Raw genomic sequence first — 140,982 nt, 5'->3', positions numbered from 1 at the left:
TGCTGGTCTGGGTAAGTTGCTTCTTTCCGCAAAATAAAGCTTCAGTGAAATGCCTATCTACAATTCATCCGGATGAATATAGATTTGTCCGGCAGTATATGTATAGAGTCAAGTTGAAACTTTTTATTTTGTTAATCTAGGGCATACAGGGACATTTAGTAAAAGGTAATGTGATCTTCAATAGCGACCAGGAACAGTGTGGTTTAATGTAGTTAGCGGCATTATTCACTATTTACAGACTCATGTTGGTTTAATAATCAGAAATGGAAAGCTACTACCAAGACAACGTTTTGAGATGACTTTATGGTGTTTGTTCTGTATTTAGTGTGTTATTAGTTTTTGACAATATAGGGAACATTGCGCACGGTGTGCGCAGTGTGATCAGTGTGCGTTCACAGTCCCATTTCTAGTGATTAAATGAAATACAATGTGGTACAATGTTATAACAAAGGTAAAGTCAAATAGCAAAACAAAACACAAATATTTGACCATGAACTCATTTAGATGTCGGTTGTGTAATGGTTTCTTGGCCAAAAATGAACCAGGACCTGACAGTTGATCAGGAAGCCATAAACCCCGAATGTATTTTCAGACTGTCAGTAGACACTTTCAGAATTAAGAAAATATTTTGATTGTTAATAACTTTATTCAAAGATCTTGTAATAAAAGTTTAAGAAAAGGTGTTCCTGTGTGTTGAATACTTTTAAAAGTAAGCTTGAAAAATCGAATATCACTAGTGAAATTTTTGCAGTACTGAGATTTGTGAGGTTTCTAGTCTGGAAATTTAAAAACTCCACTGTATAAGAATATTTGAGACAAATATCTGTGACCAAGAAGTAAAGACAGTGTGATAGATGAGAAAATAATAGTGCATGAAATTATAACAGTTTATTTTGTCGTAAGGTTTTAACTGTTTAATTTCTAACCTAAGCTGAGGTTCCAAGACAACACCTTTATATTCATGTGCTGTTTCCTGCAGTCTTTTTAGGCATAGCGTCTAATTCATTTCCAGTAGTATTGTGCGATCTGCATATGTAGCACTCACTGCATCTAAAGGTTCTGGCATTTGTTGGTTACTTTTATACATCAGCTTGGAGGAATTTTAGCCCATTCCTCCTCTACATTATTCCTTTTGGATTAATGTTGGAAATTTAATATTAATATGAGCTAACCCTACCTTTATTTTTCTTTAACCAGTCCTTGGTAGAATGATTTGTGTGATTAGGGTTGTAGTAGGTGTCTTTGTATTTTCCATTTTTATTTGCCTGTGTCAGTCTGAATTTTTTTTTTTTTTCATCAAACAACAAACAAGCAAAAAACTAAACTTTTCGCTTGTACACAAGATTATCTTTCTCCACATTTTGGACTGTTGTGTAAACCCTGTTTGGACTATTGATTATTTTAGGCCATATTTTTGCAAAGATCAAGCAGGTTTGATACATGAAACTTGAAGATGTATGAATACATCTGGATTTTTGCACCTGGCACACTTACAGTAGTATAAGTCATTATTACAATATTAGTTTAGGTTGACTTGCATTAAGTCCATTAAACCACAAGGTAAATGACATCTTTCTAGGTTAATTCTTTTTAAGCACATCAATAAAATCATACTACAGCTTGTAATATTTTTGTTGAGATCTCTTATAAATTGTACTTTTACCCTGTTGCTAAGTCTGTTATTATTGTAATCAGCATGGAAAACAGCCTTTGAGAGAGTACAATTAACCATTATATTTATTTTTTATGTGATAAAGGATAGATGAAAACTCTGCAAATGTAATGTTCAATTGCCTCCCTTAGGAACACTTACATCAGAAAAATGGCTGAGGCAGTTGCAAAAGTGGCCCGAAGGATTAATGAAACAGTTGAGGAGGGCACAAATAGTCTGGGTAAGTTACCCTAAACAAATTCTTTTCTCTGTCTCTCACGTGCTGTTTTTGCAATCTCAGAGTATCTGAATAAATGATGATTTATTGTGTAATTCTCATATTTTACCAGCAGATGGCAACACAGAGTTAAATTCTGAAGCAATTTTAAATCCCATTGTGCTTATTACTTATGGATATTCACTGTTTCTGCTTGAGGATCTCAATCCCATGTCCCTCTTCTCTGCAGATCTGTCCAGCTGTCAGCTGATCTCTTTCCCAGACGGTGTGTTCAAGGTCCTGAGGACAGTCTCAGAGAACATTCACGTTATCACATTGGCTGACAATGAAATGAAGGTCATTTCTAGCAAGTTCTTTTCAACCTTTACTCAACTCAAAGGTAGAGAAAAATACACCACATACCAATCTTATTCACAAATTCAGTATTAAAGACAAGACTTTGTTGTATGCTGTTGAACTGTGCACATCACAAATGTCGGCAGAATGTCTTCATGCTGTGACAGAAGAACAGACAAACTACCCACCGTTTTACTCGTGTCTTGAAATACCTTGCAGAACTTGACCTGCAAGGCAATGTCCTCACCAAACTACCCGACAACGTGGGGGAGATGAAGTGTTTAACCAGCATCAGTCTGGCTAATAACAACTTCTCCATCTTCCCTGATAAGCTTACTGAAATAGCCACATTGGAGAAGATTGACCTTGAGGGAAATAACATCACTGGTAATGTATCAATGCATAATGTGTGTATAAAATAATAAACTGTCATTTGATAATCTAAATTGTTGGTTTGAAATAATTTTCTGTTTATTTATTTTTTCTCAACAGAAATACCTTTGGAGAAGTTGTCAGTTATGCCGGCGCTAAAGTGGCTCAACATGAAATCAAACCCGTTGGATTCTAATACTCGGTCTGCTCTAAAATCTCCCCATAAGTTTGACGTTTTGTCAACAACGGAGTCCTAAAATATGTCATTACACAGTCTATAGACTGCATGCTGTGTGCCTTTAGGGTGGATGCTCTCAAGTGCCTGAGAGATGACATAAAAATACTTGATGCTGTACAAGAAAGGAAAACAGAGCTCTGTAAAGATGAGTTTCCTGCTGCTGCTTCTACTTTTTGGGGGATGAAATCTCTCATTCTTGAAAACAATTAGACTTTTGAATATCTAAAACTGTGTATTTTAATAGCTTATTTATGACTTTTGATAGTATGAAAATAAACATGACATTCTAAAAGCAATGTTCATCATTATTGTTTCATCCCAACTTTAATTAGAGTCATTTCAGTTAAATTCATGGCCAAGCTTAGGCTAATATTGAAGATAAAAAGGATGGCATGCACATCGATTAATTGATGTTTATTTTATTGATTAAAGGCAACTTTATTTCCTGAACTTTCACTGCAGACATAAGATGCATGTGAAATGATATAAATAATTGCAACATGTTTTCCTGTATTTCACTTTTATGCTGCACTGGAATGATAAATGAATAAATATATAGTCACTGTTTTCAGGTTGGATGCACCACAGAGATTTTACAGTTGATATAAATGTCAATCAAGTTCTAAAACCCTTTTTAGGTAACAAAAGCATTATGTAAGTGTGCAAAGGAGCAAGTCAAAGTGTTTTAGGCAAGCTTTTCAAGATTTCCATAAAAAGCAACACTGCTTAGTGTGAATCAGCTAAGCTGATGGTTGGTCTCTCTGTTTTGAGTGGTGCATTAGACTATAAAAAGAACTCCAGTAGCCAAATTAGCTTGTGTCTCTTATGACATAAAGGTGGAAGGTGAGACCTTGCAGCATATTCTAGTCAACCAAAGCAGAATGTGTTGTGACAATTAGACATATTTTTCATGGCAGCAAGTTTTACAGGGTTACGTGGCCCATGCGTTACCATATAACCTTCCACTGTGAATCTTTGCTGTTCGCTATCAGTTTAGTGTAGTTTGTTATCTTACTCTGTTGTAGCTGCAAACAGTTTTGAGAGGCCACAGCTGCTTTATCGCTAGTTGTATGTTAATAAAAAATTCAGTAGGTATTAGTATTATTAAATAATAATAGCATATGGTAAACATCTATTTAACACACTGGCCTAATTACACTTTGTTGGTGGGCTCTTGTTGCATTTTAATGAACTGCATTATTAACTTAATAAATAAAATTCATAAATATCTAATGAATACAGTGTAATGTCAGACAAAGTTAACATGACATGGCACAACAGTATCACCAGACAAGTACATTCTAGACATGCATAATTTACTTTTAGCCTGCAATTATGATGCAGAGAGTCAAGTAAAAACATTGCATTACACCATTAATTAAGGCGTTTCAATCAGAGCAATCTGACTTAGAATTTTAGGTACAAAACAACAAATACTGCTCAAAAAGCAAAGGCAACAGAAATAGACAAAGTCCCTTAAAATGCAACCTGTTCCAGATTTGTTAAGCAATTTTACACACACTGTTGCAGAAAATAGATCCATAAGTCTGTTATCAAACAGTTGCAGTGAAACTAAAGCAGCAAAAAGTCAATCTGGCCACCTAATCCTGCCTTGTTAATTGGTTTACAGCTTACACCAGTCGGCTCCATCTGCTTCTCTCTAAAAAGATTTCTCAAGAGTCACGGCTTACAGAGAGGAAGCTGGAAAATAAATCTGGTGTAAAGTAGCTAGAAACCACATATTAATGTTGCAGAAGGCATGAAGGTTCCATTGGAGAAGCTGTAATGAGGCAAAATTAGCTATTAGTTATTCATAACTCTGTTCCTTACAGAAGGCTGTGAGCTACACACACCAATATTAGATTTGATTTATAGTCAATAATTCTATGTGAACAAGCAGAGGTCAGCTGCTTTTCAGCTTTAACACCCTTCACGCAGGAGCGCTGTTCTTTCATGCAGGCAATTAAAGGTTAATTAATTAAAGGTCTCTAACCATCCGGTTAAGCGGTGCGCATGTTTACTCCTCTGCATTAGTGTCTACCTGTCAGTCAGTCTGGAGCTTCTTAGTCCTGCTGAATTCGTTCACAGACCACAGTGGAACAGATACAAACCAACATGAGCTTTACCATCGAGGAAAGGGGCAGGCCAAACACCCAAGAGTACAGGCTGTTTTTCAGTAAGCACAGCTTTTTCAGTGAACTACCTGGAATGTGACTTGTGTAATAATTGCTTATATAACTTATTGCTATCTCTGCACTGAGAGCTTTATAAAGAGTTCTCACTGTGATTTTTTTTCCCAAATAAGAGCTAAAAGTGTATTATTCCTTTCACAGAAAACTCGGAGGGCAGATATATCTCTCCCTTTCATGATGTACCCATGTATGCAAATGAAGCAGAGGTGAGTTACCTATGTGTCTGTTGTCTGTGAACTGGACATAACTGCAGCCTAATTTGTGCTACTCTCAGTTTCTAGATACATTGGTAGTAATGTTTCCTTGTACTGTGCTTTTGAATGTTTTCTCTGGTACAGCATAGCAAAAAAACTAATAATATTAAGATACACAAGTCCATAAGAGGCAATTGCATGTGATAAATAACATTGCCTTCCTCCTTTATGTTACAAGCTGTTGTGTTTGCAAGGGACTCTTTCCCTTAAATGGATGTCTGTAGAATGTAAATGAGCAAGTTTTGGATTTGAAAGGCACTGGTGCAAAACTTTAATCTTGTTTGAAAATTTGTAATAAATCTTATGTAAAATTCAACCATTTAAAAAAAAGCAGTTCAGGGAGATTCGTGCATGAAGATACAGAATCAAAGCGGATTTTCTTATCATTTTACAGAATATTTTTCATGCAATTGTGGAAGTTCCAAAATGGACAAATGCAAAGATCGAGGTACATTTTTTCTGAACATTTCATATCCCTTGCACTTTCCATTCAACAATCATTTCTGATTTTTGTTCATAATTTAATGACCAGTACATGTGTGCTTTGCCTTATATTTATTAGATTGCCACTAAGGAACCTCTAAACCCCTTGAAACAAGATGTGATGAAGGGAAACCTTCGTTATGTGGCCAATGTGTTTCCCCACAAAGGTTATATCTGGAATTATGGAGCTATCCCACAGGCAAGTCCTGCTCACGCTAAATATATTCAAAGAGTAGGAAACATGTTCAGTTGACTACATGCTCTATTTTTGACAGACGTGGGAAGACCCCAACCACAAGGACAGTGACACAGGATGCTGTGGAGACAATGATCCAATTGATATTTGTGACATAGGAAATAAGGTACTGACATGAACTGAAGAGACTCGTTCAAGTTCAGCTGACTGCAGCCTTTTCAGAAATGTGTCTGCTATTTTTAGGTGTGCTATCGGGGAGAAATAATCAAAGTGAAGGTGTTGGGAACTCTAGCTCTGATCGATGAGGGTGAAACAGACTGGAAGGTCATTGTGATCAATACTGAGGACCCAGAAGCTGTTGACTTTAACAGTAGGAGTAACCTAAAATAGATGTTTGTTTGTGCTACTAGAAAATATGCATGGTTGTCAAGAGTTTTTCCATCATGATTTTTTTTTTGCAGACATCGACGATGTGAGGCGACTTAAGCCTGGATATCTGGAGGCAACTGTTGACTGGTTTAAAAGATACAAAGTCCCAGATGGGAAACCAGAAAACCAGTTTGCTTTCAACGGAGAGTTCAAAGACAGGGTACACCTTTCATCTGTTTGTTCTGTTGTTTTTTGAGAATGGCAGCTGTATATCTTTAAGTGAGAAAAATGTTATACAGTTAAATGCTTTTTTCCTTTAAATCAGATACATGCCATGTTTTTTACTGATGCACAGTTACTTTGTTGGAGAAGACAAAAGTGTAAAATATGTTGTGATTTCCAGGACTTTGCCATAGAAACAGTGAAATGCACACATGATTTTTGGAAGGCGCTGATTTCACAGAAGAGCAATGCTGGAGAGTTAAACTGGTAAGGTTGATCTTCAGACTGAACTTGTGCTTCTGGATGCAAACAGGCAATGTGATAGTGTAAATGATAAAAAGAAATGATAATATTTCTTGCCATCATCTTCTCAAAACACTTATTAAGCAAATAAATCTGTAAAAAAGTTGCCATGTGTCTGTTGGGACATAGACACATGGCAACTGTTTTTTAAAATGACCTAAAAATGCCTTCACACAGTGGATAAAGAAGTAGTTATGTGATGTATGTTTTTTTAGGGTAAACAAGTGGCTTGTATGTGCAGAATATTGCTGTATTGTGATGTGGAATGTCTTTCTCTCTGTATTCAATCAGCATGAACACAACAGTGTCCAACAGTCCGTTCTGCTGCTCTGCTGGGGATGCAGAGACTGTGGTGAAGTCTGTAAGTTTATCTTAATTTCAAATTACAGTTTAAAGTTCTTTTATTATTCCTTCTGTAATCTGAATTGAAATGAAAGATAATAGCAGCACAAAAGGCCAAAGACTTAAAAGAGAGGTATATTAGTAAAGTAGCCTGAGAAAGAGAAATATGGAATGTGTTTTTTTCACTTTGTTGGCCGCATTTTAGATCAAACATGAGCAATAATTTAATTTGTTCTTCTTCATAAAGTGGAGGAAAACATCTTGAAGTTATTTAATACTGTTTAAGCTGAAAAGGAATTTGTTAAGTGAAAATATCAGAGTTTAATTATTTCATTGACTCTCACAGGCATGTGCCTTTGGACCTGAAGAGCCTATTCCAAGCTCTGGTAGGTGTTTGTTCACTTATTGGTTTTTCTGCAGCATCTTTATGTCGTCAGTCAAGAGAAATCCCATTTTATGTGCTAATGTGATTTCTTTGGTTTTTATTGTCAGCTGACAAATGGTTCTACTATGAGAAGTAAAAATGTTCACCAAGATGAAGAAACTAAAGAAGAGAATTCTTCCTTCATCTTCCTCAGTACAAGAGAAATGCAGATTGGCTTTAAGAAAAGAGTGATCTTGCTTTTCATTGTCTCCTTCTGCATAAATCCAACGAGTACTGCAAGTACACTAATAAATCCCTATAAATCCCAGCACAGTGTGTGTTGTATTGATTTTATTACCACTTATCTATCCTGTCATGATCAGTGAAATATATGCCTGCCTACATATTATGGCTTTGATGCCTTCATTTGACAAGTCTGAGTTTAATATTGGAAAAGATCGTACAGACACACATTCCTTTATGGTCTTCCATCCAATAATTAATTTAGGCATTAAACAAATTACAAAATTACCTCTTGGCAATTTCAATAAATCATGAATGTAGTTTTCCTGATTGAAATACTGTAGCTTTGGATATGAAAGACTAATTATAAAAGAAAATAAACCCTAATGGGATGTGGCTGCAGGCATCAATTAAAAACTAAACTCCATTAAACACTGTATACTTTTGTGATGTCATCTGAAGCTGTAGGGTGCAGTTACAAATTGATTTTCTTGTGTAGCAAGTAGGATAAAACAGGATTGGGATCTCCAGTAAAATACTATCTGCTGTTACAACTGTACATTTAACTGTAATGTTAATGGGAAATGTTGGATGAGAGGGAAATTGAAATATATTTGGGGTCCCTGCTGGAACAAAAAAGGTCATATTAACAATAGGCTACTTGTAAGCGACACCAGCAGATGAGGACCTTCTATTTTTAAATAGCAAATTATGAAAAACTATTCAGTCTTAAGCAAGCATCAGACAAATTTGTTACTGAAAATATTTTATTTGCTTATTAAATATAGTGGAATAGAATTATAGGACTTGATTTATGTTATAATGTTTTTAATACCTAAAAATTCAAGATTGGTAGTTTGTCAGTGCAAGTCAAGCCTTTCATTAGTTTAACTTTTATTGATATGTCGTCTTAACTAAAACAGTCTCCTGGAACTTATCGGTTCTTGAGATGTGCCTCATTCAAGTCAGTCGTTTGATAGGGGGCGCTGTAGAACCATCTAACTGCATGTCATCTGCCCAGTCCTAACCCGCAAAGAAAAAAGAGGAACCCTGTGATTGACTGTTTCCAAGGAGACCACCGACACTATCGAGAACGGAGACATTGGTGGGTGCTGTTGGTGAGTAGGTTAAACTCGAAGAGTATCTTAAATGTAACAGTTTAGCATAAAAAATATACTGTTGGCCCCTCTTGATTATGAATACCTTTTATATTCAACTGATTGTTAAACGTTGACGTAGCCCACGTGACTGTCTATAGAAGGAACCAGAGGGTTAACGTCAGATTTAGCTAACATTGTACTGCTAACCAGCTAAAAAGCACAGTTTTCCTACGTTATGTCGCATTGAGTAGCTCAGAACTCACAAATAATGAATACATGTTTGATATGCGTATCTCATTAACCGTCGTTAGCATTTTATTTGGTTAGAAGTAATATTGCCGTTAGCCACAACCTACACGTGTGGGTGGAGGTGGAGTGTTATGTCACAGGTTGGTGATCACCTGTATGATGTCATGTTATAAGCTAAGAAACATCTCTAATGGCGGAATTCCTTAACTTGTTAAAACAAGGAGAAAACAGTTGGATTAAGCTAGGTTACGTGAACGATGGCACAGTTTCGTAGGACAGAAATATAACTCAACATTTACAATGCTGAAACTAGCTTAGCTAAATGGAAATAAGAGAATAACGAGCAGCTAACAGCTAAACACCTTGCTATAGTAACGAAACTTACCTAGTTGATCCCTTATTCATTTTTAGTTTTTAATCGCAAATTTAACAAATCATGATATTTCTGTAATTAAAAAAACAACAACATAATACCTGCTTAATCCGATTAAATATGTGTTTTGTGCAATATTATCTAAAACAGAAGATTAAACATTGGATAAAAAATCAGTCTCACTCCAGCCAGTTACAACTGTGCCATTAAAAACCAAATGTGCTCTGTTAATCCATACAGACCTAATGCCCTACATACAGTAGACTGACTTTTGCATTCTTTTATTCTTCAAACCTGATGCAGGGTGAAAGTCATTTCATTTTAAAGATGTTTGAATGATTACTTTTTGAAAATATGTGTGGAGCAGAGTCACAAATTTACTGACTATTAAAGTTAAAGACTGGACCTATCTGATAGTTTGGTCAGAGAAATAGAAATAAAAGATTTTAGTGGGCTGTTTTAAGTTTTCCAGAAAACTTTTTTTTTTTTTGACAATTGCTGGCAACTAACAGTGTAATTCTTTTAAAATGAGATTTTTGCATTTAATGTTCTAACTAAAAAAATCTCTGGAGATATAATCACAGAAATAAATACAGCGTTTATTAAGAAATATAAAAATTTTGTATGTCAGCTATGATAGTAATGACAAATCTGGTAGTTGGATCCAGTTTCTTGTAATGTTTTATTGCATTTTGTTGATTTCTGTTAACTGTGATTAACTGATTCTGTAGATAATCTAAATTCAGTTATAAGTCAGCACCTCATTTATGCATTGTCAAGGCAGACTCTGTTTTGTTTACTTATTGCAGTTTGTAGTAATGAACTGTCCTTATTCTTGTCACAGGCAGACACTGGCAAGATGTCATTTTTATTTGATTGGATCTACAGAGGGTTTAGTAGTGTTTTACAGTTCTTAGGTGAGTATCTTCTCATGTTGTATTTTTATTTAACAATGGCATAAAAAAAGAAGACTTTAGTCTGAAGCTTGATCTAAGGTACGCCATGTAGTACTCACCTCAAAAATCTCTGAAGGGCTTTATTGGATTGAATGGGAATGGGAAAAATCTGCAGCTCTGTGACTGCAGTAATATCTGTTCAAGCAGTAATGGAGTCAATTTTATAACAGTTTCATAATAGTTTTTTTTTTTTTACTTTTGGGACTCCTTCCAGGTCTGTACAAAAAGACAGGGAAGCTGGTTTTCCTGGGCTTGGACAATGCTGGTAAAACAACACTCCTACACATGCTGAAAGATGACCGACTTGGCCAGCATGTGCCAACACTGCATCCAAGTAAGAAGATGTTTAAGAAAGTAATGCATAAGTATTAAGTATTTCCTGGTGTTGGCTAAGATTTAGGGTATTGTACCAAAGTTGTCAATCACACATGCTGTATGTTAGTGTCTATTTAAAGAAAAGTTGCCAAGGTGGAGCTGTTAAAGAAGGTCACTATGTCAGCAAACTACTAAGATCCTGAAGAACTGGTGTAATGATGGAGAATTTTTAGATCAGCTACTTTGATTTATGGTAATGATTTGTCTGTGCAGCCTATTACATCTAGTGAGGCTGAATGATGTTTTTTTTATTATTGAAACTGAGCAATTGATAAGAGTTTTACAAAATGAATGGCATGTTTTCCCCGTGAGTTACTTTGAAACAACTGCTATCTACAGAATTGGTTTGATTTTATTATGGATTGTATACAGTGTCACTTATGTCTTTTATGAGATAATTGAAGTACTGTGATACTATTGTGACATTATTAATCCAGTTTTTCTTAAAATGATTCTCACTGTGTAGGGTAAGAAGTTTACGAAAATAAAAAGTTTATTTTGTCTCACAAAGCCTCTGAGGAACTGACAATTGGTGGCATGACATTTACCACATTTGATTTGGGCGGACACGTGCAAGGTGAGATTTGCCTCCATTCCAGAAAACAAAAATGAAAGAATATAGAATGAGGTATATCTCTTCTTCCTGCCAAAAGAAAGTTTTAGAAAGGTTTCAAATTCTGCATAAAATTAAAACTGTTTGTTGTCCTTGCGCCAACTCAGCACTACATGGATGCTTTTTACTTTGTCAGGCCATTTCATTCAGTCACTGATGAGAAGTGGAGCTATTTATTTTGTTTTGTTCATTTTGTGTTAAAGAGAAACAATTACTGGGTTCAGATGGAAACTTTTTTTCTTGATCATCAGTTCAATCAACTTCTGCTGTTGATCAAAAGCATAGAAAGACACTCAGAAGTGGCTTCCCCTGTAGAGAACAGACTTCTTTATAGCAATTTTTAAAAGAAGAAAGAAGAAGAAAAAACAGATTTATAGATGGTTGTAATTTTCAGTCCTTTCTTCTCCTCTCCACCTTGCATTAGCATTGTCTACAGATTCATCACAGTCTTACCAATCAAATTTGCTGCCACAAGGTGTCTCTGTAAGCCCTATTGTACTATTCCATTATTTTTAGGTGAAGGCTGCTCAGACAGAGCTCTGAGCCTGCTGGTTCACTACCATTTAGGTTGTGCTAGTAATGTTAAAGATGTGCATAAGAAAGGGAACATGAATCCTTTATATCGTTATACTTAAAGAGTAGACAGTGAATAACTCTTATTATTTTTTAGAATTTGAAGGTTATTAACGTAATTTCCTGACATAGTATCAACCAACTTAAATCTGATTGGAGGTCAAATTACTGTCTTAAAACGGAGATGATTGTTGTCTGTAAAGTAAATTGTATTCATTCAGATAGAACATATGATCTACCATAGCTCTAGATGAAATATTGTTAATGACTGTTGATGGAAGAAGTAAAGAGCAGATTAAATCTCACCAATGCATGATAAAACTGCTTTATTATAGACAGCAAGGACAGTTGATTGACTATTTCTTTCTTTTTTTGGTAATAGCTCGAAGAGTTTGGAAGAACTACCTGCCAGCTGTGAATGGAGTTGTCTTTCTTGTTGACTGTGCTGATCATGACAGACTCACAGAATCCAAGACTGAACTTGATGTAAGACTAAATGTAGCTTCTCCAAATTGTTTCCACTGCAAAACTGACTTTAGATTGATTAATGAAGATTCTGCTACTCTTGTACATTTTTAGGCTCTCCTTGGAGATGAGACCATAGTCAACGTACCAGTGTTGGTGTTGGGTAATAAAATTGATCGTCCAGAGGCCATCAGTGAAGGAGGACTGAGAGGTGCATTTGCTCTTGATGGTCAAGTCACCGGAAAGGTAAGCATGTCACAAAGACTGTCTTTTTAAATAGACAAAATGTGAGGGCACACAAACTGGTACATAAGGAGCACAGGGGTGATGGGGATCCGGCACCATGCCGGAATTCTGGCAATTGGTGATGGGAGAAAAAAAATGTGCGATACATGCGTGCAAGGTTAAAAAAAATCACAGACTGCTGAGCAGAGACCTATTGCCCTTAACCTTAGCCATAATTTAACTTTTATTATGTTATTGTATTTATTTTATATTATTTTGCTAGTGACACACATAATACAGCCAGATGGATCAGGCTCAGATATCTAGCGAGTGTCAAGATTAAACATGGGGATGTTTTCTTTAAATCATAGGTGGTGGTTAGGCAGGTTTATCTTTTAGGAGCCATGAATGTGGTAAAGGGGAAATTTATGAACAGGTTCTGAAATACAAATCAGAGCAGGACCCTTCTCTAACCAGGTGCTTGACAGGTAATAGAAAGGATTTATATGTAGGGACGAGTCTAGTAAAGTTTTGATGAGGGGGCCATGCAGGGGCGCTGACCAGGAAAAGGGTGGTACAAATAAGAATTACAACTTAAGTGGTCATCAGATGCTAAATTTGGAAAAACAAACAAACATGACAACTTGGAAAACTTAATTTTTGGATATTAAAATCATTACATGTGTGGACCATATTGTAGTCACATGGATGATTACTATTACCATCTTTTTTTTTTATTGTTTTACCATTACCACAAATCTGGCTCTGCCATAGAACAGACAAGAGGTTAGCAATTTAGAAAAAAATGCTTTTAATATAGAAATAGTCTATAATTCAACAGGATGTTATTGTGGAAAAAGGTGTAATATGTTCTGTACAATAATATTGTGCTGAAATTTCAGATCAATTATAGCTGTGTCCATGGGGGAACACTTTAAAAATGTTTAGGCTTAGGATTTTTTTTGCCATCACCCCTGGGAGCATCATCCTCATTCATCCTCATGTTTATCAACAGGGAAATGTCTCTCTGAAGGAGCTGAATGTTCGTCCCCTGGAGATCTTCATGTGCAGCGTGTTGAAGAGACAAGGCTATGGGGAAGGTTTCAGGTGGTTATCACAGTACATCGACTGACAAGCAGGAACCAAGTTTAATCGCAAGGATTTTAACTGACATGTTATCATGACACATGACAAAAACTGTCAACCAGCTGAAACTTCAAGAACGTTTCCTTTTTAATTGTTAAATTCCTCTATGCAAACTCTAAAAATGGTTACTGGTAACCTGTCTTAAATGGGTTATTAATGTGAGCCAGTTGCAAGGCATGTTAATTACCTAATTGCACAAGTAGTCAGACGTTTTGCGAGTGTGTAGATATGTATGCTTTAGTGTTGCATTATTTATTACTTTATAGATCAGCTGCTTGATTTGGAATCAAGTGATAAAACATGCAGAGTTTATGGGGTGTATTCTTTAATATTTGCTGGACTTTAAATTAAGATGGCTGATTTTAGTTTTTAAGGCAATAATGTTAAGGAACAAAGAAATAAGAAACAAAGAATAGAGATCAATTAAACTGATTTAATCTGATTATACACAGCCTCTGCCTTCAAGGGATAAAGCCAAATATGTATGCTAATGACTGGGAGGGATTAATAGGAAGATAGATTTGACTTCAAGAAGAAATCTTCCAAGCTGAACGCAAAGCCAAAATATTCTCGCACAATCCCTCGTTCAAATTTAAAAAAAGAAGAAAAGGCAAAGAAAGGCACTTGTGATAGAGTTAAATTGCACAACTTACTGATGAGAATACTAAAACTGTGTGGCTCACTGTCAGCATTTTAATCAAATTGGCCATCATTTCCAGTCAGTCTAACATTGAAACAGTCAGTGTAGCACTTGTATTTAAGGCAGCTAATTTAAAGCGTGTTATTTGAACTGAAATGTGTCCTCTCTCTGGGTTGTTCAATGTGGAATCCAAAGATGAAACATTCTTATAGATCTCACCTTCCTGTGACTTCCCTTATTTCATTTTTATCATGAAGGCAATAATTATAACGTCCTTAAAATGGCAGAAAGCAATAAAGTAGAATAGATAGCTGTACTGTAGCGGATACAACCAAACTCCACAGCATTTAAGCATCAAAGACATGTATGTGGGTATCTTATATAGAATATTTTAGTATTAATTAGTGCTGCATGAAACACAGTGTTACCTCTTGCTGCTTGTAGTAGGTTGTGGTTTATTTGATCTGAGTATGGGCTAAAGAGAAAGTAACTAAATTGGTTTTAAAGGCTAATAATTGATATTTAATGAGCTTTTTTTTGTACAGGAGGTTTAAGTGCTGCTAATGTACTCTTTGATTATCCGAAAAGATAGGAGAGTGCATTTCTAAACACAAACACACTAAGCTGTGAATTAATGTTCCTGTCTTTCTTTTTCACCTCTTTGGGGAGGGGTGCATGAAAAGATGCTTAGATGTTTACAATGACCTGTTTATATTTGTATGTTCGTGAGCTTGAAATAATAAGGAAGGAGCACGTGTGATCTTTGTACTGTTTCCTGCATCTTATATTAACAGGGTTGTATTATTCTCTGTATTGAAATATGAATAATTTGTATCAGAGATATCTAATATATGAAGATTTTATACAGGGAAGTGTTCATTGAAATATATTTTAGTCTGCATGTTTTTTTCTTTTCTTTAAACTGTGTTATATACCAGTTGCTTAACTGTAAACTATGTATAATACAGATGTAAATTCTTGTACATTAATTACCTGTGAGGTGGCAGAATAAAACATTGGAGTTATTTCTATCTGTATGTGAATAGAATTAATATTTTCATCAAGGATATGTACAAATGGATTGAACTACAATTCATTAATAAAAAAAAGTGTTGTCGATTTTCTTTTTAATTTTTCTCTAGTTTTAGTATCTAATTCAGCCAGGATTAGTGGAAAATTTACACACTTTAGATGTTCGATTTTTCTTAATATTGTGGACTTGCCGGTATATGAAATGTTGAGTCAACATCAGACCAGGCCAATTTTCTCTACCAGTTACAATACTGATGCTTGCTCATTCCACAATATTGAATCCCATTTTGATTCAGTGCACGGTCTTCGGAAGTTTTCAACCAGCTACCTTTCTGTAATCTTGGAGTGTTTCTGACTCAGACCTGTCATTATTTGCACAAGTAATTTAAGTGGAGCAGCCATGGTTTCCATCAGAGAGATGTTCTTTGTACTCTCAGGTTGTAGAAAAGCTTTTATGCTTATAGAGACTTCAACTGCCTGGCTTCTAATTCTCTTCTAGAGAAATTACCAAAGTAACTCCATTTTTGCTGCTTTTAGCTGGCTGGAATTATTATTTTCTACTGCTAGTTTTTTTTGTTGTTTTTTAAGCACTGCAAATGTAGGACTATAATTAGATTTGTCAGATTGGGAGGTTTAGTCTAGGCTACAAAAGTTAGTAAGCACATAATTCATTGCTAAATTTGTCTACTACAACCTATTTTGACAATGCAGTAAAGCACTTTGTGAATCACCTTTTTGGTGCAAAAATTACTTTAAAAAATGTGCCATAACTTGTATTCAGCCCCCCTGAGTCAATACTTTGTAGAACTATATTTTGGTGCTATTATAGCTGCAAGTCTGTTAGGGTATAGTTCCACCAGCTTGGCACATCTAGAGGGCCTATTCCCTAATCTGACTAAGCTTGAGCTTCTGAAGGACAATTTTCAAGTCTTTCCACAGGTTTTCAATCAGATTACGTCTGGACGAATATGCTTTGATCTAAACATACAGTCAGTGTATCTCTGGCTGTGTGTTTTGGATCATCGGAAGGGAAACCTCCACTCAAGTCTCAGTCTTTTGCAGCCATTAACAGGTTTTCTTTCACAATTGCTAAATTTAGCTTCATCCAACAATCTTTCTATCAACTACTAACCCCAGGAAGGATAGCTGCAGCCATGCTGTAGCTAATGGGGATCCTAAATAATAAACTAAACTAAAACTATGACCAATTTCCATGTCCCTGTTGAAGTAAACCATCCTCACAGCGTTACAGTACTGCCACCATCTTTCACAGTGAGGACGGTGTGTTCAGGGTGTACTGCAACACATAGTGCATTTAAGTCAAAAAGATTAACTTTCTCTTGCCTGAGCTTTGGATCTATGATATTGGAGAAGGCCAATCCAGGCAGACTGCATTCTAAATAATAATCACTAAACAAAAATAGTTCTTCTCTGAGTTTGATGTCTCCCATCTACCGTTAAACATTTTGTCTTAAAGTGCCAGCTCTAAAGCTGGAGGTGTTTCCTGCTTTACTGAGGGAGCTGATCATCTCACGCTCATAAGGTTTTTTTTATCTAGATTAAACATTATAAGATCACAGAAAGGATATGCATTGGTATGTAGATATAGGTCGACAATGCAGAGATATTCAAGAGCATGTCTTCCACTGTGTCTCCAAGTAATGCATCCTCACAGAGTTGTTGAGAGGAAGTCCTCAACATCGACCGTAGAATCACTCAATTCATTCTGCCTTTTGGGATCAATATCAACATGGCTGGAACAGCCCTTTATTAAATGGCTGCAGCAATCTTCATCGTCCAACTAAATGGCATCCCCCTAAACTGCAGCAACTTATTCACCCTTGGGTAAGTTAGACTCATAATTGACTTACTTTCTGTCCCATTTAGTATAAAAATTACAAAATCCTGTATGCATTGGCATTGTTTTAGCTTAAAATACATATGTTGACAGTCAAAAAATATACAGTGAAATCCTACTGGAGTCACTGATTTTAAATGGGGTTTACAATTGCCTGCTGCCCCCTGCTGAGTTTATACTGTACTTTTAAAAAGTTTCAACACAACTTCATGGTTCCTTCGCATCGTGACTGTGGCAGTCTCCTCTGTGGGAAAAGTAGGAATCCCAGCTACAGAAACATTCACCACTCTTCTCATTTTGACAGTCAGTGGGATTTCTGCAATGCTCTTTTTCCCTCTTGCTGGCAGTAACGGCTCATATGAGCGTAAACCATGGTCTTGCACATTTGATATCAAACAGCACAATGTGAAAAAGCAGATCTGTGATTTATATGTTTGACAGCGACTGCGATGCTGCTGTTAACGTCCTGGGAGACTACGTTGGCATGGCACTTGTAAAGCATCTTTTCACTGAAGAGCTGGCAAAAATGGATGATGTAGTACACATCAGTGACAGGTGAAATCCCTAATCTTTAGGTGCTTTTACTTTGTTTACACTATATATATATATATATATATACTTTTACTAAAGTACACACACAAGAGTTCAACAGTTACTTTCAGTCATGGGCTGGTTGCTAAAACTAAACCCTTATACTGATCTCTGATGATGTCTATCTATATTTGACATAAAGAAAATACATGTGTACTTATATCTATTGTCAAGACCACACTAGTTATTTAGATGTGTGTGTCAGGTGTAATTAATGGCGGGGCCGTTGCTGTTATACATTATTACTTGTTAGGACTGTTAAGTTATATTTTATGACAAATGCGAGCAAGGATTCTTTAATTATCAAAAATACTAACAAAATCCTTGACTTTACTTGTTGGAGAACAGAATGGCACTGTTGTTCTGGTAAGCTTTGGTCATGCAGACCAAATTTTTTGTCCCAACAAATCAGAATAGTTGCTTCAGATTTAGCTTTTTCCAAGCAGTGCATAAAGAAATTATGTTGTTGCTTATTTTTACACAAGCTGTGTTCTCCACTCAGTTAAAAAAAAAAAAAAAAATTCATATATACATATATATATATATATATATATATGTATATATGAATGCTTTATCATTCTTTTTGCCTTCATATGCTTTACCTATCAGTTATATACATTGATAAAATATGATTTTATTTTCATTTAATATATTTTTTTCTGACCACCTTTGTATGGAGAAGACAGTCAACTCGGTTTTAGCCTGAAATACACCTCAGTGTTGCTTTTTTTCTTTATTACATGGCCACCTAAAATGGAAACGGTGGGATTGGTTGCTTCTAGGTCATTTCTCTCCAAATGATCAATTTCACCCATTAACATGATATTATTTCAGAAAAAGCTTCAAGTTAACAATTTGGCTCCATTGCCTTTATTAGTAAAGTGCTCAGCATAGAAGTACATTCTTACTTACTAACATGCAATACTAAAAACAAACGCTTGGCCTACCAATAGCATGAATGAAGACACGGCAACAATATTTTTATAGAAAAAACAAGTACAGTGTGAATCCATGTAGAACTTCAAGTAATGCACATATTTTTTCTTTTCTTTTCTTTTTTTAAATAAACACAAAATACAGTTTTTCAAGTTGCAAACTCAAACAAAAACAGTTTGTGGCACATTCTTTACCATAATTTTAGAGTTAACATAGGACAATAGGACTACTATGGATGCAGTTTGGGTCCTTAAATTTGAAATTTAGGTCTCATACAGCGGTGTGTGTGTGTGTGTCTGTGTCTGTTTCATTCAGATCATTTAAAAACTGCAATGAGATGTGATGCACCCCAATCATAAAGGTAGCTTGAAACCATAGTAACCTTTAATTCTGCTTTTACACTGGTTCTATATACATAAATAGTTTTTAAAACATGTATCCACTGAAGTGCTTTAAAAGAACAGTTTGACAGTTTAGTAAATATGCAAATTTGACAATTTACATCACTACTTAATGTCTTTATTTTTACTTAAAGAAGCTTTTTATTAGGTCTCTTATTATTTGGTTCTTTGGCTGCTACCAGCTGTTCTGTGTCTGTTTATGGTTTGGCACTAAGCGCGTAACGCCTCCTGTTTCAGGTTTCTAACAAGACTGGATGGGGCAACAAGGCTAGCAACAATGAGCTGAAACGTTTGTGAATCATACGCAGCTAAATTTATCGTAGAGCAGCAACGCTGTAAAGGAGAGCGATAATCCGCTGTAGGTTTGTCAGCCTAGCTGACCCATATGTCACTTTGTTTTCAGGGATTTAAAAAATGAAACATAGGAGATTCAGCTAGTACAGTAACAAAAATCTTTGACTTTGTTCAAATAAAATGCCTGAAATTGTGTAGTTCTATGAAGCTTTGACAGTGTATGGAGTTTGGACCTCTGGAGAAACCGGAACATTGGCAACAGATCTTCTATGGAGGTGTGTCTTATAGATGCTCTGTTGGATGCGGATAATGAACCTTTTCCCTTCTTGGGACAAAGTAAAAAGTAACTGTTCCCCTTCTTGATCTTTAGGCAAATCTAAGCTGGCCATCTCCTCAATCTCACATCATTTTTACCCGAGACTGGTATTTATTATCTCATCTAACCCTCTTCAAGAAGACAAATAAGCTTATCTCCTAAATTGTCAAACTGTTTGTTTTACGTCTGATCTCTATTTATTCCAGTGGGACCGTGACTCTAATACTCAAGCAACTGTTTACACAATACAAAATTACTTGTAATCTCTATATGCATAGATGGCGTTAAGACAAGATAGGAATTTTGGTGGACTTTAGCTACCTATGGCACAAGAGTCAGTGGCTATCCCTCTTCAGGACAGAAATACACAAAGCTCTGTTGCTCAAAAAACAGAGAATAGAATGAAGCAATTACACTTATCTATGACAAAAGAAAAAAATAAAAACAAAAAACAGCTCATCGTCTCATCATTGGACCTTCTAAGCACCACAAATCTCACCAGGGCAATTCCATACGTCCCCAGTCAGATCCCACAAGCTTTTCCTTGTAGTTGAGAGCCATGCTTGGTAATTTTCAGGCCAGGTGCTGTGCTCTCCTTGAGATGTCAAACAGTTCTACCAGATGTACCCACCATCATCTGCCTCACCCTCCTCCTCCTCTTCCTCCTCTGCTTCCTCCCCGTTGTCCTCTGCCTCCTTTTCTTCTTCATCTTCCCATCCCACCCCACTCCCAAAATCTCCAGAATATCCGGCTACTTCATCTGGAAGAGAATAAATGGATGTTAGTATTCAATAAACAGAAAATTACGGTGGCACACATCCTTCTTTTAAACATAGAAATGTAAAATTATGAGGTAATCAGTGCCCAAAAGTAATAATAGGAAATCAAATCTGATAATGAAAACCATGCCAAAACCTTTTGGTTATAGTATGATAATAAAGTAGAACTAATAAGGTTTAAATCAGTTCAATATTTTGATAAAACTGGTCATAGGGTGAAATGAATGTGGTTTAACTCTAATATAAGGTTACTAATGTTATTTGTGAGTCTGACTTAAACATGGCACGATAGAAGGTAAAAGTGGTAATTACCATATTAAAATAATTTAAAAAACCTCATGTTTAGACATTCTTTTGTGTCAAGATAAAACTTTAGAAATGGCATGTTCTTACCCAGCGAGCGGTATGGTAATTTCTGTGTAATAACCATGAATCAGGGCTTTAAACATGCAAATTAACTGTAACTTTCAATTACCTTATTGTGTCTGTTGTCATTACCAGACAATAATCAAGATATGTTTACATTTATTTATTTATTTGTTATATATTTATTACAAGACTATTACATCTTATGAACAACTGATAAGTAAAGTTCAACCAAAAACTACCTATATAGAGCAAATGAATAATTTTATGCAACTACATAAAGCTAATTACAAGAGGCAAATTTTCAATTTTCATGATTTTTCACTTAGTAAAAAAACATAATGTGTATGTATGTTCACCAAACATGTCCAAAGAGATGTGTTGAATTTCAGGTCAATATTGGATTATACTGTTAAGCAACAACTTTCTAAAGTTTTTACTAAGCACTTTTTCTTGACTTTATTGGAAAGTACGAGGTCAAAGAGAATAAGCTTGTCAGGATTCAGGTAAAGATGACTACAGTGCAACAAAATACAGTTTCCAGTAAAATGTTGAATGGTTTTTTCAAAGAAGATACACTGTTTTTTTTTTTTTTGTTTTGTTTTGTTTTTTTTAATTACCACAGTCAGGAATGCCATGGATTCTGGAGCCTGTCATCTCTCCTCCATGTGGATCAACACACCAGCATTCCCCTCTGCTCTGGTCACACTGCACTTTCCTGTAGTAGCCATCCTCATCGCAGCTGGGAATATACATTCCTGCAATAACACGCACACACTTGTGGGTGTTTCTTACATATCGATGCCATAATCACACATTGATGCCTCATGCTGATGCCTGAGATGAGTTCAGCAAACATCAACACGACTTGGTGAGTCAGTGATAAGACCATCACATTGGAATAGAGGCAGCTTTTTGGCAGAAAATGCCACAGAGACCAAGAAAGCTTCCCATTTGTTTGACACAAGTGTGCCAACGTTGGTAGATGTGATTTCAAACATTATGGTGGCATAGTGTTCCCTTAAGTTGTAAAAGTGGCATGTTAAAATGCAGTGACAGTCTGTGTGACAGAGCTCCGCTGCTTCAGACTCCCTCAGGACACTCTTGTCAAAGCCGGAGCAAAGTTTTCTTACAAGCACTGACCCATCCCACCCTACAACTGGAAAAAAAAACAAAAAACACAAGAAATAAAATGAGTGTGTCTCAAGCATGATAGAACTGATCTGAGTTTGGAGCTGAAGACAGAGCAGCAGCTGTGCAGTACGGTGAGGATGCTTGGGAGGGTTTCTCATGGAGTCAGTGGCTATGTAAGCCTTGCTTTGTTCCCAGCTGTGTGCTTTTGATCTCTTTAAATAAGCCTCCTTCAGCTTCTTGTATATATTTAAGTAACTTTAAAAGGATCTGAGGTTGACTTGGTGATGGGTTTCTGTCCAAAAGGTGTTGAACTGCAGCTGAACTACTTAAAAATACATCCTAAATGCCACAATATTGTAAAAAAAAAAAAAAAAAAAAAAAAATATATATATATATATATATATATATATATATATATACATATATATATATATATATATATATATATATATATTTACCAGGCTTCTTTTTGGCAGCTTCCTGCACTTGGATCCTCTCCAGCTCAGCAAGGCACGGCGGCTCTGTGAGAATCAAAAAAAAAAAAAAAAAAAAAAGTGATGACAGACAATAGTTAAAACTGCTCTCCTCAAACTTCATTTCAATCAATGCTCTTCATAATTACACTTTTTGCTGATATTGATTTGTTTAAGAAGTCTTTTATTTCATTCCCCAAAGCATGATTGATCGAGGAGGGCTTAGGTGAAAGAACATATGGATGCAGACCGAGAGGGACAAGGAAACGTGCTGAACCTCCAGAACAGACATAAATAGAAACAAAGAGAAAGGCATTTTGTATTGACCCAAAAGGCAACAAATCTTCCCAGGCATTTGTGCTTTTATAGTGAGACATTTTAGTGTGTTAAAGTCACAAGTAGAAAAAATTGCTTAAAAATAACTTTGTATCTCTTTCTAAGCATGTGATGTGACACAAAAACCAGATTATTTAATCATTAATTAATTAAGCAATCCCTCCAACATCAACTTCTACTGATAAAAATTGATTAGGTAGTCAGTTTGATCTATTGTGCAGGTGCAATAACTGATCAATGAGCAGTATGCAAATTCAGTAAAGGTCAAACGGTGCAAATGATCCACTGGTCCAGGGCTGAGATGCATCTAGATGGAAACGTTTGATCATTCTGGTATCACTGCAAATTAAATGTCAAGACCAAGGCTCGACATATGAGCTCAAAATGAATGTTTTCTTTGCATTCCAGGCATTTTTAGATCCATTCTCAGATCCACAATTACAGCTTTTGTTAAATTTTCTCAGCCTCAGTTCTTTGTCAAAATAACAACAAAAGTTGACCTCAAATCACATTTTACTATTCAACACCTACAGCATTAACATGTAAAGCATCTCATAACTACAAGCAGAAAAAGAATACACTGATAGCACCTTGTAGAGGTTGAAGCTTCACAGTCAAGCTTTAAAAATACCAAAAGGAAATTCTTTTGACAGCTGTAAAAATCAATTTATGGCTTCTCTCTGTAGAGAAGATTAGACAATCTAAGACAAGTTAGATTAGTAAGTGTGTCTTAGGTTCCAATCAAGGACATAAATTAAGGATTTTAAGGGAAATTTGTTTACAGTCATGAACTTTAAGTTACATGTTAATGTCACAGTACCAGTATGAGGATAACAGTTGGCTCCCTTTTTTAAAGCAAGGTGGACAGACCAAAAAAGAGACCTCATACAGAGTGATCCTGCTAATCTTGATGGGCTTAATGTCAGACCGCTACACTGATGAAGAGAAAATAGATGAATAAAGAAAAATGGCCAAGCTCAAATAAATGCTGGGGGTTTAGGTTTTAGGAGGTATGTTTTAATCTGCAGTCAAACAAGTTGTTTCTGTACCTTCTGAGCACAACGTATTTCTCAAAATATTCCCAGAATATTCCTTTTATGCACCTTAACTGGTGTTCAGTGTGTGGCTATATTTTAATCTATACAAAAAGCCATTGTTTGGTTTGACTCTCAGTCATTTGATGTTGTTTCGTGTTTATCTAGTTTATTTTTATCCCACTTCAAAGTGATCAAAACCACTCTGATCTGCCACTCTGAGAGGCAGGTGGAAGAAACTGACGTCAGTGCCTCCCCTGTGTTTCCACTCTGATGTAACCTTGCTTTTATTTCACCCATTTAAAGATTTGGATCAAAATAGGCCCTGTTTCTTCTGTGGTAATCCCTTCACTTACTTTCTCTCCAGAAGCACAGGCACCACTCCGCTGTAGAAACCTTTCCGTCCTTGTAACTGTCACAGGAGTTGAAGAAGGGTCGGATGCAGACCTCATACTTGTCCAGGTTAATAGCAGCCAGCTCAGCTTGGTCCAGATACAGATCGCTGTTGGTGTCTAGCTTGGAGAACATCCAGCCGATGGAGTCTTTGCAGCTGGCTACCAGGCTTTTGTCCAGCACTGTCAGTAATAACCATATTCAGTTCTTTCTGTTTATATTACATTTCTTTGCATTGACAACTGAGTTGTATATTTAAGGTTGCAGAATAAAGATGCTTGTTGTGTATCTAACCTGAAGTGGTGCCAGCACCAGGCTTGCCAGAGTTATTCTGCTTCGCGTTTCCATGAAGGAGTTGGAACCAGTCTCTCAGGCGGTCACCCAGATCTGCCAGGTCCTGGCCAGTGCAGCTCTCTAGGGAAACAAATAAAACCATTCAAAACTCTGGCAGATGCTAGACAGCAGCATGACTCACTTTCCCTTAAGGCAGCAACAGATTCAGTACTGCATTCAGTGTTCTTGCTTATGTATAATGAATGGCATCAGTTCCCCTCAAAGTAACACACCTGATCTATATTGTTGTATTTCCATGCTGATTCGTTTAGGTTTAATATCTGCTAGTCATAAGAAAATTTTACAGTAAGCTTTGAGGCAGCAAACTGTTGTTTGCCTTTAGAAATCTACTTTCAGTTTCTTGCTACAAACTTATTCCAGAAGAAAATTGTAATCTATTTTATCAATTGGCATTTTAACGTGCCCACAAGCCTGGACAATCAATGGTGTTTGACTGCATTAATAGATTGTGTACACTCTAAATAATTAATTACTACATGATTGAAAGAGCAGTTAACCACATTGGGGGTATTTGGCTAACAGTAATCTCTGAAATTGGTGGCTATTGATTCCAAATGTCGAACAAGCACTGGGTTGATTTGTTCTGTGAGAAAACTGAAGTCCTATCCTGCAGACAGAATGCCACATATCTTCCTTTTTTTTTTTTTTTTTTTAAAGAAAGGTTGACTTATTAAAGAAAAGGCAATCATGCAGACTGATAAAAGTGAGTCTCAAAATTAAGATGCATGAACGTGCAGAAGTAAGAGTAAAGATTCTTGCCTCGTTTTGTTTCAGTCCTTGTGATCGAGGCTGTGGTGCAGGGGCAGAATCCAGTACACATGATGCTCAGGTCTTTGCCTGTGAGGCAAGCCTGCTGCTCCAACTTACACTGTAAGAGAAGGCGAGAAAGGCAGAGATGCTGTTAAAATATTTATGAGGATGACCGCAGGAAAAAGATTGCTCATTCAGATGAGACACTGCACTTAAGGAGAGGCAGTAAGAATGAGCTGTCATTTTCCTCTGTCTTCTCCTTCAAGGTCAAAATTAAAAACTATACATAAATCAATAGAGTCCTGGCAGTGGCTGGTCTGCTGTGATGTCACTCAAAACAAAGTCAGTCATTAATCATAGGCCACATTCAGCCTTTGCACTTGTCCTCCTGAGAGCAGTGATGAACTGTGCTGCCCTGCTGCATCCACATATATGTCAGCACAGCAGGAAACTGCACTTGACTGGTCTCCTCTCATTATTTAAAACAATGACATGACCACTTTTATTTATTTTTTTCTTGGGGCTTTTGAAACACCAAGTAAAAAAAAAATATCAAAGTAAAAGTAAAGTAAGTGCTATTAAAAGAAATGTTTTCTTTTACCTCTGAGGCATAGTTGTGTCCATCAGAGCCACATACAGGTGAAGAGGCAGCCACAGGGCAAGGTTTACAGGTGCTTTCATGCAGATCCAGCTGCCCTGACTGCTTGACTCTGAACAAGAAAGAAAAATCAAGTTGATGTTCAACTATAGGTGGTAATCATAGCAGATGCTGTTCCAACACAACAAATCTAAAAATAAGTGTGTTTGTGGTGTTCACAGCACACAAAGAGGTTTAATCTAAGTTAGCTGCTTTGTGAGATAAAATAGGCTTAACCTAGCCTATGACATGCTAACACCTAGGGGCATGTTAACATGTTGCTAACAGTGCATACTAATGTGTTGCTATCAATTAGTGTGTTAGCAACATGCTATCATGTCAGCAAAATTATTAGTGAACACTAAGAACATCAAAAGCTGGAGTAATTTCATAAATAACAATCATGTGTTAGTTATAAACTTTTTTTCTTTTTTTTAACAATGGGAACTGCATGTCTTTACCTGATTTAGTGCATCCAGTAATTATCAAAATCACTGAAAGTAATTAGACAAAATCTCAAACTGCCGCTTGTTCTGACTCCTTAAGAATTATGGAATTAGAAGTTTGTTTAAGTTATAAATTAAACTATTTGACTATTTAGATTTTTATTTGATAAAAAGTTAAAGAATCACCATTAACTTGCCTCATTGGCATACTGTATGGCAATTTACAGAGTATATTAAAATAAATTTAAACACGTGTCTAGCCTAAACAAGATTTTAAATTGTGGAGCAATTTTTATTTTTTTATTTTGTTTTTTATTTATTTTTTTGTTTTGTTTTGTGACAATAATCCTTGATGTTTTGAAATCCATGGGATGTAACACAAAACCTTTGCTATATTTCATATGTTTGGACTTTTGAATATGATAATCGCTCTAATTCCTTGCAGCTGGGAAATTTGGACACCAAATTTATTCTACGCAGCACATAATTTCATAGCACAGGATGAAATTTAATCAAATGCAGTAAATTATGTTGTTTTAGTCACAACCAACTGATTTATTTGTTTATTTATTTATTGCCAGTGTGTGTATGTGTATCAGTCCTTAAAAGGTCCTCTTTGCAAATTAGGGCCATTGCTTTAGTTGTTTTTTTAATCCCCCTGCCTGTTATGTTTTTAAGATGGTCACTAATAGCCTACACAACAGTTCAAAGTAGTTATATGAGCCACAGCTTTGGCTGTTTGTTTTCCTCATGACAATATCGCAAGCATTTAGAAACCACAACAAAATATTAGATTTTTATTGGCGAGAGACATTTTCTTTTAGCACAGATTAAATCTCATTCTTGAAGCCTCTTAGACATATAGCTAAGTTTTGTGGGTATGTGAAACCAAAATTAGAATGAGAAAACACTTTTGTGAACAGATCATATATGTACCAGCTTGCTAAAGTCATACCTTAAATAGACTTTAAAAGAAAAACCTTCTCTAACAAGTTGTTTTTATTACATTTTCCAGACTATGACCGACAACAAAACATTTGTGATTATAACTTGCTGACTGATAGTGATGATGTGTATGTTAATTTTTGGATGTACTGCTGATGAAATTTGCCTTAGTTGCTTTCCTCTCACACGCCAACTGACTTCATGTTCAGTGAGCATAGCCATCAGCTGTATGGCTTCTTCCACTCCTGCTTAATGATGCTGAGATGGCTCGACATGGTTGCATTCGTGCTTATTACCCACCATTCGCCACAATCTCACATCTCCGTAGTGACTGTAAATGAAGCACTTTATTGAAAAAGATAAATGTCTGTCACTGCAGATAGACTTTGCAGGTTGTAATAATTCACTTCATTAATTCTTTTCAGACCTCAGCCCTGCTCATTTGTTTTTTAGTCATAGTGGAATAAATGAGTGTAGGAGCCGATAAAGGTTTTTCACTGAGGTTTGCTACAAAGAAATAAAATCTGTGAGAAGAGAAACAATAATTTCACTGTTATGCCACTGAATATTTCAAATACAACATGTGTTTTATAACTTCTTTTTGTAATGGATTATTAGTACACATTTTCTTCTTGTCTGCTATATTATAAACATAGTATGTTTAGGAAACTCTGATTAAGTACGATGTCAAGTACACTATTATTCTTCAAAAGCACAGACTCCACCAGAGAAACCCACCCAAATCCCTGACAATCTGGTCACTGGGTCATCCCTGAATATATGTAGACCAATATTTAAAATAACGCATTCAAATATGACATATTCTCACAATCCATATTAAATCAGATATTCACTGATAAAAAAATCAATTAAAGTGCTCAGTAGTTTTAGAGCTTTAATTTGACTGCAGATTATAAGTTTCAGATCTGTGTGTGCCTTGTTTATCACCAAATTAGTCCTTTAATAAACCATTTTCCATCATGAATCTTCCAGCAGCACTCATAATGCTAGTTTGAAAGCTGCTGATTTTAAGTCAATAATGTGCATTTTATGTCTTCTAGATGACCTGATGTTACTAGTGCCAGAAAAATATGTTTCCTTTCCAGTCAGGAAACTTCTAAGCTTATGTCTTATTTTTTAAAAACACAACACAAGGCACCTTCAGATTTTAGGACTGAAACTCCTACCTGTGCTCCAGTTTCTTGCGATTGACACACATGGCCCTTTGGTAGCCCTGAGCGACACAGACCTTATGCCGGCTGCATTTCACATTCTGGCATGGGTCCTTGGTGGTGTCAACAGCTGTGAACACAAAAAAACAACAACACTGAAAATGCAGAGATGTCAATCATACCTGAGAGGTTTTTGTTTAAAATCTCTATTTTTGTCACCCCTAGCAGGCAAACACAGCTTCTGGCTGCTTTTTGTTCCTTTTGACAAGGAGCATGTGTTCAACAGACTATTAGTGAGTATGCAAAAACAGGACTGCTGCTATTTGCTCTGCTGTGTAATCAAGTTCTGTGTAATTACACCGTCTAAAATTATACCCCCATTCTCTGGAAACTATCTTTTATTTAAGTGTATGCAATAAAAATCATAAAATGCCCAGTGAAAAATTATTCTCACAGTGTGCACAAATGAGTCAATTGATTTTATAGTCTGCACTGCAAAAAACATTGACGCCTAGCTGTCATTAGTGTGGCAGCACATCGTCTAAACCAATGCCAGCAGTCTTCACTGGCTGTCTCTGAAAACCTGACAGCACTGATTGAGCGTCTCCTTCTTTTGGCTTGCCCCATCTCACTTCCCTCATGTCAACTTATCACTGTCTCTCCCCGACTCTCTTCTTCTCCCTCACACAGAAACTCACACTCCATCTTTGTCTCAAGCATTCCCCTCTTGATAACCACCACCCTTCCCTGCACCTCTCTCTCTCTCTTCAGAGAGCTGAATGGTTCAATACCAGCCTCTTTTCTACTGATAGACTAAGATGGAAATAGCATCATGTCCTCCACCTTCCTCAGCCAATGGTCAATACCATCGGAAAGTGGAAGTTGCACCTTCCAAGTCCATTTGCCACCTTTTCTAGAAAGGCCCTGGAAAACTCTAAGGCTCAAGATAGATTTAAGAGTGAGTAGCAGGGGGCAGCCGCTGAGAGAAATTTAAGCTGTGAAATACTGAGTCAGCTCTAAGCAGCTGTTTTGGAGTCAACACGGTCACCTGACAAGGCAGCTGACAATCAGATCTTTGCTAATCTGACAGCTAGGTGGTATTTTGAAGTGGAAGCTATGAGTAAATAGTGGATTTTTATGGAATTAGTGGTGACAAGATAACTCAGAGAGAGATCAGAAATGTGGTGTGTTATGTGATCTCATGACAGATTGTAAAATCTGTAAGCTGGTCTATATAAAAACTAGTGCTGGGCAAGGATTAAAATATTTAATTGCGATTTATCGCATTGTTACACGCAAAATGTAATTTTCCTTTAAAAGAAGGCCTACTGCTATACGAAGAAAATATAGCAGTCAATTTTGGGTTACAAACGCTAAATCAGGGGTATGTAACCTGCAGCTCTGGAGCCGCAAGTGGCTCTCTGAACTTTCCACAATGGCTCTAAATGCATGGCTAAAAATGCTGAATAACTAACTAATGTTTTTAAATATAGATATAATAACAAATGCAGGTTTATAATAATAATATAGAATAACTGCATTGAATTTTCACAACATAATGACACTAAAAGTATCAGTAATATTTTCTAATCTATTTTCTTTTAGCATCAAATTCAGCAGCAGTTTTTTCTTTAAACAGCAACAGTTAAAATATTTCTTAATATATATATATAATCAAATATTTATGACAAAGAAGGGTGAAATTTTCAGGATTTACTAACTAAAAGGTAAAAAATCAGCAGGATGAATTTAAAGCTGTGAAGCTGCTTCCTTCTAAACACAGAAGGAACAATATGTGATGAATATCAGCATCAGGTGAGCAGACTTGTTTTGATCCAGGATTAGAATCTCACAGCTTCTAGATGGTGAGGAGAGAGAAATATTCACAATATGTACAATAACTTCCATCCATTCCATGCATCTTTAGTCCTTCATTATCAAGATTTTTTGCCTATCAATTCTCTTATATCATTCTTAGCTTGACTGTTTAGCTTAACTTCTTGCATCTGGACCCTCCAGTACCGGGAGTTAAGGGGTTAACATTTGGTTACACCGGTGTAACGTCGCTCACTGGGTCAAGGCAGCCGCCAATCACATATCTGTGGTCAAGCCAGCCACCACTGTATTTCAAATGCGCATTTACTTTAAACTTTGTGGTAAAAGCAAAGGAACAGCTCTGGAAAGCTTTTGAAAGTTACTTTCTATTCCCTCACTCAGTCTCACGGATATGCGGTGGAATTAAGGGATGTATTTTAACAGTAAATATCGGTTTATGAACCAAATAAACATTGAGTCAATTAAAAGTTCCGCAGGGACAATGTTAAAGTCTCGGTAATCTTAAAACTAATGCCACCATGACTATTTCAGAATTTCAAAATATATATATACAGTATATATATCTTCTTTCTTAAGTGCCAGACAGAAAACGTCTCTTCATTTTAATAAACCCGCTCTCTCGTGATTACATCAGACGCACCGCTGCAGCAGGACGAGACATCAAGGAAGAGACATGGACTGCAAGCCTCTGCATGTGGTTTCTCTGTGTTCAGAGCCAGCATGCAAGAACTTTGGCACAAAAACTAAGAAAAAAAGTGCCTTAACGCGATAAAATAACTAACGCCATTAATTAATGAATGCATTAATGCAACAATAATGTATTAAGGTGCCCAACCCTTATAAAAATCTGTAGCAATGTCACTATAAAGACTACATTTTTCTTCAGTTGTCCACTGCGCAGCTACTGGTGATGTTTGCACTCTTGATGTAATTAGCCTCAGTTAATTGTTCCTGATGTAATAATGTCAACATTTGCAACTCTTGTCATTCAAAAATGAGGCTGCCAGTTCAAATCCTGACCACTACAGTCTTTTTCACAATCTCAGAAAAAAAAGTACATAACTGGACCTATAAGGGCCCTCAAAGGTGCTGCTCATGTAGAAATGGTGTCTTGCCCCAGGACACTTCAATATATGGTCTGGGGAAACCTGACTACACCACCTTCTGACTGAAAGATGATTTCTTTTTCTCCTGAGCTACAGCCACCCCAGAAAATGAGGATATAAAAAAGTTAAAACATTAGGTGCAGGTGTATTTGTACCATTGTACAAAAGAAATCCACTTTTTTCTTTCTTCAAGACAACATAACCATATATAACCATTTGTTAAACTCTGCCTTGAATACAAAAGGTACTGTAAAAGCCTTCAAATCTATGAGTAAATCTTGTTTTTTAATTTCTTTCTTTCTTTTTTCCCCAACACAATCTGCTTATATTGTGCCCTAACATTTAGAAAAAACAGCACATATATGTTTTATTTACTACTTGAAAACATAATGTAAATGTACTTTTCAATCTCTCCAAAAGATACTCATAGTTACCTTGAGGTCCAGTTACGTGCCCTGGATTGTACACAAGTCCAGATTGTACCTTAGGGGACAGAAATCTACTCCAACTGTACCTCTTTTTATGACAGTTCAGTGTACAAGCAATGCTAAAACTTTAATTAGGTCACAAGAAGCTTTTACTCGTGTTAGTTGGAGTGAATTTGTATTAATCCTGCAAGGTACACCACACAGCTGAAGAGCAAGTAATAAAGATTTCATTTTGTGGCTTTGGGGATACGCTAGCTGATGAAATCATGGTGTAATATATACAAAAAAAGGTCTCAAAGGGGCTTGGTATTTAAAATCTTGCAAATTCTGAGTTACCATAACAGTGTTTCCATATACTTTAAGAGAAGAGAAATACTGGAAGCTGGACTTCAGTGATATTACTGATATTATTATATTGAAAATAACGATCAGTGAGACAGGACTGGTGTACCATTTGCTGCCTATCTTAATTGTATTAAAAACCTATTTATCTGTATTGTAGTTGTCACGGGGGTAGAAACACCAGACTTTATTAATCCCCAGAGGCAAACTGTAGCAGTTACGCTCAGAGACAGATAGCTAGACTCTCGAAGTGCTGATAGCTCATAAACTTTGTGTCATTCCAAATAAAAGTTTTCGTGATGATGAAACTTTTATTTAATTCATCTGGTCCAACAGGTATTTTGTTCAGTCATAATTTAACTGAACAGTGGAATAATAAACTCTATTGTTTATGACACATTTGTACCATGTTTTTCTATTAATTTAAGGCCATAAAACCTCAGCAAAATCATTCTTAGTTTGTCTACATAGGTTTAGAATAATCTTTTCGACTTAATGAAAGTGACATCATCTGCTATTTAAAAAAAAATATGAGCCTTCTTTAGTGCAATTAGTAATACAGTCTGTCTCCACTTACCTCTGGTACTAATACACACAGGTTGCTCCCACAGAATGTTATTACATTATTATTTATTATTATTATGTAAACTATGATTGACGAAGTGAAGCTGTGGGTTGTTTTAAGTATCTACTGAATTTATTACCATGATCATGTGGGAAATTTTAAAATTTTTGAGCTACTGGTCACTGCACCTGCTATTAATTTGACTTTAAACTACAGCTGTTCCAGAGTTGGCGTCCAGCATTAAGAAACATTGTCTTCCTGAATTTCTAAGGTGTGGCGATCAAACATCATGATGAATCACACAGAACTGGCAGGTGCAAGTCACCCATTTGTTTGTAGTTGTGCCATTTTATGGGAAATAGGCTGTGATCACACTATCAGAGGCACTAACAGCTGGGCTCATCTAAATAACAAATATCCCAAAAAATTTAGACAACAGAGAAAAACATTCATTAGCGGGATGGTGGTGTAATGATGCAGTCTTGCAACTTGTGTCCTCTGCTATACTTTTATTTAGTTTTTTGTTTTGTTTTTTCTTATATAATAAAGCTCACAAGCACCAGATGCTTCCCCTTGACAGACAAGTCAAGTTAGCTGCTCAAAAAGGACACCAATCTCCTCTAAAAAAAAAAGTTAAATAGTAACTGGAAGTGGGAGGCAAAAAAGACAGTGAATGAAAGGCATACAAGTAAAACCAAACAAACAAAAATAAACCAACAGTAGCTTTATTGTGCCCTTGAACTCACCCTATTCACCCTTTTCCTATCTTATGAGGTCTATTGCTGTAATAAAATAAATGCTTCATGGTGGAATTTGCTTCAGTTCTCAGATTCACACTTGAGTTGTTTTTCTGTGCGGTCGTTTAGATCTGAGATGTAACACCACCAGCTGCCTGAAGGCCTGCTTGTTTAGAGGATGCTCTTATGGGTTGTATTTAACAGTATGATGTGGTATAGGTTAAAGGAAAGTGGGCTTTTAGGGAGGGAGACCTTAAAAAGACAAGAGCTAAAGCAAATGCTGCATAAATTGTCATCGGGGGGATAAATAAGGGTTTTTGAAAACTGTGAATCATGAAATAATCATCCACTCTAGTGGAAATGAGTATAATAGCTCCCCCCCCTTAAATGGCCCATTGCCTAACCTTTACTCATTCTCATCTTTTTTTAATCATGCCCCACAATATTGCTTTATTGTGTGTTCCCATAGAAACTAAGCTGGATTTTTTTTAGTATTGATTCAGGTAGCAGCTCACTCCCTGTTCCCATGTGCAGTATTTATGAGCATCTTCAAATCAAAAACATGCATCGTGTGGTATTCTTATACCACCCCCATATGCTAAAAATGAAATTCAAACAGAAGATTTAATTTGCATCAAAGATCAAATGTGTTTTCTTTCCACCTGCTCTCCTGGTTTGGCTTACCTCTTTCACTGCAGACAGAATTCATTGCAGGGCTGGGAAATGTAAAGCCCATTGGTTTTAAATCCAATTTTAATCATGACAACAAAAGCGATGCAGCTGCACTGATACCGTATCCAAACTCTTGGATTATTATTTTGATGCTGCAGAGAAAAAAACAATCATTTTAGCAGCTTTTTCATCCAGGATCAGGTGTCCTGCTGTTGTCTGTGCCTACATCTGAATCCTCGACTGAGCGTGGCACCCTGCAGCTAGACAGGATCATCAATATGAACCTTTCAGCACCCATTTGTTTTGCATTTAATAAAGTACCTTAGTGATTCTAAGTTAAAATAAAACCTGGGCTACCAATACAAAGGGGCGCCCACTAAACATCTGAAATATTAGCGTGTGAAAGAGACAGGCCCATTTCACTGTCAGCTTAGAAGAGTGTTATGCTATTAAATTTAAATTGTGGATTTCCTAAAGCCAGAGAAACTCAAGTATATTCACTTTATATCCGATTAGTGAAATTGTTCTCAAAGCACAAAAGAAGTCTAATTGTTTAGCACAAATGAAAAGATGTCAGGATCAAGTATGACAGCTCCTCTGTCAAGTCAGATTAGTTGGCACCTCTTTGTTCTGAAATGACCCTCAAACACAGAGCAGAGACTGTGGGGCTGTGCTGATGTCTCAATCAGCTTACATAAAAGTCACAGGAAGTGCCTGAAGTCTCTAGTTAGATCTTTTGTTCTATCCAGGGCTTGCAACTACACCTTTTCGTAGTCTCTGCTGTCTTGTTGAATTTGCAATGAAGAGGGCTCTGATCAATTAAGCCTGCAAAATTAGTCCCAGAGGGACCTGTGATGGAGATAAAATCAATGATATTCAAATGAATGTCGCCCACACTACAGCAAGCAAGGCGTTTTCTTGAGATTACATTAGTTATTCCTCCTGTTGTGAGAACAGATGGTTGTGATGACCTCCTGGGGTGCTTCTCACATTCACTGGGTTTAGGGCAGCGTGGGTGTTGCGTTATATTCGACCTCCACCACTCCCCCCTGCAGCAGGAACACACTGGGAAGGCTCTGTTAATTGGCTACAGTGTGCGTGAATAGCACACATAAAGCCTGATCTGTGAAATGATTTTTACTGTACTTTACTTCGACCTTTCCAAGAGTTAGCCCAGAGGTGCATGTAAAGTGTAATTCTCATGTTGAATAAACACACAGGAACATCTATACTGAAGCAACATGAAGTTGTTTATAAAGTTGTTAAACAAAATAATTAATCTCTTAGCTCTTTAATATTTAGGTATGGAAGGCAAGAAAAATTTGTAATTATGAAAATATGAACAACAGATAAGTGGCCAAGCTGTAATGGCTTCAGAAAGCCATGTTAAGTTAGATAAAGAACTTTATCTTTTGTTATTCATGTTACTTTGACACGCAACACATCCTTAATGCAAACCACGTACAATCTTGTGCTGCATTTATTATTTCTTGGTAACAGTGGCTTCATTAAAAAAAGTAATAGTTTGATTTCGGTTTGACAAACATGAAGTTCAAGATGTTTGCTTGGCCTCCAAATTCCACATATCTCAATCTTACTGTATATCTTTGTATGAGATGTGTATATATGTAATATCTTTTCTTATGCATGTTTAAAATGAGTCTTCTATCTGTGACCAGATAACATGTAGTCTACACTCACTCTTCCTCAATTCTTCCAAATCCCAAATTTCTAACAAAGATAAAACAAGGAATCAGCAGTTGCTCCGCCTATATGAGCCTGAGATACTGAATGTGTACTGCATGTATGTATTGTTCTCTGTGGCTCAACATTTGGAGGGAAAACTAAACTCTTTATGAAACATCCATAAAGCACAACAGGACTGTGGAGACATATGCACTTTTAAATTTACAGTGCATCTGTCAGCAGTATTTTAAAGGCAGGAATCGACCAATTATTCAGCAATTTACCATGTGGTGTGTGTTGTGTGTGTGTCTGTGTGTGTTGATAAGTTGACAAGGCATTGCAGAACACTCATAAAACTTCTTTAAAATTGCATTACTGATGAACTCTTTTAGTATATAATTGTTTTACAGAAATAAAGTTATTTTAAAGCAAAACCACACACATTTCTGACCTTAAAACTCAATACTTCTGACTCTTTGTTGGTGCACTGACATTCATTTTGCACATTCCTGGGGCAGTCGGTGCCATGCAGCATCCCTGGGCTGAAAAACCTCACTTCAAAACTTTGTGTTCCAGCCAGATGCACCACATGACAACTGTGTTTAGCTTTATAGCACTGCATCACATGCTAGCAACTGGATATCAACTGACTAACCATTTTGGATGAACACTGGCTGATTCAGCAAAGAAATGCAAGTGGGCATTATCAGATGAAGTGAGGGGAAAAACAAAACAAGTGGAAGTGACAAAGCAAGACATAAGAGTCAACAACAGACTGGATTTTACATGCTAGAGAGAGATCAGAAAAGAGACAGGATGCAAGACGGATGGTGAAGCAACCTTCATTAGGGAATAGCAGTTACTTGGCTTGACCATAGAAGAGTTGTGTCTACACCCCACAGCAATCTTATAGTGGTCAGTTGTTATTAATCTTACAATAAACTCAACATTGACAGACAAACATGCTCAGACATCGCATGGGTCTTTTTTTCTTTTTGTCATTGTGGTTGTGGTCATTTTATGCTTACTTTATTTATCTATTTAAAGTTCGCTGGCATTGTTGTTAAGATTTTATCTTCTCACCTCACAGTTCTGAGGTGGGATTTTGTGATATTGGTGCTACTGGTCTACTGGGCTATCTGGAACTGTACTATGAGAGCACTAGGAGAATATTAAACTATGCATCACTGTGGACATCTTTTGTCCATTTAGCCCATTTTTTCCTCTAAATCCTGACATTATTTTGGCTGTGTTATTCTGTTTTTGTTTTGTTTCTGTAAAAAAGCCTCGCTCCTCACAAATTTTAAAATTCAGTTTTTATTTGATCTAATAACATTTTATGCATAGGCCTGTCATGCAGCTGAATTTAGTGGTGATCAGTAAAAATGATAAATATTTCTCAAAAATCACCCCAAACTTCACATAATGTATAAATATATTTTATAATAGCTGTTAGATTAAAAAAAAAAATTAAAGAAAGGAGGACACCACAAGTTCTGCTTAGGGCACCCACATGGTTAGCAGCTGACCTAATCAGAAACACTTTAAAGATGTTTAAAAAAAAAAAAAGTGATGAATTTTGCTTTAAATGCTGCTCCAAAGTTTTTCACTGCTGGCACAAAAATTTTAAACCCTTGGTTTTTAAGGAAGAGAGTGGAGTCCTATGACTTCTTGAGGAACATCTTGTGGAGACACTTTATGATCAGTAGTGATTCACAGTTGAAATGATCCTTTTATGTATAGTTTTAAAAAACAACTGTGTTAACTATCTAAGCAATTCAGAATGATCAGAACATTATCCCAAGAAAAGAAATATATATGAGTCAATATGAATATGACTGCAGGTGAATGCACAATCTACATACAATAACATGTAATTTGGGGTTTTCTGAATGCGCAATAAACCTTATATTGTATAGCTGAACTCTGTAATCTCTGTTCCTCCTCCATTGCTAAAAATAGCAGATTTTCTAAAGGTAAGATTCTTTTTTTCTCGGCTAGAAACAGACCCCCATGGAGGAAAATGGAGCCTGGTGGGAGTTCTGCGTTGAGCCCTCTGCAACAAAAGCAATTACAGCAGGCTTTTCGAACTAATGGATCTGACTGAAGGCTCAACCTCTACTTTCCTGAATCAAAGCTGTGTTCTCAGCCTCCGCAGCCTTTGACACCCTAGACGAGTGTTCACAAGTTGGATGACCGCAGACAACTACGACTAAGAGAAGTCAGCACTTTGATAATATATTCCATGCCTTTTCATTGTCTAAAACTAATGCAATTGGGGCGAACGGCATTTAGCTTTCATTTTTTTCCAATATATAAAGTATTGAGTCGTGCAAGTCTTTTCTATTATAAAAAGTACCGAGCTCTTCAGCTGTGTGGACAAAAATGAAATACAAAACTGAAAGAACAAATTCAACCTCAAACACTTGAAGCAAATCTTTTGCAATAAGATAAAATGTTTCCTGACTTACTTTCATCAGAGCCAGTGTTCTCCTCCGTGTTTTTGATGTAGTCATCCTGAAAAGAAAATATGATTGCATTAAAGAATTTAATAATTCATACCAGGCAACTCAATAAAGGAAGTTCTAGCATGCTCACTTATAATTCAGATGAGAATAAATAATCAAGAAGGATAAGAAACATACGAAATAATATCAAAATTATGCTTTCCATTGTGAATGACATTTAAATTTTATTTTAACAATTCAAATATATTTAGTTCTTGAATGCAATGAGAAGAGCTCAAAGCAATTTCTGATAACATTGATCCTTTAGCATTTTTTTCAGGAAGAGGGTTTTCATTAGTTAATATATATTTATTTTTATATTTTAAGTGCCAGCAAAGAATATCATGTATGCATCATTAAAAATTTTGAATAGTATTTTACACTAGGGCTGTAAATTAATTAAGAATCTAATAAATGCTGAGGATGGTTTAGTTGTTAATTGAAAGTGCATATCCAACCCAGTCTCAAAGGTCCCAAAAAATGACATTTTTTTCTTCTTCTTTATTGATTTATCTATCTGTTTATTATGAATTTTGTGTTGCTGGACACAAAATGGAACTCCATAGAGAAAAAAATTGCATTACATATGTTGCATCCCAAAGTGTGCTTAAGGAAGCTGGAAGGATTTAGGGATGGAGCAACAAGTCTAATAACTGATTCAGTTCAGCCACTGAGGTTAACTTAATTTCAAAATGCTTTAGGATTTATGATTCAGTAACAATTTCCTTGCACTTGCAGGATGTGTTTCATCACCACTTTGCACATTACAAAGTATTTTTTATGCATCCTAGAGTCTCACCCCAACTTGGCTAAAAACACAGGACATTTTGGACAAACATATTGCATGTCAAAACAGGTGAATTGCAATGAAAACAGGCTGCTTTGAATGTTGTGGTGGGTGCTGTGAATAAAATTCAGCATGAATAAGAAAGTTTTCTGTTTTGAGATTATTTATGCCTATATACATATATATATATATATATATATATGTATATGTTATTTATATAATTAGTTAGCGAGCTGAAGCTGCAGCTCTCTATCTAAGTATATGCCATGTTGAAAGTGATACAATATCAGTTGTTCAGTTTTTCTGTTATGGGTAAGCATCAGTGGGGTTGTTCACCCATGATACCAGTACATTCAGTTTCCATCATATGAATGTACAGCAGTTCATGTAAGAAAGGGCTTTAATAAATGGCTTATGCCATTAAAAAATACACTTTAATACTGCATTGGAATATGTATATGAGATGCTTTTTTCCATTTTTCTTTGTTTCTGTTTTTGTTTATAAGATGTGATAATCTTTGATTAGATTATTTCTTGATTCCAGTTTAAATCAGTTATGATCAACTAAGAAACTATTTAAGAACAGAACTTATATATGTGCAGCTACATTTGAAGCTTATCAGCCAGCAAGCAGCATGACATCATCAAGCCAGACAGGGCAGGCTTGCTTTCTTCTAAAGGATTTGTTCTGGAGGTGACTTTGACTCTCAGGGTCCCTAGACTCAAGCTAAAATCATATTCCCATGTGAGCATGCATATATAGTAGACAGCTGCAGAGACCACAGATGTAGGAGAACTGAGCTTATGCAGGAGATCCTGAACAATTGAATTGGTTGAGACTAACTTGTGTTTCTTTTCCTTGGTCAAGAACAAACTGTCAGTCTCATCTTGGTTGTAGTTTTTTACATAAAGTAAATGTCACAAGGCAAAACTATGAACTTAAATATATCTTTTGCTCCTGCTCTGTTACAGAGGGAATACTTGCAAACTAACACTGTGTTGTTTTTTTTAAGAGCATCCCTAGCGGCGTTGTGCTGGAATGATAATATAAATTCTGCGTCCCACTTGCTGTGTCCACTCTGACTTATTTCTCCCCGAGTCAGTACTGAGAGGATCAACTGTCAAACAGTTACTGCTTGGCACAAGGCCCAGCCAGGACCCCGAGGATCAGGTCTGATCAGTTTGGCTCAGACTTATTCTGCTGAGGGGATACAAAGACTGAGCTCTCAAGTGAAGCTGAACAAGTACAGCTGAAGGCAGCTTAAATATTGTGCACCGGATGGGGGAGTTAGAAGGTTAGTTTTGTTATTTGTGGGGTTTTTTTTTTTGTTGTTGTTGTTTTTTCCTTTACATGTTTTTTCCACTGGATTGTTTCCAGTCTAGAAATACTACATGTCTATATGTGAATTGTATTTCATATTATTTCATCATTAATTTTAAGTTTGAATTTGGCTGCAGATTTTATGTCATTTCTGCTTTGCATGTTAACACTTCTAATCCTTTTTTTTAAATGTTACAGCTCCATTAAACTGCTAAGTTTAAATAAAAACACTATTTATTTCCACTACTGCAGACAATTATACTGTGTGTGTGGTTGTGTTATAAACAGTTATCTCTTAGTCATCTGGGAGGTGACACCATCAGCCTGAGAAAAGTGTCAAAGAAGTGTCAGAGCAAAGACAGAGAGTGCATTATAAGAATTCACAAAGGAGCTACTAACCTCGACTTCCTGCAGCAGAAACCAGCAGCAGTGGGGGAAAAAGAAAAAAAAAAGTTGTTTATAGACATAAAAAGCATTTAACAGTTTAAATTTTGTATTCTTTCAGCATGCAAACAGTGGGTTGGCTTAATGCCGCTATGGCAGCAGTTAAACTGTCAGCCCTTAATGCACACTGATTGCAAAGACACGCTGCAGTCTTGCTCCTCTCGAGGGACAATATAAGACATTCACAAAGGATTATGGGCGCCTATTAACTGAGGATGATCAGCTGCCACTTCTATGAGCTGGCAGGGGTCCCAAAGACTCTGGGGCCCATTTTCTGCTGGTGTTTACATGCCAGACAACAACAGCCTCCTGCCAGCTCAGAAGTTGTAGATTAGCCATGACATACCACATCAGCCTTGGAAGAGCACGAAGAAAATTGGTGGGAATCTTCAAAGTCAACATGCAGGTGCGATCTAGTTGTTTTCTTTAAAGCTGCGACTTCACACGACATATACTATGCAGAGCCCTGACGACACAGACAAATATAGCTTCTGTAAAGAACAACCTTGAGTTAACAGGGGACTGACTGCTTCCCTTTCATTCCATTTCAGTGGCCTGGCTTCAGTCCAAGGGCATTACACATCAATACCCACCTCAGCGTCTCCTTGTGAGTTTCATCATTCAGTGCTCTGGCGTGTTTGAAAGAATTATAGCACTGCATGGTTTATTTCAGCAACTCTACCCTGTAAATATACTTAATTCTTTTACACGCACACACACACACTTACACCTATACCTGCCTACTTAACAGTGCTGACAGCATCTTTATGAACAATTCACAAGCCTCACAAGGACAAGCCAAAAATCCAGAGAATGACTTTAAAGTATTGAAGCCAGAATACATAATGTAGCCAGAGTAGGACTCTAGATTTTCTCCTCAGAAGCTGTTTTTTGAGGTAAATATTTTTTCCCATGGTGGTGAAAATGTTCTACTAAATATTACTGGAGTTCTCTGGCAAGTCATTTAAGATCAACTTTTAGCATGTTATGTAAAACACTTCCACTGCTGTATAAAACCACTGCTACTTGTCAGAAATACACCTTTACATGGCATTTAAAGATAACTCATGGCTCATAATTTATGGCTGAATCACAAAACATTCAGATTGACACTGCACCACAAAAAAAAAAAAAAAAAGCAAAAATAACTGTTCAACCCTGCAGTCAGGCAGATAATCTGCAAGACTGCAAACACTGCCCTCATCATCAAAGACTGTATGCCCATGTCTTGCATCAGATGTACTTAATTAATTATTTGCAGGGCTTCTGCGATTACGCAGCACACAGCGATGCCAGGACTGGTGGGAACCCGACAGCACGTCCTAAAGGCTGCTGTCCTTATCTTCTCCCAGCAGCAGTGTGACAGCAAGGACACAAGGCTGGGGCTACATTTAGTCCTTCACCAAGGTTGAGAGCTAATGCTGTCCCACTGAATCCCAGCCAGGTTGCTGCTAGAGTTCACAGCAAGCCTTGACAACAGGGAGAGAAGGAAAGCTCAGGGGGTAAGGGGGGGTATGATATTCATGCTGGAGGTCTCCTGAGTTATGTGATTCATATCACACACACCACCTCTTCTGCCATTTGTCAACAAGGCTGTAATGCAGCCGGTGTAAAACAGAGCCAGGAGCCTAATGGAGCTTGACTATCCAGATGCTGTGACGGCTCCTTCTGGACTGCTCGCTGGTATTAGGCTGACAGTGTTTGGCACAAAGCCTGACTGCACTCCTCTGAGTTAACATCTACCTCACCTTGCCCAAGCCTCATCTGCCAGCAACACAAATGCCACTAAATACCCTGAACCAGACAACCCCGACCCCACTGCAACACAGAATACCGTCCCGAGCACTCACAGCAAAAATGTTGATGCGCATTCCAATTCAGTATGATGACAAAAGGGGTGATGTTGAACCATTTAGCTGCATGTTTAATTATCTCAAATAGTATTTAACAGCATCAAAAGTATGCAGCTTAATGTGTTTTGGGAAGAATTGGGTCCCATTGTACCATACGATGCACAGGATTAGATGCCATAAAAATATAAAGAACAATGAGAAACTTATTATGGCCATCAGTAGAACTTTGTTGTTGAAATTAAATTTCTGCAAATCCACAAACTGACTCAGAACAATGTGACAATTATAAAATGTTGAACGTATATGTGTTCTACAAGACAACTGTCTTAGTGAGCACAAAGCCCATTATGAACTCTTTCAAGCAATGTGCAGGCTTATTTTTATTTTATAACATTTTATCGGAAACCCTTTGCTATTTTTTAAATGCATTGACAGATTTGACTGAAATCTGAACTATCAATATTTTAAACTCCAGTGTAGCTGCAGCATGAGGCCATTTATCCCAAATCAATTTATTTTCAATTTTAACTTGACACATACTGGTCAAGAGCTGAAGGCATTATATTTTTATACACTGGCTACTCCCTTAATGTCATTAGACACAATGCAAAAATTCTAAAAATGCATGATATTATTAGTGCCCCTGAAAACACTTGATTTTCTCAGCTGTGATGTTGAAAGTCAAACGTGAAACCGCACCAAGTTTTCTTCTGTAATATTTGCTCATAATTCTCTTTTTTCATTAACCCTCTATCTCTCTGGAACATATCTTGACCAAAAATGTAGCAATGCCTCTTAAAATAACAATAATCACAGACAGTGTGTGATATAACAGCTGACCATCTGATCCTGTTTATTGTGCTTAGTACTCTTCCAATAGTAAATATTTTGCTATACTCAGATATGTCTGATATGTAAATTTGGTAAATTTTACAGACCTGCAACATGAGCAATCATTAGCTGATATCCATAGCTCACCTGAGCATTGACTTATTTCTCTGCTGGCTTTCCTCACAACACAAATTCATTTCTTTCAGATGAACAATCCTAGTCTTGTCTGGGCTCATTAATGCCTGTTATGCAGGTAAGGCTGTGATCTGACATATAAATATGCATTTAAAAAAACTGTGTTTTCAGTATTTCTTATTATTATATCATCCTAGTTTACTTGCCCTCCCTTATATATCACTGCTTTTTAAAAAGGTGTACAAAAACAAATATTACCACATCTCTAAAGGAGTTCTTTCCTCATGTTCCTTTGCTTTTAGGTCAGTGGAGTTGCTAAATTGCTCTTAAACCACATATTAGCTCCACTTCTCCCTTCTGCAGTAATCTTCTTTTCCATTTTGTGGGTTACCACAGTGAAAATGACATCAATGGCAGGAAATATGTGACATTTTGTCAAAAAAAGAAACTGAGATAACTTTATTGAAGTCTATTGGACTGATCTGTAACACAGAAAAACAAATCCTTCAAATGTCTTTAAAATGGTGAAATCTTTTAAACTCTTGGCAATAACTGCTTGCTTCATCCTCTGCAGTATTCCTCTGTGATTTCTGAAGACAATATTTGCAGTGTGAACATAACTTAAGCTGCAGGATATGAGTTAGAGGTTAAATGATGATCTGGACATTATGCTTCGCCTCCAGTTGTCATTTATCCAGCTTCACGAAGTCATTTACTCTGCTGGTGACTGGATAAATACAAGCTGATGGATGGACTGGGGATCCAGGTCGTGTCTGTAATGAAAGAAAGACCTACAAGAAGCTTTCCTCCAATGATTGCTCTAGTCTGTGCTCAAGCCGTGTCATCCTATCAGATCACTGATGTGTGTCTGCTCATCTGACTGGCAGGACAATGTCAGCTCATCATTCCCCCGATCATCATTTGCAGGATAATGTGCTTTGCCTGATTAATGCAGCTGAATTAGCTATGTCTCTCTGCCCATTTTAAATTACTGCAAAAGGGCACACAGACAGAGGCTGTCTTGAATGTGAATTCCACCCTCTATCTCTCTGTAGTTACCGTGGAGCAGCAGGAGTGCGTCTTGGCTTTGCCATGTCATTATGGTGCCTTGATTCAGCATGCTGGGGCCTAAGTGGTGGAGGTAATGTCTCATTCTGCATGTGCCCTGCTGTCTTTGAATCATAGACTGAAATACTTGAAAATGCAATAGTGTTCCGAAATGATGCTGTTTTTTTTTTTTACCTGAACCCAGCGGCTGTAGAGTAGCAAAAAAAACTGGATGTATACACAGGTTCCCTGTCTTTTCTAACCCAACATATCAAATCATGTGGTTTCTGCACCAGCATAAATGACAGATTTAAGATTTTCTATACCTATATAGCAGCAGAGATGATCGAATATTGCATATACTCTTTTTAAACTGACTACATACCACATTCATGAAAGAAGCGGGAGATTTTGTGTCAAACTCCAAAGACAAAGCAAAAGATCTGCAAAAAAAAAATGTTTTGCTCACAAGTACCCCTCTATTATACAATTAAGTTGCAGCTGAGCAACACAGAAATGGATCGAATTGATCATCTGAGCAGGAGTGCTTGGGGGCTTGCAGTGAAAGAACGCATGTTGTTTCACAAGGTAAGACGTCTGCCTGCAATGCAGCACAGTAGTAAGCACAATGTGCTACTATCTCTGCCCTGAAGGGCACATCTTTTCTCCAAAACCACAAAGTAGCCAGCTGCAAAACGTGCATCTATCTGAAACATTTACAAAGTGCTGAAATGCAAACGAAATCAGGCTGACTGAGGAGATTAGCTTTTGCAGATGAATGCAGACAATTAAAACAACTCCCCATTACATTTTCTGTAACGTTATTTGCAGGTAACATAAAAGAGGCTCTTTTTGAACCTCCAACAAGATATGAAAATATTAAGATCTTATTATGAAAGGCATTTTTTAGAGCTGCTGCCATGAGATAATAAAATCAGATTTCAAGAAGCAGCATCACAGAATTAAACCTGTTCTACTCAGAAGCCCTTTAGCTGTGGTTTCAAATCACCGATGAAGTGCCACATCAAACAGTGGCTAGGCTCACTTTGCTGTAGTAGACTCCATGGCTGAATCAACGCATTGCATGCTCTGAGAAATACAGTAATTGGAGAGGAGGAGGGTGCAGATGCAGAAAAATGGATTCTATTGGACCCAGTGCTGAGCCAAGCAGAACCCTGGAACAGCAGAATATCTGCAGCATCTTATCACTCCCTCCCCTCTGTTTGCAAAACAAAGAGGCAGAAAGAGAAGAGGCGAGCCTTCAGGTTGAGCTTCACACAGATGCCCCTGGGAGCTTGAAGCTTATGCAGGGCTGTTTTCACTGTGCTGAGCCATGCTGCTTCTGCATACAACATTAGCAAGAAATCCTGTAATAAGAAGCTGAAGCATTTGGCTAGTGTGCTATTTTCACTTTGTGCGAGTTAGACTCATCAGTATTGATCTGCAAACACAAAAAACTGGTCAGCATACATATTAAGACGGATTAATTTAAATTTTGTTTAGTATGGGCAAAAATTACCTTGCAGAGACAGCTTGAACCAATATTAAACGAAGGGGGAGGCAAAACAAACGAACAACAACAACAAAAAACACTTCAATAAGCTCTTAGAAGTTTATTTTTATTTAATTTTTTTCACAGATGGGGGGGCGGGTGGGAAGAAAACAAGGCTTGCAGGGTTTACATCTTGAAAGCAATCTTCATGAAAATCCTTGGGGGATCATGTTGACATTTTACAGACCAAATTGAAAGCTTCTTTATTTTCTAAGCTAGCTAACTCTGGCAGGTTAGTCGACTAGCTAGGATTGTAGCTAGCATACAGTATATTCCAGAGACAAAACTTCTTTGTAATTTTTAAACTATGATTGTTGTTGACTCAATAATGTAATAATTAAATCATAAAACAACAGTTTAAAATTTTAATATAGATTCGAGGAAAATGTAAGATAAAAATATATCCGAAACAACATGTTTTATTTCATGGTGGTCATACTGTATCGCAGGATCAGTCTTTCCTTTAACTGCCCTGGATCCACAGTCTTTTTCTGAATAGTGAACAATTTTTATCCATATGTTTTGGCAGTTTTTACAGTTACCTTTTTTTTTATCTGCAGCACATTGCTATCAAATAAACCAAGATAAACACTGCTTTCTGCCCCGCAGGTGCACTTCTTTGACATTGCTAAAAATCCAATCTATAAACTTACTTTGGGCCTGTACATACTTGACATGAAAAGGGGAATTTATTTACTCAAGCTGGCAAGAACAAGGACAAAATATGTTCTTGCTAAAACTTTTTATACTATATAAGAAACCTTAGGGGTTTAGGCCAAAGGAGTTTGCGTGGGGGCGACGTCCTTCTCTTTATATGCCTTTCATCAGGGGTGTCAAACTCCGGTCCTCAAGGGCCGGTATCCTGCAGGTTTTCATTGTTTCCCTGATCTAACACACCTGACTGAAATTATTGGGTTATTGTGAAGAAGTTGACAAGAAGCTGTTGGATCCATTTGAGTTTATTCAGGTGTGTTGAAGCAAGGAAATAACTAAAACCTGCATGATAGCGGCCCTTGAGGACCGGAGTTTGACACCCCTGCCTTACATGATGGGTTATAATTTTCGTACGTCCTCACCACCTCAGTCAGACAACTTTCTGCTTCTCACTTTTCTACATTAACCATTAACTGGTATGGTAGAAAACAGAAGGAAACCCAGCAAAAATGTCCTTGCCTCCATTGTACTTATTGTTGATAGCATGTGTTTGAAAAGGAAAACAGTGTGCATGTGAAATCAGGTGTCATGCTTTTATCTCTGCAAATCAGTTGAAATAAGTGCCTTTTCCTACTGATTATAAAAGCCAGACATGAGTAGGTGTTGATGGGTTTCTTCCACAGTGTAACTGGACTCATTCTGCAACAGATGAGTAGCAGGATGAGTTTTTGTTACCGAGCAGCTGTGCAACCATTTGAGCAGACTGCAGTGTATTGTCAGTGGTTTGTGTGTTCAGTGAACTTCCCTAAATCACAACTTCAACCATCTATCATTGCCTGTGATTATAATTCCATTTGTGTGTTGAAGTTTTAATGTCTCTGCCAGCTGTTTACATAAATAAGGCTGCAATAACCAGTCCACAGAAGCCCTTTTACAACTGTCAGCGAGAACTCTAGCAACCAGCAGCACAGTTTAGGGAACATAATGATGATAACCATCCCAGCTGAAATGCTGCAGGGATCTGAATGAGACAGCTCAAAGGGTAGCTAAGTTAAATATGCTAGCCAGCTGATTACACTTAATTCCCCCCGACTGCCATGCCAATGAGAACAAATTGGGTTGTTGTGGCTGCTGATAATGCTAATCTCCTTCAGTGGCAGAGGGATATTATAGTAAAACAGGGAGGCACACTGAGATGTCACGTTATGGCTTTCAGAAGGGCTACATCATGCAGAAATGAGATTCTGTTGGACTCTTTGAACTGAGTGAAAAGCTGTTAGAGCTCTAGCTCTGCTGTGGATCCCTGCTATAAGATTTACTTGATTAAGGTCATTTCAGTATGACTTGATAGTGTGTATCCATTACCCATCTGGCTCAAAAGAAAAATAACAGTCTCTGTCCAACACACAAACAAATATATCCACCACATGCCACACATACTTGTGCACAGAGACTGGATCAGAGTCCTTTCTAAGTACATCCTTGACATATCCCTCTTGCTTGGTACAGTTAATACAGAGAGGACGCTTAGATCTCCCTGCTCCTCCATATGTAGCTCTGGGACAGACAAGCCCATCTCGTCTAATGTGAGTATCAAACACACAGAAGATACTGAGAGAAGCTGTTTCTCTCCAGGCAAGAGCATGTCCTCATTTTTTGTAGTTATATGGCTTAATTTTATGTTACCTTCTCTGATGTTGCAACAGTGAGGGATTTGTGGCCTCCAGCAAAGAATCCATCAATGCCAGGTTGAACCTGAGGACCTTGCATTATTACTACTATTGTTACTGAGAATAAGTGATACAGCTGCTTTGTTCAGGCCATGTGCTTAACACAGCTCAGACCCAGACAATAAATAACAATAATGGTGGCCCCAAACACACATACATCAAGAATACAAAACCACCTGAGGCATATCTGTTTATATTTAGGACAGCGCTGCTCTGCAGATTCAGTACATTCCCACCTGGCTAATACAGTATATGCACAGCTATGTTTGCAGGCTTTTTTTTCCAAGTTTAATCATTTTCACTGAAATAGTTCCCCTGACTAGCCCCCTTTGCTGAAGAGCATTTTTAGCAGGTGAAGCCTCTTTTTGTGTTTATCCAGTGAAGGGTAAACTGAGCCTTCAGCTTCCTGTTTGTGAATGATAACAGTAAAGGTCACTGTGGACAAACAGATAGTCATCTCATTGTAGCCAAGTGGCAGATGAATTTCCATAAACCATAAATACATATTTATTGTTCTGTTCCTAATGTCTGCACTGGCCGATATGGCACTTTATTTTACCAACTTGGAAAACATATTTCTGCTACCTACCTACATTAATCAGAATTAGAATTTATCTTAACAAGCCTGTCTTTTGGTCACATATCTACAGCACAGATATGAATAACAGCTGATAAAGGACATGGTACAGCGTCGAGATGACACTTCAGAGGATGAGTGCAGACAAAATAATTCACGGTCATGATGAACATGCGTGATACCATTTGTGATTACAGCAAACCTCTTTTTCTGCACTTGTAATTAATCCATTAAATAACAACGTTACAACAATATACGTCCTCTGTTAACATGGACATAATATCAGCCATATGTGCGGGTTATGTTGACTTGATGCTGAGAGGGACATATGCAGACCAGAAACACCTAAAGAAACTGAGCAAAACAGCTTCAACATGGAACAGCACATTCGTGTAGCCGTGTCAAGTCTCTATCAGATTATATCTTTATTGCGAGGGAATGCAAAAAAAAAAAAAAAATCCCCCCCCAGAGGTCTCCTTACAAATGCCAAGCAGACAGGCTTAGATTCAAACCAGGAATAGTGATGGTGTGAAGAACTATTAAACTATCTAGACCAAAACTAAACACTGGGCATCTTTAACCCTCGGGGCATCTTTAAACTGGCAAGCTCATATTTAATGCACCACAAACAAAATTAACTGCAGTACATTGAAGATTGCCATCATTCCTTTAGCAAAAACATTCATATTCTCCTCAGTTTAAACTGTAAACTCTTCTACAGCCCTCACTATAAACCAATCTGGGATCAAAGTGTGTAATAGCCAAAGGCTGTTCATAAGCAAAGCAAATACACTAATGCTGTCACACATGTGCTTATTCTTTTGACAGTTTCTTTTGTATAAACATGCATCTATGTCAGATGACTGGCTGTCTTGTCATAGTGGTGGTGCAGCACACCAAAGGACCGTTACCCAGAAAATTGGGGTTTGTGTTCAAATTGAAAAAAAAAAAATTTTCCAATTATTTTTAAAGTTTTGTTTTCAATTGCTGCATATTATTTGAGCTCCATGCTTAAGGCTAGGGCAACTATCCCATTTTTAAGTGACCTATCCAGATATTTTGTTTTTTGCCTTATGCTATACTTGTGTACTCATGCAACTCTGCAGCTCAGTAAACATCCTGCATGAGCTTGAAAACAACAACAACAAACCCTGTATTATGCTGGTTTTCAATATCAACTCAAAAAACGCAATGATATAGTTGTGATCAAAACTTTAGATCCCTTATTGAATCTTGGGTGTGCCATCGTGCTAGCAATATGTGAAGACAGACCCACAAGCAGAGTGGCGGCATTTATCGCTCAGCCTGCAGCAAGGCATAGAGGAGCTTCACCAGTACAGAGACAACTCAGGCAGATGCCACTATAAATAATGCATGAACAATAGAGCCAGAAGAAGAACCTTGGAACAGCTAATTATTCAACTCGACATTTCAGCTACTTACAGAGAAGTTAACAGCAGAAAAAGATGGAATTCAGGCCATCATCGCTGCTGCTGCTGCTGCTGCTGGTGTGTGTATTAACACATTAGTGTAGTAGGTGCAGCCAGAGCCCATTTTGAAATCTATTAATCTACATGTACTGCCCTGTTATAACATGTAGCTTCCTTGGATTCAGCCAAGATGGAAGGCAGAAAGAGATTTTGTTTATTTGGATAGTCTGTGAACTGTGTGAGAAACCTATGAAAAATAATTTCAGCCGTTGAGGTCTTCTCAGAGTTTCTTTTGTATTTTGTTTGTTTTTTTCTTTTTTGCAGGACATAAATTGCAATCTTGTGAGAGGAGCTTCTCCACAGGAGCAATTACACAAAGCAGTGTTTCCACTCAATTAAGAGCCACCCACGCTTGCGTTGGAAAGCTAACAGGATCTCCTTTATTCTCTCTCTCCACTGTGAATAGCAACTGAGCAGTCCCAAACACTCACAGCAAATCTCCCCGACATTCACCTTCCAGAAAGAGACGTGCATTATGACAACAAGAGAACTAGAAAAGTCTCTTTTCTCCACTTCTGTCACTTCGATCTCATTAGTAGCCTATGCAACGAGAGAAATTCCACAAAGTCTTGATTTGATAAGCCAATCTTCAAGGATATACACATAACGACAAGCTCATTAAACTGTTATGGTTTCTCCCGGCATAATTTTCAACCAGCAATTTGACACTTAATTTTAACTGGAAATAGGACTCATTATCATATTTCTACTATCGGAAACTGCCTCCTTACTCTTAGTTTTCATATTTGTAATTAGACTGGCTGTTAGAGCTGAAGCATAAATCCTGCAGGAATTCTAATAAATGGCCAACAGTGATGACAGGGATAGAAAAACCCACAGCTGGCAGTGTGTTTCTCAGCTAAAGGAGCAGAGTCTCATGATGCAGCAGCATCATATTGGCTGAAAAATGGAATAAACCTGGGTCCTTGATTTATCAAGCCCTCACTCTGGAACCATATTGTTGTAGAGTCAGTGGCATAGCCATTGTCACATTCACGGCAGCATGCTATTAATTATGACTAACTCATGTGTGGATGAAGAATAATGCATATTAGAACTTAATCAGTAGGTAATTAGTTGTTTTGATTTTCACATGGCATGAGAGAATATAGTGGGTAATAAAATCACCTTGGCTTGGTTGAAGCTTTTGGTATTGTTTCATGCAAAAATAAAAATATAAAAATCTTTAATAATTAATTGACCCATAGTAATGCTTCACAAATAAGTGACCTTATGTGGAAAAAAAATAATGAACACAAAATCTCCAGTGGACTTGTCACCGAGGCAGATTATAAGTGGAGCTTTCTTTCCATGTTTTAAATGGTGCAACAGGTCTAACCCCAGTTATAAACTTTTTTTCACCTAACCAAGTGGTTTTAGAGCCAAAACATTTCATTTTAACAACAGATGCCTTCATGTGAAAAAGCAAAATCTTGGGCAAGGAGCAAAAATTTTTGATAGCTTCTTGCTTTATAGTTAGAACATACAGTCATATATATAGAAAAAAAACTAATAAAAACATCTGCTTTACTGAGGAAAACCAATGGCTATCATCTCATGACATAGCTTGTTTAAACAGATCTGTATTTAAACAATGACTGGCGCACAAAAACAGATAGTCTGGACATGAAGATGTCCTCACTGGAACCCAGAAATGTTGACCAGCATACTCAAAGACATTGTCATTAAACTATTGGCAATGAGTTACAAAATCAAATAACCCTGAGTCACTTTGAAGTAAACATTCACCAAGAATAAATTAAAAATACAATAAATCCAAAAATCTGAATAAAACAAAATGAACAAAAACAGTGGTTTCAAAACTCAGTTTTCCTGATTCATGGACAAGAACATTTGGCTTTTTTCATAGAAGGTACAGTACACCTATATTTTTTATTTCAGGAATGTTTGTATAGGTCAGGATTAGCACCGTTTGTGGTTGTTTAATAGAGCTAAAAAAATGTATTGTCTGAAAAAAATTCTTCAGTAAATGTTGGCTTCAGCCCTCTCACTGCTTTTTGAGATTATATAGACAATAGATTGTTAGCCAATAAATTTTTTTTCCTGTTCATCCATTCAGAAGACATTCTTTCATTGAGAATGTAGATTTAAGCACATTGAACTAGTTGGTACAGTTTAAGTAACTGTTCATTGTTGTATCTATTGCGGCCCTAAATTAAATTCATTTTGGGCACCAAGACTGCTAATGAATACTCATGATTTGACTCACTTTACTGATCTTAACATCTAGAAGAACAGAGGAGCCCCCTGAAAAATATGTAGCAAATTTCCCTCATTAAAAACATAGCTCACACTAGAGCAGGTGCAAACCTTAAACAGCCCTCTGTGGTGGGCTAAAAGGCTGCAGGGTGCCTTAATGAGGTCTCTATCTCCAATGTTCAGAGAGATAGAAGAATCTGGCTGCGAATGAACAGCACACTGTTGTTCCCATGAGCAGTGGCCTGAGCTCCCACTGAGCAGATTCACCAAAACACATCAGAATGCAAAGCCGAACTTGTGTTGTGACAAATGAATACATCAAGTTGTCAAACAGGATTTTTAAGCGATGCAAAACATTTATTACAACCAAGTGTATTTGTGGACCTGTAGTCATGCTTTGTGTAGATAAATTCCGTGCAAGTGTTGATGCCTTGATATTTGCAGCATGTCACAATTACAGCTGAATGCTGATATGTGTCATAATGGAGCTTGTTAACCTGCTGTGGAGTATCCTGACACCCCTTTGTTCTTTCATTCAGCATTTCCTCATTATGTCTCCATGCTGGATAATGAAATGTACACAGGTCCCATCTAAACAATGATGAGATCAATAAAACTAGCCCCGCTGTGTTTATAAAGTCTACATGGGGATTTTTCTGTCCCCGTTTTATTTTATTTAGATGCAGAATGAATATTCCTATTTGTTTGTACACCTCCTCTTTGCCAAGACAGCCGGTAAACAAATGCAGCCTCGTCACATTTCAGATGGTGAATCTAAGTGCCCCAAACAGCAGAAAATAAGTACCTAAGTAATCCATCACTTCTCCAGCATTTTCGTTAAAACATTTTATCTTCTAACATCTGCTGAATGAAATGCCACAATATCTTGAAATTGATGCCACTCTTATGTACATATGTTTGTTTTGTTTGTAGGGATTTCATTACAGGATTATTATGTCCACAAGTATATATGATAACATCTCTTATTCGTTTTGCAAGCATCCATTTCAAAGCTTTTTATAACTGAACAGAATAAGAACAAGAAATCATTGAGAGTTTCCATAACTTGTGCATCATTTAAGCTGTGACTGGGCAACACAAGTGTAAATGTTTGCCAATTCAAGTATTTAAAACAATGTTTTTATAGACCCACTATTAATGTTAAAACTCTTTAGCTGAAGCCTGGTGAGATGGAGAAGGAAGAGGCCACAGAATCCATGCAGAACATTTTTGCTACCAATTTAGTTTAGTTTAACCCAGTTTTAGTAGTAGGCCAATCACCAACACTGCTTACCTTAAGCTGTTACACAAATTTAGCCAAATTAGGGTACAAAAAAAAAGTGTTGAAGAGGTTCTTGCAAACTTCTACAGAGGAGAAATCAAGAACATCCTAATTGGAACAAACTTTTACTAAATGTACACAGCCCACAACAGGAAGACTTTGCAGCTGGTGATTAAAATGGCCTGGAATGTTATCAGTACCCAGCGTTATAGCATTAGTTATATTGATCAGGTAAGATGTCCAAACAGAGCCCCAAGGACCCTTTAAAACAAAACCAGCCACAGCCTGTCTACCCTGTTTCCATTTGACACGCAATACAGATGTGTCACAACATTAAGCTGATGAGCAGTTTCTTCACCCAGGCTGTAAAACTATTTAATTCAAAACAATAATTTATGCTTTTTACTTGACAGTTTTCATAATCTCACAAAAATCACATCTATTCTGTAAGATGTGTCAAACTCAAGATCCTGATGCAACTACATTAAAAGAGACTGAAAATTTTCTGATCCAGCTTCTCAAGAACACAAACAATCAACCAGATCTGCTCAGGACAATGTGGGCCAACATGCAACCAAAGCCCCACAGAGAGGCCTCGGTCCACTCCGTTCAACCCCTCTGCCTGTCAAACACTGATCCAAACAGACAGGTGAGGCAAACTGCTCCAAACACCAGGGAGGATGGTATTTAAATTTGCATGACAACACAAATGTGCAATTCAATTACAAATTCTGTCTGGGTCCAACTGGGGCTATCATGCACACTCCTGCATAACAAAAAAGATGGTAAAAGGCACTGAAGCTTCTCTCTGGCCAACACTGATAAAACTGTCAGTCTGTGGTGATATTTCCCAGCAATGAGATCAAACAACCGTCTGCTTATCGCATGCTTGGATCTGAAACTTTCCAACCAACTCCTCCTCAGATGTCTTAAATATCCCAATTCATGTTATGTTTCGTCTTTCAGTAGCAATGAACCATCATCAGTGGAAGCACTTTGACCCATAGCATTTCAAACACTCTCACCACTTAATGTTTAATAATCTATAGGCCAGGGGTCTCCAACTCCGGTCCTCGTTAGCTACTGTCCTGCAGGTTTTAGATGTCTCCTACTACAACACACCTCTGCACAAGCCTGTTAAGTTGGAGATGCCTGCTATAGGTTAATTCACATCAGTAGCATGTCACTTTTAGGACCATTTGCAGTTCTTATTGCCTTACATAAGATAATCCTAATGAGCTGCATTAATACCCTGATATACCTTAAGCTGAGATACTGCAATATTGTCAGCAAGGGAATATTTGCTCTGTAGCCAGCTAAACTACAGAAACTAAACAAAACACAAGCCAAAGCCATCCTCACGAGCTCATATAAAAAAATATACATACCTGGTTTCCTATGGTGAAAAAAATTATATGTGTGATGACCAGCCTTAAGTGAATAATTTGTTTGATTTTTTTTTTAAAAACTCAAATTTAAATAGTTTATTAATCAGATTCTGTTAAAATGTGTTATGTCATTACATGAAAATTGACCTTGATGGCATCATCCAACTCTAATATGCCCTGTTAATTTACTGGTTGTGCTATATGATGGGTATAGTATTTTCTATTTTAAGTATATATAGACAATATTATTAAAAATCTGTGTCAGGCTGTGAAGAACAGGTCTGATCTGGTAAAACACCAGTGGAACATTGTTAAATCCAACCTTAGCACTGTGATAAAGAAAAGAAGCAGGTGCTCCAAAACTGCAGTTTGCAAAGGTTTGGCATTTTACATTGAGAAATATTCACCAGTGAATCTGTCCTCTGACTAATCATCCCATCTGAGGTTTAATACCACATCTAAATTTGAGTCAACATAAGAACCAATGTATAAACGTAATAATTTACAGCCCATATCAAGTGATTAGTCTTTCTGGTGTGGGTGAAGAGAATAAACAAAGCTGTGCATGAACAGTCTGAGAATCAATGGAGACAGATCCATTGGGAATAGGAAGCAGTTGTTCCCTTAAACTCAGCAGTCTGTACTTGTGATTTATGGAATAGACGCTGATGTCTTGCTGAGTGAAAGCTCAGGAAGAATCCCAACTGTGATCTCTATATTTTATGTGCAATATGACACATCAATAGGATTTTGTACAGACAACGTTCTGTGTAGGCTACAGCAAAAGGAGGCTTGGAAACAACTTAGACTTAAGCGTTCCCACAAAGTTGGAAAGACATCACAGAAAAATGTCTATCCTGATCAAATAAATAAAAAAAAAGAAAAGAAAAAGGAAAAGGAATGATTCCATGATCCGAGAGCACAGCGCACGTTTATTCGGACCTGCAAGCAGAACCTATAAATATTTACATCATTTCAGTCTTTTGGAGTATTTTTTAGCACAAAGCTGATAAAAAAAATTGTGCACGTGCACTTCAGGGTGACAGATAACAGTGCGCGAGAACACCTCAGAAAACAACCCGCGAAGAGGTAAGATAACATAACATTTGACAACTCACGTCTCTGAAGCGATTCCAGTGTTTGATCTTACGGCTGTACTGGGAGATGGTTGACAGCCACTGCTCATCTTCCATGAAATTCCCGGCTTTTCCTGCCTCTTTTCCACTTTTCACGTCCAGCTGGAGCGAGACGCCCAGCAGCAGACACAGCCAAGCCGCGATTCTGACAACGACCATGTTGCTCAGGCAGTTTGGTTTGGGATGTATCCTGCTGCTGCTGCTGCTGCTGTCCTCCAGTCAGTGATCCAAGCACGAGACTGTTGCTGCTGCTGCTGCTGCCTCAACAGAATGAATGGAAATGAGAGACGGAGGAGGAGGACGAGGAGAGAAAGAGGGAGGGAGTTAAAGGAGAGGTTAGATCCTGCACTAATCGTTTATTTTTGCTCACTTGGTTTCATTATTTCAGTGGCTTGTGTTGCTTGTAAGAAGCCCACAGTCTCAGAGATGCAGTCACACTGCAAATGAATCATGCAAGTGGAACAGATGTTTATTGATGGACTGGAGCTCAGCCAGGATTTTCTTTGTTTTATTAAGATGTTTCTGTAAAAATGCATTTTGTTCTCAAGTACTTTTTCCTATAGGATAAGGCTGAGTGCACTCTGCATCTAAACCAAAATTAAATAGGTGACTTTAGCTGCATTTAGGCTCTCATCATAAGGAAGTGGTACCCAAACTGGTGTTCCCACACTGCCTTTCCCAGGAGTCTGCAAAGCAAATTAAGCTAAATTTAGCTTAAAAGTAGCACAATTTTGTTCTTAATTTGGTCATTAGCAGCAAAGAGAGAATGTCAGAGCAAATAATCTGAGGTGTGAAAATAATCCTTATTATTTTGGCGCTTACTACAGTGGCAGGTTTTTATTCAAATGTGTGGTTTACTGTTAGTGTAGGCCTTTTCTGATTCTCAAGTTCTTATTATTATCATCATTATTATTAATAATAATGATAAATAAATAAAACACATCTGTTTTTAATCCAAACCCAAATTCAGTTGAAACTGGAAATTAAAACATCCCTCCTTGTTCTGAAAGTCCAGCTCCAGAAAGCCTACAAAGCGGCCATGTTTAGGTCTCTTTTCCATTAGAACCTACTCAGCTCTTCTTGATTCAGCAAGGTTTAGATCATTTTGAGGCACTCCAAAAGTCTTGTGACATCATTTGCTACACAAACATGGCACAACAATGGAGGACTTCGAGGTGATGGTTACCTGCTGCTCGGTCTATGGCTTTTTGTCAGACTCAAGCTGAAAGAAAAGAGCCAGATAAGTCTGTAGATGAGAAAGTACAGGAGAGTTGGGGCAGGAGTTGCTCTCATGACTCATCCAGTGACTTTATTCCTTGGCCAATCAGTGGCCTGCAGTCTGAATTTCAAAGATTAGTCTCTTTATTAATGGTTTAATTTTGACAGCCCTGGTAAATATCCCAAACTTATTTGATAAATGTAGACTATTTATTTTTTTACAATTATCTGGCAACCCCCTGAAATTATCTTCTGACCTCCAGCTTGAGAACCACTGCCATAGAGGAATTTCTCAAAGTAAACTTAAGGATCATCTTGTGAAACAGCCGGATTGTCAGAAGAAAGTGCATCTAGTCAGCCTCTTAAGGATCAACATCTGTTTGTATGTTATATCCAATCTAATCTAATCTAATCTGATCTAATCGTATAAAATAATCTAATAGTTATAATAAAAATCTAATAGTTATTTAATGACAGATGTATTTTTCAATTTCCTGCAGGTGTTTTTTTTTTTTAAATGTTGACCATTTTCCAAATGGTTACCAAAGGAAACCTCCTAGTAGGTGGAAACAAAACCAACTGTCTCATCAGGAGCACAGAGCAGGCTTTTTCAGACTGAACACATTTGGGCAGTTTTTTTCTGACTTACTTGCCTAATCCAAAGTGAAATTAGAGGTATGGACTTTCCCAGGACCACACTTCAAAAGAATGGTTTAATTTGTTTAGTATAGGAAGGAAAACGAAAATTTAGGAGGAAAACACTGATATTTAGTTCCACGATTTTCTGCATCGGTAGCTAATAAAAAACAACAAAAATGCAGATACTGGCTCAAAGGTGTTATGAGAGTGGGAGAAAAAAATACATGCAAGCATTGTGCTTTGAGTTAATGCTGCTAACAGAAAAGCCCACATACATGAAAAGGGGCACAAAATTGTGTCTGTTGAATAATTAAAAAAATAGATGGCTAACAGCTGAATTAAAACTAAAGTGCTTAAATGTGCTTATATGGTTGTGATGTGAAATAAACTTGAATCAAATATTTACACTGTAAAAAACGCATGAACTTCGGTTTAGATCTTGGTTTGAACTTGGACCGAAAACGATTACGTCATATTATCAGTGGTAACATCTCAAACTCATCCACACATTTGATCCTTAATCCTCTCTGAGATACGTTAACAAAAGATTATAAAAGGGATATCTCTCTTTGGTAAATATTAATCTGATTATCTGCTCATGCTGTTGGCAGCTGATCTTATGGGTTCTTAGAAGTTCCAGGACGAGACTTTGACCCCATTCAGCTTGGACATCTGACGCTGACAGTGTAAGATGGAAAATGAATAAAAGCCTAATAAAATTAATTTAAATGAATTCAAACCAGTTGATAGACAGGCTTGGACCTTTTGGGAGTAGCTATTCTCTTTGCCTGGTTGATATCCTGTTGATCAGCTCTCAAAACACTCCCTGCACCTAAAATTGAAGTCAGCATGACAGAAGCCAGCTGGATACGGAAACCTTGATTCTTTTATCAGAATTTTCATGTGGCTTAACATTTATTGCAAAGATTATGTTTTAAAATACATTATGGGACTGACCAAGTTAAAAATGAATGTTATCAATGCTTTTTATCCAGAATTTATGACTAAGAGTTTTATTGGACCTGCACATCATCCTAAGTCTGCACACGTTATTCTCTCTGCTTCCTAAACTCTGCATGCCCTCTCTCCTTCTCTTCCTCAGCTTTTCATTTCATCCCCATGAAGATAAACTTAATCCAACCCCCCTGCTCAGATTCATTTAAGTTTAAGGTTACCAAAATTGGCCAAGGCTGAGCAGCCAGGGGCAGGATCACATTTCTGTGATGCTGCTTAGCTGGGTGAACTAACTCTGACACTGCCATCAAAACCACTGATGTGACATTTGCAGGCTTTTCCTGAGTGTGCAGAGCTCTAGAACTGGAAAGCAATGTCCCACAGCACAAACCAGCTACATCAGGAATACAAGAGGTGGGCATAAGTTAATTAAGAGGTCCTCATTAGTCACATCATGATCAGGATGACTTTGCTGCAGATTAATGGTCATGCTGAACTGGGTCACTTAAGCATTGAAGATGGTGTTGTGCTTTGCACCATTAGCTTTTAAAAGACATGTTGATGACAGACTCTGAGCTGCTCCATTCACTTCAGATGACTCAAAGGACCTTTTTTTAATTGCTGAGGGCTGTTACAGGTTTTCATGTCCTGTTCCATCAATATCTAACGTAGCATCATAGCAAAGAGGAGTGTTTTTGCTTTGCTGATAAGACTGAATTCCCAGAAATGCTTCAAATTTGAAAGTATGAAAGTATGGCCTCTTTCAGCTAGATGCTAAACACACACTTAGGATTAAATCTGACTGAAAGAAACAAGTCAGCAAATGTAACCATATTGCTTCCTAGGACTTATGATGGTGTGAAACCACAGGTTCCATTAAGAAGAAGCCACATTAACGTAAAATCATGATTTTCAGAATCAGAATGTCTTTTTTGTTAATGAATAGAGACGACAAAATTGAAAGTGCAGTCCTTACCATGCATATGTAATAATAAAAATCAAATACAATAAAAAAAATCTATGTAAAACATCACATTCATCGATAGTATCCAAGCTGATCTATTTTCTATAACAATCAACTCACAGCTCAGTTTGCAATAAATGAATGAGGATGAAACAGAGCAAAAGTCTCATAAATTCTCAAACAACTAATAAGAAACATGAATGCAGAGAGGTAGAAAGTCCAATATTTTCCACAGACATGGGGAGAAAATAGGAAAAGATGTGCATGAAATGCAAAGACTAAAGTACAGTACCTCCATTTTTTATAGAAGTGTTTGCTTGCATAAATGTAGTGTTAGATGTCACCAAATACCTTTTAAATTGTGCATGTGTGTGAAGGAAAAACCAGAGTTGCTTTAAAAGCAAAATGTTGTAACAAAATTGAATCTAATAACGTTTTGTGAATACACTGATATTGTCTGGTATTGAGAAAAAAAATTACCAATTTGTTTCAGACTATTTGTTGGTGATTTTGTTTAAACTAAAACCAACCAGTACTGAAGGACTTAGTCCATCAAGTCATTATTTCACATAACAGTCTTTCTAGCCTCATAAAGGGGGAGTTATTATATACTGGTCAACCTGTGCAGCTGTTATACTCAGATCCATTTTTGTTGTTAATACCACCACTTTTCAGGAATGTGGGAAACATGTCCCTAATCACACACATGAAGGAGCATTTAGTCAGTAGCACACATGGTACTGCTTAATCCAAACATTATATTGTGAGCACATGCCATCTTTTTGTATCTGTGGTATTTTTTTTTTATTTATTTTTTCTCCGCAGTCACTTTAATTTTAAATATAAAGTACCTCCACACCCTGTTCAACATCTATAGAGTGCAGTCCTGCTGTGGAAGAGCGACTTTACAAGTGAAGGGATTAACCGATGCCAGTTCCTCTTCCTCCTCTTGCAGTTTTGATAAAACTTATCTCTCCTTCAAGAAACATAATCAGTTTGCACAAAAGGAGCAGAGGGGTGGGAAATTTTAATTTTAATAACATCAGACAAGACTGTACATGGCACAATCTGAAGACTTTCTTATCTGGAAATATTTGCTGTCTGCAAATGTAAATAGCACGTCCCCTTTCTCTTTTACAAACAGCTCACAAGACTCAAGACGAGCTATGTTGCTTATCGTGGCTGTTCATATTGTCACATGATGAAATAACTGCGAGGATCTCCTGGTACACAACAGATAATTACAACAAGCCACAGTTGAATGCATGACGCAATGTTGTCAGAAGGAGGGAAAGCACTGCAAAAATATCCACATTTTCCAACTGGTTTTCACAAAATATTCAGGAGCACTGTTGCAGCTCCCCCCACCATTCATGTTCAGATCTGACGTCGTTTTTTCAACTGCTTCTTCATCAGCCAGCATCAGTGAAAGCTTTCCATCCTGCTGTGTTCAACGGGGACCTGCAACACACAATAAGTGATGAGGAGTTGTTCTTTGAAGCTCCCTGTGGCTGCAAATGATTATTTTTTTCCCCCACAATGATTCTGTTATTTGATTATTAGCCATTACCAGAAAATAGACTTACAAAATGGAGAGATTTACTCTATGACTTAATTTTCTGCCCTTTTTCTTATACAACCATGTGCAATTATACCATGTAATAAAAAATTAACATAAAACCCTAATTCCACACTAATTAGGATGCAAATGTAAATAAAAACAGAATGCAATGATTTACAAATCTCAGGTGAACTGTGGTCATCAACAGTGATGTGTTCAAGAGCCCATGTAGTCATTTCCATTTAGGAATAATGTTTATTTTTAATGCAGTGCCCCTGAGGGCCTGAAGATCAAACACTACAGATAGTGGGATCTTCAAAGTTTCCACAATTTTACACTAAGGAACATTTTTCAGATGCAGTTTGTCATAGATCGGTGAACCTCTGCCCATTGTTCAATCTGAGAGGATCTGCGTCTCTGAAATGCTCCTTTTGTACCCAGTCATGTAACTGACCTGTTGCTAAAGAACCTAAGTAGTTGTCTAATGCTCCTCCAGTTTATTCTGATTTGTGTCAGTTAATTTTCCAGCCTTTTGTTGCCCCTGTTGACACTTTTAGAGCATTGTTCCTGGCAATAAATTAAAAATGAGCCTTTTTTTGTTCTCGTCACACTGTTGAAATGTTTGTTCTAACATTTATAAATGAATGAATGGTTTTGAATGTATTTTTAAAAAAGCAATATCAAAATGTGCATCAGTTATGATAAAATATGAAATGTGCATGTTTTACTGGAAATAATTACGGGTTTATGAAACTTGCAAATCATTGCATTAGGTTTTTATTCACATTTTCCAGCGTCCACACTTTTTGGGGATTGGGGTTGTATGTTGTTCTGTTTGTGAGCCATTTTCACTTTGTCATGGGTACCCAAACATGGTATAAAAAATAAATGAATGTATGAATAAATCAGTATGAGAGCAAGTTTCTAGATAGGAAATCCTTTCCCAAGTCATTTTGAAAGTGGAGGAGTGAATAAACCACATCAGGAGGCATTTAATGAGTAATCTCAAGCGACATACAGCTGTAAGTGGAGCTGCTATAAATGTGTATAGATTTGATTCAATTGGATTCAAACTGGGTCACACAGCTATTAAGAGTGAAAGTAAGTTGAGAGCAGTGTGACAGCAGTTTGCTCCTGCCTGACAAGTACTGAAGCTACTGTTTAGCATTGCAGGCAGCTGCAGTGGAGACAGAAGAGTGAGCAATACTTCAGTCAATTAAAATATCACTGTAGATGGAAACTAGCTAATATTTGAAGCATGGGCTATTCTAAGTTGTAGACAGTTCCTGGTACCAGAAAGAAAAGGCAGAAAGCAAAAAGATGAAAGTTATTTTATCATTATCCACCATAGATTGCATGATGATAATAAGCAGAGATAATTATTTTCTAACTGTACAGACAATGAATTTACTGATTTACTGAAGTAAGTGCCAAGAGGTTAGTTAGGCTTTGTCTTTTTATATGATTTGGACTGCACAGACACCTAATCATACCCATATTACTGATACTCAGCAGGTGAGGACCAATCATATTTTAGGCAGTTTTGATCACCTACTGAAAAGCTTTTCTTTCTTGTTGTGCAAATCCCAGTTCTGTGATGTTTCCAGTAACCGTTTAGAATACCATCTATTCATGCTCTGTTGATTTTTCTTTATGAAATTATACATGACAAGTTCTCTGTGATAACAGGTCTGCAACTGCAACTGGGAGGAGGATGAAAAGGCTGCAGTCAAGTTGGAAACATTTTACTAAGTCCCAGCAATGGCTGATCTTAGGCATGTGCATGGGCAACACTTTTAGAGAGAGAGAGCAAATGTTTTTGTTAAAATCATGCTGCTGGGGAGAGTAAAAACTATGATCCTCAAGGGCATTCGTTTTATCCACTAACAGCAAACTATTAAAGCTGAAGTGTTTTTACAGCTTTCCTGATGGAAATTAAACCCCTCTCAGGAACCTAAAACTGTCCCTCTGCTCCCCCTTAGCAGCAGGCTGTTCTCTGCAAGAAGAAATATGATATATTAAATCTCACTTTCACTCTGTAATCTGACATTAATGATTTTAATATCAAGTGCTGTATTAAGGGTTTCACACTGCAACATAAACTATAAAACATTTAAGCAGGGAATCTGCACTTTTGCACATTGATGCCAAATCTATCTACGAAGCAGACATCTCCTGGAGTTTGCAGATATTTACAGAATACACTCTCCATGTGCAACATGTGCATAAAGCAAACAGCAGCTCTCAGAGTCTTCTTGATGTTTAAACACCTAAGCTTTAGACATCTCCTGATAGTGTGCATGCCTCCAGCAGTAAACAGATGTGGACAGCTGCAGGTAGGCATATATATATATATATATATATATGTCCAGACTCAGAATGGCAAAAAGCTGCTGCAAGAATCACCTTCTTGCTGGAAACACAGGTTACACATTCAAATACTCTACCCTTGGCAGTCTATCAAGGACAGTTATGCTCATTAGCAGCAGAGTGATTAGTGTGAACTTCAAACAGTGGCGACGTGCGACTGGAGAGTCACATCCAACATGACAGAGACATAAAAAAATAAAAAGGTGTGCTGCTGTGTTTCACCTTGAAAGATATCCAATTTAAAAGACTCAGCTTTTGTCGGTCATGATCAATTATAGAGATGCTTTTAACATCATAGCGAGATGTCTGATCAGTCACCAAACCTAAAAAAGCTTGTGATTCAAACAACAAAACTACGACTGAAATGTCTTTTTTTTGTGCCCCTTTGATGTCAAATGAGCGTTTTTGTGTCAGTTAATTGGATTTGGTCTTAAATCTTCTGTATTTATCGCTTTGTTAAATAGGCCTGATCCATATTCATACTTTAAGGCAGAGGTCCCCAACCCTGGTCCTCAAGGCCCACTATCCTGCAGGTCTTAGATGTCTCCCTGCTGCAACACACCTGATTCAAATTAATGGCTCATTAACAGACTTGTGAAGAGCTTGTCAGAGAGCTGTTTAATTTGAATCAGGCATGTTGCAGCAGGGAGACATCTAAGACCTCCAGGATAGTGGGCCTTGAGGACCAGGGTTGGGGACCTCTGCTTTAAGGTACACTTGACCTTAAAATGTAATTAGGTGCTTAATCTATTTTATACACATTATAAGATATGACATACATGCAAATCAAACATATCTGCTGCATTAAAAGTTCACATCCATCAAACATCATCCCCCCCCCCCCCGTAGATGTTAATGCCTTCTATTCCCACAAAATGCTTAACTTCTATTTACACATGAAAAACTGCACAGCGTGGTTCTGAATATCAAAACTGAAAATATGCCGTAAAAGGCAGACATTGATCACGTTAAGCCTATTTCAAAATCCGTTTTTCAAAAAAGACCACTTTGAAAACTGCCATTAAATTAAATATGCAAATTGGGTGAAGGCCTAAATGTACTTGACTGAAATAATCCAAGACTTTAGGTTCCGATCATGATGTGAATTTTCATTATGGCTCGTCTGAGGTTTTGATTTCACATCTTTTCACAGAAGCAGCCTTCTCCCTCCACTTTTTTTTAACACAGGAGAAAAAATTATAAAGGATCCCAAACTATCTGCTGGCTTTACACAGCAAAGGCACATTTTCAGTGGGTGTAGTCTGTCTTCCTGCTACACACTATGTGAATCACAAGTGTATGTAAACACATCCCTGCACAGATAGACAAACCGTTTAACATTTTAATTAAAACCCAGCTTTTCTGCCTCATTAGATCTTCAGAAATAGGGATGTAGTTCCACAGCAACACAAAAAAACATAGGGATCTTATTTATTGGTCTCACTAAAAGTTGAGCAAGCTTCTCTTGAAACCTTAATGGTCTGGGTGGAGGTACATATACATATATATATATATATATATATATATATATATATACATATATATATATATATATACATATACATATATATATACATATATACATATACATATACATATACATATACATATACATATATATATATATATATATATATATATATACATATATACATATATACATATACATATACATATACATATATATATATACATATATACACACACACATACAGTATATGATGGCCATTGCACAAACATGATCACACACACAGGCATTTATGTCATTTTCTCAGATGTTTTACTACTCACATGAATCAAACCATGATGCCTACTCACAGATAAAGCTAAGAAAATGGATCATCTTATGGCAAATTCATATAGATTTCTGGAATATATTAGACATTCAGCTGACCCTTTATTACCCAATCCATTGCTGACGACACAACATGACTCTAGTCATCCCCTTTCTGGTACTTAAAGGGTTAACACAGCTGGTGTTGATTGAAGGAGAAACAGAAAAGTGTACAGGCTTGAGAAGCTTTGACAAATTTGTTCTAGATGACTGAGTCAGAGTTTCTGTGAAACAGCAGGGCTTGTGGGGTTCAACACTGGTGACTAAATACTGACAATGATCAGAGGAGAGGATAAGTTCATGTCTACTTCACCCTGTAATTTCCAGCTGGGACAAGCTGCTGCTAATGTCTCAGTGTCACAGACACTGATTCTGCTGATGCAAAGACTAAGCATACATTTAAAAAAACAAAAAGGAAAAAACAAAAGATACACTATATTACTGCATTTTCTGCATCAGTAATTGACTGCAGGCTTCACTGCAAACACACCACATGAAGTTAACAGATTTATTTACCACAAAATACACACAGGATGCTTCCAGGCATGAAAAGAATTCAACTGCAACAGCAAGTGAGTTCTCAAAGATTCCTATAGCAGAATATAGTTTGCAACACAGAAGCTGCACATCTTCATTTGGTGGCATTACTGATAGGAAGCTTTGCTCACATGAGGTAGTTCATCAGGGGGTTGTGGTGGGTAATACCATCAGTTCACAGCAAGTGATTCCTGATTTGAACCTCAGCTGCAGTCTCTTTCTGAGTGGAATATATCCAGAGACATGCATATCAGGTTAATTTCTAATTCTAATTGGATTAAGAAGACATAGCAAATGGATTAACTCCATCTGCTAAGAATGTGTCACTCACAGTAAATATAATCAGAAGAAAAAAATCTGCAAAATGCTGCTGATGTGCAAATTAAGTACATGATATAAACAACCCATTATCCCCTACTTTCCCCTTTAAAACCTGCTGTGGAAATTCTACTGGGGCTTCAAATAAAGGACAAAAAAAACAAAAGGCTATCTCTTGAGACAGTATTTGTATTGCTGCTTTGTTTCTTCTGAGCTACTGCAGAAACACAGCAATGCAAGAAGGCATTTCTACAGTGAAGAGAACTAACTCTGTAGACATAAATAGTTCAATATTTACATAATCTTTTTTAATACATCATCCTAAACATAATGATGATTAAATATTTCCTAAAGAAAGTGTTACCGATTAGTCTATATTTTTTTCCAACTAAGATCTGTGCAGCAAACAGACAGTAAACATGCACATATGGCCATTTAAATAAACATGAATTTTAAACATGTAATATGGAAATCTCCTAACAAACTGTGTTTGTCTTCTGCGAGTGACATATTATCCTTCATGCGTCTTCAGTGAAGTCACTACTGAGGACATCTGTGCAACACATCCTTAACCATGTCTCTGCCAAAAGAGACAAGAACGAAGCATCTTTGTAAGTCTAATTACTAACAATCTGTTTTTTGTGCTTTTTTTCTGTGTGTGCTTATAAGCAGCATTGTTTACACTGCCCAGAAACCCCACCACAGCCATTGCCTGAGTGTAGCGTTGTGCTCGATGTGTGATCCTCACTCAATAACAAGAATCCTGTCTTAGAGCAAGTGTTCATAATTAGGTACTTTTGTAAGCCTGAATAAATACATCTTGTGCCCACACAAAGCTAAAGCATGCTCATGCATAGAAAACTAATGATGTACGTGGACACAGCTCTAAAAGAATAGAAGAGGGTTTAAAAAGAAAAAGAAGAAAAAAAAAAGCAAAGGATGGCAGAGCTGACAAACGAAACGAGTCCTCAGTCTTCATCAGTTTTACTTTTGGCTACTTGATGATCAACCTCCTGCATGCCAAACAGAAAGCATCGCCAGCGGAGGGGAAAAAAAAAAAAACTGAAGGCAAGTGCAAGTAGTCTTTCTATGTGTTTGATGTCTGTTTTTACTAACACACTTGACAAACGGAAGTGGGAGGAAGGTTGAACTTTATAAGGGTAGGACACTGTAAGAAATTTTTAAAAAAAAGAAAACGATGAGGAGTAAAAGACCATGGAGGGGTAATAAATCATGTCAGTGATGCATGAACACATTAAACAGGCAGCAAGGTGAAAGGAAATGTACAATATCGGGGTATTATATCCAGTGACGACATTAGACTGTGTGAAGCTCAACCAGTGTTTCAACAACTGATTGCTTTCGGATTTGACTTAAGATTTGTCTTTAAACTATGGAGACATTGGCAATCGTGAAATCTTACCAGTCTACCAGTAAATATCTTGTCTCAACAATGAGCAGGCTGAAAACTAGCAGCTATTTCAGCTACCACTCCTGACAGGAAGGTTTAAATTATTAAGCTCAAGCTTCAACGTTGACTTCTGTATGAGCAGACTGAACGTGTGAGACTCAATCACCTCACACAAGTGGCCAGTTCAGAGAAGGGAAGGTACTTTTCAGTCAATCCTATAAAAAGTATCTGGTAGAGATAGCCTGCAGGTATCACTGTATTTATATGTTGATTCTTTCCAGAAGGAAGTCATTTGTTCTTGTACTTAGATACAAGTAATTATAGTTACCAAACTGCAATACTTATTTCATTTTTAAAATGAAAACTGAAACTATATACTACAGTACGAGTTTAAAATCTGTATTTTATAATTTGAGTCATTACATATATATGATATATATATGTGAGACACCAAAGACCTACATAAAAATGTAAGCCTGACAACAAATTGGTTTGTTCTTGCAAAGTTAATCTATTCTATTTTCGAGCTCTAGACAAATTTATTGTCAGGTGAAGGCAGTACAGGTTTCAGTGCCAATCTGAACTTTTTATTTTGTGCTTTTCCCCCCTTTTTCTGCTTTGATGACTCAGATTCCCTCAAGGAAACCAACTGTCTACAGAAAAGCAGAAATTAGAAGGTCTTAAAATAGATTAGCACAGGTGTTTGAGTCTTTGTATTAGTTTTTCATACATCCTGGAATCTGATCATTGAAGAACACAGAACAAACATTATCCAAATATTGGCTTTAAAAACCATTTTAAAGTGAAGACATATTAGAAAAAAAACAACTACTATGCTGCCACCTACTGGAAAACACAGTCAATTCCGCTCACCAGGAAACATCCATTTTCTATACCTGTTTATTCCAATGCAGGCTCATAAGAAACAGCAAGAAACAAATTCTCACATTTCCCACCTCTTGATAAACTCTGTCCTGCTAAGGATCAAGAGAAGCTGATGCTTCCTGCAGACGTGTAGTATCCAGTGCAGTCTGTTGAATATCTTTGGGACAGATGGATGGTGTTCAGTTCAAACTCCCCAAAACTATGATCAGCAAATGTCTGTAACATGAAAAATACATTTGTAAATTTCAAAATGTCATCATTGCAAAAGATAACAAGCTTTATAATAACAAAGAGGTTTAACATCTGAGTTAATAGTGTAAAAAAAATGGCTGCACTGTGTTAAAAAGACAAAACTAGCATCCAGAAGATGTATTCTGTTGCTCACAGTGTTGTTATAGTTGCATGCATGTGGCAGGCAGTTTTGTGTCATTTTCAAACAAAAGAAAGCAACAATGATATTGTCACTCAAACAAAGACCTCCTCTACACCAGAGAGGGAAGGAAGGTGAACAGCTTTTTGTCTTTGGAGTCAGTTTTGGTTGTGCATTTCTGTTGTAACTCACACAAAAATATTCCACTTTGATTGCACAACTTGACAAAAATGCAACCTTTTTTTTTTTTTTCTATTTTAGTGACACATGTGTGTTTGTTCTTTCCAAACATCTCTGGCACTCTGGTTTGGCTTTAAAATGTCTCTTATAGTGTTAAAGTTTAACACTTTAACCAAAAGAGTTGATGTGTTGTTCAAACAAGAACAGAAAGAAATGAATAAATCATAAATCTTATGGGCTTTACTAGTCCTAGTCCTTAAAATTTGGTAAACTTCTTTACAAAGTTGTCTGTCTGTTAGCAACAAAACTCAAAGGACTCAACTCAGTTATGGATGGATTTTGATTAAATTTTCAGAAAAATCTCAGAAATGGAATAAGGAACAAGTGATTACATTTTGGGGATGATCTGGATCACTGCCTAGATCCAGGAGCTTTTTAAAAGATTCTTTATTATGGGGAGATGGGAATAATTTTGCCATTAGTGCTTCTAACTCAAAAGTAATGTGCACATTTTGAGAGCTTCTAATTTTCTTCCTTTTTTAGATTGAGGTCTGGGCCTTGACTGGGCCATTACAACACACCGATTCTTCTCTTTCTTTAATCATTCTCTTCCACATTTGTGAGTCTTCTTGGGATCTAGTAAAATGGACTCAAACCTGTTCACAGGTCAAGGGGCAGCAACAACCGCTATTCTAAGATCACTGTTTTTCTTTGTCATCTAAATGCTTCCGACCAAAGTACCAAAACCTCTGATTTCACAGAGGTGATCAGCCTACTGATGATCAGTTAATAAAATGTATTTGCTCAGCAGCACCAGGCTGCTGTTTACTTCCCTTATTTCTATGGAAGCAGTGAGGATGTACTCAACTTTTCACACTCTGGATCTGCATTTTGACTAAGTTTTTGATGAATAAAAAATGATAAGGTATAATATGGTGCAAACTGAGATGGTGCAGCACAAGCAGCCTTTTTGTGGCTGCTGGGGTCCGTTTTTTTTAATGGTTTTAAGAAACTTAATGTTTAAATTTATTTGTCACCTACGTTTTTCAGAGAATCTAATTACTATGGGATTAACTAATGTACAATTTAGTACTATACGATACCAATCTCAATTGTGGAGGCACTGGTACAGCTGTCTTCTTGTGGGTGCTGACTGATATATCTATGTATATGTGTGTATATATACTATATGCATGTATGTGTGTATGTATATATGTATGTGTATGCCTGTATATACGTATTTTATGTATGTATATATTTTGTTTTTGTTACCTGTGGTTTTATCTTTTTTTTATCTTGGACCCTGAGTCTGTAATAAAGATTGGATTGGATTGAATATGTCATGCATTGCTAGCTATCCAAGATCCTTTATGCCTAACTGTAAGATCTGGGTAAGGACTAGATGTTTGTTTTTTGCTTGTTTAAAAAAAATGACATGTCCTGATACATAAATCATTAGTAATGAAAATATGAAGGACTTTCTTTTTCACATAATAGTACAGTGATGTCTACCACACAAACAAAAACAACCACAATCAGAACTCTTCCAACAACATTTGGACATCACATAAAGGAAAAGCCCCGGTATAAACAATCTTCTGACCTCCCCGTAGCTCCGTCACATTCTATACTTGCTCCAAATGTCAAAACATCTGGTAACAAACATCTGGTATAAGGCAGCACAAGTTCAACATCAAGCAGCAGACACAGACTGGAAATAAAGTTCTTTATAAACACATCTGAGATGTAAAATCTGACTGCCATGACTTCGAAGGAGATCAAGCGCTTATAAATTTACTTATTTCATATTGCAGGTAATCTGGGAACATAATCAGGTAGTACCAGCCTGATATCAAAACACCTCTTGCAATAGTTGATAGAAGTCAGTCAGACCTTCATTTAACCCAATAATCCTCTGGTGCATGTTATTTTTTTCTTCCACAAAAATCTATTTACAGACTAATTAATTGGCAAATTCATGAGACTCAAAATGTAGTAGAAATGTCAACCACAGCTGTTTATGATGTAATAATGCTACAGGTGCCTACACAGCATAATCAAGATCTAGTTTGCATATTTAGTAACATTTAAAGCTACATTTAATCTAAATAAAGATATAAAGTAGATCATAATTATGCTCTGAAGGCAACTGCAGTACTTTTACACCTTTTAAAAATCTAATATCTGCATAATATGCATTGCATTTTCATTGTCTTCTTAATAATTTTCTACGATTTAAAACTCTTGACCAGCAGTGTCTACAAAACATTTTTTCCCACAAGCTTATTGTGTGACTGTTGTTTTATATTAACAGTGGTTAAACAGTGAGGGTGTAATTCAGGACAAGTACACTTCCTCTAACCTTTAGTATGTTTCTGGCATCAAAAGCCTCTCTTTCACTCGTGGTTTGTCTTCCTGTTCTGCCTGTGTCTTCAACTGGAAAAACACCAGAGAGAGACCAGATGAACAATGAAACACTGAGAATAAAAACATAGATAAGTTATCTTTCTGATCCAATAAACATGTTTACTTGCAGCTTGTTTCATTACAACAGTACAGTGATTGTCAAGGTTACTTAGTTTGTAAAATGAGCTTGTGAAATAGGGACTAAGGAGAAGGGAAAAAAGGGGGGGCTTGTCTACATGGTTGTAAACAAGGTCAGCAGTGGTGGGCCTCTCGCTTGTGCTGTGCTGTTGGTCAATCCGGTGCAAATTTGAGAACTGCTGCTGGACTGGATCCATGTCCAAAATGAATAAAGACATTGTCAGAGTACTTGGAAAACACACCACTCATAGCACGTAAACAGCGCCGAGGCCAAACACTGAACTGCCTCCCTGATTCCTCTGCACAAATTAGTTGCAGCAGTTGTTCAAGGCTCAGCTTTTGTCATCACTGCAGTTCCAGTCCAAGCCAAAAGATAATAAGGGGACATTGGCAAGTATGTTCATGGCAAGCAGATACCAGGGTGATCACAGCACGTCTCTTCTTTGCGTTAGTGCTAGTTAGTCTGCATTTGTGGGTATTCAGTTTCCTTACCTGTTGCATCTTTTCTGAATAGAGTATTCATCACAGTGCCGTGCAGCTTCACTCTGTCCCACTCTCTGACCATCAGCCCTGCAGAGACAAAATGCTCTACCAGCCGATCCGCCATCATCTGCAACCTAAAGTGTGACAATATTCAAAGACTGAAAGCACGATAAAATATTGAGATGATGAACTGTGAATGTATTCCATCCTTGTCTGATGTACTAACTTATCAGATCCATCTTTCACATTGACTTTGGCATACAAGACATCCACCATGGCCGGGTCATCATTCATATACTCTATGCCTGTCACCTCACACAGCACAGGCTTTCCTTCAGTGATGTCTCTAATAGGGAGAAAACAATAACACACAGAGTAGATTATTCTGGTGGAACTCCAAACATTTCTTTGTCCCAGGTGAAAAGTGATATTGTGGCTATTTATCAAGTTACAGACCCTTTAACACATGGGGTGGCGGGCAGGGTGGCCTTTAGCTTAGACAGGAAGCCAAATCAGGTTGTTATTTAAAAAAAGAAATCCTAAATGTGAGATTGGACATAAAATAAACTGTATCCATTGTTATCAAAGACAAATGAGGTTGGCAATCCAACAAGGGAACTCAAACAGGCTGCAGAAGTTGGTTTATATAAAAACAGCTTTTAATTACTACAACATGACAGCCATATGCAATCCACTTATAATCAGCATTATTAATTGAGATAACCATAAATGTTTTTTGTCTCATTGGCTTAATAGGTTTTTACTTTCTTCTGTGATTTTTTTAATAGGACTTTGTCTCATCTGCTACTGGACATTACTACACAAATAAACTGATTGAAAGATGGTGCTGAAATTTTTTGGTACTACTAAAGTTGTAAAAATCAGGTCCTGTACACAACAATATGACCACAGCGGACTCATATGTAGTTAATCACAGAACACAAGCAGCTGAACCAGCAAATACACCATTCTTTTAAAGTGCCACATGATATTTGGCACCAAGATGTTAATAGCAGTATAAGGTTCATGTTGAGACCACTGTTATGTTCAGCATAGCCCTCAAACAGCTGTCCAACTAAAAACAAAGTGTGATAAATACTTGGCCAGTTTGTTTCTTGGTATAGTGGAGGGACTAACATTTTTAACAAACTACTATGACAATTAGAATGGCGATACTTTTTTTTAATGGTAATCATTTTTTTCTGCTTCCAGGAAAGTTTCAGGAGAATCGAGGGAGCCTGTAACCTCAGAATCACCATCACTATAAACCCCCTTTATCTTCATGTAAACAAAGGCAGAGTCAAGGGAGAACACATTCACAATGGGCTTTAGATGTGAAATTAAACTTTTGACAACAAAACAGTAAAAGAAAGACATGCCTTATGTTTTAGTAGCGCTGAGTTTTTGTCACACAGTGATGAAGGACATCTTTTTAACAAGCAGAGTCTTTGGTTTTATATATGACATGTTGCTTGTGTGGCTTGCTTGAAGTAGATAAATTAACAGCAAATCTATTGTGGACAGTGCTGTTCTTTTGTTTTTGTTACATTCCCATATAATTACTTGGGGTTACAACTGTGTTTTTTTTAGATGAAAGTGCTTGGTAGAGTATAAGACATCCAGTTTGATTACAGACTTCAATTGTTAGTAGGACCAAATCAGTCTTGTCACTGATTTTGTTAACAATATGAAAAGCATTGGAAATTGCATTTGTGTTCTGTGGTGGAAATTTAATGTTTACTGTAATATCTTCAGCTTTACCTCTGAATATTAAAAAAAATGCATTCTGCTCCTACCTGGTAAAACTTTGACACACTTGGAGGTGTTCACATGCCTTTCTCACTTCTATTTCATTTAACAGAGTCAGGGTGCCAACGGTCAGATGAAGCTTTGCAGGGTTCTGGAAGATGCTTTCCTCCACTCCATGATCCTACACATCAAATTCAGACAATTTATTAACACATTATTTATTTATAATGATGTGATATACCAGCTTAAAACAATATAACCATAATTGTTGTTGATTATTTAGCGCTGAATTACCTGTGAGCACTGCTGCAACACCTTATCTTTAAACCTCAGGAATCCTGTTTGGATTTTGGAATCATTGAGTGGGAATGACAGGAAATGAGTGAAAGGCTGCTTCTTCCGGAAACTCTCCACAAGGACCTCAACACGGGTAAGGGCGGATGAAACTGCAGCTTTTTGGGCTCCTGTGATAACTGTCAGACAAAATGGAAAAGTGAAATGGGAATCTTTCAGACAAACTTCACAGTAACCAGTTTTTCTCTTTATCCTCACCAATCTGTCCTTCCACTCCTTGTTTTGGGATGTTGATTGATGTTTTTGTGTCAAACTCAAGACGTCTACGTGTTTCTCCTTTTTTCCCAATGATGTACCTGAAGAGCATGCAAATGAAGCACACAGATAAAAACACATTAGGCTGCTATCCATTGGACACTTTTGAAGTCAATGAGGATAGTACAGATCAAGTAAAACATGCGCATTTTATATATGACTCACTTGTAAAGAACACTTGGTACATCAATGGAACAACGGTATCCTTGATCTGTCTGTTGAATGAAGTGGCTGTCACAAGTGTCATCTTCTGCGAGCGCTTCATTCTCTGGAGACATTAATACAGTGTTGAAACTGATTGTAGAAGCTTGCTACTCACCTTCCTACTTTTTATTTTTTTTTTTTTTATACATTTAGATGTAAACACCGACAGTTACACTTACCCGATGGTCCCAGGTACGAGAAATCCTCTTCTTCCTCATAATGCTCTTCCTTAACTATGTTCCTGCGATATATTCTTCCATCTATATTGATAAGCGGTGGCCGCAGAACATCCATACTTAGGAAACTTTAGCAAAATCTGTGATAACGTTAACAACAGAAACAAAGTAGTGGCGAGAAAAAAACAGCATAAATTATCTGACTTTGTATTTCTAACTTGCTTAGCTAGCTACTTGTTTATGTGCTAGTTGACAGACGTAACTTTACGACACGTACTGTCTTATGGCAGATCTATAAACTATGTGACGAGACCACGCTGTAAGACTCAATTGAGGGGAGCCATCCAAATGATGTTAAAATCTTTGAAAGAGCGCCACCGCTTCAAACGTAAAATGCCGAAAAGTGTTTTCTTTGTCGTAAGCTTGCAACATCGAAAACAACAGTATAAACTGCGTAGGATTTTAATTTATTTCCTGGGACAGCGGCGGTAAGTTGCATTGTTTGAGAAAGGGGGTTTATTGTTATTCTGCTTTTGGGAACATTCATGTTAGGGTGTCTGCGTCATGTTAGCAGGCTAGTTAGCTTTTTTGCTAATCATTGTGTAGCTGAAATGGGTCGCTTGCTATCATTTTACATCTTACACCGTGTAACGTCGGTTTATTTATTTGCCAGAGTTTAGCTGCCTTACGGATGGCTAAAGTATTAGGCTTATATCCGAAATATTCCAGCTGTGGTACATACTGTTTTGTGTTAAATTTGGTGATTTTTTTTTTTTAAAGTTACCTGGGGCAATGGCAGCGTCTTCTTCCTCATCTTCTGCGGGAGGTGTGAGCGGCAGCTCGGTGACAGGCTCTGGATTCAGTGCTTCAGAACTCATCCCTCCAAGGAAAGTCCTGTATACCTATCCCAAAGGAGCAGGTGAAATGATGGAAGGTAATATCGTTTACTAAAACGACAAAAAAATGTCTCTTGCTGAGGCCAGTCTCAAAACTTCAAAGCTACATTTGTTGTTTGTTACCGCAATAATTCAGTTTAGTTTAACCATATAACACCAATTCACTACAACTCATCTCCAGGCATTTTAAAAATAGAGTTAATAAGTTCAAGTTCAGTGCTGAAACAATTAGATACAGTCCAAGTCAGTCAGTTTATTATAATCCACTTTAGTTAATTATGCTTTTAGAATATAATAGTAGTTCATAAACATATTTGTAGCAACGGCAATCAGCATCTCATCCAGTCTCCCTGTCTTCCTGACCACACTGATGGGCAACAAAGGAAAGTAAAAACTCCATTTTAAAAGGAACAAACCTTCAGTTAAACCAGGTGGTCATGTGCCTCGGCATGCCAGAAACCTGCTAGGAAAAAGAGGAATGTAAAATAAAGTAATTGGCAACAATTGTGGGATAACACACCTGGAGAGAGGGAGGACAGGTCTCCCAGAAGCGTAGACCTATAGCAGCCTAAAAGTAAGTTTTATTTTAAAAAATGAAAGTTATAAGCCTAATCTTAAGATTAAAAATAATAATAAAAAAAAAGTGTCTACACCCTGAACTCATACTGAGAGCTGGTTTCAGAATAGAAAGGCCTGATAACTTCAGCCTCTGCCTCCTATTCTACTTTCAGAATATTTAGGAGAAGTAAACCCACGGTCAGAGGCAGAAATGCTGATTGAAAACATCGGGGACTGTATGATCTTTAAAATACAATGAAGCTTGGTTATGAGGGGCTTTATATACGCGGAGAAGAATGAAAAACTGAGTTCTGGATTTTCATTGAGAGCCCATGAAGAGAAGAGCAAATAAAATATAAAAACATCCTCCTTGGTTAATCTTATTCAGAATTCTTGCTGCAGCTTTTTGGATTTGTTTGAGGCTTTTTAAAGAATTTTTTAAACGACTTGAAAATATCACTTGAAAATAATGCTCTAATTATAAATATGCATAAAATGCAAATACGCCCTTTCAAAGGGCAACACACTTTCCATTAAGAATATTGATACATTTCAAAATTTCCTAAAAGAATAAAGCATAAATTGGATGAAATTGCACATCCAAAATAGTAAATTTGACTTTCAGGTCCTGTTAACAAAAAGCTCATTCAAATAATTATAATTTGGCATGAAGTTGTACAGTCATTTATTAGTTCTCGTTATTTGACTTCTTCACACAAGTATTAGTCAGGAAAAGCTCCCATAATTTCGTTGTAACATGTTATATAAACTGGCTATTGAATGGGGGATTTTGACTCTCCTGTACACATTAAATTAACTGTTAGAATGCCGCCTACTCTGTTGAGAAGAAATAGATAATTACACAAAAGGAGCTGTGAAAAATATAAAGGGTTATAATGGCAAAAGAGAAAAGCTGCAAGACATTACATTATTTACTTCTCAATGCCTGCAGGTATGTAGCAATGGATTTTCTGCAATAAAAACTCTAGTTTTGCCTACGAGTCAAAAGTTTGGACACACTTTTCTATTGGATTTAATGGGAAAGTGTTCACATTGTGCTACGTTGAACTTCTTGGTACAGTAAATGTCTGTGTATCTCTCAGAAGGCATTGGTATACATGAGGTACTCATTCAGTTGGAAATCTAAATTGCTTATAGACATCTTCATTCATTATGGAAAGTGTAGTACTTTGTGCACCCCATGTAAATCTGAAACCCTACACATCACCTCTTCTGGAATAGGCTAGGTATGCAGCAAAGGTTAATGTGTTGATGCAGCCATGTTGTGAAGGAGCATGAAAAACTCTGGACAGTTGTACTTTGCCAGCACATTAATCTGATTGCATGGTACACCCCTTTGGTTTGGTGTTGCCATGTGAGTGCATGTGTGTGAGCCTGTCAGTCATGCATACTAGCAAATTAAAACTGAGTGTTTTGATGTAAAATCTAAATAATTTTATCCATCATGTTTCTTAATAATACTAATAATATATATAAGCAATTATGAATATAGTTAATAAATTTGAGTTTTTTTATTCTGTTTTTGACTATTTGGTTGGTTTTTCATCTTTGCCCTGCCCTAATGTAAAATGTATGACTTAATGAGGAATAAATAATGTTTGTGTGCGTTTTCTAATTGTTGTGTTTCCACTATAGCTCTCAAGCATCCGTTCTAAACATCTTGTCTTTACTGTTATTCCTCTGTAGACGGCTCTGACAGATTTTTATGTGAGTCTGTGTTCAGCTACCAAGTTGCTTCGACATTGAAACAAGTGAAAAATGGTAAGTCGGTGTCTGCACATGTGAGTGTGTGTTTATGTCACTTGATGTAGGAAAAACTAGCATTATAATGACGTAACTTTCATACGTTGTTTTAGATCAACAAATGTCGAGAATGGAGAAACTTGCAAGTCTGGTGGAGGAGTTGGAAGCAGACGAGTGGCGGTACAAACCGATAGAACAGCTATTGGGATTCACACCATCTTAAATAAAGAGATTCAGATACCTTTGGTTAATAAATCAGCCAAATAGGATGAAACAGAAGGACATGTTTTATTTCATCTTATTAATTATATTTCTCCTTTACAGGTTTATTCTGTATCATAAGTGTGAGATGTGTTTTTAGAGATACTGAATGCTAGATATATATATTTTTTATTACTTTTACCATTCTGTTTACTTATTTGTTTTTCTTTTCAAAAAATCCTGACCCAATAAAGTGAAACTTTTGTCATCTAATTCTTATATAAATACCAAACTCACAATGTAAAATTTAGATGATTATTGACAGATTTTACTTTTTTTTCTTTTTCTTTTTCCTGTGTGAGGCAATTAAAAGTTAATTCTCTATCTGTTTTTAACCTCAGTGTTAAACCAAGTAATATCTGTGGTAATAAATCATTTCTGTGAAGCATTGTGTTTCCACATGGCTGTAACTCATAAATCTAAAAAACCTGCTGCCTGCTCTGCCTCCTCCTCACTCCATTGGTCCTCATCGCTCCTCGCTGGAAAAACAGCACTTGGAGCAAAACAAAGAGAGCTTGTAAATAAAGTCGGACTTGGACATTTTTGGCATTAGTTGCTGTTTGTTTTTCTTGGTGTTTTGTAGTTTGTCTTAATCCTCCCCAACAAGTTAAGTTTTTCAAAATGTTTCTGCTTTTATTCATCTTGATTAATTTCATAGAGTTCTTTTTTTTCACAGGAAGAAAAACAATCATGAAAATAACAGTGTTCTGCAAAGTAAATGATTGTCTTCAAACAAACAAAAGTTGGGAACACACTGAATGTACTGTTCTGTTTAAATGTGTGTGGATGGTCCAAGGCACAGCTGGACACACCTAAAGGCAGGAGGTTAAATTTTCTTCTTAAGCAGTTTGATCTGGAACACACTTTCTAATAATCCATTTTCCAAGTTGTTGCTTGTAATGTATTCAGCTTGTAAAACATTCAGTCTACATTTGTTTTATTTAAAAAGATCATAAAAAAACCTTTTGATTAAACTTTGATATGATCATTTCTAATGCAAAACATCCCCCTCAGAACATACTGTGCCTACATGTGTTTATGTCTTTCAGTTCCTCCCTTACAAAGTACACTCAATCCCACGCCTATTCACGTGCAGCAGCACATATCTGGCAGCTGTCCAGAGCTGTGTCTGAGCTAGCTGTTATATACACCATGGACCTAAAAGAAAACACTGCAGTTGCAGACATTATTGTGTATCAGTATTCTGTAATATAATTTATAAAATAAACTTATTTGTTATCCTCATGGGGGGGTGTGTATTGTTTATTACATTTTTCAATTTAAAAATAAGCATGGAAAATGCTTTGAGAAGCTTTCCTGATGCAATTTTATTTCCTTTTGCATTTTCATTGTCTGTTTCCCCCCTTTGGGTATACATCAGTACACTAGCAATTTTCTGCACTTCTCATAAAAATAATAGGATGTTTCACTATTGTTATATGAATATTAAAAAAATTCTATTAACATTTTTCCTCTTTTCAAATGTTACATTATTCTGCTCACTGTGTGTGCATCTCTGCGAGGCAGATAAAAAATTCTGATGTAATGGAAGAGAAAAACAGGTGACGTAATGTACACTGCAACACTGAACCGGCTGAGCCCAACTTGCTTGGATTTTATTCTACTCTTTCTGCATTCTGTGCAGTAGGTGCACAAACAGCAGAGCGATGTATTAATACTACTGTGGGATGATAAACAAAGAAGTAGCATATATGATGCTTGCAAGCCCACACAAGTCCCTGTACATTTCCATTACATTGGGCTCTGTTATTGCGTCCCCCCCCCCTCCCACCCTTTCTCTCCTCTGCTGTTTGTCTTTCTTCTCTGCTGGCATGTTACCAGGCAAGATACAGCGCAGATGGCCTGCTTCTCTTTTTGATTGGCTCGCTGGACAGTAGTAGGCGTGGCCTTTATAACCCATATATAAGCATTGTTGCGGGACAGACTGCGGAGCTTGGCAGCTGGTGAGAGGACGGAAGGAGTCGTAGGTGGAAGTTTCTAGACAACGAGACAGACAATAACTATACAAATACTATTCTTGAATAGCGACAAGGAACTTGAACGCCTTCCGTTTAAAAGTACTCTGTAAGTATGATATCAAATAAACGAATTACGTTGTCTTTAAATCTAACTTGGCAAGTGAAGCTGCTGCTAACTAAATATAAGATGATTAAACTGCAAACGTGTTTTCATGCTTTTTCTATCTAGCTGCACAGTAGATGCTTTAAATACCGTATTTTAACTGTTAAACATGTTATTTTGATTGAGTATTGATTTGTTCTCTTTGTTTCCTCATTGACAGCTGACCACAGAAACAGCTGTTGAACATCGCTAAGAGGACAACCATGCCTGAAGTCCTTTCATCCACAGACATTGGCAGCATACCTCCATCTCCAGTGGACAGCAGTCCCAGGAGGCTGTCATGGGGTAGACTGGTTCAAAGACTGACTGATTTCAGTACACATAGCAGCAGTATTGAGTCAGGGTCCACCAATGGCAGCAGGAGTGATCTTTCAGACTCAGGTAAGCAAAGCTTCAAGTAGGTCTGATTCTTATTAAAAATTATTTTTTGTATCCTGATTCCTAACCCATTGCGTCTTTTCTGCAGGGTCAGATGTCTCCAATGACTTGTGTCCCTCCAGTGATGATCTTTTCTATGACCCCATGGAGAAGACAATCCTAAAAGAAGTAGTGGACCTAATTGCACAAAGCCTAAGAGAAGCCAAAGACTCAGACTGCACCTTGAGGTGTACTAAACTGCTTATTCCAGAGAAGCTCCTGGAGCACATTGGACAGGAGCTCCTTCACCTGGCAGCTAGTGAGCCCTGCGGCTTAAGAGGGGCTCTCATTGACCTTTGTGTGGAGCAAGGGGACACCTGTGAGAGTGTGGGCCAGCTTTCCGTGGACCCCTACCTTGTTCCCACCTTTCAGCTCACTCTAGTATTGAGGCTAGAGTCAGGTGGCCTGTGGCCCAAAATACAAGGACTGTTTAGCTCCAAGTCCCCATCCACTCCAGCAGTCAGACAAGCTATAAAACTCAGCACTGGTTTCCGCGTGATTAAGAAGAAACTGTATTGTTCTGACGAACTGCTCATTGAGGAATGTTGAAAAACGAGAGGGACTATTTTAATGTATGAGTTGATGATAAAGCTCACAGAAGGGCCTTATAACTTCAAGTATATGCCTTCTGAGGTGTAAGATGGACTTAGTCATGACATAGCCTTTTTTTTCCTACTGTATGGGAGCTGAAGTTTATGGTACTTGGAGCAGGTGGTGCTTAAACACCTGCTCAGATTTTAAAATGGCAAAACGTAACCATTATACTATATCTGATAAAAAGGCATTTTGCAAGTGTTAAAGTGCACACATCAGTTTCTATTGAAACTTTGTAAAGGCAGCTAGCTATTTTTTTTTAACCATCCTGCTCTTTTATTTTTTTTATTCTATTTTTTTTTCTTTTACAATACATGACCATTAATTGTATTGAACACAAACTGAAGAACTGTACATCAATTCATCAGTTTGGGGACTTATGTGACTGCTTGAGTGAAAGCCTGTCAGTGCTTGAGTATAAGCAAGCTGTGGCTATGATTTAAAATGTCACTTGATTATATATATATATATATATATATATATATATATATATATATATATATAGTTTGGACCTGTCTGGCTATCAAATTTATTTGATATTCCAACACTCATAACATTGCACTGTTTTTGTACTTTATGGTCACAAATAAATTATTGTTTTTTTTAAGAATCTGTGCTCTCTTGTTAAATTGCATTCAAGATGTCTAATGGTTACCACTGAAGCACTGGAAATTTATTCCAAGATGTTTATTCCAGGATTCCCTAACTCACCTATTGCGGTGAGGAATATTATTAAACTACAGTGGAGTTTCAGTTTCACCATGTAGCATCCCAATATCTTCTTGATCCAGGGAGTAGCTTCAGGACAGTTTATTATTACTACTCCAGTTAACTTAAATTTTCCAAAGGAGATTCTCTTCTCTGGGGTTTTGATGTTAGAGGAGAGCTTTCTCTAGCACAGGCCACTTACAATTATTTATAAATTATATTTTAGTCATATTTATGAGGAGAATTCTTTTATCGTCTTTGAATGGTGGGAAACGTTTTACCAAAGCTATCCTTGCCTTTGAAGTAGTTTATGATAAAAAGCACATGGAAAATTTGACCTGATGAATACCTTTAATCCTTCCAATCAGATTTTGCAAATTGGCTTGATTGGTGGATAAATATAGTTAGTGATTTATTAGTGTCTATAAAAAGACAGTCATCACTTTCAAATTGTTGGGGTCTCCGTTTTAAATATTTAAATCCAAAAATGTGCTGTGTTTAGCATTGCAGTTAAGTGTAAATACCAACAAAGACATTCAAATCTAAAACACCTTTACACCAAACTTTCATTGCAAGCAAACTATTGATGGAAATAATTCTTCACTCAGGTGCTTGTAGATGTTTAAGAAGGGAACGCAACGATGCAACTAAAACCTCAAACAAGAAAAAAATTAAAGAAAATTCTCATTTCTGCCAGTTTAATCTACTTGTTTTTTATAGAAGGGAAACAATTCCCATGATTAAGCAAATAATTTTGCTCAAATAATCATTTAAAAGCAGTTACATAATATCTGTGTCAGGCCTACGTGTAAATTCAAAATGTCACACATTTAGCTGTTTCATTAGGTTAACATCTGGAGACTGTGAACGCCATAGGATATGAGTCATATAATTTTTAGAGTCATGATACTCTTCAGTGACCCTATTCTAATGGGAGCCCTGCCAATCCTGGAAAAGACTATTCCTATCAGTGGGTCACTCAGAATTATTAATTTACAGAGATGTTTTCCTCTAATGGTGCAACTGGATCTAAACTGTACCAGAAAAGTATCACACATAACATAGTCAATGTGTCAGGTTTTTCATTTTTTAATTTGTCATCTGACTGTGTTTCACTACTTGGACACGATGGTGAAAAAAATATGAGATTTTCCAAAATGAAAAATGAAAAGAAAACGGTCCCGAATTTAAAGTCGGCGAGCAGAGTTGCAACATCTGCCAAAACAGCTGAGCATATTTATAGCGAAGGTATGTGACGCAGTGCTTTCTCCACTGCACATGCCGCACGTCTCTTTTCAAAATGTGAACGTGCACACTGCCATGTGTTCAGGACCCAGCCTCAGCCGGCCTGCCGGCGCATTTTGTGCCAAATGTGCTGACTGGGCTTTTGTCTTCGCCTCTGAGTTCGTTCTGTTCACAGCAATGAGTCACATTCAACAAGTTGAAGCATCCACATTTATTTTCAACAGGGAGTAAAAACATGGTGGAAAAAGTGAGCAAAGTCTCTACTGTTCTCTTCTTAAAATCCAGTTACTCAAAAATTATAAAGAATAAAATAGCATACTATCAACTTAGACAAATAAGATGTAACAGTGACATTACACTAAAACTAAAACTATTGTCCCACTTGGTGGGTAGGCACACCTCACACCCTCTTGGTATCTAGTGTGAAGTGAGGTTACGCTGCAAGACTCTGCTTCATACAAATAAACAATGCAAAGTGACAAGGTTTCCTATTTCTTCTCACACATACACAACCAAAAAAAGACAAATAGGTGTTAAGTGTCTAACAAAGCCTAGAAGTAAGTGAACATATTCATAAGAGGTTCATAATATCCCTGCATAGTTAGAAAGTGCATTTAGAGTCAGTGGGGATGTTTTCTCTGCTAATTTGCACAAAAAAAGGAGGAAGCGTTCAATGTTCTGAAACGGCTACATAAGTAACATCCATATGACTATTTATAGCTAAACTATACAGGATTTTAGCTAAATCTTGGGTTATCACAAACAAAAAGGTGAAGCAATCATTGTCAGCTTCATGGCTCCAAGTCAGAACTAAGGTTAACAGGATGTTACATGGCTTCTTCATTTCATAACAATTTTTAGAAACATTTTTCTGTTAGTTTCACAACAAAAATGCCACAGAGTTTCATCAACCAGCCTGTGGTGAGGATTTATGATTTGTATGTGTTACTTGAGTCGTCTTCAGCCTTCAAATTGTTAAAGCTTAAGTATTTACAGCCAGTCGTCTTTTATGGGGATTCTGGAAGCCTGGGGGAGAACGAGCAAGATAAACACTTGACTTGGCTTTGTGAAATGCAATAAAACAATAAAGTTGTCACTACAAAATGTGCTCTGCAGTACCTGCTTTTACTGTAACGATGCTGTGATATCAGACAGCTTTGCACAGCTTGGTGTTCGAGCCCTCTGTGCTCTCTGGTACAGCTCAGTGTCTCCAAAGTAGCGAGCTCTGTATAACATGCCCTCCTCTGTAACAGACCACACAAACAATAAATGAAATACAAATGAAAAAGAGGAAAATTGTGAATATATTGAGAAATATTATAAGCATAGCACATACTTTGTTGTTTCTCCTTCCAGCAGTTGTTGCGAAGGTTTGAAATATAATCATCTTCCACTGAACGCTCCAGATTTTTCAGATTCATACCAGTAAACTCTTTGGAAAACTGCTCCCCTACATAATATGGCACCTTCAGGTTTTCAGTCAGCCTCTTCTGTGTGTAACCTGCTGACCTGCAAGAAGATATGACAATGTGTGGGAGAATCATTATATGACAGAGCACAGCACAAGGATAACAGATCTGGCACCGTCTGTCGCTGTTAGCATGATTGAAGGCTGATAATGGCTCACATACAGGGCCAGAAACTACATGAGTGTCTCTGAAACACAAAAACAAAAGGTTTGAGATTATTTCAAATGAACTGAGGAAACATCAGATTTACATGAGCATTGGTAATCTTTAAATTATTTTAAGCCCAAGCCACGCTTATTTGCCCTGTGGTTTATGTAAAAATCAAAATAAAGACACATGAAATAACCCTGGCTTGCTGAGTTTTATGTAATGTTAATATAATCTCTTCTCTAAGTCCCTTGCAGTTAAAGAGAACAATGGTTGGTACTGTTATCTAACATTCATCCTGGACAGGCACCGAGAACAGGGATCACACTTACGGCCTGAAGCTGAGGCTGTAGGAGGGGTTATTGACCATTATCTGACTAACAGCTGACACAATAACCAGGATGAGGATGGGTATGACTTGCGCAAAGAGTGCTAGACCTCCCTGCAAAAGAACACATCACAAACACACACATGAAACAGAAATTAAGTCTTCTGGAAAAAACAACCAGCTCAGCTGGTGAGAATGACTAAATACTGCCATCTGCTGGTTAACATTGCAAACTACATTAACAGCAAATGAACTGTAGCATCAGAGCAGAATAATCACACTTACATCCTGCTGACGTTCTCTTCTCTCACGCCTTTGGTTACGCATCCGACCATTTGCATATACATGAGCATTGCCTACATCATAACACATGAAAACAGTCAAATTAGAGATGAAAATACTATCTCGCATGCAGACTATGCAAACACAAAAACAGAGACACTGACTTGATGGATAACCTCCTCCAAAGAACATGTTAAAGAGGTCTTCAGGTGAAATGTCTGGCTCAAAGTTTCCATTGTCTGAGCAAGTGCTTGATGGGTGTTTTCTCTTATCGCCACATTGGTCATAGTGCTGTCTTTTGTTGGCGTTACTCAGAACAGCGTAGGCATTTCCAATAGCTGTAAAAAAATTAAAATTATGAACTCACACTCTATTTATGAATCTTGGTTTTAGGAATCATCAAAAGGTTTAATGGTGAGACTTTCTGTAAGAAAAATTGCATTCTCTCTTGTTTGATTTAACTTTAACTTAACGTTTGGAGTGGGATTACCTTTAAATGCCTCTGTTGCTCCAGGAGCACGATTTTTGTCAGGATGAAATCTCAGAGCGAGTTTTCTGTATGATCGCTTCAGCTCATCTTCGGAGGCGTCTTTCTGGACTCCGAGGATTTCATAGAAGTCTTTACATTGTTTTATGCTGGTACAAGACATAAGATTAGACATTTTAGATACCATACAAAGGCTGAAAACGTGGACAACACATTTACTCAACCTGTACCTTCTCACAGCGTCTAGCTGTTCTGAGGTGAAGGGTTTTGAAGTGTCTGACGGCTTTTCATCAGGTCTGGCATCCTCACCAGTACTCTCCCGCTGTCGAGGCCCAGAGACCCCGCTGAAGTCTGAGTGGGCACCTTGCCTGGGTGTGAATCCATTCTTTGCTATTAGATCCAGCAGCGCTGGAAGACATGCAGTGACATTGTTAAAATACATTCAAGAGCAGTGAGAAAATCTCAATACGGTTAGTGGAAATAACTGTAAATCACACAATCCTTGAAACCAGTAAAAGTTGTAAAGAAGCCACAAACTCACAGAATTATTTTTTTGGGAAGGTTATTAGATTATTAAAGCAGCTAGAAACACAGGAGCTGTAAAAGTCCTAAGGAAATATCTAGTTGTCTTGATGGCTGTCTAGATGATTTTAATGCAGCACCACCTGAGGGCCTGAAGAATATGCTGTAGTGGGATCTTTCAAGTCTTTGCAATTTTATGTTGAGGAACGTTTTTCTGAAATTAATTAGTTAAGTTTGCAGCTGATTGGTGAACATCTGAAAGCACCTGCTTTCACCAAAATAATCTTTTTATACAAAATCGTGTTACTGACGTGTTGCAAGTTACTTTGTTATCAAATGCTCCTCCAGATGTTTTTGATTTGTGCCAATCACTTTTCCAGCCATTTACTCCTACTGTTCCAACTTTTTATGTGTTGAGCTAATATGGGTCAATATCTTCCATGAAAAGATAAATGTACGAGTTTCAACAGCTGATATGTTGTTTATGTTCTATGAGGTATAAAATCTGAGTTTATCAGATTTGCAAATCACTGCATTCTGTTTTTATATTTTATACTGCATCCCAACTTGTTTGAAATTGGGGTTTTACTTGAAAATCCTATTCAAGCCCAAAGTATGCAAATCAAAAACTCAACAAATCAATGCACTTCTTACCATATTCATGGCAGCATTCAGTCAAGTTTAAAAAGACAAACCCATATTTTTTTTAAGAATTAAAAATTATATCTTATAAAGAAAGGTTATATTTTGTTTATGTCTTCTAAAAACAATCCAAGTTAAAAACCAAGTATCCATGACGGATTAAAAAATAAATTACAATGAAAATGCATATTTTACAATGAAAATGCATATTTTCATTGTGCAACTATAATGCAATTGCACGCTCATGCACTTACATATTACAAGTCATCTGACTCCATTAGTTGTTGTTTTGTTTACAATAAATTATATATGAGACACAACTTGCTCATGCATAATGAACATTTATCCAAGAAATCTTTACTACTAAGATTTCTTCCTGAAATGGTGCAGTCCAAAATATGAAAGTGTATAAATTTCTGCAGAATAAATCTCATATGATAATACTTGCCATATGTAATGAAGAAGTGGGTGTGCAAATGTGTACATGGCACATACACATTTTTCTATAAGAGGCTTGCATTATTATTCTTTTTATTACTATACTATCATTATATTATTTGTGTGTTTATTAAAATAACACATTTTCTGTGAGTATTTGGTCCCAAACTAGGAGACGTAGTGAAAACATGTTTGTGTAGAGATAAGATATTATTTAGGGATCTTGGTGAACTGGGACTCCCACTCCCCCTCAGCCCTGACCGACTTTCCAGATTTAGCTTTCTATATATAAAAATGATCACTCCAACAACAACAAAAATGTCATTAAGTGTTATGTTCATTGTCCCCAAAAATATAGAGAATACAATATAACGAGTAACTGAGCCAGTTAGCGGGCATGCTACCAAAGGCCCGGGCTACATGCGCAGTTCCTCCGGGATGCAGGTGATGCTGCAGGTGATGATGCTGCAGCTGCGGTGTCCCTTCACCCTCAACACGGCCATTTTAACTTACCCTCTGCTTTTTCTGTCGGGTAGAGTCTCTGTGCCTTTTCCAGGAACCTTAGTGCCTTCTCCGGATGGTGGCTGTGTAATGCCGCAGTTGCAATATCAATGCAGCGCTCCGCTTCATCCCTGTTTACTTCCATTGCAGCAGCGGCTAACTGGACTGGAAGTAAATACAGGCGCTTCCCGATGACGTCATACAGATGCTGCACACAGTTGGGTTGATATCAGTTTACTGGCATGGTAGTCAGGTTTTGCTGCTAGTGACTTGAGACTTTGCATCTTCTTTTTAGAAATAAATTAGTCTCGTTTGCAAGGAATGACAGTTGCATCCCTTGTGCTGTTTTACAAATCCACTAGATGGAGACAAATAGCTGGCTTTCATATACAGGTCAGGCTGTAAGGGTAAAAACCTCCAAAGTGGTTTAAAGTCCGGATATCTTTCAGTTCTTAGTTTAACACTGTCACAGTGTTTATTTCCATGTCCTCTTAAGGAGCTACTTACATTATATCGGTTAAAATCAATTAAAATGGAAGTATTGGAGTGTGGAGTAGATTTCTGGAGTTCACCCCATTGCTTGGGTTTTTTCCGTATACATCTCCTTATACAGAACGTCTTAGCCACCCCCTTCCTTTTTTATGTGAATGACGTGAGAAAATATAAGCGTTTTCCGCGTAGATGGGTAGGAGGTACTGCAGCTCATTTGGTGTACAGTACACGGGGCTCGTTGGCTCCATTTTCAGCGTTTCCATCTCATTGCTCTGCTTCAGCCGCGTAGAACTGTGATTGCGATTAAGTCAATGCAAGTCTAGACAACGGCGGCAAAACAACGGCAGCTGCTGTCCAGGGGAGGTAAATATGCATCTGGGTGGGAATAGAATGAATAAAAGGTGAACAGCAGATAAACAGACAGCCAATCACAGCCCAAGTGTGAGGCGACATCCGAGCGCTGATTGGTTAAATACATCTCCAGCTCAATTTCTCATTGATGCGTACGCTGCAGACAGAGCTGACTTTCGCTCTCTTTTTGTGGGTTACTGTAATTTTAGGTCAGGCAGCCCGACATTGGGTCCTTTTAGCACTACGATTTTTTTTTTTACTCGTCTGCTAGTCTTGGGTGAGTTTTTTAGTCACCGTTTACTTTTCTTACATCAGTGTTACGCAACGCAGCGGGTGTCGCATATCAGCTTTAAGTGAGCACCGTTGTTATATTACCACCCTCTTCCAACTAGCAGCTCAACGGGATAGCTAGCTGAAAAAATAATTATCATAATCACCGCGCGAGTTCTTTTTTTTCGCCCCCAGCGTATGAGGTGCTAGATCATAACAAGAATACACAGAGGTGATCGATTTTTCTCATCTTTCCGCTCAGAGCATCACCCAACTGCAGCCACGATGACGGAGGCGGAGGCGTTGGAGAAGAAGCAGCACAAGTCAAGCAACGGGACCGTTCTTTCAGAGGCACCCAGAGAAGACGCGTTTGATCACACATACAAGGATAAAGAGGGGCCCAAACCTCCTATGATCATCGTATGGAGAAATGTCATATTGATGAGTCTGTTGCATATAGCAGCCCTGTATGGCATCTTCCTCATCCCTTCAGCATCTCCTCTGACCTTGCTTTGGTGTAAGTTAAAAAGAACTACCTGTTAGAGCATTTCTACACAGGGATTAACATTTAATAGGAATCCTTTTTTTTCTAATATGCAGTTGATATGTCAGCAGCCTGAGCCATTTTTCACAACTGCTGAACAAGAAGATCTGTGCATGATCCTCCCAGTTCCCTCTGAGGGATTACATATGATATGATGATATACATATATGTCTGGAAATTACACTTTTTAAACGTTCATCTCCCATGATTGACCTCACTGTTTAATAGATTCATAGCTAGTCATTTTTTTTCAAAATACAATGATTGAAAGGTCTTCTCCATGCAGTCATTATCAGATATGACTACATCACACAGTAAGTGTTGCAGGTCCACACAACATGCTTTGCAGTTTGATTACAGTTATTTCACCTATTCATCACCCAACCACTATGATGTAGGCAAAAGCGTTGGAGAAGAAGCAGCACAAGTCGAGCTACGGGAATATTCTTTCAGGAATGTTTTAGTAATCTGCTTTGTCTCTGTCTACTTTCATAAATATTATGACTGCCTTGTAAAATAGTTTGCAAAAAATCCATTGGATATTTCAGCATCAATACATTAAAGTGCTTAAGACAAGAGTGAATATATAGAAGGCTAATTAGTTCATTTCTTTCCCTCCACAGCCGTATTTTGTTTTTTGATAAGTGCTCTAGGAATCACCGCGGGCGTTCATCGTCTGTGGAGTCACAGAACCTACAAGGCTTCGTTACCTTTGAAGATCTTTCTCGCTTTTGCTAACTCCATGGCATTTCAGGTCTGTAAAACTGACAGATTACAGAGACACACTGAAGAGATGGAGCTGATCTTATTATAGAAGTACAATGCTGTGTTAGCAGCATCTCTAATAACTCTTAATTTCAAACTACAGAATGATATCTTTGAATGGGCTCGAGACCACAGGGTTCACCACAAATACTCTGAGACAGATGCCGACCCTCACAACGCCACCCGAGGCTTCTTCTTTGCTCACATTGGTTGGCTGCTGGTGCGTAAACACCCTGACGTCATCGAGAAAGGACAGAAGCTGGAGCTCAGTGATCTGCTGGCCGACAAAGTTGTAATGTTTCAAAGGAGGTAGGTAGCGTGAGTCACTGATTGATTTTACACTGTAGCTTACAGCTAAATATCAGCCTTCTTTTGATGAGTCTTAGTGAAAAGCATCCTGGGAGTTAGTGTGGAGAGTTAAAGCAGAACTACAGGGAAAGGTCAAAGAAAAGATACTACACCTGACCTACTTCTGCTGTAGATCTGTCTTCAGTGCAACTTAAATGAGTTATTCTGGTTTGACAGGTTCATTTGTGCATGTTTAGACCAACTTAGAGCTTCAATTAAAAGTGTACCATGAGAAGGAATTCATGCATGCACATTCCTTATCTAATGTATTTGATTTTTTTTCCCCTTGTACTGAGTATTGGCTCTCTGAGCACTTCTGAGCTTCACTCTCCCTGCTCCTGTTCCTTTCTGTCTTCTCAACAGGCATTACAAGCTGTCTGTTCTGCTCATGTGCTTCTTTATTCCGACGTTTGTGCCTTGGTACCTGTGGGGAGAATCTCTGGTGGTGGCATATTTCATCCCGGCTCTGCTGAGGTACACTGTGGTTCTGAACGCGTCATGGCTGGTCAACAGTGCGGCTCACATGTGGGGAAACAGGCCATACGACAAGAACATCAACCCCAGGGAGAACAAGTTTGTCACTTTCAGCGCTATAGGTATGAAAAACGCATAATCAGACATTACAGCTACGGCAGAATTCAAACAGTCTTATGGCAGAAAACAGGAGTCAGTTTATGATCATTGAAATCGGATGAAATAGACCACAGAGACTCACGTTCTTTAGTTTAATTTTTTAAATTTGATGTCGTGTCGTCCACATTAGAGCTCTGAGGTGACGTGTGCATATGTGGCCTATATTTAAGTGTGGTTTAAGTGTGGTTTAAAGGCTGAGGAGCATCTATAATGCTTGAATCAATTTGGCAGATCTAAAGTTGCAAACAGACTCCTGCACATTCTCTAACTTAAAGGTTAATTTACGTTTTAGAATTTAGCTCAAGTCATGCATTCTTATTACAACGACTTAACTAATTAGTTGCATGTCATTGGGTACATGCATGGTTTTCACAGTAGAGTGTTCTTACTGTTTTATTTTTTATGTGATGTTGAAGAAATGGCTCATGGTTACAAATATTTATGGCATTGATTGCAGTCAGGTATGGCCTGGTTAACAATACCTCTCTTTTGTCATAAATCCTTGCCTAGATGAAGGCATAGCCTCAAACATTTTGCAAATTGATGTTTATTTGTATTATTAATTTTATCCAATGATAGCAAGCCAGACAGTTAAGAGGCGTCTGTTTGCAAATTTGGACCCGTTACCCCTTTCATACGTCCTATCTTATGAAATGTTTCTCTGTTTTAAACACATTTGGTAACCAATGACAGGTCAATGTGGTGGAATATCATAAACTTTTAAAGCTGCTTTGAATATTTTATGTTTCAAACGATGGATAAAATGTTTAAATTTCAAATTTCATCTTTATATCTAATTCCCACTGTGTTGATCCCCTCCTCCTCACTTATTTATTCACTTTAATAACTCTGGATGAACATTTGCTGTTAATAGCAACAAAGCTAACCCGGAGGCAGCCATGATATTTCTGGCCTGCTTTGAGCATCGAACGAGCTGAGGTTTGAAAATGACGTGATTTCGAGATACGACTACCAGAGTACTTCGATTGCAGCATAAATATTGCAGGGGCTGATTAGTGATGTTGAACCAGGTAAGTGAAGTGGAGAGGCAGGTCAGGTGACTACAGACAGGAAAGGCAGGCAGGCAACATGTTCAATGCCTGTGAGAACAAACTAAACAGGCTTAATGAAAACTTATGACAATATTCTGAACAACACATTTCCTGGTTTACAAAAATGAAGAAATTATGTTTTTTGGAATGATGTTTTCTTTTAATACAAAATTATTTAGAGATTATTTATTTTTACACACAACTTGTGAAATATTTTTAGACTGATGGATTTTGTTTCAAGATTTTAACAATCAAGATTGGATAATTTAAGTATAATAGTACATACATTTATTCTGTTTTGTGCTGGTTTATTACATGTTTTAAATGCAGTGAAAAAATACTGATAACTTACACATGCTTCCTGTGCCTTACAGGTGAGGGATTTCACAACTATCACCACACGTTCCCCTATGACTATGCAACCAGTGAGTTTGGCTGCAAGTTGAACCTTACAACCTGTTTCATTGACTTTATGTGCTTCTTGGGCCTGGCCAAAGATCGCAAGAGAGTCTCCCGTGAGGTGGTCCTGTCTCGAATACAGCGTACTGGCGATGGAAGCCATCGTAGTGGCTAAGATTGCAGAATTGTTGTTAGCTTCAAGGTGAAAGAATCAACAGGAAGAAGATTAACAATCCTTTGACAGCTATATAATTTCTCATCCTCTGAGAACAAACGTCAGCTTTATGAGGGCCTTGTACACATTTAGCTTGTTTTTTTGTGTTTTTCGTAGCTGTAACTAAAATTGTTCAAGATGAAAAAAAAAAGACCAAAACATGCTTTGCTAAGCTCTTTGCTGTCATTTGTATTGTTTATCCTGGTCAGGGACTCGCAAATATGTTTCAGTTTTGAAGTAGATGCTTTTTAAAAAGACGCCTTCATTCTTTGCTGGTTTTGCCATGTTGGTGAGCATTTTTTTCATGCAAGATCAGTCATGTAGCCGATCATTTTTACACATATATTACTCGATTATTAGTCAGAAACTTTGAGAAGTAGATAACTTAAATGTGGATTGAGATTTCAACTTTTCCATTTCAATATCAATTGGAGACTGTTGCCTTTATTGCAGTTTACAGCAAGTTTTTTAACAATTCTGATATAAAGAATAACTTTAAGAGCACTTACTATGTGGGATGGCTAAGAGTTGGGTCTTTTATTTTGTTAACAAAACTGATAGGCTTTAATGTTAAATAGCACATAACGGAAGAGAGAGGGAACCCAGACCTTATTAAAGCATGACCATACAGACGCAGGTAATGCAGAGTGCTCTGCTTTGTAACGGGGTTGCTTTCTGCAAAATCACACCAAATGTGTAGAAAAGTCAAAGCACTTGGAAAAAGATTAACGTGCTATATTTAGCCCGTGTAATAATCGGATGGAGTATTTGTCATGACAGGGCCACATTTAACATCAGATTAAAACTCCTGTTTAATCTTAACAGAAGCATGCGGTATAGCATTATTATTTTTAAATATATATATATATATAATAGTGCCAAAAGTGTGCCAGCCGTCAACATATTTACAACCATGTCTACGGTCCATTAGAGTCCATATTGCTCATTTACACATGATTGTGGAAGTTTTTTTTCCTTTTAATTGTTTCAGTGGCTTTTGCTTCCCAAATTTTATCCAACCTGTCTCTTTATTGTCCCAAAACAACTGTAGCAGACATTTCATTGGTCCACGCAGCAGCCAGTCATGTGACAGTTCTGGTGATAACTTGCCACCCCTGCATGGCGATATTCTGTAGTAGGTGTTGTAGTGAGGTGATGTGTCGGTGCCTGTCATGGCAGAGCTGTGTCTATTTTTGTACCATGGAGCTGCGTCACTTTCGGATCATCAGAACTGTTGCCGTGGTGATTTCTGACAAGGTCTGGTATCCCTTTGGTGTCCTGCAAAAGGGGATTGTAATTTTGAAATTTTAGGTGCATCGATGTTCATGTATATCTGCTGTTCTGGTATGTGGAATGCTTCGATTTTCAAGTATTTATTTCTTGTGTTTTTGTTTTCTTTCCTCTTGACTAAAAACATGTTTTAACCTGATATTTCTGTGTTTCAATATTTGGCAGATCATTTGGTAAATTTTATGTAAATCGAACTGCAGCACCTATTTATCTCTCCCCAACAGTCAGGATATAACCTAATGCCTTATGACTTGCACCCATTCCTTCACATCTCATTAGTTAACACAAAAAGGATCAAATAGACTACAAAAGAAAAAAAATCTGACTCATGGGGGTTTCCAAGCTGAAATGTCAGGTGGAACATGGTTTTTGTTTTTATATGTTTAATTCAGGCAATTGGTAGCATGACTGTAAATGCAAATCATAGATAAAAGGATGTTTTTAAAAAAAATCTGATACAAACGGGTGCAAATGCTCATTTGTGAGATTTAACTTGCAAACTATGGGCCCTGGTGGATAGAAGAAGTAGAAATGCTGTCATGAGGAAATTCAACATTATCACAAGCCATCCAAACAACTCCTACTAGAGCGCCAAAATCAGCATTTTCCCAGCGATGAAGGGGATTAAAAGGCTTTCTGTCTGAACACATTAAATTATAACTATGTGCTGTACTGAAATAAAATTCACAATATTTTCATGACACTCTTAATTCCATGACCAGTTGTTTTAATTTCCTGTCTGTTGTCGTTCATTGTGTTTTGTTGTCAAATTTACCTTGGAAGCAAGTTTAAACTTTTAAACGGCATCTGGACGATTTCCACTTGCTCTGAGCAGCAATAAGCCATCTGCTAATTTTCTGGTTTGGTTTATCTCTCATCTGCAGTGAGCCCAGTGAGATTTGTTTAGCAGAAATAATGTTAGCATTTGCCATTTCATAAAAAAAAAAAAAAAAAACACATATATTGAACCTGACAGAGAAGCACCTGACCAGACAGGTGAAAGGTCAAAACAAAAAAGTGCTTCGTGTTCCATCAATATAGCAGCAAGGACAAGTAAAAATATAAAATAAATAAGATCAAGATAGATGCACCTATACACAGTGTGTGCAACTCCTAAATCATGATCCATCCACCTCCATGCTGAACAGCTGAAGAGGTTTTCTTACAAAGAAATTCATCATTTTTTCACCCCTTAAGCACCCTCGAGTACATCTTTGCAACCAACAATTTCTTTCTAATATTCCTGTGAAATGTCTAGCACAGGGCTGTTTGCCTTGGCATGTTGATGGAAAGTTAGGCAGGATGTCCCTCTCCGGAACATCCCTGCCTCTTGTGATTGGTCAATTTCTGGTGGCCTGATCGGACACTACACATCTTCTGAATTAGTTATGTTGTGTGGTGTTCAATTTGATGCCAACTAAGTGCAATCCCCAGGTGCAGTATGATTCAAGAACATTTTAAAAGGATTTTCTATGAAATGAAAAACTCCAAAATACTATTAAAAAACACAATGACTTATTGTAAATGTTGTATCTGATACAGGTAGGTGATGTTTAGTCATAATTCAGATTTAAATGCCAGTTTGTTTTATTTTCTAGGGAAATATTAAATGAAAAAAAAACATGTTTGTTTAGGTATTTATTAATAAACTTTTGATGCAGAATTTTGAATGACTGTGATGAACTGGTGACCTGCTTCTTACATGCAAATTGCCGGGATAGGCCCCAGCTTCCCTGCAACCCTGAATTGGAATCAGTGGCATAAAAAAATCAGTCAATGAATTTTGAATGAATAAAATAAAATTATTGGAAAAAAAGACACTACCATTAAAGATAATGAAGTGGAAAATATATAGTTTATATAAAAAAAATGCACTGAAACAGGTTTTGTTGTCTGCACTGCATTGCGATGAGAAACCAACCACACTTACACCGTGTTGGGAGTCTGTAGCAGTAACATTACAAATGTTCAGTAAATATGTAAAAGATATTGTCACAAGCTGCAAACACTCACCTTTCTGTCCTCATATCTATGCACATACATCCCAGTTTGTATGACTGGATAAATATAAATCTAGTGTCACTTTGAAAGATGTGCAAAACAAGGAAATTTGGGATGGAATTATCTCCTTTCTTTCTTAAAGAATGGTCCACTGTTTTCCATGCTGAAAGGAATAATAAAGGAGGCTTATTTCCTTACTATTATGGAGACTTTTCACCTGGACCCCATTGTTTCTATTATTTTTTATTTTGACCTCTGGTGGTACCTTTAAATAGGCAATATACTGTAAATGTGTCTTTATAATATCTTGAGCTTCTTCTTAAAAATGAACCTACAATAGCTGTCAGGACACACCCACAATGAGTCCTCATATGTATAAATGCATGGAAGACCTGTGTTGGAGTTTGCACTTTATTAAGCTCCTCGAAGGAGTGTGATTTAATTTCACTGACAGATGACTTTTGTCATGAAGCTCATACTTGTGCAAAAGTAGCTACACAGTGCTAGATGTGTCTCCACTCCAGAATCTGGTCCTGAACTGCTGAAATGTGACAGAAGATCTGGGGAGTGTGACCTTACAGATATTATGAAAAGGCACTCCATAATGTCAGGCGCCCTGATTATAAACCCAAATAAAACTCAAAGATTTGTTGTGCCTTTTCACCAAGGCTTTATGTGGTTAAAACAAATCATTACCCCCACAGCAGTCAAAAAGAAGTTCAACTTGACCTTTACCATTCTTGATTTTTCTCTATTACATTAAAAACCTCTACAAACCTATTATTTTTCTGTAAGAATTAAGCTTAGTTTAATTTTTAGTGCTTGGCAGCAAAGAGGAGCCTGTGGCTGCTAAATGTCGGGACAACAGAAAATTTAAGTCACAGAGCCATAATTTGAGCAAATCATGATATTAACAAGGCTTTTAAGGGTTTGAATCAGGGATAAAATTTTATTCTGTATAGTTATGTGACAATCAGTGCCTTTCAGTGTTCCCTTTAAAAAGCTGAGGTGGATGAGGAGAGGGGGGTTTGGGGATCTCTGCTCAGACTGTTGCCTGTATAAGTGGCAAAAAATGGTTGGTTGGTTGGATGGATGGATGGATGGATGGATGGATGGATGGATGGATGGATGGATGGATGGATGGATGGATGGATGGATGAATGTTCCATTCATTTGATGCCCTTAGATGACATGTTCTATGACTAGATGCTGCCGTGCAGCACACATCCAAATATATCCCTCCTGTTTGCAGTTGTTTGAGCCTGTCTGGATTGCACAGGGTAGAGGAATGTATGACCAGTATGCTGATCTGAGACCACTTTATATCACATTGTTTTGGGGAAGATATGTGATGTGTAATGATCTTGCTAATGTCTTAATTGGTTAAAAAGGGAATACTCTGATCTTTCTGTAAAATAAGAAAAGATCAGGAGCTTAATCTATATTGCTTTCAGAATTATTTTATTTATAGGTTATTATGGATCTTCTAAGAGTGTTTTGTTATCAAAACAGCAATTAGTACATTTCAGCTTGTTTTAGTTTTATTTTAAGCTTATACATACAACATATCAGTATCTATTTTCCTTAATACTATAATTATAGCTGTTTCCATTGAAATTTAACCTTAAGCATACCCATTATTTACGAGTGACACGTTTTAGAAAAATATGACAGGATTATAATTAACAGGTACATTATTTAAATACTGTGTTAACATCAATGTTAATCAGGCTAATCTAAACCACTGGAGGAATGAAAGCGTAGTGGACACATGCTGAGTAGTTTCTCCCAGCATCATTACTCCTCAAATTACTGAACATCAGCCCTGTTTATTCCGGGCAGCACATTTAGTCATCTTGTAGCCCGCATGACTGAGGTCGTTACTGTAGTGTGGTGTGGTGTGATGTGTGGAGATGATTACGTTACCATAACCCCATTCGGTGTGACCGGGGTAACTCAAGTTCAAACCTCCTAAAACATTCATGCCTCGGAGGTCAAGGCGTCTGACTTAAATCAGCCAATCAGCAGCGAGGTCCTGACTTCTGATTCTTCTTCGTCCAATGGAAGAAGATCGCATAAACCACCTGCGCCTGCTTGAAATTTATTACTGACATTTCATAGCTGCAGGGTTACTGAGTAATTACATTAAAATGATGACTGGCCACGTTTTCTGTCTCAAGAAATAGACTGACTGCGGTACATTCACGTGCTTCTGTTGAGTGTCGGAAAATGGAAACACAGCTTGAGTGAGAGGCGTGTGAGCTCGCTTTAGGAAATTACAGTTGTTTAGCACCATACAAAAAAGTTAAACAATGTATGCCAATTTCATGTTAAATATAGAGCTCTCTAATTTCTATTTGAAAGATATGTTTGACAAGTAAATCACAATATGTCTGCAAAAATCTGAGTGCTGTTATGTAATTTTGGCTGGTTTACATCTGAAATGACATTTGTTCACGTTTATTTAATTATGAATAAATAAAGGTACATATTTATGATGCTCAATGTACTTGACAATAAATTATTTAGTTAATTTAATCCCATCTTTGACATTTCTAGTACCATTTTAATACACCTAATGAGCACATGCCTTACGCTTGTGAGCACATTTCACAAAATGTACTGGAATATGTACATTTCTATTTAATTAGAAATGTTTGTCCTACTTAATTCTCTATACATTTATAGAAATCATTAGTAGAAGTTTCTGAAGGATTTATCACCCCAGCAACACAATGAATTTATCTACAAAATTGTGCATATCTTAAATAAAAGGATTATGGTTCTCTGCTTCACCAAGTCACCAATTCAGCATTTGCAACTACCAAATCCACCAGTACAACACAACTAAAGCTAATAACATAGAAGACTGAGTCATTTACATCAATTTTTTTTAATTCTTCCTGAACAGTACCTTGTAGTTGTTGGCGGCATCAGTTGCTCAATTACTGACAAAAGAGTTCAAAACTTTTAAGTGAAACTTTATTTGAAAAAGATACCGAAATGAGTAAAGTAAGCAACATGGCTTGTATAAATATCTGTGCAACCAAAAAACAGGCACACTGAGGCACTTTCTTGCCTTCTGCTGCCACGACACACCAAACAATCCAGCTTTTTGTGCAGCTACGGAAATCCTAAATCATTATATTATCTAGTCTAGTCCAAGTATGGCAAGAAACAAAAAGTTATCTTAAGTTATAAAAGGGTACAATGTTAACTGAAGGGGGCGGGAAGTAAGAGCTTATGGTACAGAGAGATTAACTTATTGAAAGAGTGCAGGAAGGATGTTAACTCATTTCAAGTTTACCAGAAACTCTTGTTTTTAAATTTAGATTTACAAGCTGCTGTGTGAATTCAGCAGTGAGAATGAAAAAAAAGGCAGTAATTTATACAAGCTATCTAGAGATACAATTTCAAGGGTATGTTTGCACAAAGTTAAAGAAAAATAACTAGACAATCACAGTTTGACATTCTTCTGGAGTGCTTTGGCCCAAAAACCCCCATGACACAATTCACTGGACAAAATTGATCACAGCAGGATTAGAGAACAATCAGAGCTTCAATTACAGTGTTTATAACTTGCTCTTGATGGTATTTATTAAATCGTATACATTTGATAAATAGAAGGCTTCAGTTTGATTCTCCCTCATACAAAGTACGCTAACAGCGTGGATGGTAAGGGCAACACAGATTTTATTTTCATGATTTTTGGAGATGGGTTTTCTGGACGTTTTGTTTCTGCAGCTGGAGCAATGTATGTGTGTAATGAAAATGTTTTGTACAACTGCTGGAGAGAGAAGAAAAGTAAGCACTGTAGTATGCTGTAAAGGTGGACAATGAAAATGCACCTATTTTTAAGACAACGGTCTCATGTCAAACCACTGGCAACCACTGAATTTACACTGAATCACAACTTTCAGAATACATTCATCTTTTTGTAAAATTATCACAGCAACATTGATAAATCTCTACAAAAATCCACCTCACGTCCCAAATTTGTCACAACCGCTGGTAGGGAGCATAAATGGAATGATGAGAACAGCAATCTGTAATCTTATCAGCCATTATTCTCACCACCGACACATCAGGTCAAAAAAGAGAAAGAAATAAATACATATATAACAATATGATAACACTGAAGAGTAGTCGGTGTCTTTGGGGCATTAGACGCCCAGCTTGTTGGCAATGGTCATGACCACTTTGAGGATGGGCATGAAGGCAGAGATCTCGCTGAAGTTGCTGCTGCTGACCACCTGAGTGTGGACCTCTAGGCCTCGCTGGTAGTTCTGGCTCGCCACACAGCGACTGATCTCATGGAGCCCATTCAGGATGTTGTGAGAGAGCTAAAACAAAAGCAGGAGAGTAAAATCATTAAATGACATCTGTTAACAGTAATGTTAAATTGATTAAAATCATTATGCTAAAGCATCACTTAATGAATTGATGCTTCTCTATTCTGCATGAATTAATCAATTTTAGCAAGTCAAAAAACAAGAATTACTTCTCACATAAATAGCAACAAAGATGAATTTAGGTTGTCAGTAATATTCAAGACCCAAAACATACTCCATACAAATGTGTAAAAGACAGTTCTTCAGCAATGTGAGAGTTTGAGCTGCTGTCTGGGGCTCTGGTAGGAGTTGCTACCATATGGCTTGAAACACCACGTTTCAAGTACTACAAACATGAAAAGAACATGGTAAACTTTTACTAGTTTACGTCCTCTCTCTGAGGACATATTGATCATCTCAAAGAATGGCAGTTGATGTGCTGGCTCAGACAACTTACTAAACTAGTCAACAAATGAGTGAAACAGGTCTACTTCCCACTATGTCAGACTCAAGTCCAGTACAAAAGTTAAAAATTTTCATCAGCATCTGAGGAATGTGACTAATTTAAGTGGTCTTAGTCTTTACTTTTTCCCATTTGGAAACAAAGCAGGCCATGAATCAATGACTAAATGTTTTGGTTCAATTACAGATTGTATTTAGACAATCTTCTTCATCATACTGCTCATTTGACATCAAATCAACTGACCTTTCATATTCTGGTATGCCCACCACTGTTATTATTAGCTTCTGTTTCATTACATTTTGTGAGATAAAGGAATTACCATAGAATGATTCTACTTAAAATGTCCCACGTCCATGATATAAAATCAGAGTAGCATAAACATTTTACATTTTCTGTCAATTTCACCCAAAAGATGAATGTCCTTAACTTTTTGTGAGTTGCGCAACTGTGGAAAAGGCCCAGATCAAACTGTCCGCATATTCTTCTAAAAATGCTCAGGTATGACAACACCTTTGGTCAGGTCTAGATTCAGCAACATTACATGCATAAACAAGCTATGATTGTGTGCTTGTGATTTGGATGAACTCAGGAGAAAATACTTGGTGGTTATACTTTACAGAATTTTTAGTTCTTAAAGAGGTTCATTCAAAGACCTAAAATGTAAAAGAATGGATTTTTTTTTTATTTCTTTTGCTAAAATAAAAAAAAAAAACAAACAAACAAAAAAAAAAAAGATCTTACCGACTGCTCTCTCAGCTTATCATACAGGTGTCCCAAACGTTTTCCTGCATCATCAAGCTTCCTTTTTGTTTGCTGAAAAATAAACAGTTTAGTTTATTTATAGCCAGTGAAAAACGCCATCCATCCATGTGGTGCAGGGTTTATTACAACAGTAAAATGAAACAGGTATGCGCCCACATGCTGAGTCTTACCGGGTCTCCTGCTGCAAGCTGGCAGCGCTGCACCAGGCTATCAAAGGTGGTTTTGAGGATCATGTGCTCAGCTGGGATTTCTTTTTGCTCCACCCTCTCTGCTGGCAACTGCTGGAGTAGCTGAACAACACAATTAGATAAATAATAAGTGGTGACATTCTCACCTAACGATTACTGTTGAGAATTCAGAAGATAGCTTCTTGTTAAGACACAAACCTGTACGCTGGGCTCCTGAGGGGCTCCAGGGGGGACTTGGGTGTGGTCATGGGGCTGTGGAGCCTCTACTGGGAAACCCATGACAGGAGCTGTGATGGGGGCTGGTGGCGTGTAATTATCAGGATACTGCACACATACAAAAATTAAACATGATTAAATGATTTAAAATCAGTAAAATAGCTTAGATATTGTGTATTAATAAAAGTACATTAATCTTTTAGGCCACTTTTGCTAATTTTTTTTCAAAACATCTACCTTCATCTAATAAAAATTCACCTAATTAGTGCAGAGACAAATCCCCCTCTTAGCAATAAAGAAAATATGCATTATTAATTGATTTATTACGAGCTATAGAAATAAAAAAAATCAAAGGCTGAATTTCTGGATGTTTGAAAGGTTGAAAGAAAAAAAGAAAAGACAAAAACTGCAAGACCAAAAAGAGTGAACATGAAAAACAACAAAATACCTTCTTCTTTCTGGGTCCACCTCGTACTGTTGGTGGGTCATTCCAACCTTCTTGAGGTCCTAAATCAAGACAAGATTGAATATTTAAAGAAGATAACAGCATTTATTCCTTTACTGGACACACACACAGCCAAAGATTGCCAGTATGAAGCAGCTTTCACACAAGTACACACACACACATTGTAGCCCTGGTGGAGCTCTGTGTGAGGAAATAAATGTCTCTATTTGGTGGATCACAATCTGTGTGCATTCTAGTTACAAAGGCTTGAACATGGAGTAATAAGCCCATTAGTGAACAGATTAAACAAGTCATAACAAGTGCGCATGCTTGCTGATTTTCCCTTTGTTCTGCCATCCAATCTTGACATGGATGCTATGTCAAAATATTTTTCACATAGTATGGATGTCAGGCCAATAAACCATTTCATGACAGAAAAGACAGCAGCCTAGCTAGCAATCTTTATTGTGCTGTAAACAAAACACTGATTGCTACACTGCATATGTTGAACAAAATCCCACACCAGATAATTTTCTGCTTTTGTCCAGTATGTGTGTGCAAGGTCAAGTGTGGACAAGGTCTGAACCCGGTAAGTTGGAGCTCACTTGCTACCATGGTGAAATCTACTAACTTTGAGCCAAGGTTACTCTACACGGCCAAACACTGCAAGTAAAAACACATCATTAAGCCACACATGATCTAGCAGTTTATGCAAAACTGAAAAAGAAAACATGGCAAAATATTCAGGCAGCACCCTATTTTTCACCTAAAAGGAACAGTATCCTGATGGTGAACACTTACAAGCGTCACAAACCATACAGATCCGCAAACAGCTGCAAATGCTGTAAAATGCCCTACTTAAGCCTCAGTTTAGCATGTTACGTGCATTTGTATGGAATCACTGAAAGCCTTACACTGAAATTGCTTTAAAAATATTAAAGGCTAAAATAAACTTAAACCAACACTTAAGTCTACATTTCATTCAAGCTTAGGGCAGCACAAGCAACAACCAACAAACCAAAAAAGCAGCAAAGAAATGTCTTACAAAATGTACAAATTCTTAATTCAGAGGATAATTAAGGGATATTGCACTGCATTGCATTGTTTTTTTCTGTCAATGATTCCATGCGCCTATCAAACCCTAACCCTGTCTGTCACCTTGATGATCACCCTGGGTATTCAGCCAAGGAAAGAATCCTGCAAGTGAAAAAAGGAGTGACAGCTAAATACTTTAGAAATAAAGAGATTCCTGTCAGCAGCAGAAATGATGTGATGTTTTTTATCTTGAAATACTTGGGCAGTAATGTGAAAAGGAACCATATTAATGCAGCTGACATTAGGACTATACTACAATCCACACAGCTCATACCTGTGGGAGGTGGAGCCACAACAGGTGCTGGGAAAGGCTTTACTCCAGGAGCTCCAGGACCTCCCTGGGGATACCCAGATCCAAGAGGAGTATAGGGACCAGATGCCATGGGTGGTGTCAGTCCCTGGTTGTGAGGACCCCCTGGGTACATGGGAACTGGGGCTCCTGGTTGGGAGATGGGTGCCATGAGGCTCGAGGGTAAAGAGGTAGATGGCATGAAGCTTGTCGGTGGCACCCCAGGGCTGGGCATGGGGGGTAGGCCTCCAGGAGTTGATGAAGGTGGTAGTTGAGGTCCTGATAAGCTGGCAGCTGGGACAGAAGGACCCGGAGGAGGGAAAGGTCCACCAGTGGACAAAGGCTGAGGCTGGAATGGCTGATGAGATGTGAAACCTGGAAAAATAAATAAATAAAAAACATTTTATCAAACTTAATAAGGCATAAATAAAATGTATAAGTGTTACGCAAATGGTTGAACCTGGAGTTGTAGAAGGATGTTGAGGATAGGAAGGTCTTATGGCAGGGCGGGTCACAGTGGGCGGCAGGACATGAGACGAGGGTGGCAGACCAGGCCCTGGGTTGGGTGGAGAAGCTTGAGGAGTAAATGCCGATGGCAGAGGAGGCTGCTGTTGTGCAGCCACTTGGGATGGAGCAGATGGCTGGTACTGACTCTAAATTTGGGGAAAAAAAAACCCAACTACATTAATAAAAACCCAATTGTCTTTTTTTTAAATTAAATGAAAAGACAAATTCATGAGTATTTTAAAAAAAATTGCTAAATTTTTTGACAATTTCTTGTGTCACTAATATATCTTTTACCATTATTTGTGCTTTGGGAGTAGGAGGAGTCTGAGCAGCAGGAGCGGGTTTTGCTGTGGGCACACCAACTCTGCTGAGTGAGTTTGGAGGCTGTTGGACAGCAGCCTCTCCCTGAGCATGGAACAGCCTGTTTCTCAGCATCATGATGCCAGACTGAGGAGACAAAATGGTGCAAAAACCCAAATGTGGTTATTACAAGCCAGAAAAATAGAAGGGGGGGGGGGGATTAAAAAAAGGACCCTCACTTGGTCTGAGTTCTCTGGCAAGTAGGCCATGGCAGTGGCCAAGCTACCCTCTGCAGCCAGTATGCCGGCATAGCAGGTCAGCTTCTCAGCCAGGATGGGGCTCTGGATTGCCACCTCGCTGTTTCGGAGGCGTTCGATTGATTTTCGCAGCATCATTACTTTTTCAACCAGATCCTGCAACGAGCAGATACATGTTACCAAACAATAGAAATTCCTCTTCTGCAGGGTGTTGTCAAGTTGCTTCTCCAGATACATAAGACTGTTTTCCTCTAGAAAGAAGCAAACCGGTAATTTCTTATCATTTCATTGGAGTGAGATCCTTCACACATAATTGTCAAGTGAAATGAAGAATCTTCTCTCACAACTGTTATTTTACATTTAATTTAATTCATTATTAGAAGAGTTTGCTAATAATTTCATTAGGTGCCTAAGAGTAAACTCTACATTTATACCCAAGATAAGATTATACCTCTAAACCAAGAGGGGACGAGCAGTCTCTGTGTAAGGCCCAGCACTCCACCAGCTTCTCAATGTTTCCAGAGCAGATATAACACAAGCAGGCCTGCAGACAGCTTTTCTCTGTGCCCTCACTCTCCAACCTGCTTCCCAAGGTATCTAAGTAGGCAATTTGAAAGATATCATAATGTTAAAGACAGAATGAAGGCTAAGATTAGAGCAAGGAGTAAAACTGTACAATTCTCCCAGAAGCAACACAAGTCACAACATGATCTATATGCTACTACACTGTAACTTACCGCACAAACAAGCAAAGTCTTCAGGGTGAGCATAAGTCAGCAAAGCAGCGAGAGCTTCCTTCCAATTGTCCAACTCACAGCTTTGCACAATGTCCCTCCAGTTCTGGGTGACAACTGATGATATAAGCTATAGCAAGAAACGCATTAGTTACCTTATTAAACACATATTAAACATGATATTTCCACCAAACTAAGCCACAATGAAACATACTCTTACCATTGATATGTTGTTCTTTTGCTTGCTAAGGTATTTCTGCTGAGTTTTTTTGAGCAGTTCTTCTCCTCCGCTGATGGACAGCAAGATGGCTTCAGCATAACGACCATCATTCAGGCACAGATCCACAGCTCCCTCAAAGTTACCAACCAGCAGCGCCTGGCTTATCAGACCATCAGTGTCTGCATATGAATGACATGGTCAGTATCAACATATCTTCACCTAACACATAATATGACATTGTATGTGTAGAAGAGGGTTTTACCACATGATACAGGGATCTGGAAGTTAGAAGTTTCCTTTGGGGTTTGACTGAAGAAATCTGCTGGGGAAACAGTACCTGATGCCTGAGCGTCAGCTGATGCTTCATTACACCTCTGAAAACAAAAAAATATTTTACAGAAAACAGGAGCTATACAGCTGAAAAACAGACATTATATTTGCAGAACTACTGCTGACCTCAGTGGAGAGGCGCTGCATCTTCTCTGCAAGATCTTTGGCATCAACTCCATGTCCATTGGGTTGACAATTCTTCCCCAGGCATTTTGAAATCTGAATACAGAAATATTTTGCTGTTAAAATGCATAATATGACCCCAAGGGACAGCATGTTGGATATAGGATAAATTTCAGACCAGCCTTAGATCAAACTATGAGATAGACTACCTTTCTCTCCAGTTCATCTTTGCTGAAACCCAAAAGGTTTAGGAATTTAATGCGGGCTTCATCCTCAAAATTAACCTGTAAACACAAACAAACGACTTAATGTAAAATGCTAAACCACACTGGCTGACAGATTTAATCAGGAATGCCTACCAGGAGGAACTTCCATATGTCTTGTTCAGCGTCTGACTTGGCGTTCTGAATCTTGGCCTGGCAGTAGTTGTTGAAGGAACCCGATTGCAGTGTTGCTTGAAGTTCCCTGGAGCGCTGCAGGAACTCAGTCTCCGTGGTAACCTGGCTCACAAACACTTGCCTGGGGACAGGCTGGGGGCTTTGCACTGGAGGAAGCTTGGGATTCTCAAAGGTTATCAACTTTCCACCAAACTGTGCATAGAAAAAGGAGGTGGATTCAGAGCGGTGACAAACAAAGAGAACACCTTGTACAATAGCATGCCTTTAAATATTCTGATGTCACACTTACAGCAAAAGAAGCTCCCACTGGTCTGCGTACCCACTTTGGTGGCTTCTTTAAGGGAGGAACTATAGTGTCCTGTACATTAGGCTGAGGAACTTGCAGAGGAGGCAACACTTGCCCTGTACCAAAGGGATCCATTGCATCAAATGAAGAGGATATCTATTTCAGAAAAAACATAAAAGAACAAACGCGGTAAAATGTTAAAACAAAATCAATTCTTTGGGCAAGAGCTGAAAAAATAAATAGGTGGGAAGAAAATTACCAGCAGCTCTTTTGCTAATATTTTAAAAGATTAGGCAAAGTAGAAGAGTATTCCCAAATATAAGTATTTGCTTTTTATTTTTTTATTACTTTTAGAATAATATTCTCAGTACCTTTGGATTGGTGGTCACTTTGGCAAGACCTGTTCATATGTGAACTTGAATAGTATAAATTGTAATGGATATTTCCATATCAACAGACTATTAAAGGATGAAATAAGCTAAGCGAAGCAAAGCTTCAGGCAATTAAATTAAAACTCTAGAAATAATTTTAACCCTCTTTTAGACTCAATGTTATCATTTTTTCACGGTCATTCAGTGTCATTGTCTTCGCAGCAACGCCATCTTGTGGAGACACTGATGGTGCTGCAATTTTTGCACAAGGTTTTTGATTAAATAAAATAAAAAAACAACAAATAATTAAATAAACAGTGAAGTATTTGCCTTATTAGCTGTGCTTTGCTGCTGAGCCTTCAAGCTTCCTCCCATCACAGAGTAAACTGTGATTCTTCCATCAAAAGATGCTGTTGAAAGTAAAGCTGGATTCCTTGGACACCACTGGACATCAAAACACCACTGGTTTGTTGTTGGAAGCTCATAAATGACCTACAATAAAGGAAAAACATGCTGGTGAAGATCCACGGATTCATCATGGGTAATAATTCCATGAATTGATTATTCAGGGATGATAGATGCACCAATGGCACATACCTCTCCAGTGTTGGGATTCCAGCAGAGAATCCTGTTGTCTTTAGCACTGCTCAGCAGGAGCTCAGAGTCCGCCTGGCTCCAGGATATGGACAGAATCCCCCTGTACAACAGCAACAAAGGTCACATTCAGGATATTTTGAAAAATTAAAAACAACTTAATAAGCAAAGCGAGTAAATAGTTCAAACCTGACCTTGTGTGGTTCTCAAGAACTTTAAGAGGTGATGTGGCAAAGCGGAGGTCCCACATCTGGATGACTGGCAGTCGGTCATCTTCAGAGGCCAACACCAATTGAGTGGCCACATCAGGGTGCCAGAGCATTGCTGAGCAGTGCATCTGAGTGAATATAACAGATTAAACTTAAAACCATTTTTCTAGAGGGTTCAACATCCTGGTTAACAGTTTTACTGTTTCCTGATCTTAAATGGGTGAAAAGATACAAATCTCCTTTAATTTTCCTTAACTACTGTATTTATATTCCCAAAACAATCCAAGATAACAGGAGGGTTAGGCCAAGGTAAGTTTTGGCAAGAATCACAATTATTTGTACGCCGTTTTATTTACTATTTTAGACATGTTCAACAAGTGATACTTCAACATCTGTTTGTTAAGGGCCTGCCGATGTAAATTATTTAGAGAAGGATGGCTAATGAAAATTATTTAATTCCTTATCAGTACAGTACAATGAACAAATCTATTGGGGCACAAAAACACTGTGATGTTTGAAAAGTCTCAGTAGGATAAAAGAGATGTCCTTTGTAATCTGCTTGCCTTGCACTTGCATTACATAAACACATGTATTCTATTCTATTCTATTCTATTCTATTCTATTATACAATAATCTCCATAGATAAACTTTGTGGCAGAAGAGACTCTTTGACAGCTTTCCAAAAGACAGATTTTCAATGCTTTGACATAAGGTAAATCTGGATTTGTATAAATGCCACCAACCCTGTTGCTGTGATCACTGATCTTTATAATGGGTTCATTCTTTCTCAGGTCCCACACAACTGCTTTCCCACTGGGGTTAGCAGAGGCCAAGATGTGTTGAACCTGCCTGTTCCAGGACACAACACTGATGTCTTCAGCAGGCTGAAACAAGAAACAAATGCTGTTAAGTCAACACAAACAAATCTAATTGTGGGTCTAAGAAAACTAGATCCCCGATTATCAAGCGAAAATTTTATGCAAACACTGTTGGTACACATTGAAAATAACACTGAGAAAAAACGACTGAAAATGATGGGGGATCCTGATATTATGTTGGCTTTCCAAGTATTTTTGTGAACTTTTTAATGGCTTTCTTGGAAAATGATAATTTTAGTTCATGTGACAGGACACTAACAACTATATTCTCTAAGGGCAAATGCATACACCACCAAGAAAAATGGAAACCACATGCAAAACTTTCATGTGGTTTCATTATTAGCTCATACATATCATACTACAAATAGGAAGACAGAAAGGAAAAGCTGCCATTTAAAGGATTGTTGTTTCAATTGTATGTTTTAACTCTACAGTGTAAAAACTGAGATTAAAACAAGATCTACACACCGTGACAACCACTTGTGACTTTCATACAACCCCAATATATTTCACCTGTGTTTTTGCTCCTGGTGTCATTGGACTGCTGAAGTTGTTTAGGTCCCAGATGTATATCTCTGAATCATTTGCTCCTGATGCAAGAAGATTACTCTGACAAAGACAACAAATCAGACAAGTCAGGAACTTAATATGTACCTCTGCATGTATCTCTAATAACTGAGATTACCCTTACACATTTACCTGGAAAGGGTTAAAATCTAGTGCTCGAACAGGTCCTGTATGTTTGTCAGACTGTCCTACAACTGCTTCTGCTCCAGAACTCATTATGGCCTCGGGGTTGTAAACAGTCAATGTGCCATTTTCGCTCCCACCAACGAGTCTCCCTCCAGTACCATCAGCTCCCATTCCAAAATTTACCCACACAACACTGTGCAACCTATGGAATATGACAGGCATAACAAGTTACAGTGTTACTACTACTACAAATGCTAAAATAATCAAACAATTTCTTTATGAAAGAAACTGCTATCATAAAAAGGAAGCAAAATAGAAATCAGATTTGAATGCTTCTACACAAAAACTGAACATGTTACATGATTTATAATGTGTTCAACTCATGTGTGTTTACTGGAGAGCAAAGCATTACATCCAAACACTACAGCGACTTGTCACTTCTTCATGGTGGCTGATGCAGACTGTGGAAAATCCTGCTATTAAATGTTTCAAATGATAAACTTGATAAATTACCGGTTTGTAGTGGGTAACGATCCTTTGAGCTGCATGTCCAGTGAAGGGTCTGCAAAATCCATCTCAAATATTTCTAGAGCAGCTGTGGTGTTGAAAGAGGCATCAAGCTGTTGTGCTGATGTTCCTAAGGCCAGATAGATAGGATGGTGCCCAGCAGGACTCCACGCCTGGTGGGCTGTCCTCTGAATTTCCTTTAGCCTCATCTTCCTCTAAAGTTGTTCAAGTTTGAAATCCTGGACAGATGAACGAGTGCTACTTAATCAATGTCAAACACTTGCATTTCTACTTTCTTACCTTTAAACCACGTTCAACAATGGTACTATTATAGGGAACAGTTTCCGACTATTACCTGCAGTTTTACCACCTTAAATACTGTTCTCACATTCAGCTAGCTTGACTAAATGTTTGTTACATCAACATTATGAATTAATAACATCTTTTAGAAAAAAATGTGCTTGCCTGTGATGTTATCGATAACAAAATCTCACCAAACCGTTTATGAATGAATCCAAACCCAGCTAATCTGACATGTACTTAGCTTTCTTTAGCATTTCGTAAACATGTTTTACGGCCGTAGCGTAAGCCCGTGTCACTTACTGACAAAGATAGAAAATAAAAAAAAAACATGTTTCGATTCATCATCACGTTCAACTTCACGGCATAATTAATATATCGCATGTGACACCACAAAGAAACACGAGTTTATCGGTCAAAGCTTAACAGTTTAAATCCAGCGAATATCCGTAGCCGATGCTAGCGAGCTAGTTTATAGCCACCACCCCATTACTATGTTGCAGTTTTAGGGAAAATTACTATCAATAAGGTTCATTTAAACACGCAAATGAAATTGCACTTTTACTTTTAAAAGTAACTTACTTCAAATGTCTGTATCACCAATTAGCCGTATATGCCTACAAGGCTCGGAACTACTTATCAGCCAGACTAGCTACTCAGACCAAAGTGCTGTGCTGTGTTGTCACTACACTACGGTGGCCGACGTGGACAGTTTTAATTTCGTAGTGGCCTGTAACCTCAATGGCACCCAGCTAAGAACATGCAAAATTGCCTACAATCAAGAATCCGGAAAACGCAAATTAATAAAGAGCCAAGTAGGGGATGCAAAATTACCTTTATTTTCACATAAAGAAATAACAACCCAGTAGACAAAATGTTTAACTGTTAACATTAGTCTTTATTCTTGACAGAAATATATACATAAGTAGAACTGTATTTTGGACATTAGATTTCATAATGTTTTATTTCCTCTGGCTGTTTATCAGGATCGCCGCCCTTTTCCAAGTACAGGTCATTGAAGGGATACTGCTTTGGAGCCTAAAAGGAAACAAAATCAATGAATGAAAATGTGCATATTTTAAAATAACTAAAGAACTATTTATAAATAAAGAAAGCATTTTCTGCTTAGATGGTATGACACAAGAAGGTAATTTTCAATACCTTACAAAAACAAAACTGCTTTCTATTTTCATATTATGCTAACATAAAACCATGAGTTAAAGGCCTAAACATACTCTGCAAGAATAGAAAAGATTAAGTGTTTTAATAGGTTTCACAAACAAGAACAAATTAAACTCTGGCTAGGACATTTCATACTTCAAGAGAAGCCAAGTCCACAGTGCATCACTAGGCAGGAGTTTGTGCCCGCCAGGGTCTGACTACATGCATTACGTGTGTTACAGAGATTTTTGCACTTCTTACTGCCTCGGCCAGTTGTTCCTCAAAACAATCCATATATCCTTTTAAAACTTTTCAAATCATCAGAAAAGACAACTTTCTGCTTCTTGCATTAACACCGCCCAACTCTGGGATTTTATACAGATGTGAACCTGTGATTTGCCCCATGTGCCTTTAAATTTGAAAGAATAAATATTTGTACAACAGTATGTACTTACAGCAGGTTGGTAGGCTGGAAACTTCTCTCCAACATAGAACATAAACAACATGAACCCAATGAAACCAAGCAGTTGTTTGCACATTGTGGACCACTGCACAGGGCTGGGAGATGTATCCACACGGTTCCTGATGAACATGTCAAAATGCCAGTGCATCTAAAAACAGAGAACGGTTAAAAATAAATTTCATGAGCAAATTCAAAGTGCTGTAACAACTCCTTTAGTCATTTATGTATGTATGTATGTAAAGTAAAAATGTTCCTACACTGCTGAAGTAATACACAAAGTTTAGTATATTATATTGTAATTGCATATATTTTTTAAGGACAATACCAGGCTATGACACCCAATAAGAACCTGAAACCATATATTTTATTTAATCAATACAACATTATTCAGTAACTCCAGGAGGGGGATTTAATTTGAAGATGGTTTAACAATAAATTAAAACTAAAACCCATTCCTTAAGATCCTCAGTGCCAGAAAATTTGGGTATAAATAGATGAATATGTGAGCTTAGATAAACAAATACATTTTGATAGTTCAATTATGAAGGTGAAGATGTTTTTTTTCTATAACATTTAGATGCAGAAACAATACAAAAATAGTTTGCTGAGGTGGAAAGCAAACACATCAGTTGTTTACCAAATAATTCTTTTAAAAAAAGATATATGTGGGATCAAACGTGGTCTTAGGACAGACTGTTGGATTAGACACATCTCTCTCATTGAGATTATTATTATTTTTTGTATATAGAAAGTTGTATGAGGACACTTTTGTGATATGTTGTAAATGGTATTTGTAATGGAAGAATAAATGTTATCAATGTTAGATTAAAAGGCAAACACTGTTTTGAAATATGGAACAGCCACAAACTGGTGGATGAAATGTGAACTAGAGAAGATGTGCATAATCCATTTTAGTTTTTAAAAACACTTTTTAAAAATGATTTTGTTTTTGGAAATGAACACACAAACACACACTTTTTCCACAAAGTGTGTGTTTGTTTTCACACAGCCTAAGCATAATTCACCAAGCAGAAAACAGCCCTATCAATTTATAGCCAACAATGTCATCATGGTCTTACTGGCTCTCCCCAGTTCCTCCTCAGGTCAGGGTGGTCCCACTGGTACCAGGGGTCTCTCTCATGCTGAGACCTATCTGTTAGTTTTGGATAGTCACCGAAGCTATAGACACAAAATGATGGCATAAAGTTATTCACGTTTTTCTGATGATTGACACAGCAGACAGTAAATGTATTGTGGTAAGTATGACCACAATGCACATCTTACATCTACATTAGAAACAAACGATAGTATGACTACGTTTTAAACTGTTATGACGAGCAGAGTTGTAGGGATAAAACTCACCCCTCGCCATTGTCGGGATATGCTTCATAGTCCTCAACCCTCAAATTGTATTTCTTTGCTGCTGCAGCTCTCTCCTCTGGAGTCCTCGGGTATGGACCAGGTAGACTGTCTTTTGTCCCACCAGAGGCTGAAATACCAATATATTAATTTGTTAATGAAACAATCCACACCACAACAGCATCCGTGTTGCTATGAACGCCTGCGCTCTCTTTCAAAATACCGCTTAGCAATTTTAAGTTAGCATTTCAAGGTTACGTCCATGAGAAGCTCCAACATTTGGATTCTGGCAAATATATTTATAGTAATCTATAACAAAAATGGACTCTAGACTAAAACACAACCGACCTGCTCTACATCCCGACAAAAGGGCTGAAATGCCAGAACCTTTTCCCTTAGCGAGGGCTCTGGCCCATCGCTGGAATCCAACACCAGCCATGTTTACTGACTGCTGGTCTGACAGACTGAGATGTACGCATGCGCACATTCGGAAGTATGGGTGGCTTTAAGGATCAGTTTTAAGGGTCTGACAATGTCATGAATTTGGTACTATCTTGAAAGGTAAATATGTACTAGGAATGAATGAATGAATGAATGAAATGCTGAATTTAAGTGCACTTTAAGACTTATTCTATAATCAAGTACTTCCAGTTATGGAGAAAACTAAAGGAGGTTTACTGTAATGATTTTTGTGCTGGAAATATTTCACTTGAGGGATAAATGCAAGAGCGAACGCTATTCAGTGTGAATGTCTGTAATTATATACTGTAGGAGAAGAAGACAATCAGCATAAAGTTTAGATTTTTGTTTGACAGTCTGTAAACTATCTAAGACATCCTGATTATGTAATTAAAACTTCATATATGTATATATATGTGTGTGTGTGTGTATATATATATACACACACACATATATATATGTATGTGTGTGTGTATATATATAAATCACAGAGTCAGCATTGAGGAATGCATACTTCAGTGTTGTGCATTAGTGGTAAATTCACCATCTTATATTTCATGCCAGTGTATTGCTTACTAAAATATTTACATTCCAATACACTGTCATATTTTACTTTTTACGTTTCTGCACCTTTTCCAGTAGTTGGTGACTCACATGGTTACTTTACTCTTCAAATTTATAAAATATTTATTAAATCTTGAGGTTGTGGTGCCTTTTGCTCTTTCAAATCTTTAAGAGTTATCAGCAGTCCCTTCCCAGTATTTTAACACCACAATTACAAAGACTGCCTCTCGTCTGCTAATTGCTGGGCTAGGTTCGAGCTTCCCCCTGAATTGAAAAAAGCTGTAGAGAAAATGAAAAAATGAAATGAAATTTTAAAGGGTGATACTCAGTGCCTAATTCCATGAGACATTAGGTAGGTTTTCCCTTTCATTAATGTGATCCTCCATGCCGTGGTCTATGCCTGTTCATTTTGCAGGTTCACTACTGCAGTAATCACCCTTGTCTGGGGGTGTTGGTGTTGTCCTGCACCAAAATCATAAAGGTTGTGGTGTGGGACTCGGCCAGCCATGACCTGGGTGGGTCCTGTGGTGGCGGCCTCTGTGGTCATGGGTTTGGGAGCCCCCAGTGTGGACAGATCTCCAAGATATTGCTTCCTTATTGCAGTATTACGCCTCATATTTGGTATTGGGAGTTTGTCTGTGGGGTATGGGATTGGTGGTTGGGTAGGTAGGTGGAGGTGCTTTGTGTGCTTTACCTGTGTGAGCATGTGAGAGATAATGATTGGATGTGTTTTCTTGTTTTGAATTTGGTTGAGTTTTAAGATTGGGGATGTGAAGCCTTATTTTTAATTTTGTGTTGTTTTGTTGCTGATATGTAGTTGTTATGTAAAGTGCTTTGTCCTGCTCTTTTGTATGAAAAGTTCTATTTAAAAAATGATTGATTGATTGATTGGAAATAAAGTTAGATCAAAGGATTTTGCTTGTTTTTTGGAGTCATTCAAGTGCTTTTTAGTGAGGAAAGGCTTCTCTGTCTACTCACAACGGAACTGTGGATCTTATTTATAATTTAAATAACTTTATGCCATTGTGTGGTCACTACCAAGTGACAATTCAGTGTAACAGTAATGCTAGAATATCAGTAATGACAAAAGTAAAGATCACATCCGTAATGTCTTTATAGCGTTTTATTCTTATTTTGAGCAGCAGACACCGTCTCGTTTGCAAGAAATATGACAACTACAAAATCCTCCCGATGGCTGAAGGGAACCTGTTCTCAGAGTGAATGCACTGAAGCTCTGAGGCATGTTCCTCTACCATCAGATCCAGCTCAGGTGCACATGTGCATTTACTGAGGAATCATCACTCTGCCACCGGCGACAAATTGCAGAAAGTTCACTTAAGAAGTTCTGCTATGTCCCTCTCCACCTTCTCAAAGGGGTAGTGTAGCTCATACCTGCAACAAAGGTAGAAACAGTCACAAACATTTCAAATTAAGGGTTTTACTTACTTGTGCACTGTGATTTCACTTTACCTTTTGATGGGGGTGCCATCTGCATCAATGAGAAACCTCTCAAAATTCCATCTAATGTCATTGACTTTGATTGGAGACCAGTAAAACTTTTTTATGTCTCCAATAACAGGATTAACAAATGGCAGAGATTCCTTTGTAGATAAAGAAATTACAATATATTAATGGCTGATGACATTAAAAAAATCTTTTACTTAGATGCATTCAAGCTCTTCGTAAGATGCACTTTACCTTTAAAAAGGAGAAAAGAGGCTCTTCATTCAGTCCATTTACCTCGACCTTACTAAAAATGGGAAACTTTGGAACAAAGCCGCCACCAGGTCTCACATACTTTAGAATATGAAGAGTTTCATGATTCATTTCTACAAAAAAAGATATTGAAAAAAAGATTACTCATGTATAGTAAATATAGAACTCATTAAATTAAATTATAATAACAGGCTACAACAGTGTATGAGTTCTTTGAGAGATAGCTGGACTTTACTACTTTATATACTGCGATTTAGTCAAGTGGTTGTCCTCCAGTGGGTTACAAGATCAATGTTTAAATCATCTTTTAAAAAATCTCATTCTTTACTGCTTTGTGATATAATGAGCCTTGAACAGCCATTAAGGTGAAACCATCTGAAAGTAGACAAATTATTGTTTGGTTAAATTGCTGATAAACCCGAGACATGGTACTTTTGGACCACAGGAGAATTTTTATAGTTCTCATAATTAAAGAAATCTCCTGTCTTTTTATGGAATTACAGCTCATCATAGTTTATAGAATTCCTTTTAATAAATCTTTATTTTTCTCAGCTCTACCTTAAAGTACAAACTTTTCCAGCACAAGGAGAGTTGTGTAATAACTGTGTTGATTGGTCCAGATGACACAATTTTGCATTGACTGGTTGTCAAATATAGCAGCTATTATATTTAAACATTTAAGGAAATATCACCAATATAAGCAAAATGTCTTAACACTAACTTCTAAAAAAAAAATTAAACCTGTGTTGACTGAGCTGATAGAAATACTGTCTGGTCCATAACTGCGTTAAGCCTTCTGGCTACATGACTTAAGGGCGAGTCTTTGTTCAGGGGTGTCCTTGAACAACGACATTCATAGTCTTTTTTAGGGGGTTGGAGGTTGGTGTTATTTGGACACAAGATAAGAAAAAAAATTGTTACACAACAGCCAACAGTCACTATGGGCTCAGTAATCCCCAAGTTTCATGGTTGATGCATTCTTCTGTGTCATTGGAAGTTCTCAAAAGCTAGCTTCAACATTTGTTGCTCATATGGGCAACATTTTACTGATGTTAACATGTTTTTCTAATTAAGGGTTTTGGTGCTGACTTTTCACAGTCTAAACCAGTAACAGGTTAGGTCACAGAAGATGCTCCTTGTGCTGGAAAAGAATGTACTTCAAGACAGGACCAAAATGAACCCCATTTAAGTCAAATATATTTATAAAACACATTTAAAACTACTGTTGTTGACTACAGCCCAGTTGTACAATTAAGATTAAAAACAAAAACAAAGGCATACACTACTGTTCAAAAGTTTGGAGTCACTTCCCTATTGAATCCCATAGCAAAGTGACCCCAAACTTTTGAACAGTAGTGTATGTAAGTCATGAAATTAATTAAAATGTGTTTTATGATGGGTCTTCAAATAAGAAAGTGCTGGAGCTTGACTAACATGTAGATATGTAAATTAAATACATACCAGGTGACTGAAGACCAAACTGGTTACAGGGGAATCCTAAAACAGTGAAGTTGAGGTTGCCAAACATTTCCATCAGTGCATTCAGCCGGTGGTACTGAGAGAACAGGAGACAAAATCAACTGTGTTCAATAAAACCACTGGTCACACTAAGAGATAATATGCTCTAACACTGATAATTTAGTACTCATGAAGAGTCACCTCCTCAATTGTTGACCCTCAGAAAGTGGCCACGTTGACGATGAGAAGAGCTTTACCCCTGAAGCAGCTGAGCGGAACCTCCTCTCCATCCAGTGTCTCAGCAGAGAAATCATAGAAAGAGTTATTAGCCATGCTTGTTTCTCAGCTTGTATATGGACTGCAGTCAGTCAAGAGTGAGTATTCACTCAACTATCCTGTTGGCTTGTCATTCACTGAAATATTATGCATTGGTCAGCAATTGTTCGGCATGACTGAGTTCATTGTTCTTCTGGGCAGAGGTGACCTGGCAGGGTTCAGCTGCTCAATACATGTATAGGAGTAGCTGTTAAATAGAGGCAGCTAATAGCATCAAATAAACAAAGTTAAGGCATTTGAGAACCTTGTTATTTCACTGCATCCTCTTCTTTAACTTTGGCAAAAACATCACTAACAAAATTCAGTCATCACATTATTTTTTCCCCTAGTATCTTCAGCTATTTGTAACAAAGGTTGTACAATTATCAAGTAGAGGCAGAATATTTTTATCCTTAGACTTACTTTAAATCTCAAAGCAGAGGCTGAAAAGCCCCCTACTTTTTTAACACATAAGCATTTGAGTATTTATTTATTCTTTAGCAGAGTTACTTTGTAATTAGCATTTTAACATTTATAAGGGTACTAGCAGATAATAAATAACCAGGAATATGTTAACTATAATCAGCCCAGTTTAATTACAAAAAATTACTGGTGGTTATTATTTTGCTAATTCTTTATTACTCTGAAGTATGTCAACAAAGCATTAAAGTGCAGCTGTTTTCATTGACAATTTATGGGTATTATTCTTTGCAAGATGACTTCAAGTCTTGTTTTATAATTCTTCCAAGTACAAAAACATAAAGATTCAACATAATGAATCACAATATGTTGGACTGTACTTACACATGTGCACAAAAATCTGCGTCCAGTAGAATACAACAGTTGTGTGCCAGGGCTATTTGTGTCAAAGTCATTTAAAATCAGCTTGTAAAAGCAGAATATGGATTTTTTCTGCATTAAAAATTGTTTTAAAATGTGAAAATAAATTAAAAAGGTCATTTATCCCAGAGAGGAAATAATAAATTACATATATTACATATTTTAATACATATTCTTACATTTATTTCACATTCTAAAAGGAAATGGGATATTGTGTGGACACATTTATTACAAAATATTTGTTTTACATTTTTGCCATATTTTTATTCTTTGATTCTGTCGCAACTACAGAGTATTCTGATTAGGATTAGATTACATCGTTTTGTACTGCAGTGATTTACGTAATTTGTTATATAAAAACTGTGGAATATTTTGTAGTTTTTGTTTTGTAAAACCAAGACAGTTTTGTTAACAAAGTAATATGCCAAATAAACTAAGTTGTGCTAGCAAATCCTTGTTACTTAAGCTTTTGGAAGACTCCATAAATCATTATAAAGAGTTATTTTATGGTTTGTCTGACTGTCTGTCTGCTCTGTTAGCAACATAACTCAAAAAGTTATGCACAGATGATCGCTCTTTGAGTTATCTATCTTTACATTGCCCTATGAACAGAAACCCGGAAAATTACAGCTGCTGCATTCAAGTACTGCTTGTAAATGCTAGTAACACAAGAACAGATCCGACAAGCAATCAATATCCCGATAAATAAATATTTTTTGTGTCTGTGCAGCAAAATGTTGTAAATGTAGTTACTAAGAAGTATGTTAATGATACTTACTTAATGATACATTAATAAATCTATAGGTGAGACCCTGACATTACCCTCTACCTAAAGACAACTCGAGATGTAAGTGATGAACTTATCTTATTTAAATACTTTGAATGTGTAAGCCACCCGTTACTGCTAGACAGCGTTTCGTGTGAAATTGTACAACGTCGCTTACTGAGATACTTCGCGAACCTTTCGCATTTTAATGTATATCGTCCGGAATAGTCTTTGAAGGTAGCATTAGGTTTGGGTTACACCTCAATCGCTTTACAAGATGCTAAGGCAAAATACACTATTTTGGCATCTAAGTGAGCAACAACACGTCCCGAAAAAACGGTGTATAATATAACCACATCACAATGGATGAAGGAGCTAAGATGCAGACGTAAGTGGCTTTTAAAATACGTTTCATCTCTAAAGAGCAGCTGGATCACTGCCCCGGCAGGCAAGCTAATCGGCTAACAGCGATAGCTTGCGAGTAATAACAGCCAGCCCCTGAAATGCAGCGAGTTCCATTTATTTATAGCAACCAACTTAAGTTTAACCAGATATTACAGCGACAAGGCCAATATGTCAGTCTCCATTGCCAGTGTAAATTGTTGTAATTATATCGTCTATGTAAAGTATTTGCTAACTTATAATTTTAAGTGGCGTTAGACAGATGTGTGCAGTATCAAAGTTCCGCTTTAACAAGGTTTGCGCTTCAGCAGATGTCATCTTCTAGACTTGCCCTGGGAGGATGTACTTGTTCCACATATCTTGTGTTATTTGCCGCTGCAAAACCTCGTCAGCCTGCAGAGGGTGAGCAAAGAGTTCCAGAGCCTCATCCAGGTGTACCTTGCCAATTGCAGGACCTTTAATCTGTCCTCGGTAAGTACCGATAAGTATTAAGAACTTTAATAATGCCTAAAATATTTAGCTCTTTTGGCAGCTTGCTTTCTGCTCTATTGTGATATTTGCAGATAGGACCATCTATTCCCAGGGAAGCATTTTGCTCCATGTTAAAGGACAATAAAGTTCTCCAGAAATTGTCACTCCAGAACTGTTCTGACTGGGTGACAGACAAGGAGCTGCTTCCAGTAATTGGCCAAAACCAGCATCTGCAGAAAGTGGACATGAGCGGATGCGTCTGCCTCACCCGCCACTCTCTGGTGGCCGTGTCCTTGAGCTGCATGCATCTCCAGCATCTTGGCCTGGCACATTGCGAATGGGTGGACAGTCTGTCCATGCGCAGCCTGGCTGACCACTGCAGGGGGCTGCAGTCCATCGACCTCACCGCCTGCCGCCAGCTGAAGGACGATGCAATCTGCTACTTGGCCAAAAAGTGTTTGGAGTTGAAGTCTCTATCACTGGCAGTCAATGCCAACATTACAGACGAGTCAGTAGAGGAAGTGGCCAAGAACTGCAGGGGCCTGGAGCAGCTGGACCTGACGGGTTGCCTGCGGGTCAGGAACCAGTCCATCAGGTACATCATATCTTCATTTCTAATCCAACTGTCATCCCTGTGCAGATTTTGACACACCCCACCTCAGTTGTTAACCCATCCATGAGATCTTCTGCTTGCTGTCCTCACAGGACTCTTGCAGAGTATTGCCCGAAGCTGCAGTCCCTGAAGGTGAATCACTGTCACAATGTGACAGAGTCAAGCCTCGATCCTCTACGAAAGCGCAATGTAGTGATTGATGTAGAGCCGCCTTTTCAAAGGGCTCTGGTGCTTCTTCAGGATGTATTGGGATTTGCTCCCTTTATCAATCTACAGATATAGCCAGAGAGGAATCAATGTCCAAGTGCACACAGGTAGGTAACATATGAGAAGAAAACTCAAATTCTGTAAATCCACCACTAGTTTACCCTGAAAATATATATGACATGTTTATTTTTTTTTTAGCATGTGCCTTACTTTATTACAGCTGTTACTTTAAGCTGCATCACATGGACACGTGTTGCTGGGAGAATCTTCGTGAATCCCCTACTTTATGAAGACCTGGATGTGCTCTACTCAGATTTGTGTGACACGTAATGTGGACAAAAACCTGCTGGTGATGTGCTCAATGATGCAAATGTAAGATGTAATAAATTAAGTTGCAAATTAAAGAAGAAAGACTTGCACTTTAATGTGTTCCTGCCTCATGTCCAAAAGATGTCACTGCATTGTTTCTTTAATCATTTATCATTGTGACGTTTCTAACCAAAGTATAGCAAATTGTTTGTTGTATTTAAAACAAAGTACAAAACTGTTGTTTCATCTACGAACATGAACACAATGCTTGAATTGAATTAAACATTTCATTTTGCATGTGTTTTCTTGCTTAAAGGGTAAATTAATCCAAATTGTACCACACATAAAAGTTTAATCTCCACCAACAAACATCTAAGGTGGATGTAGTGTTTGTGTTGCTGCCCATGTCTTTTCCAGAAAGCTTGTCCTGTTGTTGTTTTCAGCCGTTTTCTATAGAAAACTCAGACTATTTGCCAGGATAAGGGCAACCAGAGATAAGTTGATGAACATAATCTTTTAAAATGAAATTTCTGCAAGTGCACAGCCTTACTGTTTTAGTGAAATATGATAATTTATTAAAACTGTTTCCCACTGAGTGTCTAAATTAATTTTGTTTAATGAACTTGTTGAAATGCTGCTGCACTGTGTTGCAGTACATTAAATGTATACAAAATATTAAATTGGAAAATATCACCAGAAATGACTGTTATCATGTTTCTGCTGCATGAAAAGAAATAAATCTGTTGTAATGTTAAAAGCACAGTTAAACTTTGATTCATGTTTTGATTACCTCATTCCTCTGTACCTATTTAATACCTGCATGCTTTTGTTTAGCATTTACAATTGTTAGAATTACTACATATTTACTAACAATTTACTGACAATTCCAGGGAAACTGAGCCTTTTAGAAGGAAAGATGAATAAGGTTTTTCCATGCGGTGATAGACTAACTTGAAATATTAATATCTGGGCATTTTATTATCTATAGCAGATGTTTTAGGAGTGTGAGGTGGGCCTCCCAAGGGGGCCCTCAAGCAGTTCCAAGGAGACTCACTAGGTGGATGTGTGGAAATTTTACTTTAGTAATGTAAATGTTCATTGTTGAAAAGCTCAGATTCATTTGGGCTTAGGGAGTTTGACTTTTTTTTTTTTTTTTTTTTTAAGTTTTAAACATAAACTCTTCATGACGTGTGTTTAGTGTAGTCTGGATCTGTCAGCCAGCAAAATACTCTTTTCTAGACTCTGTTGTTAACTTTATATGGGATTTAACAACCTAATTATGACCCTATATGTATCTAAGAATTTAGAAACAAACAAAAAACAAAAGAGGTTGTAGAGTAATGTCTTTCTTCCCCCAAAAAATGTTATGTGAGGTGAGGTTAGGTTCACTGTCCCAGACATTGATGTATGGTAAATGTCATAATTAAAACATTCAGACATCTCTAGAGGAAAAAGAGACAAAGCTGAAGAAAAATAAAATAGATGCAGATAATTTTGCATTTAAAATACATATATTGCTTTTGTGGACGTGAGTTTAGAGCACTTAAGAAAACCTTTGAGCACATTGGTCAGCTTTGCATAAACAAGTAAGAGAGAAAAATCCGTTTATGAAAAGACGAGGGATGCTCCTATTGTAAAATTCTGGACCAAAAAAACGGATTCTTAAAAACAGTAAATTGGTTGATAGCCGATACTAATAGATTTATCATTTATTTTCTTATTAAGCCAAGGAAATGAAAAACCAAACCGTTATACAGTATTTTAATTCTCTATCACACTATCTTTGAATTACCAGAAGTGATATAAAATCAAACCTCCATCATAATGTGATTTGTCACAAGGAAAGATTTTTTGTACAACAAAACAAAACAAAAAAACAAAAAACAAAACAAAACAAATAAAAAACAAAACAAGAGAACAACACAATTTAAAAATTTTAACTACCACCTCAGTGACCTTTCAGTGCTTATATGTCCAAACATAAGTTTTTGTGCACAGCAAAGCTACATGCATATAATTCTTGTCAGTTTTATGGCAAAGTCAATGCAGAACAACCAGGTCCCAGCAAGTAAATATCTACCACTGTCATCAGATGATGCTGTCCTATTTGCCGATAAGCTAATTGCGGTGAACAGACTAAATATTGGCTGATAGCATAGTTAGGTTCGTATATCTGCGCATCCTTAGTGAAATAAATAAATAACTAAATAAACAGAACCTTTAAAGTGACAGAAATCTACTCAAAATCACTACAAATGAAACAAGACAAAAACTCAACAGACTGTCTAAGAGAAACCTAAACAGTGGCTGTTCGGCTGTCAAAACACAACAAGGTAGAAGAAAACAAAAAAGCTAACTAAAACTAACACAGATAAACTCCTTTTCAACCCCACAATGTAAAGCTGTGGTTTGTCCCCCTCTGCATCTGGACTTATTCCGTCTCTTGCCACCTCTTTGCTGCAGTAAAGGTAACTCAGAAACAAAAAGAAGAAGAAGAAAAGAATTAACTTAGTTTAACATGACAAACTAATGAATATGCACACCTGCTTTAGTAGACAGTAAATATCAGCATGTAAATAAATTAATTCTAAACCAAAACCACTATTTTTCATTACATAACTTCAACTGTAAACCTACAGAACAAGTAAATAACTATTGTCACATCAAGTACAGTTGAGTTTACTGCTACTGTGAAATTGTATTGTTACCATATTTGTATGGCTGTAGATAGAATAATCACACATAAACAGTTTGAGAGAGAGTATCTGTAATAAAATGGAGGGTTTTCCATAAAAGGCCTTGATTTCTTTTAATGCTAAGGCACATTATTCACGTTACAATATTCTAAACTCATGCTAAACTGGTTTTAAACTAGTTTAATACTGAATATATTTAATTTGGGCTGGTTTTATCCGGGTTTCACTTGGTTCAAGCACATGTTGGACTAAAAACAACACATACATGAAGAGTGAGTGAAGAAAATAAAGCTGAATTTCTTCACTGATGTAAAAAAAAGTTCAAAATTATTACACAAACAAATATTTTTGATTATTTTTAGATAAATAATTAATGAAAATAAGCCCATTATGAGCACATTTCTCACACAGTGTGAGGACCTGCTTACAAAGCGTATCATTGGAGCTTTATTACTTAAACTGACACAAGGTGGCAGCAACGAGTCAAAATTTGTCAGTCTAGTTCTGGTAGTTGGGAGCAATTGCAACGATAGACGTTGAGGGTAATTTAAATATGCACTGTCGATACTATATTAAAAAAAGTTGTTTTTTTCTTTCAAAGACAAAAAAAGTAATAACTCACTGGTTAAGCAGACTGAAAACTAACATAAGCTCCATCATCTTGTTATCACCTGAAGGAGTGAATGCACAATAAGAATGAATGCTTCCCCTTGTTGCCACACAGCTTCCCATCGTTTCCTCTGGTGGTTCACTTGGCAGACTATATTGTGTCTTGTTTCTGTGACAACACAACAGGTCTATTTTCCACATGATGGCATGGTTTACCCCATCTGCTGCGTGCTGTCCACGAGCTGAATTTGCACCGTGAGAGTTGTGTTTGGAGGGCTTCGGGGTTTGACTAGCATCCTTCTGTTGGCTGTGCTGATCATCATATTGTACTGCTGTCCCTCAGAGGCATCTTCATGGTGTCATAACTTATAAAGTATATCTTGAAATTTCAATTCATGCCACATATGGTACATTTAATAAAACTGTAGCAAGATTTTCAGCAAGAATAAAAGAGCTAAATACATTTAGCGCTGACATTAGGATGTATGGGAAAGACACTAGGCACAATACTCATGCAAAATATTTCAAATCATTCAGCAGAGATCAAGCATTTGCCTGTCCTTATTGCTGCGCTACAGTACTACAGTATGTGGGTTGAAAAGGTTGAGACGACATTCATCATGTAGGACCTCAATTAGCATTGATCTGCAGCAGGGAAAAGAAACATTGCTGCAATATTATATTCCATGGAGCAATTTCTGTTTCAGTGATTGAGTGTATGGGGGATTTCTCAAACACAGTCAGCCAAACATATTTTGTCTTCCTGTCAATAATCTGGGACTTGTCTAAATTATTGATCAATAGCAACTGATCATTTTATACCAAGGCGCAGCAATGAAGTTGGTTCATTCCATTCATGATACAGTTTTAGCTCCAGGCAATGGGTTATATATTGTACTTATTAAAACAAATAATAAATCTAAGTTTAATCTCTAGCTGCTTACAAAGTCCTTACTGACAGAATAACTTACAGGGGCCCGTTAGTTCTATTTTTGTTGTGGCAGCTGGTATACATAACAAAGATAGGGCAAATTTCTGCCAACAGACGTATACAGACACATCCATATAACATTAATGATGACTCTGTTCTATTTAAGCATTCCAGTGAGGAACAGGTCTGAGGCAATTATATCATTTCAAGTATTCATTGAGGTTGGGATTCAGGCAACATCTTCACATCAGCTTGATTTTAATGTTGCAATGTTTTCACTTCAGCTTTTACTCATTGATGCAGGGCTTTTTACTTTTGATGCTCCTAATACAAGATGGTGTGAAACTATGGTTAAAACAGCCCTTTGTTGCTTAAAATTTATTTATTTTTTATGTCAGCACAGTTTCAATCGTGATTTTGTTGCAATAAACTAAAACACACTTGTAGACAAAAACTGAAGCACTGAATGAAATCCGGCTTTTATTCAGGTAATTTTTTTACTCTTCTACTCTCCAAGCCTGTGTGTTATATTTTGATCTAAATCCTGATGCTCAAGTTTGAATCTGAAAAGGCTAATGGATTCCACTTTTGTTCACCCCAAATCAGGACTTTAGTTTTACAAATCGGGTGCAGTGGTTTGCACTTTTAGAGTAAGAAAGTTTTGCATGGTGTTCCTGTGCTTTGTGTGAGGTTTTCTTTAAGCGTTTTGGCCTTACACTGCCATAGACTACAGTTGTTTGTTGGAGAGTGAATACAAGTTTGTCTCTGAGTGTTTTTAATGACAACGATAATGATGTTTTTATAGATAAGCTGATTCATGTGCCTTGCCTCTCGTCTAGTGCCAGCTAAGATATGCTGAACACACCTGAGGCCCTTTGGTGGATAAAAAGGACATTGATTCCCTTTTTTGTGAAATCTAAATTTATTTTAAGAACAGGCACAGTTTTGCTCTGATACTAAGAGGAATGACAGAAAACTGAATGTTTGCAAAGTCCAGATATTTAGTGAAGCTTGCAGGTGTAATAGCATAAATTTGCCAGGGTATATAGTTTTCAATAACTTTGATACAGTTTGCACATTAAATAACAAAGACTTAGTCTTTATTCTGCTAAAGTTGAATAATATTTCTGTTATGAAAATGGATAATAAGATGAAAATTATATTTGGCACTAAAACCTGCCAATCCGTCGATCTTGCCTCTTGCAAATCATCTATTTCCCATTCATATATGCATCAGCATGAATCCTCACATTACAATTGTATACAAGCAATTATCACTCACTAAATACAAAAAATAAATAACATGAGATGCTAATTTACAATTAACTACAGAGTTTGTGTAGTTCCCTTGTCCCTCAAACCAGAGAGGGTAAAGAAGCCTTATTCTAGAATTGATATTTTAATTTGTTGTACAAAACCGGAGCTAATTATATGCAATTTAATATAAAAAAATGATGATGTGCTTTGAATTTTTATTTACTAAAGACAAATACAATATATACTACAAAAGAAATTATAAAAAAAATCATAATTTTCTTAATGAAAAACAACATCAATCCCCCCCCCTCCCCAAAAAAACCCCAAAAACATAAAAAATAAATAAATAGAAATTTTTTTTTTTGGCTATGTTGGTATCTAAAGTTTTTATTTTTTGTCTTCATAAATATCTGTTCACCTTATTTGTACAGTTAACTGGTGGCCATTTATCCTTTGTTATTCAATGCAGAGACTAATGTGAAATTTACTTTAGGCAAGCAGTCAATTTAAGAATATTACTTTAGTAAAAAAAATCTTGGAAAAGAAAAAGTTTTGCAATTTTCAAGCAACACTAATCAACTGAATAATAATTATGAAAACTATTTGTAGTTATTTATATGAATACAAAATACTATTTTCATCTGCACTTTGTGTATAAACCAGACCCTGCTCATGAAAAATAATCAGAAAATGGTTCAGGATACTTTTAGGCCCTTTTTTTAAATTAATTAAAGTTCATATAAGGTGAAGAGAGAATTACTGTAGCTGTTCAGATGGGCCCAAAACTGTGTCAGAGATTTTGTTCATTTTCATATTTTTAATTAAGAGGCTTTCCCCTTCGTCTTCCATCAGTTCTCTCATTTATTTGATGTAGTTTATCTGCTCCAACCATTCATATACAACCTTATTGGATCCCGGGACTTAAGGATCCATCTTTTGGCCACCAGGGAAGCATAACTAATGACAACATTACAGTGCCTTTGTGAGCGTGGGCATCAAAATGTCGATCAACCAAGCAAGAAATAATGTTGGATTTTAAAATCAGCATGAATAAACATGTATGTTTAGGATCTGTGAGGCCCAATTTAGATAGATTTTGAAAGTAGGGATGTACTTTTGGAAGATGCTAATGAACCTCATCAGGGTTCATATGTGTTTCATGGATTTCAGACTTAACTGGGAAAATGATTTAGTTGAGGCCTAGAGTTGTATTTTTATCCTCTAGGTGGAGTAAATGACAAAACCACACAGCACATCTTCAGGGTCTAATTTTAGAAACAGTTGAAGCCGTTCAGGACTGAAGCCATGTGACCTGCTTCTTATCTTTTCTTGTTTTAATAGTGTGCTTCTAACTGCAAATTGGACAAAAAGCAGAAAATCACCTTGTTACTGTCATTTATGTTTTCACTGCGACAAACAAACAAACAAACAAACAAACAAACAAACAAACAAACAAACAAACAAACAAACAAACAAACAAACAAACAAACAAACAAACAAACAAACAAATAAGATCGTATCATAACTTGATGACAGCCATTCACTGCTTGGTCAGCAAATGTAAATAATTGGGAAGAACTAGGATTATTTCTCCATCAAGACTAGTGGCGGAGGTTGAGGAATATTTGATCTTTGCAGTTTGATTTAAGTGGCTGTTTTTCCAGTTTGTTCAATGTTTACAGCTTCTAAACATGCAAATTCTAGATAGTTTTTTATATCAACATATGTACAAAGTTTCCAAAGTTGGTGAAGGTCATATATAATGAAGACAGTGTGTAAAGCAATAATTTTAAAATATCATAAAACAATATTTTGTTTACATTTGAACATCATAAACATGATGTTGACAGTAAAACATTTTACTATTTCATAAAAAAAATTATGATTTTCTTTAATATAATGGCAGCAACATGTCTCAAAGCAGTTGGAATGAGGCCAACAAAAGGCTGGAGAACTAAGTGGTACTAAAAGGATACAGCTGGAGGAACATGTTGCAAATAATTAGGTTAATTGACAACAGGTTAGTTGCATGGTTGCTTACAAAAAGAACACCTGCGGGAGGCAGAGACTCTCAGAAGTAAAGATGGGCAGAAAGTCATTGTTTTTGAGAACAGTTTATCATGCCATCGACAAATGCCGGCTAAAGCTCTATCATGCCAAGAAGAAGTCATATGTGAACATGAGCCACAAACTCTGATGTCTTCTCTGACAGTTAAAAATCTTTTTGGATATCATACACACTTCATTCCTACAGAGGAGGCAGACTATCTGGCTTGTTATCCGGTCCAAAGACATGCATGATAGGTTAACTGGTTATTCTAGATTCTCCCTAAGAGAGAGTGTGTGTGTGAATGGTTGTTTGTCTATCTGTGTTGGCCCTGCGACAGACTGGTGACCTGTCCAGGGTGTACCCGGCCTCTCACCTGTTAAAATGCTGGGATAGGCTCCAGCTCACCCGCGACCCGTAATGGAATAAGCGGTCAAGATAATGGATGGATGGATGGATGCTTTAGAAATAAAATTATATGGCAAGGCATAGTAAATACTGATTCAGCTGCTGGTCTCCTCAGTGCCCACACATTAACGCACTGCTGTCAACAGAAAAGGGAATGGGGTAAACACGTCCCTGTTCTACCTGTTGTAAGTGTAGTTGCAGTCATAAAATTTGTTTTTCATGTTTACAAATGACTGTATCTTTTTTATTTATATTTCACACAGTGTAAATGGTCTGTACTTTTATCCAAAGCGCTTTACATATACGTCACATTCACCCATTCACACACACATTCACACACTGATGGCGGAAGCTGCCATGCAAGGCGCTCAACCACAACCCATCAGGAGCAATTTGGGGTTCTGTGTCTTGGTCAGGGATACCTCGGCATGAGCTCGATGGGCCGGGATCGAACCAACAACCCTTGGGCTACAGGACAACCACTCTACCCACTGAGCCACGCCGCCACAGTATCCCAACTAAACTACGTCATCTGTTAATCTCTCCAGATTAATTACACCAACTACTTTACATGTATTAATAGTCTAAAAACAGGTGCATTTCTTTACTTTCAGCATTTATTCCTTCTTTTGAAAAAGCGATCATAAATCTGCTGGTCCCCCTTTCTGACCTCTGATTTCTGTCACTCAGAATATTTAACCCAGTTTTGTTCAATTTGACTGCGATATAAGCACAATGATTTTCCTAATATAGATAATGTCTAATAAGCGTGATAAAGATTTGTTCTGGCAGAAGTGTTACACCTTATGAGTAATCTGGACTGCTAAATTATAAGAAATGGTGATGAACTTGTGCCCGTCAGGCAGCAGAGGTCAGAGTTCAGTGCTCTGGTAAAATCACAGATCACGTCTTGTTATTGTTTGTAGACACTGAAAGACAGACTCATTTTTACTTAACAGGTAGATAAAAATCAGATTTAAGACAAAAGGAGTTTTTACTGCTGAGTGGCTAGAGTTTACTCCTTACATGCGTACTTAACATGTTAGGCAGACCAACTTTATCTCTTGATACAGATAATTAGAACGCAATTTTTCTATAGCCCATATGCCAAAATTGGATTAATGCAATCTAAGTTCTTTCTTTTTAAAAGGCCCAAATCAAAATCTAATTACATCTCACTTTTCCCCCTCATTTTTCCTGTCTTTTGTTTTATTTTCTAAACTCTGACATAAAGGAAGCTCTTATTGTTCTCTGACAAATGGAGCACAAACAGCAAAATATGTGTTTGGTACAAGTCTCGGCCCATAGATTAATGACATTAACGAAGTTTCCATTAGCACAGCGATCAGGGGAGACAGAGGCGTCCATGCGTAAATCCACATGACTGAATCACTGATAAGAGAAAATGAAACACATCTCTACAGGCCAAAAGGGGCCAAGAAACGCCACTCCAAATTAGTCTGCAGCCCAATTTGTTGTTACTTCATTAACCGACCAGCATCTATTGAGCAGGGGAGTGTAGTTGTGACCCATCTTTTGCCAAAAAGTGTATTCATTGCACTACATTTATTAGGTATGTGAGATATAATGAAAGCTATGAGAGACCAGTAAAATGGCACACAGAGTTTCACATGGAGGTGAATCTCCATTGTAAGATAATCTGTGGCACTAGGACTTTCATGTGCCTCTGCTTTAAAGAATTATGGAATCACTACTCATGAAGTTGAGAGATCCAGGTTTTTGCAGCAATTACAATTACAAAATTCAGCCCTGATATAGCTTATGAAACTTGGCTTGTGGATCATTTCAGCCACCAAGCTAACATGTATGTTTGCATTTCAACATTTAACAAAGTGTCTGTAACTAGCCATAAATATTAATTTAATTCTGTCAAATGTTTATTTTATGAGACTATTGGCCTAACAAACAGAAAGCTAATGCTATATATTAGCACAGCATATACTGTTAGTTAGCAAGTAAGGTGCATTGCTTAGCTTTTCATTTTAATAGTTTAAACTGTCTAAATAATTTGACGTAACTTAAAATATATTATCCTTAAACTCACTTTTGTTTACTTTTGTGCGTAGTTACAAAATTACACTACATTCAGATACAGTTTTCCCAGTCATTCAGCTGATTCCACTTGTATGTGTCAGCCTTATATTCTTCCTTTAGTTACAAGTAGCATGTTTATGATAGGTAACATACCACACATAGTCTGAAGCATCAATTAAGTTTTGATGCAATTCACAAGCTTACCCAAACAACACTTCACCCGTTCTACTGTCCTTCCAATATCCAGTCAAACAGCACTATCTAGTCAGTTAATGCAAACTACTCAGTTGGGTAGCATCTGGTAATGAGGATTGGGCAGTTTATTTTTTGGTAGAGATAATTTGCGTTCTGAAGCTGCAATATGGAGATGACAGGTAAACAGTCAATATTTCATGCACTGTTGTAAACTGTTAGAGTGGACTGCATAAACAAAGCATTCAAGATATTTTGGCCACTCTAACTTTCCCTACTATTGACATCATATAGCTTTGATTTCTTATTAATTTGAACCAATATATGTTTCTATGCACTTTAATTTTTTTCCTTTGATTGGAAAAACAAAATAATTAGTTTTTCTAATTATTAGGGTAAATGTGACTAGATATTCTACATCCTTGATTCAGGGATATTAAAATCCATGTTAAGTTAATATCACTGCATTTTCTGCAGTGATGTAAACCAGATACTTTTTTTTTGGTGGTTGTTCATTGTTAACTTCTCGAAGGTTCAGTTTGAGTTTGCTAAAGTGCCCTCTAGTGGAATCCTACAATAATAAGTATAGTACACAGGGGAGCATGTGAACGGTGAAACAGATTCACATTGTTGTTGCTCGGTAGTGGGCAGACCTAATGCTTGAAATTGTAATGACAGTCTGTCACAAGACTGGATGTGTTATTAGTCAGGGAGTTTGTTTTGCTGGTGCTTCCTCTGCTGGCTGAAAATTCTAATAATTTACTAATTCAATTAGTAAATTTTTTACATACTGCTGTAGAAATCAGTTTACAAAAGTAGTAATAAGTACTCCACTAAATATGATGCAGCTTTGAATGCAAGGTACATTCTTTGCTGTTTTTCTCGACAGAAGTTGCATGTACTTACTAGATGTAGAGAGACAGCTGATGCACAGTAGCTAATATGGTTGCTATGGAAACCATTGGGGAGAAAAAGATTATATATAAGAAAAATATATATAACAACATGTAATAACTGTTTAGGCAGAGTTTTGACTTGTATTTATTTTTGTACTAAAATGAAAATAAATGTCATTTATTCTGAAAAAAAATAGTTTTTGCTGACTCTGAGGTTTTCAGACAAACTAACACTTGTATAGTTGACACCAGAGACTTTTTACTGATATGTGAGCATTCAGTAAAGGGATACTGATGCAGACTGCTGACACCAAAAACAATGCCTCATAGACCAGGCAATAAATCAACACAATACCATCTCCCCAATGTCCTTCACCGTTTAAAATTATATCACTCTTACAGGAAACAATAATATATATATCTTTTGTACTTTCAAAGTGTTGCAGTGTAACTGCAAACAGTTGTTCTGCTATTGAATGCAAGCCAAAATATGCTATTTGTCTAAATGTGAGCACAATATGTGGAACAAAATGGGAGATAAATCACAATTGACATTTAGACTTGAGTACTGTCTGTATAAATTTAGTTAGAATTATGCTATTTTATACCTAATTCATAATGGATAAACCTAAAAATCTGATTCAGCAGCCTATATACTATAATGGGAATAGCGTAATGACTATAATTGATTTGATAAACTTGTTTAAATTAAGATTTTCTGTTGACAAACATAAATTTTACAATAGATAAATGTATGATTGCAGTCTGTAAGATCAGAGGCCTAAAGTCTTCAGTATTCAGAGCTGGGAAGGGGCCCTCTTTGCTCTTATCTGTTGGAACTGGCTGTCTGGGATGGGTAGTTCCTTATCTTCCATGCCTCACTAATATCCTCAGGGGACTAACACTGTTTGGCACCCTGAATCCTTTTTTCTACACCGGATGGGAAGCCAGCCTGGGTGGATCATGGGGGGCTTGAGATGTGGATGCCATATGGACCCTTTTTATTCTCAGTGGAGTTTAGGCCTTTGGGACAGCCTGCCTCTAAATGCACACGAGACATTTTGACAGTATGCAGTGACAAAGGCATTTTGGCAGCTTATGTTGTTTATTACTGACAGATCACTGTGATTAAGTTGCAGTTTTTAGTGCTGAAGGTTCCCGTATCCTATCTGTTGATAGAAATTCATTCAAATGGAATAATATGCTTTGATCAGGTTATATATATATATATAAAATCCATGAAATTGAAATTTTAATATATATCCTGATAACTTATATAAAATGCAAGACTTTCCTTTTTAAGATAACAGTTGATATTAATACCTACATACAGTTTATTCCTAAAGATAAGAACAGCCATAAATAAATAAATTAGGACAATCTATTATAAAGCTGTAAAAAATAAAACCAATTAAAATTTTTACATGACTGTGATTGAAGTGTGATAAGAGACTCCTGCTGAGGACATAACTGTACATACATGGGGAAGATTCACATATAGGTACTGTGTTTTGTGCTTTGCAAGATTAAAGTAAAAAGAAACTTGAGGTTTTAATACCGAATAATGATTTCACTAACCACAAAAGCCACGGGAAAGAAGAATTTCATGACAAAACAAGAAGTAAATTAGACCTTGATATTTTTCTCACGAATCAGAATTTCTGATTAATTTAAATATTATATTTTATTCTGGAAAGAACCCAGGGATGCTGGTTGCAGTAGCACTTCAAATAAGCAAAGAACATAATGAGATCAAAATTCAAATGTTTTGGGGGGATTTATGTGTATGCATATAAAGTTATAAACAATGCTTAAAACAGTTACAAATACTGAAGTTAAAATCAAAATATATTGTATTGAGTGGATAATTATGTTCAATGCACACATGTACAAATATATATTTCTCAGTATCTTATATTGAAGGTTTTGCTCTTACATTCTTAATCACAGTGTGGATCCATCTGTCAAGACTGACAGATTTATTTATTTATTTTTGTGCAAGCAAGAGGTTGCACTACTTTATCTGGCCAGCTGAGGACATGCTTTCCCAAGAATGACAAAAGCCTCATCTATCACCTATAATCCAGTATTACTATTAGATTACCTACTGCTTTACTTATTAATGATTTAACAAATTGCAGTCTAATCAGATATGATAACCAAACAATGATCAATAAAGAAATGGGCCAGCTGCAGTAGAACAGGATGAATAAATGTAAACAAAAATAGCTGAATAAGCTTGGTTACATTAAAAACTATATTAAATTAATTAATTTTAAGTTGTAGTAATAATAACAAGCACCTACAGCTACGTGTGTTTCTCATGTGTTTCTCACCCGATGAACTGGGAGTGACCACACAAACAAACATCCTGCTTTTGGACATTTTGAGAGTTCTTGCAAAGTTTGAGCCAATTAGCGGAGTCCATAGGGATTTTGGAAAGTTGACCCAACTCTGTGAAATTATCAACTTTTCCCACACAGGTGTAATGCAAAGCCAGGTGAACCTACCACAGCATAGCATGTTTAAGATACAGACCGAGAGACCTCCATCGAACTTCTTTATGAAGTAGATTGAGGACAATTTTCCTGCTGAAAGGTGGTCTACCTGAAAGGCTGGGGCTGCCTGCCAGCTGCATGTCATTTCTATCAAATGTGGCCAGGGTCTGTCAATTAAGAAAACACAGGGCAATCTGTGGCTGCTGAAAGAGATCCCCTTGGCCCGCTCCCAGGCTCAGAGACGGCCTTTTGTTCCCAGGCATGTCTCACATACTTTCAGAGCGCAGATAAGCTCAGGCTTCATGAAGTCTTGCTTTATCTTTGCTCACTGTAATGTCTCTGTGGGGTCAGGGAATATGGGGAAGCACTGTCGGCGAAAAGGTAATATCCCCCCTCCCACACACACATTATGGGGTCAGGAATAGAAGCCACAGGTTAGGTGGTCCTGAGGCCTGGACAAGGGACTTATTTGCTGAATGATCCCCTTTACTCATATGCTCACCCTTGATCTTTTACTACTTCTATTATACAAAAGACATAAACTGCAAAACAAGCAAGCAGCTTTAGCTGTTTTCTGAAATTGGATAAATAGGTTCTCTATGCCAGGAACTGCCAGTGTGGGGTAGGAGGATTTGTTTTAGTGCCGCCTAGACCACCCACAGACAGGTAAATATCAAGGTGGGCTGAAATATAAGTAGAAAGCAAGGGGAGGTTTAAGGCCAGCAGGTGGGGGAGGGGGATCAGGACCTCTCACTGACTTGGCGTCAATGTAGTTTTTGATAAAGTATGTCCTGAATACAACAAGGATGAAGGAAAATACCAGAGATTCCACTTTACAATATACTGGTACCTCAGTCACACTTACCTCTAACTTAACCTGCATACAACAAATGCAAAAAAAGTAGGAGCACTTATTTGACCTAACTTGATTTTTATGAAACACAGAATAAAAAAAAAAGATATGAGAAGTCATGTCCCTTGTGCAGGAAGTATTGGTGCTTTAGCTTTGCTCTGCTGTTAAAAATGCAGAAATCAAACTTGTCAGAGAGCTGCTTTATGATGAAGTGATAAAAAAATGTTAAAAATAAAGCTTGTCCAGTGCACTTGTTGTCTGGCATCCAACACCTTGGAAAAAAATGTAATGTGAACTAATAGACAGCTATAACAGACATCACTAAAGCTCATGGAGCTGTTGAGGTGAAAATCCATTATTTTATTAAAGCTGAAGACTTTAGTTATTTAAAAATCAAACTCAGTTTTGGCCTTGTAATGTGTGCTTCATTGACAGGAGTGTAAAGTGTTCTGTCTTAAATCTACGGTGATGGCAGTTTTTTCATTGTACCCAGTTGTTTGAATTGTCAATTTTTTTTCTTAAATGTTAATAGCATACATGGTAATTTCTTTCATCACAGTCAGCAAACTGCCCATGCAGGAGTGAAGTATTTAATGTCCAGTGGTCTATGGGTGTGGTTCCATTAGATAGTTTTAAGACCATGCTGAGTGCTCTTGAAAATTAGTTTTTTGGCAACTTCCTAGGATGCACAGGCTCCCAGCAAGCCACCAAGGCTTTGTCAAGAGTGTGCTGGTTTAAGCTCACAGCTTTTCAAGCTTCCCATTATGCCTGACTCAGTCGGGCAGAAAGCAAAAGAGCCTTTTCTGCAGTCATGTGGGCATACTGGCATTATACATAGTTCAGTATTAGATATTTGTGAGTCATATAAACAGAAGGGAGGGCACTGAGGCTTCTTGAAGAAAAAAAACTTTATAATTGGGGAGTTATATAAGTGTCTAAATCCTTCTCCAGGGATTTAATTTTTTCCCCCCATTGTGTTTTTTCTAAACCAGGAAGACCTCACAGCAGCAGTGACAAATCCTCTGACACAGAAATCACTGTGGTACACTTTAAAGACTGCAAATTAAGTCTTTGAGTCTTCAGGTGAGATCCACTTAACTGCCTCATATACAGTGATTTATTTATTTGCAAATTTGCAGTCTTTTCACTGATGGGCAGCCAATTACTGTTGCTATTTTCATTCTTATATGACAATAAACAATATGACAATAAACAATATTTTCAGTGTTTTAGTTAATTGTAGCCTTGCCAAAGCAGCTGACATTTAAAACTATATTTAGAAAAACTTAAATCTTTGCCTATTTTAATAGATTTCTCTATTCCAAATGTATTTATTGCACTCCCCTGAAATCATCCCACTTTCTGAGTCTCCTTTCAGGCATTCAGGTATATTTAGCCTCATGCACCCTTGTGTAGATTTGTTATGGTTCTCTTCTTCCTTCTGTAGCCTTCCCCAATTATAAACTATGTATTTCCCAATGGTGAGTCCCTGTCCTCTCTTCACATCTACAGTGTTCATATGTGTGTATCTGTGTGTGTGAGCGTGCATGCGTGGCTCCCTGTTGGCCCAGATGCTGGGGTGTGTACAGCGTGTAAATCTGGGGCTAGTTGGGTCGCTCAGGCATGACCTGGACTATGTCGAGCCTTGTCTTCTGAGTGCCTCCAGCAGTGTTTCCCTCCTCAGTTCTGACCAGCCAGCCTCACAAACAAGGTCATCCTGACCCCCCTGCATCACCCGTAAGTTTGTTAACAGGACTGGGAGTTAGTGCCTCTGATGATGTGTGGCTGCTGAGTTTAGAATGAAGAAATATGTGCACAAAACGAATCAATCTCAAACCCTGTGATTATGGCCATTATACCACTTAAGAGAGTAACTCACTTTGCTGGATCACACTAAAATCAAAGACTTTCTATACAGCCAATACTAAATGTATATATATATATATATATATATATATTGTATATTGATTGTCTTCATTAATAAGATGTGGACACTTATTAATTAAAAATGTTTTCCTTAAATAAGTTTTGTGCCACTCTACAAGAAAAACAAAATCCAAATAAATAAATATAGTCCAAGATTCGCATCTTTCTGTAATGACTGGATTGAGCAAGACCTTTATTTGCTTGATCTGAAACTGACAAAATGTCTTATCTTGTCCTAAATTAATGTTAAATTACTAGCAATTTAATTGCAGTAATCCAGTTGTTCTGTTTCAGACCCAGGGAAGATTTCTGTTAATCCAATGTCCAAACCAAGGAAGGGATTGGTGTTATCAGTAATGGCATACAGTGCCACTATTTAGAATCCTACGAAAAGAAGGCACACAAGTACAGCTTATATTTCTGACAATGGATACAGAGAGAGAAAAAGTAAAATCAAACCAATGCCTTCTTTCTAGTTCATGCAACAATATATTTTACAAAATACACCAGACCAGCCTCCCAATTTGCTTCTGCCGTTGTGTTATTAGGGTTGTTCTATCGTGATAATTCCATGTTCATATTTTATAAACCTGATAGGAAAGTATTCAAATGGGTCTCTCCAGTTGTTGCTGTGAAGTTTTAAACCATCAAGAAAAAAACAAAACAAAACAAAACAAACAAAAAAAACAACCAACCAAAAAGCAAAAAAACAAAAAACAAAACAAAACAAAAAACAAACAAATAAACAAACAAACAAACAAACAAAAAACCCCAAAAACTCCAATAAGAGAACCTTTCACTCCACAGTCTATAATCTCATTTATGTTCCCTTAACATTTGCTGCATAAAAACTGGCTCCTTGTAATCATGGTCGTCACCGTTGTCGTCATTGGTATGTTCATGGTACACAGCCTCTCAGGTGGCTCTCACAATTAATGCTGATGCGCCCATGCAGGGCAGATGGGGTTGCCTTTCCATCAAGATGGTCATGAAAGCTTTTCTGAGCTGTTCCAGGAAGACGTCTTGTCTTGTTACAGTTGGGGTTCATTTCGTGTATTATAACGTAGATGTTCTAGGAGGACACGTTGATGGTATTGTATAAAACGGGCCAGTGTGCAGTCATTAGTAGGAAGCTGTGTGTTGTGATTACCTTTTCTA

At 37.3% G+C, this 140,982-nt stretch overlaps 13 protein-coding genes across 18 annotated transcripts in view; 7 read left to right on the top strand and 6 right to left on the bottom strand.

Moving 5' to 3' along the window:
* lrrc20 (leucine rich repeat containing 20) overlaps positions 1-3,146 on the top strand; it is a 3,806-nt gene extending 660 nt beyond the window's left edge. The window contains exons 1-5 of one of the 2 annotated variants that reach the window (XM_041974116.1): positions 1-11; positions 1,804-1,892; positions 2,119-2,268; positions 2,445-2,612; positions 2,718-3,146. The exon at positions 1-11 is cut by the window's left edge and continues 266 nt beyond it. In XM_041974116.1, the coding sequence (XP_041830050.1) occupies positions 1,823-1,892; positions 2,119-2,268; positions 2,445-2,612; positions 2,718-2,854 (525 nt within the window). In that variant the 5' untranslated portion in view covers positions 1-11; positions 1,804-1,822 and the 3' untranslated portion in view covers positions 2,855-3,146. The remainder of the gene's footprint in view (positions 12-1,803; positions 1,893-2,118; positions 2,269-2,444; positions 2,613-2,717) is intronic. The other variant, XM_041974117.1, reaches the window with a different exon arrangement.
* Positions 3,147-5,127: 1,981 nt separating this feature from the next.
* Positions 5,128-7,794, top strand: ppa1a (inorganic pyrophosphatase 1a). Its single transcript, XM_041974296.1, has 10 exons — positions 5,128-5,233; positions 5,676-5,729; positions 5,844-5,963; positions 6,040-6,126; positions 6,204-6,330; positions 6,422-6,549; positions 6,733-6,818; positions 7,146-7,215; positions 7,543-7,582; positions 7,689-7,794. Exons 1-10 carry the CDS (start codon positions 5,213-5,215, stop codon positions 7,715-7,717), a joined length of 762 nt encoding a protein of 253 aa, XP_041830230.1. The 5' UTR covers positions 5,128-5,212; the 3' UTR covers positions 7,718-7,794.
* Positions 7,795-8,849: 1,055 nt separating this feature from the next.
* sar1aa (secretion associated, Ras related GTPase 1Aa) lies at positions 8,850-15,635 on the top strand. 2 transcript variants are annotated; one of them, XM_041974940.1, is made up of 7 exons: positions 8,850-8,908; positions 10,370-10,442; positions 10,696-10,815; positions 11,368-11,433; positions 12,425-12,528; positions 12,622-12,753; positions 13,748-15,635. In XM_041974940.1, the coding sequence occupies exons 2-7, from the start codon at positions 10,385-10,387 to the stop codon at positions 13,862-13,864; spliced, it is 597 nt and encodes a 198-aa protein (XP_041830874.1). In that variant the 5' UTR covers positions 8,850-8,908; positions 10,370-10,384; the 3' UTR covers positions 13,865-15,635. The 2 variants fall into 2 exon arrangements, with proteins under 2 accessions (XP_041830874.1, XP_041830876.1); XM_041974942.1 differs by having other exon boundaries at positions 8,851-8,921.
* Positions 15,636-18,840: 3,205 nt separating this feature from the next.
* On the bottom strand, positions 18,841-57,345 carry LOC121632846 (testican-2-like). The gene is made up of 11 exons (XM_041974596.1): positions 57,074-57,345; positions 41,152-41,160; positions 38,609-38,654; positions 28,781-28,895; positions 26,167-26,275; positions 25,575-25,683; positions 24,756-24,875; positions 24,425-24,643; positions 22,684-22,746; positions 21,712-21,849; positions 18,841-20,706 (listed from the first exon to the last, which is right to left on the bottom strand). The coding sequence occupies exons 1-11, from the start codon at positions 57,248-57,250 to the stop codon at positions 20,561-20,563; spliced, it is 1,251 nt and encodes a 416-aa protein (XP_041830530.1). The 5' UTR covers positions 57,251-57,345; the 3' UTR covers positions 18,841-20,560.
* Positions 57,346-61,877: 4,532 nt separating this feature from the next.
* ascc1 (activating signal cointegrator 1 complex subunit 1) lies at positions 61,878-76,374 on the bottom strand. Of its 2 annotated transcripts, none has more exons than XM_041973825.1 (10): positions 76,101-76,374; positions 75,883-75,985; positions 75,661-75,758; positions 75,403-75,581; positions 75,156-75,289; positions 73,586-73,705; positions 73,369-73,493; positions 72,695-72,768; positions 69,854-69,998; positions 61,878-62,327 (listed from the first exon to the last, which is right to left on the bottom strand). In XM_041973825.1, exons 1-9 carry the CDS (start codon positions 76,213-76,215, stop codon positions 69,882-69,884), a joined length of 1,065 nt encoding a protein of 354 aa, XP_041829759.1. In that variant the 5' UTR covers positions 76,216-76,374; the 3' UTR covers positions 61,878-62,327; positions 69,854-69,881. The 2 variants fall into 2 exon arrangements, with proteins under 2 accessions (XP_041829759.1, XP_041829760.1); XM_041973826.1 differs by having other exon boundaries at positions 61,878-62,329; positions 69,858-69,998.
* Positions 76,375-76,447: 73 nt separating this feature from the next.
* On the top strand, positions 76,448-80,330 carry anapc16 (anaphase promoting complex subunit 16). The gene is made up of 4 exons (XM_041973827.1): positions 76,448-76,585; positions 76,878-77,031; positions 79,259-79,333; positions 79,429-80,330. Exons 2-4 carry the CDS (start codon positions 76,890-76,892, stop codon positions 79,536-79,538), a joined length of 327 nt encoding a protein of 108 aa, XP_041829761.1. The 5' UTR covers positions 76,448-76,585; positions 76,878-76,889; the 3' UTR covers positions 79,539-80,330.
* Positions 80,331-81,514: 1,184 nt separating this feature from the next.
* ddit4 (DNA-damage-inducible transcript 4) lies at positions 81,515-82,910 on the top strand. The gene is made up of 3 exons (XM_041973574.1): positions 81,515-81,661; positions 81,879-82,099; positions 82,185-82,910. Exons 2-3 carry the CDS (start codon positions 81,922-81,924, stop codon positions 82,682-82,684), a joined length of 678 nt encoding a protein of 225 aa, XP_041829508.1. The 5' UTR covers positions 81,515-81,661; positions 81,879-81,921; the 3' UTR covers positions 82,685-82,910.
* Positions 82,911-84,878: 1,968 nt separating this feature from the next.
* On the bottom strand, positions 84,879-90,193 carry dnajb12b (DnaJ heat shock protein family (Hsp40) member B12b). Its single transcript, XM_041973571.1, has 9 exons — positions 89,511-90,193; positions 87,626-87,803; positions 87,399-87,544; positions 87,073-87,246; positions 86,912-86,982; positions 86,631-86,740; positions 86,019-86,191; positions 85,802-85,926; positions 84,879-85,708 (listed from the first exon to the last, which is right to left on the bottom strand). The coding sequence occupies exons 1-8, from the start codon at positions 89,641-89,643 to the stop codon at positions 85,808-85,810; spliced, it is 1,104 nt and encodes a 367-aa protein (XP_041829505.1). The 5' UTR covers positions 89,644-90,193; the 3' UTR covers positions 84,879-85,708; positions 85,802-85,807.
* A 27-nt stretch (positions 90,194-90,220) lies between these two features.
* Positions 90,221-96,566, top strand: scd (stearoyl-CoA desaturase (delta-9-desaturase)). 2 transcript variants are annotated; one of them, XM_041973573.1, is made up of 6 exons: positions 90,221-90,353; positions 90,874-91,128; positions 91,779-91,909; positions 92,024-92,229; positions 92,632-92,864; positions 94,328-96,566. In XM_041973573.1, the coding sequence occupies exons 2-6, from the start codon at positions 90,897-90,899 to the stop codon at positions 94,525-94,527; spliced, it is 1,002 nt and encodes a 333-aa protein (XP_041829507.1). In that variant the 5' UTR covers positions 90,221-90,353; positions 90,874-90,896; the 3' UTR covers positions 94,528-96,566. The 2 variants fall into 2 exon arrangements, with proteins under 2 accessions (XP_041829507.1, XP_041829506.1); XM_041973572.1 differs by lacking the exon at positions 90,221-90,353 and adding an exon at positions 90,484-90,618.
* A 4,256-nt stretch (positions 96,567-100,822) lies between these two features.
* Positions 100,823-113,090, bottom strand: sec31b (SEC31 homolog B, COPII coat complex component). The gene is made up of 25 exons (XM_041973847.1): positions 112,936-113,090; positions 112,060-112,292; positions 111,553-111,748; positions 111,367-111,462; positions 110,719-110,859; positions 109,961-110,103; positions 109,770-109,869; positions 109,503-109,664; positions 108,805-108,957; positions 108,477-108,707; positions 108,327-108,401; positions 108,121-108,213; positions 107,927-108,038; positions 107,665-107,843; positions 107,448-107,574; positions 107,162-107,307; positions 106,693-106,866; positions 106,448-106,600; positions 106,107-106,299; positions 105,632-106,021; positions 104,266-104,324; positions 103,800-103,925; positions 103,584-103,703; positions 103,393-103,464; positions 100,823-102,200 (listed from the first exon to the last, which is right to left on the bottom strand). Exons 2-25 carry the CDS (start codon positions 112,260-112,262, stop codon positions 102,021-102,023), a joined length of 3,624 nt encoding a protein of 1,207 aa, XP_041829781.1. The 5' UTR covers positions 112,263-112,292; positions 112,936-113,090; the 3' UTR covers positions 100,823-102,020.
* An 81-nt stretch (positions 113,091-113,171) lies between these two features.
* Positions 113,172-115,820, bottom strand: ndufb8 (NADH:ubiquinone oxidoreductase subunit B8). Its single transcript, XM_041973849.1, has 5 exons — positions 115,685-115,820; positions 115,340-115,466; positions 115,057-115,156; positions 113,970-114,125; positions 113,172-113,391 (listed from the first exon to the last, which is right to left on the bottom strand). The coding sequence occupies exons 1-5, from the start codon at positions 115,773-115,775 to the stop codon at positions 113,299-113,301; spliced, it is 567 nt and encodes a 188-aa protein (XP_041829783.1). The 5' UTR covers positions 115,776-115,820; the 3' UTR covers positions 113,172-113,298.
* Positions 115,821-117,664: 1,844 nt separating this feature from the next.
* gpx9 (glutathione peroxidase 9) lies at positions 117,665-119,984 on the bottom strand. The gene is made up of 5 exons (XM_041973850.1): positions 119,735-119,984; positions 119,537-119,630; positions 118,058-118,188; positions 117,830-117,960; positions 117,665-117,751 (listed from the first exon to the last, which is right to left on the bottom strand). Exons 1-5 carry the CDS (start codon positions 119,864-119,866, stop codon positions 117,691-117,693), a joined length of 549 nt encoding a protein of 182 aa, XP_041829784.1. The 5' UTR covers positions 119,867-119,984; the 3' UTR covers positions 117,665-117,690.
* A 1,713-nt stretch (positions 119,985-121,697) lies between these two features.
* fbxl15 (F-box and leucine-rich repeat protein 15) lies at positions 121,698-124,211 on the top strand. 2 transcript variants are annotated; one of them, XM_041973064.1, is made up of 5 exons: positions 121,698-121,842; positions 122,168-122,327; positions 122,420-122,922; positions 123,033-123,254; positions 123,368-124,211. In XM_041973064.1, the coding sequence occupies exons 1-4, from the start codon at positions 121,817-121,819 to the stop codon at positions 123,220-123,222; spliced, it is 879 nt and encodes a 292-aa protein (XP_041828998.1). In that variant the 5' UTR covers positions 121,698-121,816; the 3' UTR covers positions 123,223-123,254; positions 123,368-124,211. The 2 variants fall into 2 exon arrangements, with proteins under 2 accessions (XP_041828998.1, XP_041828997.1); XM_041973063.1 differs by having other exon boundaries at positions 123,346-124,211.
* Positions 124,212-140,982: the final 16,771 nt, after the last annotated feature.

Source organism: Melanotaenia boesemani, chromosome 21 (assembly GCF_017639745.1).
Source record: "Melanotaenia boesemani isolate fMelBoe1 chromosome 21, fMelBoe1.pri, whole genome shotgun sequence".
NCBI lineage: Eukaryota > Metazoa > Chordata > Actinopteri > Atheriniformes > Melanotaeniidae > Melanotaenia > Melanotaenia boesemani.
Note: the sequence above shows the minus strand (reverse complement) of the source record. Positions and strands in the feature narration are given on the sequence as shown.

Excerpts from the sequence above, each read along its gene's own strand:
- anapc16 (XM_041973827.1), top strand. The coding sequence starts at position 76,890 with ATGGCAGCGTCTTCTTCCTCATCTTCTGCGGGAGGTGTGAGCGGCAGC. Across the intron at positions 77,032-79,258 it reads AGCAGGTGAAATGATGGAAG|ACGGCTCTGACAGATTTTTA; the intron begins GTAATATCGTTT and ends ATTCCTCTGTAG. Across the intron at positions 79,334-79,428 it reads ATTGAAACAAGTGAAAAATG|ATCAACAAATGTCGAGAATG; the intron begins GTAAGTCGGTGT and ends ACGTTGTTTTAG.
- sar1aa (XM_041974940.1), top strand. The coding sequence starts at position 10,385 with ATGTCATTTTTATTTGATTGGATCTACAGAGGGTTTAGTAGTGTTTTA. Across the intron at positions 10,443-10,695 it reads TAGTGTTTTACAGTTCTTAG|GTCTGTACAAAAAGACAGGG; the intron begins GTGAGTATCTTC and ends GACTCCTTCCAG. Across the intron at positions 12,529-12,621 it reads AATCCAAGACTGAACTTGAT|GCTCTCCTTGGAGATGAGAC; the intron begins GTAAGACTAAAT and ends GTACATTTTTAG.
- ppa1a (XM_041974296.1), top strand. The coding sequence starts at position 5,213 with ATGTATGCAAATGAAGCAGAG. Across the intron at positions 7,216-7,542 it reads CAGAGACTGTGGTGAAGTCT|GCATGTGCCTTTGGACCTGA; the intron begins GTAAGTTTATCT and ends TGACTCTCACAG. Across the intron at positions 7,583-7,688 it reads AGAGCCTATTCCAAGCTCTG|CTGACAAATGGTTCTACTAT; the intron begins GTAGGTGTTTGT and ends TTTTATTGTCAG.
- dnajb12b (XM_041973571.1), bottom strand. The coding sequence starts at position 89,643 with ATGGAAGTAAACAGGGATGAAGCGGAGCGCTGCATTGATATTGCAACT. Across the intron at positions 87,545-87,625 it reads CAGCTAGACGCTGTGAGAAG|CATAAAACAATGTAAAGACT; the intron begins GTACAGGTTGAG and ends GTCTTGTACCAG. Across the intron at positions 85,927-86,018 it reads CTGGAAGGAGAAACAACAAA|AGGAGGGCATGTTATACAGA; the intron begins GTATGTGCTATG and ends GGTCTGTTACAG.
- ndufb8 (XM_041973849.1), bottom strand. The coding sequence starts at position 115,775 with ATGGCTGGTGTTGGATTCCAGCGATGGGCCAGAGCCCTCGCTAAGGGA. Across the intron at positions 115,157-115,339 it reads TATCCCGACAATGGCGAGGG|CTTCGGTGACTATCCAAAAC; the intron begins GTGAGTTTTATC and ends TTGTGTCTATAG. Across the intron at positions 113,392-113,969 it reads TTCCAGCCTACCAACCTGCT|GCTCCAAAGCAGTATCCCTT; the intron begins GTAAGTACATAC and ends GTTTCCTTTTAG.
- fbxl15 (XM_041973064.1), top strand. The coding sequence starts at position 121,817 with ATGGATGAAGGAGCTAAGATGCAGAC. Across the intron at positions 121,843-122,167 it reads GAAGGAGCTAAGATGCAGAC|ATGTCATCTTCTAGACTTGC; the intron begins GTAAGTGGCTTT and ends GCGCTTCAGCAG. Across the intron at positions 122,923-123,032 it reads GTCAGGAACCAGTCCATCAG|GACTCTTGCAGAGTATTGCC; the intron begins GTACATCATATC and ends CTGTCCTCACAG.
- sec31b (XM_041973847.1), bottom strand. The coding sequence starts at position 112,262 with ATGAGGCTAAAGGAAATTCAGAGGACAGCCCACCAGGCGTGGAGTCCT. Across the intron at positions 106,601-106,692 it reads TGCCAGAGAACTCAGACCAA|TCTGGCATCATGATGCTGAG; the intron begins GTGAGGGTCCTT and ends TTGTCTCCTCAG. Across the intron at positions 106,022-106,106 it reads ACATCCTTCTACAACTCCAG|GTTTCACATCTCATCAGCCA; the intron begins GTTCAACCATTT and ends TTATTTTTCCAG.
- scd (XM_041973573.1), top strand. The coding sequence starts at position 90,897 with ATGACGGAGGCGGAGGCGTTGGAGAAGAAGCAGCACAAGTCAAGCAAC. Across the intron at positions 91,129-91,778 it reads TCCTCTGACCTTGCTTTGGT|CCGTATTTTGTTTTTTGATA; the intron begins GTAAGTTAAAAA and ends TTCCCTCCACAG. Across the intron at positions 92,865-94,327 it reads TGTCACTTTCAGCGCTATAG|GTGAGGGATTTCACAACTAT; the intron begins GTATGAAAAACG and ends TGTGCCTTACAG.
- LOC121632846 (XM_041974596.1), bottom strand. The coding sequence starts at position 57,250 with ATGGTCGTTGTCAGAATCGCGGCTTGGCTGTGTCTGCTGCTGGGCGTC. Across the intron at positions 24,876-25,574 it reads AAGGACTGAAACAAAACGAG|AGAGCTGCACTGGCCAGGAC; the intron begins GCAAGAATCTTT and ends TTGTTTCCCTAG. Across the intron at positions 24,644-24,755 it reads TGGTGCTGGCACCACTTCAG|TGCTGGACAAAAGCCTGGTA; the intron begins GTTAGATACACA and ends TATTACTGACAG.
- ddit4 (XM_041973574.1), top strand. The coding sequence starts at position 81,922 with ATGCCTGAAGTCCTTTCATCCACAGACATTGGCAGCATACCTCCATCT. Across the intron at positions 82,100-82,184 it reads GAGTGATCTTTCAGACTCAG|GGTCAGATGTCTCCAATGAC; the intron begins GTAAGCAAAGCT and ends TCTTTTCTGCAG.
- ascc1 (XM_041973825.1), bottom strand. The coding sequence starts at position 76,215 with ATGGATGTTCTGCGGCCACCGCTTATCAATATAGATGGAAGAATATAT. Across the intron at positions 75,582-75,660 it reads AGGAGTGGAAGGACAGATTG|TTATCACAGGAGCCCAAAAA; the intron begins GTGAGGATAAAG and ends TTTGTCTGACAG. Across the intron at positions 72,769-73,368 it reads ATTCAGAAAAGATGCAACAG|TTGAAGACACAGGCAGAACA; the intron begins GTAAGGAAACTG and ends GTGTTTTTCCAG.